At 51.1% G+C, this 139,192-nt stretch overlaps 4 protein-coding genes and 1 non-coding gene across 8 annotated transcripts; 3 read left to right on the top strand and 2 right to left on the bottom strand.

Moving 5' to 3' along the window:
* Positions 1–22,476: 22,476 nt before the first annotated feature.
* Positions 22,477–77,835, top strand: Raf1 (Raf-1 proto-oncogene, serine/threonine kinase). Of its 2 annotated transcripts, XM_042679632.1 has the most exons (17): positions 22,477–22,547; positions 53,285–53,515; positions 58,979–59,091; positions 61,066–61,168; positions 61,409–61,566; positions 63,609–63,707; positions 66,419–66,572; positions 69,901–69,928; positions 70,036–70,163; positions 70,465–70,582; positions 72,610–72,694; positions 73,167–73,343; positions 74,402–74,448; positions 75,496–75,614; positions 76,409–76,540; positions 76,612–76,746; positions 76,910–77,835. In XM_042679632.1, the coding sequence occupies exons 2-17, from the start codon at positions 53,309–53,311 to the stop codon at positions 77,051–77,053; spliced, it is 1,947 nt and encodes a 648-aa protein (XP_042535566.1). In that variant the 5' UTR covers positions 22,477–22,547; positions 53,285–53,308; the 3' UTR covers positions 77,054–77,835. The 2 variants fall into 2 exon arrangements, with proteins under 2 accessions (XP_042535566.1, XP_042535567.1); XM_042679633.1 differs by lacking the exons at positions 22,477–22,547; positions 58,979–59,091 and having other exon boundaries at positions 53,439–53,515.
* On the bottom strand, positions 70,339–92,001 carry Mkrn2 (makorin ring finger protein 2). 2 transcript variants are annotated; one of them, XR_006147429.1, is made up of 9 exons: positions 91,924–91,987; positions 87,058–87,186; positions 85,655–85,833; positions 84,142–84,443; positions 83,046–83,260; positions 82,006–82,116; positions 78,975–79,119; positions 78,002–78,889; positions 70,339–70,350 (listed from the first exon to the last, which is right to left on the bottom strand). XR_006147429.1 is itself a non-coding variant. In XM_042679634.1 (8 exons), the coding sequence occupies exons 1-8, from the start codon at positions 91,947–91,949 to the stop codon at positions 78,752–78,754; spliced, it is 1,245 nt and encodes a 414-aa protein (XP_042535568.1). In that variant the 5' UTR covers positions 91,950–92,001; the 3' UTR covers positions 77,937–78,751. The 2 variants fall into 2 exon arrangements, 1 of the variants encoding a protein (XP_042535568.1); XM_042679634.1 differs by lacking the exon at positions 70,339–70,350 and having other exon boundaries at positions 77,937–78,889; positions 91,924–92,001.
* Positions 92,002–94,077: 2,076 nt separating this feature from the next.
* Positions 94,078–101,490, top strand: Mkrn2os (MKRN2 opposite strand). The gene is made up of 4 exons (XM_042679972.1): positions 94,078–94,423; positions 98,661–98,710; positions 100,127–100,289; positions 101,033–101,490. The coding sequence occupies exons 1-4, from the start codon at positions 94,206–94,208 to the stop codon at positions 101,253–101,255; spliced, it is 654 nt and encodes a 217-aa protein (XP_042535906.1). The 5' UTR covers positions 94,078–94,205; the 3' UTR covers positions 101,256–101,490.
* LOC122108278 lies at positions 95,401–95,532 on the top strand. Its single transcript, XR_006147517.1, has one exon. It is a non-coding gene; the product is annotated as a small nucleolar RNA SNORA40 (small nucleolar RNA).
* A 2,339-nt stretch (positions 101,491–103,829) lies between the features above and the next one.
* Tsen2 (tRNA splicing endonuclease subunit 2) lies at positions 103,830–121,255 on the bottom strand. 2 transcript variants are annotated; one of them, XM_042680011.1, is made up of 12 exons: positions 121,178–121,255; positions 118,825–119,029; positions 118,258–118,339; positions 114,928–114,964; positions 113,845–114,301; positions 112,960–113,037; positions 109,339–109,389; positions 107,817–107,955; positions 106,450–106,486; positions 105,798–105,909; positions 105,109–105,198; positions 103,830–104,567 (listed from the first exon to the last, which is right to left on the bottom strand). In XM_042680011.1, exons 2-12 carry the CDS (start codon positions 119,011–119,013, stop codon positions 104,508–104,510), a joined length of 1,332 nt encoding a protein of 443 aa, XP_042535945.1. In that variant the 5' UTR covers positions 119,014–119,029; positions 121,178–121,255; the 3' UTR covers positions 103,830–104,507. The 2 variants fall into 2 exon arrangements, with proteins under 2 accessions (XP_042535945.1, XP_042535944.1); XM_042680010.1 differs by lacking the exon at positions 121,178–121,255 and having other exon boundaries at positions 118,825–119,038.
* Between the last annotated feature and the right edge of the window lie 17,937 nt (positions 121,256–139,192).

Genomic DNA, 139,192 nt, shown 5'->3' with positions numbered 1-139,192 from the left:
CCCAGGAAGGAAACTGACTGCAGGTTGGAAAGACAGAGGCAGAACAGAAAACCCCTCACGGCCCAGCTGCCTGGCTTCCAGTCCATCCACTGCTGACAACTGAGAGGGAGGGAGGCGTCACGGCTTCAAACAGCTTTATAACTACTTTTTTCATACTGGGCATATATCCTGTATACTTTTCTGTGAATTAATGATATTCCACAATAAAAATGATCTATGATCAGTAATAAGTTCCTGCCTAGCATGCAATGAAGTATTCGGTCAGATTCCTCCAACAACAAAATGAAGACAATTTAAATCATTCATGAAATAAAAGCAAAGTGTAACGCGTCAGTGTAGACACAAACGCACACACGCACACCTTTACGGTCTGCTCTGCTGTAGATGCTTTTACTCTTCATGGACACAAGAGGGGGCACTAACCAATGAGCAGCGGGGTACATGTGGGCTCCTAGCAACCAATAAAAACATTGAGGAGTTGGGTTCCTCAGAGTTTTCCCCTGATGAACTCAGGGCGGGTTCATCTGGGGACACCTGGGGTGTCCCTGACCTTTAGTGAAGTGGAACTCTTGTCCAAAGTGAGAGAGAGCTGCAGGTCTGCACACTGCAGACTGCGCCCCAGAGCTAGCTGCTTCCTTCCCTTGCCACTGTCTAATATGAATGGAGTTCTTCTCTGTAAGACTGCAAACACCTCTCAGAAGCAGAGTAAGTGAAAGAAGAGAGGGGAGAGACTGCCTCCAGCAGTCAGAGAGATCAGGTACAACCACCACCACCACAGATCCTGGAGGTTTAGGATGCAGTGGATGTTTTCAGGATTGTTGGCAAAACAGATGATAATAGGAGGTTAGTATTGGCTAAGTCTGAGCGGGAGTGGGCTAATAGTCGCTAATACATAAAGAATGCATGCGGCATTAAGAAGCTAGATCCAGCTCAGTGGTCCACGCCCGAGGCTTCCCATTCTCTGCCCCACAACTGATTTTTACACCCCTTCTATTGTCCCACTGTTTTGCGTATTTCTATAGTCTGGATTTCGAATGTTCCCTGGATGTCTCCATGGAGAAGACCTGGCCCTCAGTCTGGCAGTATTGAAAGGAGGTGGGGCCTTTAAGAGGTGGGGCTGAGTGGGAGAAGGTGACATCATTGGGTGCGTCTTTAAAGGGTCTGGAGACCTTGTCCCGTGCTTCCCTGCTCTGAGCTCTGCCCTGACCTGCTGCTCCCCACAGACCCCATTCAACGCCATCATGTGGCCATGAACTGACACCCAGGAAATAAACCTTTTCTCCTTTTGTTGTCTGAGGTATTCTGTCACAGGGTCAGAAAGCTGGCTCACACACGAGAAGAATCTGAGACTCAAAAAAAAAAAAAAAATTGGGGCTGGGAAGATGGCTCAGTGGTAGAGTGCTTGCCTAGCATGCATGAAGCCCTGGGTTCCATTCCTCAGTACCTAACATACACAGAAAAAGCCAGAAATGGCGCTGGGACTCAAGTGGTAGAGTGCTAGCCTTGAGCACAGAGAGCCTCAAGAACTGAGTTCAGGCCCTGAATTCAAGACCCAGGACCAGGAGAAATAAAAAAAAATCCTGCCTTCTTGTGGTTCAGCACCAGCCAGGGCAGGAAAATTCACGAGACTCTTATCTCTAATTAGCTACCCAAAGGCCACAAGCAGAGCTGTAGCTCAAGTGGTGGAATGCTAACCTTGATCTCCAGTTTGGCAGTCTTGGGGCAGGGCGCCTAATGGGAGGTAATCAGGAAACACAGGAATGGATGAATGCTGTCTGGGATGGTTCATTATCTCCGGAGCTGGCCTGCTCCTACCCCTCCCTGTCCTCCTGGTTTTCCTCCTTCCTCTGAGCTCCCGCCAGCTGCCAGCGCTACACACTTGGTCCTCTAGACCTGTGAGGCCAGTGAACTCCTTTCCTTTGTTAAGGAAAGAGTACTTTATAGCAGTAGAAATCAGACTCAAAGTGTGAGCATGTAGGCCTCACCCGTGGGTGTCCACCAGAGAGTGTCCAAGCTGGGAGAGGTACTGCACACCGGGCAGACGTAGTGACTCATGGCTCCACGATGCCACTGGCCGCAAGCTGCTTCCCACAGGCCTGCCTGGCCTGCTTTGAGGTTTTCTTGGTCAATGCCTGGCGGGGCTCCAGTCCCACTAAGCCAAAGGCTCTGTCCTTCCTTCCCCTCTCCTACATCTGAGAAGATCCACTTTCCAGGATCACAGGCAACATGCTGGGAAATTCTCTTCTGTAGCTACCGGGGCCACGTGACCAGCAGAACTGTGAAGAATGATCTGCCTGCGCTCAGTGCCAGTCTGGGTCCTGCTAGCTCCTCACCCGGTGGGGCTTTCCCTAGAGTTCGTGGTGGCCTCATGCTGAGGGAGGCCGGAGGCCCTGTGCCCCGATACCACCTCAGCCCTGAGCCTGACTACCCCTACTGGTGCTCTGGGAAGACCCTGTCCTGGGAAGAGCAGCCATCGGGAGCCTGGAGATGGGTCCACCCCAGCTGCACATGCTGTGGATGAGCTCTGTGTAGTAAAGAACGTTCAGATGAATTCTTTGGTGACCATGCAGGGATGGAGCACCATGCAGGGATGGAGCACTGGCCCCCAGGGTGAATCCATCCACGCGCACGTACGTCTGCCCACTCACAGAACTGGGTGTGCGTTTCCACAGCTCCTCCGTTCACCATCCTGTGAGCTGCTGGGGGAATCTCCACTTCGGTCAGGCCCCCTGCCCTGGTGTGTGAGCAGTGTGCCTTCCTTGCTTGGTCTCCCTCGCATTCTTCACTGTCTCTTCCCTGTGTCCTCTGCAAAGCCATTGCTCCAGGCAAGTACACACCACGCCGCGGCTGGAGCTACTGCGGTTACTGCTGATGGCGCCTCTGTGGACCCTCCTGGCCTTTGATACTTCCCAGTGAGCATCCAGACCATCTTGACCTGTGTACCCAAAATGGAAGTCAGCACCCCCACCCCCCAGGGCCGGGTTCCTTCCTCACATTTCCTGCTTCGATTAAGCGCTCTCTGGCCTCCTACTAGGGAACCACAAAAACTCAGGAATCCCTCTCTCACCCTCCACGGAAAGCCACCTCGATCAGCATTGTAAGCCTCAGTTTACCCCTGCAGATCCGCTCCACACCCTCCCCCCCTCCCCTCCATCTGGAAGCACCCCTCCGACAACAGACTTGTTCTTGATTCCCATCAGGTTTGGCCAGTGGTCTTTCGTTACTTATGCGCCACCTAACAACATACACCCCGCTACGGACTGGCTTCCCAAGAGCAGCCGTCTATCCCCTCTCGGGACTCTGGAGGTTGCTGTGACTTGGCTCTGCCCATGGTGGCAGAGGCTGGTGCAGGAACATCCAAGATGGCCCTGCCAGGACTGGCAGCCCGGGGAGGGCAGGGCCTCTAGGCTCCGTGACTCTGGGAAGGTGGAAACTCTGCTCTTTCAGGTAACTTCAGGCTTCCACCCCCTTCTCCAAAGCCTTCCTTTCTACCTGATTTTTTTTCCCCCAGCACGATGTGACCAGGCTCATTTTGGGGGTAACTTAGGGCTCCCCACATGGTAAAAGCTGATCCGGCCAGACCTCTACATTCTCAGTCCCAGAGCTGGCAGGACGCCACTCCGTGGCCTCCTGTTGGCTAAAGTAGGTCACAGGACCTGCCCAGATGCCACTGGGAAGCATGGTGCCCAGGGGCCATCTTCAGACACGATCGCCATCTTCACCCACCTGGCCTCCAAGGTCTCTGTCACACGCACCTTCCAGAGCCCCCAAAGCTTCTCCCAATGCAGCCTCGGCTTGAGATCTGAAGTCCAAGTTCTCATCGCTGGCCTCTCCCCCTGCTGTTGGTGGGGCTGTGGGATGGGGCTGCTCTGGACCTGATCTGTGAGCTAACTTGCTGACTGATCTGCTCCCGCAGACCCAACGTGCAACCACAAAGCTGCAGCCGGAGCCCACGGGATCTGTTCCCACTCAAAAGGAGAGGCCACGGGGTGGGAGGGGAGGTGGGGCTGAGCGGGTGGAGCCCTGATGCCATCACCAGCACCCTGAAAAATAATTTAAATGTAAATACAGGCCCATAGTCGCTCTGAAATTACAAACTTACATTGGCTCCAGGTGTAGAAAAATGTATGTTGGGTAAAGCCCAAGTCAAGCCCTAGATCAAGCCAGGTGCCCATGGTTCATGCCTGTAATCCTCGATACTCAGGAGGCTGAGATCTGAGGATCCTGGTTTGAAGCCAACCTGGGGAAAAAAATTTTTTTTTCATGATTTTTTTTTTTTTGGGTACGGTCGTGGGGCCTGAACTCTGGGCCTGGGCGCTGTCCCTCAGCTCTTCAGCTCAAGGCTAGCGCTCTACCACTTGAGCCACAGCACCATTTCCTGCTTTTTTCTTTTTGCTTATGTGGTGCTGGGGAATCGAACCCAGGGCCTCAGGCATGCAAGGCAAGCGCTCTACCACTGAGCCACCTTCCCAGCCCATTCATGATATTCTTATCTCCAATCAACCACCAAAAATCTGGAAGTGGAGGTGTGGTTCAAGTGGTAGATTCTAGCCTTGAGTAAAATAGCTCAGGGACAGTACCCAGGCCCTGAGTTCAAGTACTAGTACCAGAACTAACTAACTAGCCCAGATTGACTTCCTTTGAATCGCCTTTTTCTCCCTAAGGAGTACTCCCTGTATATACCTACTGGATTAGGACCACAAATGCTGCTTTTTGCTTAAAATGTCCTTTATCTTTGCTATCCAAGTTAGTACAAATAGGGGGGAAAACAAACCACTTGTTTGTTTTTTATATATCGATTCACGGGCTTTGCTGCCCAGGCTGCCTTGGAACTGTGATCTTCAGATCTTAACCTCCTGCGTAGCCAGGATTACAGGTGTGAGGCACAAGAACCACCACTTTTTTTTGTTTTTTTTGGTCATGGCTCCTAAACTCTGAACCTGGGTGCTGTCCTCATCTCTTCAGCTCAAGGCTAGTGCTCTACCACTTGAGCCACAGCACCACTTCCAGCTTTTTCTGCTTACGTGGTACTGAGGAATCAAACCCAGGTACTCATGCATGCAAGGCAAGCACGCTACCACTGAGCCACCTTCCCATCCCCACACAAAAGCCACTCTTAGGTTGCTTTCTGGTCAGGCTTTCTGCTGCTCCATCTGCTTTCCTTACCCCCCCCCCCCCCCATCTGCTTTCTTAAAGATTCTGGAAGCCTGGCCATCTGGCTATGAGGAGCAAGAGCTTCATAGCTGCACTTGGGGTCATGGAGACGCTGAAGCCATCTTGACACCAGGCCCAGGGAGGACCCTGGATTCCATCTCTGCACTCATTTCCTCCCTTCTTATTTTCTCTGAAGTATCGTTGGGAATTAGAAAGTCGCTTTCCAGGGGGCTGGGAAGTTGGCTCAGTGGTAGAGCGCTTGCCTTGCATGCCTGAGGCCCTGGGTTCGATTCCTCAGCACCACATAAGCAAAAAAAAAGAAAAGAAAAGCCGGAAGTGGCGCTGTGGCTCAAGTGGTAGAGCGCTAGCCTTGAGCTGAAGAGCTGAGGGACAGCGCCCAGGCCCAGAGTTCAGGCCCCATGACCGGACCAAAAAAAAAAAGTCGCTTTCCAGTCAAATTTAGGGTTAGTTGTTCTTTTGACTCAGCTTGAAGACCACATAGTTCCCTTTTTAGGTCATGTGACGGGGTCAGGCAAGGTGGCTGTCAGCTGACGCTCTTAGGGATTCTTAGGGACAGCGGCACAGGGCATGGTGAGTACAAGGTACTTGTGCAAAGGGTACCATGTGTAGTGCACTGATCTCAGCAGTCTTTATAGCATGCTACCTGTGCAAGACCTACCTAGGCTGTGATACAGAACACCTCCAGCCCCGAAACAACCTCGCGCAAGCCACTTCCCGAGATCCACCTCCCGAGGTGGCAGAGGAGATCTGTAATCTGTTTTATATACCCCGTCTTTGTGGCAGTGTGAAGAGGCAAACCTGAAACCACCACTTGTGCCTGTAACCTTGGCTAAGTTACTTAAGATCTCTGAGCCTCAGTATTTTTGTCTATGTCACGGACACAGACGACCCTGCATCATCCCAGGTAACAGAGCTTCTGGCCCTTGAATGCTGCTCATAGGACCCTCAGAGCCTCCCAAAGAAGCACGATTGTCAGGTGTCCTTAGGGAAGCTCAGCGGCAGCACAGGCAAGGTGACCGGAGGCTGTCCCCACGTCCAGACCCCCACACCCCAGCCTGACGCCGGCGCTCCTCAGCTCAGCTTCCCAGAGCTGGTCCGTTCTCCTCTGCGGGGGCTGGGTCTTCCACTTCTCCTAGGGAGAGGGTTTGGATGCTTCCAGCTCCTACTGGGTACTTAGGCCTTCCTGTGATGCCCCTTCCCCCACACCATTAATTACTTGTGTATACCGTTTCATCTGTTAATCTGCCCATCTCAGTTTTTTCATGGATTCAGTGATAAAACTCTCCGAGGGTCCAGAGACACTTTTCCCTCCTCGTAGAGGCGGGGCCACGGTGAAGATCTTTCCCTGCCCTTTTTTCTTCCTTTCTTTAGCTAATTCATCCTGTTGCTGGCAAATGTGCTACTCAATGCAAAAACAAAAAGTGACTCTGGGCAGATCAGGAGCAGTAAAATCACCTGGGGAATTTGTGTAACATCCTGACGTCAGCCCTATGTCCAGAGATCCAGGTTTAGTGCTTCTGGGGTAATGAGCCGGATCTTCCATCAAAGCTGCCCAGGTAATTCTAAGGGCAGAATTACTGGGTGAAGTATGACATTGGGTGGTAGAGAAAGAGGGCTTAGCCAACCATCCCAGTTTGCCCAAGTCAATGAACATCCGGCCTGCCAAGAAACCCTAAGGTCCCAAGCACCCTGAGAAGCTGGAGCTGGGGTGGCCCTGGTATGCAAAGTGTATGCAAATGTGAAGCCCATGTGCAAATACGTGAGTTTGCTTTCCATTCAAGTTTCAGGTTTGAAGTTGAAGTACTTTTGAAGTCAGAGAATAAAAAGCAGAAAGCTGATGCTAACACCAGAGCGCTCTGGGGCCCCAAAGCTAGGGGCAGGACGGCTGTGAGAGCTGTGAGCTCTGTTGCTCGGATTCAGGGAGAGGAGAGGGAAATGGGAGGTGGGCAGGGGAGAGGAAGGAGGGGAGGAGAGGTCATAGGGAAGTGTTTCTACCTGTAAAAGGCAGCTTCTGATCCACAAGTCCAGGCCATCTGATCTCTAAGTCTGGGCCTTTCTGACAAGTTCCTTTTGACTCTGAAGCTGCTGGTTCCTGTAGCATGTGCTTTGAGTAGACAGGTTTTGGGGAGATATTTTTGGAGTATCAGTTGTAACTTTCTTCTTCTCCTTCTCCTTCTCCTCCTCCCCCATCCCATCCCCCTTTCCCCTCCTCCTCCTCCACCTCCACTTCATTCTTCTGTAGCTAAGAGTTTGAACTCAAGGACTTGTGTTTGCTCAGCTGGTGCTAAACTACTTGAGACACACCTCCAACCCTGCTTTTGGCTGGTTATTCTTTGGAGATGGGATTCTTGCACACTCTTCTGTCTAGGCTGGCTGTGAATCATGATTCTCCAGATCTCAGCCTTTTGAGTAGTGTAGGATTGTATGAGCCAGGGGTATACAGCTTGCAACTTCCTTTTTTTGGTGTGTGTGTGAGGCCTGAACTCTGGACCTGGGCACTGTCCCTCAGCTCTTTAGCTCAAGGCTAGCACTCTACCACTTGAGCTACAGTGCCACTTCTGGCTTTTTTCTGCTTATGTGGTGCTGAGGAATCGAACCCAGGGCTTCATGCATGCAAGGCAAGCGCTCTACTACTGAGCCACCTTCCCAGCCCCCCAGCTTGCAACTTCTTCATGACCCACTTGGCCGGGGAACGTTTTTCCTTCCTTCCTTCCTTTCTTCCTTCCTTTCCCTTCCCCTTCCTTCCTTCTCAGGCCTGGGACTGAACCCAGGGTTTTGCGCATGGCGGGAAAAGGCTCTGCACTGATCTATTCCACAGGAGCCTCCTGTGGTGGCTTACAGGCATTCCTAGCTGATGTAGGGTCCTTATCAATGATCAGCCACCGTCAAGCTCAAGAAAGATCAGCTGCTGGTGGAAGAGGGAAGAAAAGGTTGAAGAAAGGGCCGGAGGAGGGGAGGCTTAACGGGGCACATGTGTGTAACCCTAGCTACTCAGGAGGCTGAGATCTGAGGATCACGGTTTAAAGCCAGCCTGGGCAGGAGAGGCCTTGAGACTCTTATCACCAGTTCACCACCACAAAAACCCTAAGTGGCGCTGTAGCTCAAGTGATAGAGGACTAACCTTGAGCAAAAAAGGCCTCATGGGCAGCAACCAGGCCCTGAGTTCAAGCCCCAGCCTGGCAGAAAATGAAAAAGAAATGTGGACAGACGGTTGGAGGGTGGAGCAGATCAGAAAATGAGGCAGGTGTCTGGGGGTGGGGTGGGGGCAGGAGGCAGGGCTGCGGCCTCTCTGCCCTGGGTCCTGGGTGAGGATCCAGAGTCATCAACCCAGAGTCTCCAGCCCTGGAACTGGTCCTCAGCCTCCACCCTCCGAGTAAATAGGTGTTGCTATTCTAAGCCAGGCCTGGGATAAAAATACTTGCTTTGCTTTGGAGCATTTTTTTTTTTCTCCAGCCATGAAAATAACAGGGTAGTATGCTATTTTAGGTTGGGGCTTTTGGAGCGTTTCCAGCGTGACTGCCCAGGGACATGCACTTAGAAGCAGGGCGGTGTGCAGAGCCAGCCCTCCTCCTCTCCCCGCCCTCCCCTGCCCCGCTCCCCACCTTAGGAATCCTGCCCGGGGTGGGACCGAGGTGCGGGAATGTTCCTGACTTCACTACAAATCAGCCCATCACGTGGCTGCACTGGGCCCTGGCACTGGAGCCGCAGCCTGGCCTGGCATTTTTTTTTTTTGGTCCTGGGTTGGATTTCCCGGGCACTCGTGGGGTGAAAGACGCGCGGGCCCGCCGGCCTGACCGAACCGAGGCTGCCGTGGCAAAGAACCTGCCCACCCTTACGCTTGAATCTTGGCCCCGGCCCCTCCCGGGCCTTGTGACTTTAGACAGGTAACTTGAACCCCTCTGATTCTAGGTTTTCTTCTTGGAAAAATGGAGGCAGACTTCCAGAACTGTTGGGAGGATTAAAGAAGAGAATGTGTTGGAAAGGGATCGCGTACCTGGAGGGTAGGAACGCAGGAAGTTTTAGAATAAACGAAGTTCTCTTGTATCTCCAGACTCGAGGTCACCCGTCGGTGACGGCCGGGGCCAGCCGGTACTTGCGTGGTGCCAACGACAGCCGCAGACACTTTCCACGCATTAACCCGCTGTTCTTCCTAACAATGGTATGAAGGCCCCACTGGACGGTCCCCACCTTGCACTCCAGAAGACTGACATTGAGAGGTTCACCACTTTACCAAAGGTCAGAATCAAGGAGCAATCCCAAGCGGGGCGCCAGCACCCCACAGGCAGCCAGAGCCAGCCACTGAGCAGCTCCTTTTTCTAACCTCAGGCAAGATGGTGACAGTCTGATAATGCTCCCAGGGCATGGCGTGGCAAAGAACCTTGGTCTGAGGTCCTAATCCTGGGTCTGGCTCAGTTACTAACACACAGGAAGGCTGGGTATGTCTGGCTCTGGGAGGACCTGAGTTTTGGTTTTCGACTTTGTCCAGTGTGGGAGGGCAGGGGTGAGGGTGGTTTCTCCATGTTGCTTCTCTTGTTAAGGTGGTAGCTGTTTTTTTGTCTAGTTGACATTGCCTGTTTCTGTGACTTGTAGCTAGGTGTGTGTGTAGGGGGGGGTGTTTCCTGGGGGCTAAGCCCAGGAGCTGGACATGGTCTACCACTGAACTTCACTCCTAACTCAGCTTTGATTATTTTTCTACTGGGTTCTGAGCTTCCTTTTTTTTTTTGGCCAGTCCTGGGGCTTGAACTCAGGGCCTGGGCACTGTCCCTGAGTTCTTCAGCTCAAGGCTAGCACTCTACCACTTGAGCCACAGAGACACTTCTGGTTTTTTCAGCCTATGTGGTCCTGAGGAATTGAACCCAGGGCCTCATGCGTGCAAGGCAAGCGCTCTACCACTAAGCTACCTTCCCAGCCTCTCTTTTTTCTACAAGAGAATCCAATCCTTTATCTGTAGGTAATTCCTTCCCTCCCTCCCCCATTACCATTTGACCTTAGACTTTGTTTAAAGTATTTATTACTATGCAGACAACCTTGTGAAGGGGGAATGTATCCACCTCTTCTCTTATGGCTCTGGCATTTGTTATTGCGCTTACAAGCGGGGTATTCTCATCAGTTCTGGAAAAAAAATTCTTTTGACTTTCCCGTGTTTTGTTCTATTTTCTTTTTTTTGCTGATGGTTATTCTGGTTCTGGAGATGGAATCCAGGGCTCCATTTTTTTGTATATGAGTGCCAATCCTCAAGTTTGACCTCACGGCCTGGGAGGCAAGTAGTGCTCTACTCTGTGACTTGGTTCATTGGAGATGAGAGTCTCATGGACGTTCCTGCTCGGGCTGGCTCTGAGCGGTGATCCTCGGATCTCAGCCTCCTGACTATCTAGGATGACAGGCGTGAGCCGCTGGTGTCTGGTTTAGGGCTCCATTTTTCACATTTTCATCTGCCAGTCCCTCGAGTGTGTCTTAATGTAGCTTGCAAAGCAGAGATTAAACTTGCTGCCATCTTCCTGGAGGCTAAGAAAGCCAAATGCTGACCCTGCCCAAAGCCTGGTACGTCCGCGTGCAACACAGCACCGTTCCCATCCAGTTCCTCCTTGCTTCTCGTGTTCGTAGGAGAATTTGACAGTCAGGTCATGTCCAGGCATATGACAAATTTGGTGGTTCAAGACAACTGACAGACATTCTCTCATAATTCCTGAGGCGAGAACTTGGCAAAGCGGTGACCGATGGGCCGCATTCCCTCTTCGCCTCTGTGCTGCTTCAAGCCGCGTGCTTTATAGACTGTCTTCTCTCATAAAGATAGTAGGTGAAGCTGCACATGGTGGCTCCTGCCTGAAATCCCAGCACTCTGGAGCTGAGACAAGAGGATCACAATTTTGAAGACTAGTCTAGGCTGTATCTAGACTGTCTCAAAACCAAACCAAACTAACCAATCCCAAAAGAGCTAACTAACCAACAGAAAACCGGCAGTTGTGTTGGGTTAGTGGCCCCTCTGCCTTCCTTCCTGTCATCTTAATCCTTACACACGCAAAAACTTTGTTTCTAAATAAAGTTATGCTCAAAGTTTCTGGAGGGCGGGATTTCAACCTCTCTTTTGGAGACACTCAATTCAACCCATTATATTTGGCTTAAGATAAAAGAGTTCTCCTCTGGAGGGGACAGCATAGAAACCATGGAATGGGGCTGCTAGAGTGTAGCTCTGTGCTTGCCCTGCATGAATGAGGCCCTGGTGCTACTGGAAAACAGAAAAGAAAGGGAAAGGGCTGGGAAGGTGGCTCAGTGGTAGAGCGCTTGCCTAGCATGCATGAAGCCCTGGGTTCCATTCCTCAGCACCATATACACAGAAAAAGCCGGAAGTGGTGCTGTGGCTCAAGTGGTAGAGTGCTAGCCTTGAGTAAAAAGAAGCTCAAGGATAGCGCCCAGGCCCTGAGTTCAAGCCCCAGGACTGGCAAAAAGAGAGAGAGAGAGAGAGAGAGAAAGAGAGAGAGAGAGGAGAGATAGGTAGATAGATAGATGAAGACCTCTAAGGCTCAAGATTCTCTAGGAGTGAGAATTTAGCTCAGGGGGCTGGGAAGGTGGCTCAGTGGTAGAGCGCTTGCCTTGCATGCTTGAGGCCCTGGGTTCGATTCCCCAGCACCACATAAGCAAAAAGAAAAAAGCCGGAAGTGGCGCTGTGGCTCAAGTGGTAGAGCGCTAGCCTTGAGCTGAAGAGCTGAGGGACAGCACCCAGGCCCAGAGTTCAGGCCCCACGACCGGACCTAAAAAAAAAAAAAGAAAGAAAGAAAATTCAGCTCAGTGCTAGAGTATATGCTTAGCATGTTTAAGTTTGTTTGAATCCCAACACCAACAAAATAAAACAAAAAAATTTAAAAACTCCCAAATCATAATCACAATGATAACCAACACAACAAAGACAGCAAAACTAAATCAGCTTCAACATGAAAAAGCAGCGAGGCACTGATGGCTCACGCCTGTAATCTTAGCTACTCAGGAGGCTGAGATCTGAGGATTGTGGCTAAAAGCCAGCTCAGGTGGGAAAGCCTAGGAGACTCTTATTTCCAATTAGCCAGCAAAACGCCAGAAGTGGAACTATGGCTCAAGTGGTAGAATGCCAACCTTGAGTGAAAAGGCTAAGGGACCGCGCCCAGTCTTTGAGTTTAAGCCCAGTACTGGCACACATTTTTTAAAATGGCAAACAAGGGATTGGGCATAAATATTTGCTGCCAGTATAGATCATAAGAACTTTGTTATCATAAAAAAAAATCACACATATTGAGAAGAGGATACTAACACCCCAGAAGTCAAAGGTCATGAACAGATGCATAAGACAACAGGAAATGTGGATGTGGGGGAATATTCACCCTCAGGATTCATCAAAGAAGTACAACTTAAAACAATGATAAAAGTTTTATTTTGCCCAGATAACCAGAGGAAAAACTAAATTCTGTGTCTGTGTCTGTGTTTGTGTGTGTGTGTGTGTGTGTGTGTGTGTGTGCACGTGCGCACACACACACACCTGTGTATGTATTGATACTGGGGCTTGAACTTGGGCCTGGGTGCTATCCCTGGGCTTCACCACTTGAGCTGTAGCTCCACTTCCAGCCTCATACATAAGAGTCTCATAGACTTTCCTGCCCAGATTGGCTTTGAACTGCAATCCTCAGACCTCAGCCTCTTGAGTAGCTAGGGTTTTAGGTATGTGCTACCCGTGCCTGGCCAAAACTGTATTTTTAAAAAATTTTTATTTTTTGTTGGTCATGGGACTTGAATTCTGGGCCTAGGCCCTGTCCCTGAGCTCTTCAGCTCAAGTTCTAGTGCTCTACCACTTGAGCCATAGCACCACTTCTGGTTTTCTGGTGGTTTTCTGGAGGCAAGAGTCTCAGGACTTTCCTGCTTGGGCTGGCTTTGAACTGCGATCCTCAGATCTCAGCCTCCTGAGTAGCTAGGATGACAGGTGTGAGCCACTGACTAACTGTAATATTTTATGCTGGCAAAGTAGAGTAAAACTGGCAATGCCAGATGTTGCTGTGGCCATTAAATGAGTATCCGTAAGAAACAAAGGGGCACTGAGCTCAAGGCCTGTGAAAATGCTTGTACTGGTTGGGCCAGTTATTCAACTTGTAGGGCTCTGTGGAACAGAAATAGTCAAAAGTGTAGAACAGGAACATTTATGGGGTCCCTAGTAGATGACAACCTCTCCTATCTTATTGCATTTAATTCCCTCTGTAGCTGAGGAGGTCTGGATTCTTTGCTTCTTTTGCAGGTAGGGAAAGCACAGCTCTGGGAGTTAGATGTCTGTCAGGGGCACACAGCTTATAAATGGCAGGACCGGGCTTTGATCCTGGATGACCCAGTTCTGCAGCTTTGGGTTCTCATAGCACAGTCGCATGCCAGGCAGAATACGGGACTCTTTCCCCCGGGCCTGCTCGCCCACCTGCCAAATGTTGGGGCTAGAGAGGTTGGTGTAGAGAATCCTTGAGATTTTCTAAGTTCTGAGCTTTTGTGGCTCTTTACTTCTATAAGTGAACCTCAGGAAGGGCAAATACAGAAAGGAGTCAGGATGAACCAGACACTGGGGGCTCACATCTGTCATCCTAGCTACACAGGAGGCTGAGATCTGAGGATCATGGTTCAAAGCCAGCCCTGGCAGGAAAGTCTGTGACTCTTATCTCCAGTGAACCATCAAAAAAGCCAGAAGCAGAGTTGTGGCTCAAGTGGTAGAGTGCTAGCCTAAAGAACAGTGCCCCGACCGTGAGTTCAAGCCCTAGGACTGGCACACACACATTTTTTTTTTAAAGTAAAAGCCAGAAACAAAATGTACAGAAAATATTAGACATGTCTAATTTCACGTTTCAGGTAAGATGAACCTTTGTTTGGGTTTTCATTTAGAGTATATTGGTGCTTCCTTTCCTTTTTTTTTTTGGCAGTGTTGGGCAGTCTAGGGTTTGAACTGATGGCCTTGCACTTGCCAAGTTGGCATTCTATTGTTGAGCCCTTTTTTGTGCTGGGTTTTTTTTTTGAGGTTACCTTCCTGCTTGGGCACATGTCTGAGCTCTGACTCACCTGGTTTAGGCTTCCCTGGGATGAGAAAACAGGTGCCGGGAGGACAGGCATGAGCCACCACACCCAGCTTCTTCTGTTGAGATGGAGGCTCTCTGACCTAACTAGGCCTGGTGTGGATACCAGGACTGGGGGTTGCTGGGAGTTCTGTTTCCGTGCACAAAAAGACATTTCCTGTTCCATGCTCGACTGGTCTTACTCGGAGCCTTTGTCTCTCATGCTCTCGTCCCAGAGAGCTCCACTCCCGCCTTCTTCTCTGCCTTTCCCCTCGTGCCCTCTTCATGTGACTCAGCATGGCACAGACTCCTGTGGTCCAGGGTCTTGCACGTGATTCATGGGCTCCTTCCGTACTTCCCAGCAAAACCCGTGAGGCCCAGGACCGTGGAAGCAGCATCTCTACCACCCCGGAGGTCAGCTCAGTGGCTGGCATCCAGCATGTCATGGCTACTCAACAAATGTTCACAAATGTAAACAAAAATGAACTGAGGTCATGGAGCGTGAACTAGGGAAGCGGGAGTCCATTGAGTTCAACAAGCCAAGCTCATCTTTGGCTCTTGTTATCCAGCTTTCATTCTCTCCACGGAATTACCTGACATGAACCAAGGATGGGAAATGGCCCGTGTTAGACTGTAGATAGCGGTGGCAATGACAGAACCAGAAATGAAAGTTTTAGTCATCCACTAAGCCTTGCTCTGTGAACGTTACTCCTCTGTCCTGGCTAGAAGTGTGTATTAACCATCTCCACGCTCTGGGAGCTCTGGGTGGCAGAGTATAACATCTCAGTAAGTCCTCCTCTCAGCGGCGGAGTGGGCGGTGCCACTCCCATGTTGTGAAATGCTTAGTGTCATATCTGTCTTATTTTATTTTAGTTCTTTATGGCTTAGTGTCATTTCTGTCTTATTTTAGTTCTTTATGGTGGTAGTGGGTCTGGACCTCTGGGTCTTATGCTCTTGCTTAGCTCTTTCTGCTCAAGGCTAGCCTCTGCCACACCTCCATTTCTGTTTTTTTACTGATCATTTGGAGATCAGGGTCTCATGGACTTTCCTTCCCCTGGCTCATCTTTAGGTCTCAGCGTCCTGAGTTGTTAGGATTATAGATGTAGCCACCAGCACCTGGCACTGGTATGATTTTTAAACTGTAAATATGCCATCATGAGGATGTATTTTATCATCTTTGTTTTAGTTTTTTTTTTTTTTTTTTTTTTTTGCTTTGTGGGGTTGAGGATCAAACTCAGGGCCTCCTGTAGGCCAAGCAGAGACCCTACCACTGAGCTAAACCCCAGGTCCGAAGATGATGTGCTTTAAATGCTTCTATTCAACAAGCGGATAGCTTTACGTTCATAATCCACCCTGAGAGCATAATGCAAATCTGGGATGTTCTTTACGAAGAGAATTAAAGGGTTTTAGGATGTAACTCCTGGGCGTACTGATGGTGTGTTTCAAAGATGGCGGCTGCAGTGGCCGAGGTCCCCTAGGATCTCAGGAGAGGCGCAGTCTCCTGGGCTAGGTGGAAGCTGTGTGTGTCCCTCTGACCAGGATGGCGGGCAGCCACTTCATCCAGTCCAGTCAGTGACCTGTGACTTGACCATGCTGCTTCTGCATCGTCTGCTGGAGCTCTGCGCCCTCATGGAAGAGGGTCTGTCCACCCAGAGACCACCATGCTACCATGTGCTTTCTGTCTTTATTCTGGTTGCTGTATCCACTGTGACCTTGTTTGGGGAGAATGACCCGTGTTGAGATCTTTCCAAAGCAGTGTAACACTCCTAGAATCCCTGCAGAGCCATCCACATGGCGGGGGGAAGAGCTACGCGGTGGACCAAAAGGTATAACCTGGCTGTCCCGCCCTCCTCCCTTCCTTCACTCTCTTCTTTCATTTGCTTGTTGGTTCTTCCCGAGGACTTCATGTATGCCAGGGTAAATGTCCACCACCGCTTGAGCCACCCGCCTCCAGCCTCTGTTTTCATCGGCTATTTTCAAGATCCGGTCTCACAGCTGTGAGGGCAGTCTGGCTGTGATATGTCCCTCTTGACCTCCAGGGTGGCTTCGGTTGATCTGGCTTCCTGGGCAGGTGTCCCTTCCTCCCTCGCCACTCCATGTGTGTCCCTCTGAAGCCACACCTCTGGTTGAAAAGGACGACCATCCTCCATAGAGAAGGACTGTTCTCTAATCAAAGCTACGCGGGGAGCTGAACTGCCCTGCTAAAACCTCCAAACACGCTCTCAAGATAGAGTTTCCCTGTCCCCGGGCCGCCCCGGACCGTTTGTGCTCCATTGTGCTGGGATTACAGGCATGCACTATCACACCTAGCTGCTGCTGGAGATGAAGTTTCCAGGTATTTTTTTTTGCTTGGCAACTATGATCCCTGAGTCTCTGCCTCCCAAGTCACTAGTGCTGCAGGACTGAGCCAACACTGCTCCTGGCTTCTCTTGGTGTTTTCTGTTTGTTGTTCATGGTGCACGCCCTCCCCCCCCTCCCCAGCCAGTTCAGGGATGTGTCCAGGGAAGGTGCTGACCCTGAGAAGGGCTTTCTAGATCTTCTTCCCCAGTGCCAGAAGCACCTGCTACACAGTAGACAGAAAAGTCACTCTGGACATCATGCCATGCTCCCAGTGGAGGGCTGCCACTGTATGATGGGGTGGGGGGGGTGGGGGGCAGAGACAGAGAGATGCTGGGGTGGGAAGGGTCTGGGATGAGAGTGGGGACCTGCTGAAGAGGAGGCGTGAGTAGCCAGAATTCCCAGGGAGGTGAGGAGGAACTGGTGGCTCCCGAAGCCCCAGCGACCTGCACTGTCCCCTGGCGCATCAGTCACAAAGCATGGATTCCAGGTAAGATGATGAATTTCAAGACCGAGACCACAAAGCCTTCAGTCCCAGGGTAGCCCTGAGGTTTCTAACCCCTGGCAGGCCCATCAGGAACAGAATGCCTGGTCTAGAGACACTCAGAGAATTGGTCGATGACTCCAAAGTCTGAGCCTTTTCTGAGAGTTGAGGTAACGAAGGGTTGGGAAAACGTACATAGGTACGTCACGGACTTGGGAGTGGAACTGGCAGCCGCTGCCTGGAAAGGTGGCTCCAGGGAAGATTGTGGACTGGGGGACACACAGCAGGGCAAACCTTCCCTGTAGTGGGAAAAATAGGAACTAAGTCATCAAATGGCTCTGGGTTGCACAGCCCAGACAGGGTGTGAAGAGAGAAGAGCTAGTTTGGGAACAAGAGGCCTCAGCTAGGGCTGGTGAGGAGAGACTGAGGCAGGATTTCAACAGCAGGGGCGTGTCTTTAAGCAAGTGGAAACCCCCCTGAGCATTGAGTGCTCTGAGAGAGAAGGAAAGGCATTCTGGGAATGACCGGGTGGAAGGCACACTGCGGGGCTTAGTGGAGGAGGGGAAGTGGAAATTAAGTTGGAGTGTACGCCGTTTTGGGATGAATTTGGACCCAAGAGGGAGAATTAGAGGCATTTAAAGGGCTACAGTTTGTCTTCTTTGTTTTTTTTTTTCCTGTTGGTTGTAGGGTCTGAAGTCCAGGCCTGAGCGCTGTCCCTCAGCTCTTCAGCTCAAGGCTAGCGCTCTACCACTTGAGCCACAGCGCCACTTCCTGCTTATGTGGTGCTGAGGAATCAAACCCAGGGCCTCATGCATGCAAGGCAAGCGCTCTACCACTGAGCCACCTTCCCAGCCAGAGTTTTTCTTCTTTTAGACCTGATATGTAGTCTGTTTTCAGAAGCTGTAACAGAATACCTGAGGCTGGATACTTGACAAAGAAAAGAGAGAAACTCACAGTTCTGGAGGTTCAAGAGTATGGCTAGCCTCTGCTCAGCTCTGGTGAGCACCTCCATCCATGGCATCCCAGCCTTTGACAGCAGCCTGTCCCAAGGCCGGACTGGAAGCCAGAAGGCAGTTTTGTTGGTGTTTATTGTTAGGTTTTTAAAAAGAGGTAGCCGAGTAAGAACTGCACCAGCACGCATGTGGTATTCAGGTAAGGGGTAGGTTTATTCAGTAGACCTGCTGGGACCAGGCAAGGTTGGCACTCCACGTAGCTGGGAAAGGCCTGGGAAAGAGAGAGAGCTGGGAAAGAGAGAGGAAAGAGAGAGAAAAGAGCTAGAAAAGAGCAGAGAGCAGGAGAACTAGAAAAGAGCAGCGAGAGAGAGCATCTGGGCCTGGGCTAGGCCTTAGCTAGGGTATGGGCGGGGAAAGGTGTGGCCACATCAAATTCAGATGTGACCTCTTCCAGGTGTCCCAGTTGCCTAGGTAACGCAGGTACTGGGTGGAGACTTTGCTGTGAGGAGGGTGGAGTCTGCTGGCCATCCAGGAGCAGACCTTACATTTATTTATTTATTGCTCATGGGGCTTGAACTCAGGGCTTGGGTCCTGTTCCTGAGCTTTTTTTTGCTCAAGGCTAGCACTCTACCACGTTGAGCCACAGTGCCACTTCTGGTTTTCTGGTGATTCATTGGAGATGAGGGTCTTGTGGACTTTCCTGCCTGGGTTGGCTTTGAACTGTGATCCTCATATCTCAGCCTCCTGAGTAGCGAGGATTACAGGCGTGAGCCACCAGTGCCTGGCTTTTTTAAAATAACCACCAGGGTCCTCTGAAAACTACATGATGGCTTCTAAGGGCAGGACCTCCAGTGGCCTGATTGCCTCTCACTTGTCCCCATCTTCTAAACCACCTGCAGAGTTGGCGGCATGGGGGGGGGGCATGTTTCCAGCACAAGAACCTCTGGGAGATGCACTTAGAGGGTCCTGGGCCGGTGGCACCTCGTGGCTTGTCCCTGCAGGGCATAGTGCGTGGGGGAGAGAGATGGGAGGCGTGTGGGGAGAGGTGCTAGGAGCAGACTGGGGCCTGGGGAGGTGCTTGCTACCCTGTTCATTTCCCCTCATCAAAGGCTGAAGAAAGGTGTTCTTCCCCCCCCCCCCCCCCCCCCCCCCCCCCCCCCCCCCCGCCCTTCCCATGATGGGAGCTGGGATTTGGCCTCCTGTTTCCAGAGCTTGTACTGGCTGTGCTGGGGTGGACAGGCGGGAGGAAGTGTGTTCTCTCCCACGGGCTGCTGAGGAACAGGGTGAAGGGTCATGAGCCCAGCCTTCCTGGGGTGAGGTGCTGCATGGCCTCCTCTGGCCTACTTGGGTGTCTGGAAGTGGGGCTGCCTAGTGGAGCCGGGTTCCTCCCAGGGCCTGGCAATTCAGGAGCAGGAGAGCAGCGGAGTTGGCCAGGCCCAGGCTCTAGCCTTTGAAGGCCTGGGTAGTGTGCCAGGCACACCACAGGGGTTGTGGGGGAGGAGGGCGGAGCATAGAGGAGGAACTGGAAAACAACTCTTTCCTCCTCTCCCAGTCTCCTCCTCTCCCAGTCTCCTCCTCTCCCAGTCTCCTCCTCTCCCAGTCTCCTCCTCTCCCTTTATGGTTTACATTTCCCTCTGGGCTAGTTTTTTGTTTTTTTTTTTTTTGTCGGCTGTGGGGCTTGAACTCTGGGCCTGGGCGCTGTCCCTCAGCTCTTCAGCTCAAGGCGAGCGCTCTACCACTTGAGCTACAGCGCCACTTCCGGTTTTCTGGTGGTTTATTGGAGATCGGAGTCTCACGGTCTCTCCTGCCCGGGCTGGTTTTGAACTGCGATCCTCAGATCTCAGCCTCCTGAGTAGCTAAGATTACAGGCGTGAGCCACCAGCGCCCGGCCCTCCGGGCTAGTTTTGCTTTAAAGCTTTGAGTGGGCAACTCCATGATTTAAAGACTAAAAATGATCAAGAAGTAGCCTGTGACTGTGTTTCGTGTCTTCCCAGATGTACTCAAAACTAGAGGTAAATGTTGTCCTTTTTTGCAGAAAGAAGCACACTATTCATACTGCTTATAGTTTTTCTTTTTGTGGTACTAGATTTGAACTCAGGGTCTGTTTCTTGCTAGGTAGGTGCTCTATCACTTAAGCCACACCCCCAGCCCAATTTTTGTGTCATTCCTGGACATCTTTCTGTATCAGTGCACAGTCTACTGCCATCTTTCTTTTTTTTTTTTTGGTCGGTCGTGGGGCTTGAACTCTGGGCCTGGGCGTTGTCCCTCAGCTCTTCAGCTCAAGGCGAGCGTTCTACCACTTGAGCTACAGCGCCACTTCCGGTTTTCTGGTGGTTTACTGGAGATAGGAGTCTCATGGTCTCTCCTGCCCGGGCTGGCTTTGAACCTCGAGCCTCAGATCTCAGCCTCCTGAGTAGCTAGGATTACAGGCGTGAGCCACCAGCGCCCGGCTTCTACTTCCATCTTTCTACCGCTGTGTGGTGTTTGGACCACAAGCAATGGTGTACAAGATTTTTTGGAGGGTGCAAGTGTACCTGCAGGATACATTCCAAGGGAGAATTCCTGGGACAAAAGACATGTGCCTTTATCATGTTAGTACTGTGAACTGACTTCCAGGGATTGTCCCAGTGTATAAGCCCCAAGCTTTTTATAAGAGCACTTGTATCTTTCTGTTTTGGTGCCAGGACTGGGGCTCGAACTCTGGGCCTCAAGCTCTCCCTTAGCTATTTTGCTCAAGGCTAATTCTCTACCACTTGATCCACACCTCCACTTCTGGCACTTGGCTGGTTAACTGGAGGAGTGAAGGGTCTCTTATGATTTCTCTGTCCAAGCTGGCTTCCAACCTTGATCCTCAGATCTCAGCCACTAGAGTAGCTAGGATGACAAGAGTAAGACGCCAGTGCTTGGCTACGTCTTAATATTTAACAGCGCTAGCTTTTCTGCATATGACACCATAGCAATGCCTGCCACTCCAGTGTCGGGTCCCTCACGCCCTGTGATGGCTAGAGCGGGACCGATGCCAGGCTGGACATCTTCAGATCTCTCCTTTTCTTCTCTGTCCAGGGAGGGTTCGATTAGCAATCTCAAGCCCAAGAACTGTTTTGCCAAACATACCATCCTAACCACACCTCTGTGCTTTGGCCCATACTGCTCCCACTCCAGAAAACTCCCACTCATTCTCTGGTGACCGTGGAGGCTTTCCTGACCCAATATGGTAGAGCAGGCCACTCCCTCCCTCCTCTGGTGGAGTCATTGTTTATTTACATGGCCGGCTCTCCCAGGCACCAGCCCAGGCCGGCCCAACTCATCTGTGACTAAAATTAAACTGGGAGAGGATGGCATGGAAAGGCCAAGGCGGGGGCGTCGCACCGTGCACGCCTGTCCGCTCTACCTGGCTGGCCTCACCGCGGTGCTGTCACACCAGCTTCTACCACCGGCCACCCCGCGGCCGGCTGTGCTGTCTCCTCTGCTCAGACAGAATGCTCTTCGCGGGCTCTCTGGCCTTCCTGCCCCTTGCACCTCAAGGTACTCCTTCTCCTCCTGGCCACCCCGGCTGTGCTCACGGATGGTTCCCACCCCAGGGGGCATGGCCATTTGGTGGGATGGCCTCCAGTCCTGGCGGCCGCACTTGGGATCCGTTCCCACCCTCTCCTTCCTAGCGTTGGGTGCTTGGCTTGGTGCTCTCGCTGTCCTCGGTGCTCGCCTGAGGCTGTGTGCTGGAGAACACACGGCACATGCGGAGGCCCGGTGCATGGGCTCGGTCACTGGGTGCGTGTGACACGCGGAGGCCCGCGCGGGGCCCGTCACTGGGTGCGTGTGACACGCGGAGGCCCGCGCGGGGCCCGTCACTGGGTGCGTGTGACACGCGAGCCCGGAGCCCGGGCCTGCGCCCCGTAGCGCGCGTCCGCACGCGCGCACCCCCGCGCTGACGGAGCTCAGCCGTCTCCGGGGAAGGTTTTCACCGAGGCAAAGCTCGGGCGGCACGCGCGCCGGCTCCCGCGCTCCCCGGGCCCCGCCCCCTCCCTCGGGACCCGACCTCGCGCCGAAATGGCGGCCGCAGGGTCCCGAGGCCACGCCCCCGAGGGCGGGGCCCGCGTCCGGGCAAGAGCAATCGATGCCCGAGCCGAGCGCGGCGCCGACCGCCGGCCCGGAGAGCTCGCGCGCCGCGGAGGGGGAGCCGGCGGCTCCGCAGGGCGGGAGGAAGAGCGCCGAGTGCAGGGCTCGCCAGCCGGGGCCGCCCGAGAGCGTCTTCATCGCGGGCGCCGAGGCCGCCATCTTAGATGGCGGGAGTCGGAGGGGAGCGAGCGTGAGGCGTGAAGACTCCTTCGCGCTGTCCCTGGGCGCCCCGCAAGGGCCAGCTGGCCGGGCTTTGGGGCGCGTGCCCTGAGGCGCGGGGCGCTAGTGCGGCGATGCGGGGCCTTCCCGGGGCCCCGTCCCCTGGGCTGGGGACGCGCTTCATGTGACCGCCCCCGGTTCCCTCGCCCGCCGCGGGGAGGAGCGGCCCGGACGCCGCCGGGGGACGACCGGACGCGGGGTGGCCGGCTCCCCCAGGTAGGCTGCGGGGCCGGGCGGCGGGGCCGGCGGTCGGCTTCCCCGGGGGCCGGGGCCCGGCCGCTGTCACCGCGGGCGGGCGGGGACCCGGGCCCGGTGTCATGGCCGGCGAGCCCGGCTCCCACGTCCCGGCTCGGGTTTCCTTGTGCGTCGCGGAAGCGGCCCGGCGCCACCCCGGTGCCCGGCGCGCGCGGGGCTCACCGGGCGGGTGGGCTCGGCCTCCCGTCGCCGGGCCCCGGGCCCGCGCCGCCGGGCCTCCCCGCTCCGGTGACAGCACGCCCGCCACCCAGGCGGAGGCCCCCGTGGGCTGCGGGCCGGCGCGCGGGGCAGCCCCGGCGCGCGCGGGCGGCGCCGGCCGGAGCCCGCCGAGGGGCGTCGGGGCGAGGGGAGAGGGCGAGGCCGCCGGCTCCATTCATTGTCTCCTCGCGGGGCCCCGGCCGCGCGGCGCTCCCCGCTCCCCGCTCCGCGGCTGGCCCGGGGAGAGCGAGCGTCCCCCGGGGGTGGCGCCGGCTCCCTCCTTGGCCGCCCGGGATGCGCGGGCGCGCGCGGCCCGCGGGAGAGGCCGAGGCCGGAGGGGCTTGGCGGGCAGCGGGGAGTCGGGGGGCGGGGAGCGAGGGGCTGCCGGCTGGAGGACCGCGGGAGCCGGCGGGCTCGCCCGGGTTCGTTCCGAGGAGGGCCGGCTCTCGCGGGCGCCCCCCGCCGCCCCCGTGCCGCGGGGCCCGGAGACGGGTGGCTGGGGCCGGGCGGGCGGGTCGGGGGCCGCTCGGGGCCCGGGGCCCGGGGGTGGCGGGCGAGGGTGAGCCCGCTAACGCTTCGGTTCGCGTCTCCTGGTCCCTTTGGGAAGCGCTTGGTCCATACTTCAGGCCCTCTGCTCACCAGAAACGTTTCCCACAAGCCTGGTACCCTCTCCCGGTTCTAACTTTCCGAGGACTCGACGAGATGGGGTGTGTTCCCCAGCACCGAGGAATGGACAGACGTGTCCGAGGTAGCCGAAAGGCGTGTGTCCGTGGGCGCGCACGGTGACCCGGGTCTCTGGAGGACTCCCCCAGCGCCCGATCTGTTAGAGGGCCCCAGCTCTGTGCGCACCGGGTTCGGGAATGGCCTTGGCGGTGAACCTGTGTGCCACGGCGACTACTCTGGTGCTGGAGGACTTCGACGCGAAGTTCCTCAGCCTTTTTGGGCTGCGAAGATTGCATGCCACTGAAGAACACTGAGGTTCTTTTGACTTGTTTTCATTCTTATCACTTCAAGGGCTAAGCTGTTTAAAATCCAACAGAAACATTTGACCCAGTGGAACACTGGATTCTTGGAAAAATAAACCTGTTACTGTTTCTGTTTTAAAAGCTTATCTTTTAGGCATGTGGTGTTTTGGATTATAAATTGTAGTGGGATTGTGAAGGTCTTGTCAGTAGTGGAAAAACTTAAATGTATTTGAAATAGGAAACCAACTGAAATAAATTTGAATATATTTTAAGGGATTAGCAGAAAAAAAAAAAACAACCAAAAACACCAAAACAAGCAGGAAGCAGTGCTTGTGGCTCACTGTGGTAGAGCACTAGCCTTGAGCTAAAAGCTCAGGGACAATACTTAGGCCCCAAGTTCAAAACCCATGACCGCCAAAAAACCAAAAAACCAGAAGCATTTTAAACTGGGTTGTTTAGGACAAAAAGTGTCTTAAAACTGAAGAATGCTATTGTATAAAGTGCTCTAAACCTATCTGCCTTTAGCTTAAAATACTCTACTTGTTTGCTCTGAAGATTCAGTAACCATTTGATACTTTTTAGAAGTTAAATTTGACTTTTGCAGAAGCACTAGGTTTATTTTTGAGTTAGAAAATATAATTAGTAACTTCAAATTACTATTTCAAGAAGTGTATTAGTAAATGTATGGTCCTACACTTACATTTCAGATAAAACAGTAGCTTATTATCTAAAAATAGAAACTAATGTTACAGAGGCACTACTTTTGTTTGTGTGTTAGGAACATACTAGATCATACATAATCCTGATCTTGGGTGGAGTTTGCTAGCCATACAGCGTGCTTGAAGGTTGACTTGCCTAAGACTATTTTAAATATTGTCTTTGAAAGGCAGTGAACTGATGTGACAGTGAGGAGGGAGCCTTATGAAACACAGAATCAAGCTTTGACTTTCAGTAGGGGAGGTTGTGGAAGTCATTTTTTTTTCAGAATAAGAATTAGCTGGAAACTTGCTCACCTTGACTGAATTAGTTGAAATTTGTTTCTTTTAAAAAAAAAATTGTATAGATCTTTGTTTTTGGCATGCATGTGTATTATAATTCCTCATTTAACTGTGTGTGATACTAGATACTAGTGTGATATTAGATAATTTGTTTCCATGGTCCAGTTGGTTCTTTTGGTATAGAGCTAAACTATCTTGTCTGTAATCTTCATAGTAGTAATGGCTGGTACTATTCTGACCCCAGGAGTTGATTACATGTTAAAGTTTTCACCTTTAATTTTTAGCATTTGAACCATTTTGTTATATTCTCTTTTCTCTAGAATTCCGTGTATAGCTTTCTGTGTATTTTTTTTTTTTTCCTGTCCTAGTCCTGGGGTTTGAGTTCAGGGCCTGGGTGCTGTCCCTGAGCCTTTGTGCCGAAGGCTAGTTTTCTATACTTGAGCCACAGCCTCATTTATAGTGGCTTTTTTAGTGTTTAATTGGAGATGAGAGTCTCAACAGACTTTCCTGCCTGGCCTGGCTTTGAACTATGATCCTCAGATCTCAGCTTCCTGAGTAGCTAGTATTGCAGACATGAACCCCTAGTGCCCAGCTAGCTTTCAGTAATTTCATTTTAAAAACAGATGTGAGACAGCAATGAGGGAGTCTGAACTCTGGGCCTCAAGCTTGGTTCTGTTACTTGAGCCACATGCCCAGCTCTTTCTCCTTTTAGCTTCAGGTAGAGCCTGGAGCTTTTACCTGGGCAGGCTTGGAACTATGATCCTCCTACATGTACTTCCTGAGTAGCTGGGATTATAGGCATGGGCTACTATAACCTAGCTTGGTTTTGTTTTGTTTTTTAATTTTAATTTTTTAGATTGGATCTTGATGACTTTTGCCCAGGCTGGCCTTGAACTGAGATCCTCCTATCTCTCCTAGGTAACTGGAATATGGGCAGGTGTTACCACAAGAAGCTACTCTTAATGAGTTCATGATTTTAGTTAACTTCAGATCTGTTTGCCTTCTAAAAATACTTGCAGAATTTCTCATTTAAGGAAAATGTTAAGAGGGTGTTGTTTTTTTGTTGTTGATTTTGGCTTGGGCTATCCGAAGTTTCATTGGCAAGTTACTTACAAAATGTGTTAATTGGCATCACATTCCAATCAGTATACATAGTATTTTTGAAGAACACTTGACACATAATTTTATTTTTAGATCAGATTCTGAAGGGTTTTACTGTGTGGGAACAAACAATCCTGAAGGTATTTTAGGATGTTTAAATCTTTAGGATTTAGAAATTGTTTACATTTTTATATACAGCAGCAGTGAAGCAGCAGGCAGTGGTAGTCAATGTTTTAATGGAACCTGACATGTCTAATTGCTTCTGAGGGTGTATGTATGCTGTGCAGGGGTCTTCTTTCTTTCTTTCTTTCTTTTTTTTTTTGGTCTGGTCGTGGGGCCTGAACTCTGGGCCTGGGCGCTGTCCCTCAGCTCAAGACTGGCGCTCTACCACTTGAGCCACAGCGCCACTTCCGGCTTTTTGCTTTTTGCTCATGTGGTACTGAGGAATCGAACCCAGGGCCTCTGGCATGCAAGGCAAGCGCTTTACCACTGAGCCACCTTCCCAGCCCCGAGGGTTCTTTCTACCTGTTATATTTAATTTTTGCTGGCTGTCTCTAGTCCCGGACAGACGCTGTACGCTCAAGTGGTAGATTATCAGCTAGGAGCAAAGAAGACAAGTGAAAGCTTGAGGCTCTGAATTCAAGCCCCAGTACTAGCCCCAAAAAACCTCAAAGTTTATAACTGGTGCGGTGGCCCATGCCTGAAATCCTAGCACTGAGAAAGCTGAGAAAGGAGATTTGTGAATTTGAGGCAAGCTTGGACACCTTAGCAAGTCTGTGTGCTGTGTGCTGGGGCTCATGCCTGTGATCCTAGCTACTCAGGAGGCTGAGAGCTGAGGAACCTGATTCAAAGCCAGCTTGGGCAGGAAGGTCCATAAAACGGTTACCTCCATCATTAATCATCAAAAAGCTGGAGGTGGCACTTAGGCTTAAAGGAGTGGAGCACTAGCCCTGAGAAGAAAAAATAAGGTACAGTGACTAGTCCTTGAATTCAGGCCCCCCCCTCAAAGGTTCATTTACAATTGAAAATAATTAAAATGTCAGACAATATTAAAGTGACTAAATCACAACGCAGCCATTTGATGTGAGATACTGTGCTTTATTTCATATGTCACAAAGCATTTATGACATGAAAAATGCTGATCATGAAATAATGTTTCTAGAATGGTTATAGTTATGTTTAAAAAATGCCCCAAACTTAGTATAGAGAAATATTATTCAGGATTAGTAGACAGTGCAGCCTGGATGGACCTTGAAACTGCTGTGATTAGTGAGAGAAACTAGGCACAGAAAGCAGTGTGTCCTATGGGTTCATTTATTAGAATGAGATCTCAAGAGATAAGCAGACCTGGAACTAGAGTAAGTGGGGAATAAGCAGTGATATGATAGGGATTTCTTTTTGGGGCGTTGAAATGTTCCAGAATAGATTGTGGAGGTGGATATATAACTGTGAATATAATAAAAGCCAGTAAATTACATATTGCCATTCATTCTTGGTACTAAGATTTTTATCTCGGCCTGTGCTTGCTAGGCTCTGTACTACTTGGTCCATGTCCTTAGCCCTTTTTAACTTCAGATATTTTCAGGTAGGGTCTTTTTTTTTTTTTTAATTTCTCCTCCTTCCTTTGGTCCTGGGACTTGAACTCAGGGCCTAGGCACTCTCCTTGAGCTTCTTTTTGCTCAAGGTAGCTAGCACTCTACCACTTGAGCCAGTGTTCTACTTCTGGCTTTTTTGGTAATTTATTGAAGATAAAAGTCCCACTGACTTTCTTACCTCCTGACTAGTAGGATTACAGGTGCTTAGCGTTTTTTTTTGTCGTTTGTTTTTTATTTTTGCCTAGGGTGTTCTCAGACCTACAGCCTCCCACAGAGCTAGGATCATAGGCATTTACCAGTGGTAGTTAAACTGTAGAAATAATTTCCTTTATATTCTATACTTTCTAACATATTCACTGAATACATTGTTTATAAGAAAATATGCTTTTAAGGAAAATGTTTATAATTCTGTTCATAGTATAGGCCCTTACCTCATCCCTTTTATTTAGTCATGTGTCAGATTGTTACATTTTTGAATGACTTCCTTGTTACTTCCTGTTGCCTCCAAATTTGTTCAGGCATTCATTACCAGTTGCCTGAATCTTAAGACCCTCTGATGTGAATTCTTTTTTATTTTTTCACATACCATTGTATTCTTTACTTCCAATTATTACAAAATGTAATAGTATTTTTTTTGTATAATACAGTCAACAGTGGTACAAAATTCAAAGGATTGAAGAAAATTATGTTGTACAGTCATTCTGTCTTTGTTCACCAGCTATCCAGAGAAATGTGGTTTATCCTCTCTCTCTCTCTCTCTCTCTCTCTCTCTCTCTCTCTCTTTCTCTCTTTCTCTCTCTTCCCCCCCCCCCCCCCCCCCCCCCCCCCCCCCCCCCCCCGTTTGGAATTTGAACTTGACCTCATGCTCTTTAGGCAGCTTGCTGTATCACTTGAGCTGAGCCTCCAGCTCTGGTCGCTTTTTGCTTTTTTGAGGCAGGGTGGCACTCTGTTCAAGCTGGCCCCTAGCTTTTTATGTAGCCTAGGCTGTCCTCCATCTCACTGTCCTCTGGCCCTGTCCCCCAAGTGGTGACAGTGTGCTCAAAGGTGTGTGCCAGCATGTCCCACTAAAAACGCTATTTATTTTTGGGCTGGGAAGGTGGCTTAGTGGTAGAGTGCTTGCCTAGCATGCATGCATGAAGCCCTGGCTTCGCTTCCTCAGCACCACATACACAGAAAAAGCCAGAGGTGGTGTGGTAGCTCAAGTAGTAGAGTGCTCGCCTTGAGCACAGAGACTTAGGCACAGTGCCCAGGCCCTAAGTTCAAGCCCCAGGACTGACCTTCCCCCCAAAGAAAACCCCACAATGTTTTAAAATAAAACTTATTGTTATTATTAAGGTGTTGTATAGAGGGGTTGCCATTTCATAAATCAGGCAGTGAATACAATGTTCTTTGGCTAGTGTCACCCTTTGCAAAGCTTTTTTTTTTTTTAAGTGCTAACTATGTTCAAGTTCCTACATTTGGCATTGGCAAGTGGTGCCTACAAGGCCCTTATCTAATGGAAAGAGATTTCTACATTTTCATCTGTTCCTCTTTAAAGAGCCATTTCAAAACCATCTTTTAAACATCATTTCCTGATCTTTTGCTCTCCACTCCCCTTATTACTTGTCTTTTCCATTGTCCTTAAGACCTTCTTGAACATTTTGCATTTCTTCTTTTATGGCCTTTATTGTAAAGTCATTTGTGATCCCCAGTTAGTGCCATCTACTTAATGTTTAAATGATACTTGAGATAAATTTCTGAGATGCTAAGTGACCTGGCTTGTATACTTCAGTGAAAGTGCTGAATCTAAATGCCAGCACTAACTACTAGGCTTTATTAGACCTTAAATGGTTTGTGCAAAACTGTTTTAGTAATTTGCATTGTAGACTTTGTAAGTAAAGGTTTATTAATCTCTTTGTTTACTGTTCTCCTCTTAGAGGACTGTTTCAAATACTTTTTAATGCTCAGGACAATGCAGAGACTGGCCTCTGATTACAGCTCAGTTTGTTGTATGTAAGGTGCTAAACAGTGTTTATTGTGTTGAATCTCTTCCCCCACCCCCATGTCTTTTGTCTCTGACTAGACTTAAGCTCCTTAAAGGTGGGGCCTATAGTACTCTGCTCTCTCCAGTTCTTAAAACCTTACACCACTGTTGCTTATACAACAGTTGAATGTATGAGTGGATTTTCCTTCACTTGGGGATTTTCTTTCTTTGTATGCTTTCACACTGTCTCTGTCTCTCTTGATCTCTTCATCTTGCTCCCCCCTCCCCACTTTCTCTCATACACATACATAGCATCTGTAGTAATGAGAAGATACATCCTGAGAACTCTGCCACTTAGCATTAGTGGTAGTAATTACCTCCCGTATATATACTTGGCTCTCTGTTGGGGGCACTATCTGTCCAGCTTCCTGAATTCTTATTGCCAGCTCTGAAGGCCTTCTTCACAACTCACTAATTGACTCAAGCAGCTCTTGCTGGGCTGATGATCTCCTGCAGCTGTAAGGATGGGAATCTGCACCTAGGGAACTTTTAACTGGAGAGAATGAGTACATAGTACTCTCCTGCCTTCTTTGACCTCAGTCAATTGTGAGAGCGGAGATAGTGACCGTTGTTGCCTAGAATTAACTTCCTAGTGGACAATGTAGAATTGGTCCTTAGGCTTTGTGTATGTGTGTGTGTTAAAATATATAAAACATGCCGGGCACTGGTGGCTCACACCTGTCATCCTAGCTACTCAGTAGGCTGAGATCTGAGGATCACTGTTCAAAGCCAGCCAGGGCAAGAAAGTCTGTGAGACTCTTATCTCCAATAAACCACCAGCAAACCAGAAATGGCGTTGTGGCTCAAGTGGTAGAGCCCTTCCCTTGAGTGGAAGGGCTGAGGGACAGTGCCCAGGCCCAGAGTTCAAGCCCCATGATGGAACAAAAACAAACATAAATTTTGCCATTTTAACCATTTTGGTTGTGCAATTCAGTGGTATTAGGTGTATTCACAGTGCTTTGTTATCATCATCATCACTGTTCTCCATTTCCACAGCTTTTTCATTATCCAAAACAGAACAATCTATTCAAAAAAGAACTCTCCTTGGTCATCACTGGTGGCTCTGACCTGTCATCCTAGCTACTCAGGAGACTGAGATCTGAGGATCGTGGTTCAAAGCCAGCCCAGGCAGGGAAGTCCATGATATTCTTTATCTCCAATTAACCATGAAAAACTTGGAAGTCATATGGCTCAAGTAGTAGAGCGCTAGCCTTGAGCACAAAAGTTCAGGGACAACACCCAGACTCTGAGTTCAAGCCCCAGGACAGACAGCAACAACAAAAAAACTAACTGGGGGTGGACATGTGATTTAGTGGTGGAGTGCTTGCGTAGCTCGCATGAAGCCCCAAGCTCAGTTCCTCAGCACCACGTAGAACAGGCTGGGGCGCTGTGGTTCAAGTATTAAGCGCTAGCCTTGAGCAAAAGAAGCTCAGGAACAGTGCCCGGGCCCTGAGTTCAAGCCCCAGGACTAGCAAAAAAGAAAGAAAGAAAGAAACCAAACCCCTCCCCCCACCCCCCCAAATCTCCCCATTTACTCCTAACCCTTGGTAATTCTGTTCTGGCTTTCTCTGACTTTTCCTGTTCCAGACACTTCAAAATAAAATGCTATAAAATTAGTGTGTCTGGCTGATTTTGTCCATTGGTAGTGTATATCAGTACTTCATTTCTTTTTATAGCTGAGTAATGTTTCATGGATACACCACATTTTGTTCATTTGTCAATGGGGTACTTGGTGTTTACATCTTCAGGCTGATTTGAACATTGCTGCTGTGAACATTGGTGTATAATAACATGGAACAGAAAGCAAGAACTCAGTCAAGTATTATATACCAGTGTCCCAGCTGGTTAACAAATTGAAAGACCAGGATGGGTTTGATTCTTTTCCTTCCTCATTCAGTATGTAGCCTTTTTTTTTTTTTTTAACCGATTGTTACCTGGCCATCAGAATAATCATCTCTAAACCATGTTTTATTTTCACATTGTATATTTTGGTACTTGTATTGATGTTGTACTTTGTAATGGTTTATTCCTTGTAAAATTAGTCATTGAGGCTGGGTGCCAGTGGCTCATGCCTGTAATCCTAGCTACTTACGTAGCTGAGATCTGAGGATCTCAGTCTGAAGGCAGCCTGTGCTTATCCAATTACCCAGCAAAAATGTATTACTGAAAGTTTGGCTCAAGTGAGAGCCCAAGGCCTCAAATTCAAGTTCCCCAGTATTGGCACTGAATAAATGAACGAATGGCATCAGTTGCTGCCTAGATGAAGAAACAGCCTGATTTGAAGGTGAGAAGAAAAGCTTGAGTTAAAAAGTTCTGGAGAAGGGTGCCAGTGGCTCACACCTGTGATCCTAGCTGCTCAGGAAGCTGAGATCTGACGATCACAATTCGAAGCCAGCCCAGGGAGGAAAATCCATGAGACACTTACCTACAATTCATCACAAAAAGCTGAAAGTAGAGCTGTGGCTCAAGTAGTAGAGTGCTAGCAGTAGAGCGCTAGCTTTGAGCAAAAAGAACTCAGGGACAGCGCCCAGGCCCAGCGTTCAAGCCCCAGGACTGGCAAAAACAAAAAAATCAGTAGGAGTAATGGCTCTAGTGGGCCTCCTGCCTAGGAAGTTTAGGGCCTAGGTGCAGTAACCAGGACTGCTACGTAAATAGCTCAGATACTGAAAATGAAAATAAGGAAAAACCCATTTTTGTGGTGAGAGTTAAAAATGAAATTTACTCAGTATCTTCTATGCAAGTGATTGTTTTAGTTTGGCTAGCTCACTTAAACTTGTATCTTAAGATCAGTTACACATTTAAATACTAGCCTATTTCTTAAGCCTAGGTGGCTCCTTCCCGCTGATGTTTGGAAGCATAGAATGTGGCACATTTCTTGTGGTGTGCTGGCCAGTCAGCTGATGAGGTTACCATTTTGTGGCCAGAAGTTGAGAAAAAGCAGTGAGGAAACTCAAGATGTTGACACACATACAGCACCTTGCAGTGAGTGAGACCGCCCCCCGTGGATTTGTTGGGAAACTAGTGTAAATATTTTGCAAGCTGCACACATTGTTGTGCCTGAACAAGGAGGAGGAAGTATTTGAGCAGTTCATGTTTGTTGAGCCCTCTAGCTCGTTTTGTTTTGTGAACAACTTAAGAAGGAAAAGATCTGGGCATGGTGGTAGGTACATTTTTATGATCCTAGCACTCAGGAGGCCAAGGCCTGGAGGATCAGTGTGGGATGTATAGATAGTTCAGGGTCAGCCTGGGGAGACCCTGTGTCCCTTCACCCTCCCTCCAAAAACAAACAAGCAAACCTTAAGTTTGCAGTCTTGAAAGTGATGACTCTGTCAGATGAACCAAGGCTAGACTAAGGAGGGGTAGATTCAAGGGAAATCACAATACAGTTTGTATCTAGCTCAGTTTTGTGTCGTGTGTGTGTGTGTGTGTGTGTGTGTGTGTGTGTGTGTGTGTGTGAGAGAGAGAGAGAGAGAGAGAGAGAGAGAGAGAGAGAGAGAGAGAGATCCTAGCTATGCTTTTAATCCATAGGGGGTATAGGTTCCAGTAGCTTGGGGCTCTTTCCCACTGTCCTCACATGCCTCTGGTAGAACAGGTTTGCATTTTAGTTAAATCCCAGGTACCTTTCTCTTCAACTCCCCTCCTTCCTGATTCAGTTGGGCATGCTAGGCAAGAGCTGTGCTATCCAGCCACCCCCCCCCCCATCTTTACCTAATCATTTTCCTTCATGGGAAAGGAAATTATCTTGGTTCTTATTAAATATGCTCAGTGCACGCATTAATTCTCTTGGCAAGAATCTTGCCTTTAGCTTGTTTCTGACAGTGCTGAGTACACTGTAGACTTCTGGTTTTACCTTGGTACTAGGTCATGCATTCATTCCTTTTGTACTCTTATCTGGACATTCCTTTGGAGGCTACAATATCACTTTTTTTGGGGGGTGCAGTCCTGGGGTTTGAGCTTGGCTTGGGCACTGTCCCTGAGCTTGTTTTTTCTCAAGGTTAGCACTCTACCACTTGAGCCACAGCACCACTTCTGGCTTTTTCTGTGTATGTGGTACTGAGGAATCAAAGCCAGGACTTCATGAATGCTAGGCAAGCACTCTACCACTAAGCCACATTGTCAGCTCAGTATCTTTTTGTTGGTAATGGGGCTTGAACTCTGGGCCTGGGCGCTGTCCCTCAGCTCTTCAACTCAAGGCAAGTGCTCTACCACTTGAGCCACAGCGCCACTTCCAGTTTTCTGGTGGTTTATTGGAGATTAGTCTCACAGACGTTCCTGCCCTGGCTTTGAAGGCGATCCTCAGATCTCAGCCTTCTGTGTAGCTGGGATTAGAGGTGTGAGCCATCAGCACCCAGCTAATATCACCTTTCTTATAGCTCTCTATATATGTGATCATATGTTTTCTAGAAGGCCTCTCTTCTTTTCCTCTGTTGATCAGTTTGGTAAGTTAGTGGAAGATGTTGAATCGCTGCAAAGAATTCATGATGCATATTTTTGTTTGTTTATTGGGGTCAGTCCTGGGGCTTGAACTAAGGGCTTAGGTGCTGTCTGAATTTTTTCACTCACTGCTAGCATTCTGCTAGCTCCACTTCTGGCTTTTTGGTGGCTAATTGGAGATAAGTCTCGTGGCCAGTTTGTCTTACAGCTGAGATCCTTTTGCCTCAGCCTCCTTGAGTAGCCAGGATTACAGGTATGAGCCATCAATGCCTTTAATTAAATGCTTTCAAATTTACTAACAACCTCAGCTCTCTCATTATTGATTTCAGTAATTGATTTCAAGCTGTGGTTATAGATGTGAGTCACTGCATTGGACCTCAATTTTATAATCTTACAATATCAGAAAGAGATATTTTCAGTGTTAGAATTTTTCCTTCCTTCCTCCCTCCCCCTGCCTTTTTCTCCCTCTCTTCAATTCTCTTCCTCCTTGTTTTCTCTTCTTTCTGCCTTTCTCTCCTCTAACTTCATAATGTGACCCTGTCTCTCTCTCTCTCTCTCCCTCCCTCCCTCTCCTCTCTTCTCTCCCTCTCCACCCCCCCCTTCTCTCTGTATATATATATATATATATGGTCTGGGAATGTGGCTCAGTGGTAGAGTGCTTGCCTAGCATGCATGAAGTCCTGGGTTCGATTCCTCAGCACCACATAAACAGAAAAAACCAGAAGTAGTGCTGTGGCTCAAGTGGTAGAGTGCTAGCCTTGAGTAAAAGAAGCTTAGGGACAGTGCCCAGGCCAGGCCCTGAGTTCAAGTCCCAGGACTGGCAAAAAAAAAAAAAAAAGTATATAATCTATATGGGGAAGTAATAGATTTCTGTAAGTAATATGAGAGTTAAATAAGGTCTTGTAGTTTGTATTTTGGAAACTGGCTCTTAATATTTGGAGTAGTGTTAACAGTGTTTAAGACCTTTACCAGCAGACTGGTAAAATCCCAGGCTGGAGGTTTAAGGGTGATCTAGAAGAGTTCCTAATTAGTATAATAAGCAAAGATTTGTAATTGCTAATCAGTAGAATCTCCATGGCTTGTATTAAGGAAAATGGTAATGACAGATGCTGCTTACTATTTCGCGCCCGCACTTTGTGCTCTGGTTTATTAAATTCTAACATGCCAGGTCCTTGCAGGCCTGGAATCCTAGGATTGGAAGATGGAGGAAGGAGGGTGAAGAGTTCAGGGGCAGCGTAAGTTATAAAGTGAGATGGACTGTATTGTGATACAGACTAAAAAAAACCAAGAGCTATGAGGCTTGGTGAGTTACTGGGAGAGTATTTGCCTAGCATGTGCACACAAGGGTTGGGGAACAGTACTGGGGTTTTAACTCAGGACCTCGTGCTTGCTAAGCAGGCGCATTGTCACATGAGCCATGCCTTCAGCCCTGTACATCTTTTTCTTACAACTGTGTGTGCTTGTACTTGGTTTGAACTTGGCCGTATGCTTTTTCATTCTGAGTTGGTTCTCTGCCACTTGAGCCATGGCTCCACTTCTGGCTTTCTGCAACTGACGATAAGTCTCATGGATTTGTCAGGCTTGACTTCAAACTGAAATTTTTATATCTGTCTCCTGAGTAACTAGGGTTACAGGTGTGGATGCCTGGCAAGTCCCATTAATGCTAAATTCAGACAAATCTTATTTAAAAATATACATCTTAGTGGACTTGATGTTGCTGCTTGTTTATTTTGAACAGGCTCTCCCTATATAGCCAAGCTGGCCTCAATCTCATAATCCTCTGACCTCAGCCTTCTTACTGCTGGTATTACAAGTGTGTGCCATCAGCTACTTACAGGATGTTTAGATTTTCACTTGATGACAGATGCAGACTTTAAGTTCTTGTTATCAGTTCTTCCTCTTTTTTTTCTTTCTTTCTAAACCAAAGAGATTCTCTGAGCAGCCAACAAGATTTTAACTCTAGGGCAGTTCCCAGGTGTTTCTGATGTATAAGAATTCTTTTGTATTGACTAACATTCAGAATGAATGAGTCATGGCTTGTGGTTAAGCAGTGTTCTAATTGCATGAGTATTTATTTTATCTCACATTTATTACTACCTCTAGGGAGAAAAGTTTGGAATAAAGATAAAGAATGACAATGTCTGGCTGAGAAGGTGGCTCAGTGGTAGAGTGCTTGCCTAGCATGCCTCAAGCCCTGGGTTCGGTTCCTCAGTACCACATACACAGAAAAGGCTGGAAATGGTGCTGTGTGTGGCTCAATTGGTAGAGTGCTAGATTTGAGCAAAGAGCCCTGAGTTCAAGCCCTACAACAAGCTAAAAAATAAGTCTGAGGTCTTGGGTTCAAGTCCCAGCATGTATGCACATGTGGCCTATGCATGTGCACGCATGCACACGCGTGTGCGCGCGCACACACACACACACACACACACACACCCCATGACTTAAGAATTTGTAGACTCTTCATATTTCTACTGAAGTCCTTACCCATTTCCTGTATGATATCTGTATCAATAAAAGGTTATATTTTTGGTATCCTCTTGTTTAATAGATAAGAAGTAAAGCCACATTAGAAAAAAAGATTAGAAATATGATTAAGATGATACATTTAAATTCTTTAGAATTTAGAAAGGAAGCAAAACTTTTAAATTTGAAGAAAAATTTAAATTGCTTATGATACATGAGACAGTGCATATTTTTCTTGTAGAAACAAGTTTTACTTATTTATAAACTATCTATTACAAAAGAATAGTAACATCATTAAGTAATAATTGTTTCAGGTCCAAATCTATATTATTTAAATCTAAGTCATATAATAGAATTTGGAATTCCAATTTAAATTTGAATCATTTATTTCTCTTCAGTTGTCATAGATCCTTTTTTTTTTTTTTTTTTTTTTTTTTTTGGGTCCAGTCGTGGGGCCTGAACTCTGGGCCTGGGCACTGTCCCTCAGCTCTTTAGCTCAAGGCTAGCGCTCTACCACTGAGCCACCTTCCCAGCCCCTAAAATGACAGTTGTTTTTTTTTTGTCGGTCATGGGGCCTGAACTCTGGGCCTGGGCACTGTCCCTCAGCTCTTTAGCTCAAGGCTAGCGCTCTACCACTTGAGCCACAGCGCCACTTCCAGCTTTTTTCTTTTTGCTTATGTGGTGCTGAGGAATCGAACCCTGAGCTTTATGCATGCAAGGCAAGCGTTCTACCACTGAGCCACCTTCCCAGCCCCCCCCCCCCTTTTTTTTTGACAGTCCTGGGGCTTGAACTCAAGGTCTGGGCACTGTCCCTGAGCTGCTTTTGCTCAAGGCTAGCATTCTGCCACTTGAGCCACAGTGCTACTTCTGGCATTTTCTATATATGTGATACTGAAGAATTGAACCCATGTATGCAAACACTCTACCACTAAGCCACCTTCCCAGCCTTCATAGAGCCTTTTGAACTTAACCTAAAAAAAGAGGCAAGGCTGCGGGCCAGTGCCTCATGCCTGTAATCTAGCTACTCAAGAGGCTGTGATCTGAGCATCAGAAGCCAGCAGGGCAGAAAAGTCCTGTGAGACTTATCTCCAGTTAACCACTTAAAAACCTGAAGTGGTAGTGGAGCTGTGGCTCAAAGTGGTAGAGTGCTAGCCTTGAGCAAAAGAGCCCAGAGACAGTGCCTAGGCCCCGAGTTCAAGCCTCAAGACTGACAATAACATACGAGAGAGACAGGAATACTTTCCTTAGCCTGTCTAATTTTCTTTTTTTGGTGGTATGAATTTAGACGTGCTTGCTAGGCGGGTGCTGTACAGCTTGAGCCACGCCTCTTTTTAAAAATAAGTTTTTAGGATGGTAGGGGGAAAACAATGGAGGGGGTAACAATGTTCAAGAGGAAGTGTACTCATTACCTCACTCATGTAACTGTAACCCTCTGTATAGTAGCTTTACAATAAAATAAAATTAAAAAAAAATAAGTTTTTATTGTGAAAACACTGTACAGAGGGGTTCCAGTTACATGAGCAAGGGACTGAGTACATTTCTTATCAAGCATTGTTGCCTCCTTTGTTTTCCCTATCATCCCATCCTTTCCCTCCCACCTCCTCAACTACACTTCCCCCACCCCTTTGTTACTTGTAGTTGCTTTTTTTTTTTTTTTTTGAGTAGGATCTCCTGTTTTTGCCTGGGGTTGGCTTCAGACTATAATATTCTTACCTAGGTCTGCCATGTAGCTGCAGTCACAGCTGTATACTATCTCTGTGGAGCTTGGTTGAGATGGAGTCTTGCTGACTTCGCCTGTGCTGGCCTTGAACCTCAAGCCTTCTATCTCTGCCTCCTGAGTGGCTGAGATTACCATGTTTCCAGCCCTCCAGTCACTTAAAATGATAAGATGATATCATAAATGTTGGTAGTTTTCTTTTTCTTGGCCTCATGCCTGTTCAGCAGGTACATGCTGAGCTATCTTGAGCTATATCACTGGCTTTTTTTTTTTTGGCCAGGGATGGCCTAGACCATCATCTTCCTACTTAGATCTTCAGAAGTGGGATCACAGTTTTGAGCTCCAAGCTCAGCCTATTTGTTGAGATCAGGTCTTGCTGACTTTTTGCCTGAGTTGTCCTTTTCTTTTCTTTTCTTTTCTTTTTTTTTTGGTCAGTTGTGGTGCTTGAACTCTGGGCCTGGCCTCTGTCCCTCAGCTCTTCAGCTCAAGGCGAGCACTCTGCCACTTGAGCCACAGCGCCACTTCCAGTTTACTAGTGGTTTATTGGAGATAAGAGGCTCACAGACTTCCCTTGCCCGGGCTGGCTTTGAACTGTGATCCTCAGATCTCAGCCTCCTGAGTAGCCAGGATGATAGGCGTGAGCCACCAGCACCCGGCTGCCTGAGTTGTCCTTGAACCTCAGTCTTCCCTACTTGGATTCCTAGTAGATGGAATTACAGTTGTGAGCCACCATACCCTGCTGTGGTTACATTTTAATTGATTGTTCTGAAGTTAATTTATCAGTACTTTGTGTAGTTGCTGTTCTTGGTTAGTCTAACACTGATAGTCTTGCTGTTTTTTTTCTTTTTTTCTTTTTTGCTTATGTGGTGCTGAGGACTCGAACCCAGGGCCTCATGCATGCAAGGCAAGCGCTCTACCACTGAGCCACCTTCCCAGCTCTAGTCTTGCTGTTTTATTTCTATATCATATGGTAAACTGAAAAAAGCAAAACCAGCTATCGGCTTTAGGCCATCCCAGAGTTTTAAAGGTTTACTTTGTTTTCTAATGTATAGATTCTGTTGATTTGATACTATATAATCTGTCTGTCATGTTTCTTTGATGATGAGACTTGAACCCAGTCTCACTTGAATGTTAAGTATATGTTTTACACTGAACCATACCCCCAGTCCTTATTTATTTTTAGACATGCTTATAAGTGCAGCAACTCATTGATGTTATTTTTAGAGCTAGGCTGGGGGGGGCAGAATGTGTTTCTGTATTAGTCACCGTCACTACTATAACCAAGTACCTGCCATAGACAGCTTAAGGGAGGAGTTGTGAATTTTGGATCATGATTTCAGAGGTTTCAGTCTGTCCTTTAGAGAGCGGTGGGAAGGAGAGAGGATAGACCTATACTCAGTGCACAGCGTCCTGTCCAGGTCCAGCTCCTAGCCTCCAGGTGCCCCCCCCCCCCCCTTAGTTAATCCTCCAGGAGCTCTGTTTCCTGATATTCTAGTGCTGTGCTTTGTTAATCCAGCCTTCTCAGCCCAAGCAAGTTATCACAGCCAGTGTCCTTTGTAGACAGATTCCTTCTCATCAGTTTATTAGGAATTGTGCTAAGCAATAAATGTGTTGCCTTTTATTTTTATTTTTTTTGCCAGTCCTGGGCTTGAACTCTAGGTCTGGGCGCTGTCCCTCAGCTCTTCAGCTCAAGGCTAGCGCTCTACCACTTGAGCCACAGCGCCACTTCTGGCTTTTTCTGCTTATGTGGTGCTGAGGAATCGAACCCAGGGCCTCATGCATGCAAGGCAAGCGCTCTACCACTGAGCCACCGTCCCAGCCCCATGTGTTGCCTTTTACATTCTGATGTTAGTTTTTCACAAATGTAGTTTGTGTTTATGTTTCTGACCCTTCACCTGTTAGCGTATCTACCAGTGTTCTACCTGCTGGAACCCATTCTGCCAGGCGTGTGTGCTTTGTGTAGATGAAGGCAAGAAGGTTTCAGGGACCTTGCTCAGAGCCTCTCAGACTCTTGAAAAATAGAGTGCAACTGTTTGCCTAAGCTGCCGATACCTAAGGGTTGAGCGGTAGCTCCTGTGCTGACCAGCTATCTGAGGCCAGAGGACAGATGCGTAGGACTTATGCCTTCGCTTTCCAATGGATTTGTATTTTAAAAGTGTAATTCCCCTCCCCCCCATTTTTTGCTGGTTCTGGGGCTTGAACCCAGGGCCTGGGCACAATCTCTTAGCTTCTTTTGCTCTACCATTTGAGCCGCAGAACCATTCCCAGCTCTTTCTGAATAGTTTATTAGAGATAAGAGTTTCCTACCTGGGCTGACTTTGAACTTTAATCCTCAGATCTCCGCCTCCTGAGTTACAAGTGTGAGCCACCAGTGTCTAGCTGGTAATCTTATTCTTGAAAGAGGTGAAAATCAATGGCCTGCTTTTCCCTCTCTTTTTTTCATAGTCTTTATTTTCTTTTTTCTCATAGCTTTTTCTAGTATACACTAAGTAATCTTTTTTTTTTTTTTTTGGTCATGGGGGCTTGAACCATGGGCCTTGGACACTGTCTGTCCCTCAGCTCTTCAGCTCAAGATTAGCTCTTCAGCTCAAGATTAGCACTCTACTATTTGAACCACAGTGCCACTTCCGGTTTTCTGATGGTTTATTGGAGATAAGAGTCTCACGGACTTTCCTGCCTGGGCTGGCTTTGAGCCAGGATCCTCAGATCTCAGCCTCCTGAGTAGCTAGAATTTTTTTTTTTTTTTCAGTTGTGGAGCTTGAACTCTGGGCCTGGGCACTGTCCCTCAGCTCTTCAGCTCAAGGTGAGCACTCTACCACTTGAGCCACAGCTCCACTTCCAGCTTTCTAGTGGTTTATTGGAGATCAGAGTCTCACGGACTTTCCTGCCTGGGCTGGCTTTGAACTGTGATCCTCAGATCTTAGCCTCTGAGTAGCTAGGATTACAGTCGAGAGCCACTGGTGCCCGGCCCTGAGTAGCTAGAATTATAGGCATGAGCCAGTGGCAACCCAGCTACACAAAGTATTCTTAACATTCAAATGCATTCCTGATTTTCAAAAATATGAATTTAACAGTTTTTTTTCCTTAATTTCCTATAGTTTCAAGTTATTTAAGAAATTGAGAAATGTATTGTAAACCATAGAAGTTAACTGATTAGGTGTGGCCTATGAGATTTGTTAACAGCTGGAGGCTGGAGGTTCATGCCTGTCATCTACTCAGGAAACTGAGATCTGAGGACCACAGTTTGAAGCAAACCCAGACAGAGAGACTCTTAGATCTACTTAACCAAACAAAAGCTAGAAGTGAATGTATGGCTCAGGTGGCAGAGTACTATCCTAAGCCAAAGTTGGAGGCCCTGAATTCATCCCCAGTACTATGACTCAGCAGATAAGAATTTATGCTAAGGTGGCTCACGCCTGTCATCCTAGCTACTCAGGAGACTGAGATCTGAGGATCACAGTTCAAAGCCAGCCTGAGCAGTAAAGTCCATGAGACTCAGCCCCTGTTACCCACCAGAAAACTGGAAGTAGCACTGTGGCTCAAGTGGTAGAGTGCTCGCCTTGAGCTGAAGAGCTGAGGGACAGAGCCCAGACTCAGTTCAAGCCCCATGATTGACCAAAAAAAAAGAATTTTTTTTTTTTTGTGCTAGTATGCACAAGACCCTTAAAAAATCTAGCACCATCCAAAATAACTTGTTGGTGTTCAACAGTATCTAGTTTTTATGTATTGAGAAATTGCTTCATATTTTAGGGCTACAACAGTATGACCTAAGGTGTTTGCCCATGGTAAATCTAAAGTAGTGTCTACTGTATTGTTACAGAATCCTTTGTAAACATAATGTGAATGTAGCAGTTTCCCCACACTTTAGCATTTGTGTGTTATTTCAAGAAACAAATGGCAGACAGACTTTAAGTTCTGTTGTTTTCTCCTTAATTCTACTGAGTGGTTGGTTTAGTGGCTGACAACCTGTGTGTCCCCACTGTCCCCACTTGCTCTGTTGATAACACATGTCTGAAGTCCTAGCACCCACGTTGTATAGACAGAAGGGTTGTGAGTTCAAGGCCAGCATGTGCTACCAAGTGAGACCCTGTCCCCCCCCCAAAAAAAAAAACAAGTCAGAAAAAGAAGCCTCCTCCTTCTTCCAGGACCCTGTTATTGTATGGGTATCAGAGAGCTTTTTGGGAATTGGACTATGCGACTTTCCCCCCTAAGGAAACTTTAAACACAAAGTATTCTCACTCAGCAGCCACCTGCTGATGGAAAGCTGACCTGCTGAGATGACTTCAAAAGATAATAGGATGGGGATATGGTTCAGTGGCAGAGCATTTGCCTAGCCCAGGAAGCCCTAGGTTCCATCCTGAACCCACAGTGTTGTTTGTTGTTGGTTACCGTTATCAACTACCTCTACACTCTCTAAACTTTTAAAAAGCCTTTGTCACTTCTAAGAAAGATGAAGTAATAGCACAACCCTCCCTTTCCGGTTTCATTGGGGTTTGTCCCTGAAAAAAAAAAGTTGACCAAAAATAGATATCTACAACCAGCTCCTTCAGAAACTAAACTTTTAAAAGTAAGTCCAGAGTGAAGATACAAAAAATGTGACAGTAGCAGTCTTCACACATAAATCTTACCTGTTGACCCAGTAATCACAGGTCTAAAGTGTCAAGCAAAATACTCACATACTTGAAGGGATTTATTTTAGATTCTGTTAGGACAAATGGGCATACTGTTGTTTGTCAGATGCAACTTGGTCTGAAGCCTTTCAATGGCTTCTCATTTCACTCAGTATAGGACCAAGTCCTTACCGTGAACTGCAGGGTTTTGTGTGGTCTGCATCGTGTGATACGACTGCTACCCAGCTGTATTCATACTTCACTGAGCTCTGCCATCTTTTTTTGTTTTGTTTTGTTTTGTTTTTGGGTCCGGTCGTCGGGCCTGAACTCTGGGCCTGGGCGCTGTCCCTCAGCTCTTCAGCTCAAGGCTAGCGCTCTACCACTTGAGCCACAGTGCCACTTCCGGCTTTTTTCTTTTTGCTTATGTGGTGCTGAGGAATCGAACCCAGGGCTTCATGCATGCAAGGCAAGCTCTACCACTGAGCCACCTTCCCAGCCCCAGCTCTGCCATCTTGTTAGTCGTGTATATAGCGTTTTCCCATATTCTGAACTCTGCCATCTCTTGTTGTGGACATAGTTTTCTTTATACTGGCTCCTCTGCCAGGAACGGGCCCCCTTCCAAATCGTGGCTCGGCTTAACCTCCCATGAAGGCTGCTCCGCCCTCACTATACAGATTATAATCTTTCTCCCTCTCTGGTACTTAGCACCCTCTATCATGTTGTGAAACTTACTTACTTTATGTTGTGCTTCTTGATCTGTTTATTTTTTACTCATTTATTTTTTGGCCAGTCCTGGGGCTTGAACTCAGGGACTGGAAATTATCCCTGAGTTTCTTTGGCTCAAGGCTAGCACTCTACCACTTGAACCACAGTGCCACTCTGGCCTTTTCTGTGTATGTGGTATTGAGGAATGGATCCCAGGGCTTCATGCATACTAGGCAACCACTCTGCCACTAGCCACATTCCTAGCCCCTCTATCTAGTTTTAAGGTCAGACTCTTTTTCTTTTGAATACTAAAGGAACCTAAACATCTAACGATGCCTGATACGCAGAAGACATTCAATCATTAGTTTATGACATACGTGAGTAAGAAAATTGGCATATAGGGAAGTTAAGAATTATGGTAAGGGCTGGGAAGTTGGCTCAATGGTAGAGCGCTTGCCTTGCATGCATGAGGCCCTGGGTTTGATTCCTCAGCACCACGTAAGCAAAAAAGAAAAAAACCCGGAAGTGGTGCTGTGACTCAAGTAGTAGAACGCTAGCCTTGAGCTAAAGAGCTGAGGGACAGCGCCCAGGCCCAGAGTTCAGGCCCCACGACCGGACCCAAAAAAAAAAAAGAATTATGGTAAGCTGGGTGTTGGTGGCTCGCTCCTGTAATCCTAGCTACTTGAGGCTGAGATCTGAGGATCATGGTTTAAAGCCAGCCCAGGCAGAAAAGCCCTTGAGACTTTTTTTTTTTTTTTGTAGACCATGGGGCTTGAACTCTGGGCCTGGGTGCTGTTCCTCAGCTCTTCAGCTCAAGGCTAGTGTTCTACCACTTGAACCACAGTGACACTGCCAGCCTTTTCTGTTTATGTGGTGCTGAGGAATCAAACCCAGGGCCTCACACATGAGAAGCAGGCACTCTACCACTGAGCCACCTTCCCAGACTCCCTTGAGACTTGCTTTTTTAAAATACTGTACAGAGGAGTTACAATTACACGGGCAAGATAATGAGTACATTTCTTACCAAGCGTTGTTGCTTCCTCCTTTGTTTCCCCTTCCTAACTCCCTTGAGACTCTTATCTTCAATAAACCACTCAGAAAACTGGAAGTGGCTCTGTGGCTCTGGTGGTAGAGCCCTTGTCTTGAGCTAAAGAGCTAAGGGACAGTGCCCAGGCCCACAGTTCAAGCCCCAAAACCAACAAACAAACCAAAACAAGAATTTTGGTGAAAGGCCATACAGTTAGTTAAAAGGTGGAGATAGATTTTGAACTACTTTTCATGTATTACATTTCAAATATTAGGTGATACACAAAAATATAATGAGGATGAGGAACTTTATGGGTAACTATTTTCTTTATTCTTCCTCTAATTTAACTTTTGTTATAAATAAGTTTAATTAGAAACAGGCTTAGAGATAGCAGGAAGCCACAAGGCTGAAATCTAACCTGTCATATGTGGGGCAGTCTTTTTTTTTTGCTCATCATGGGCTTGAACTCAGAGCTTAGGCGCTGTCTCTGAGCTTTGGTGCCTCAAAGCTGGCGCTCTACCAATTTAAGCCACAGGTCTGCTTCCTGCTGAGCAGTCTTAAGAATAAGGAAAGCCTGGTAGAGCTGTGACTGCAGCTTGCCTCACAGCCACCCGTCACCTTGGCTGAGTATCTCACTGTGTAATCTCAGTCTTGTTTCAGCTGGATGGCCACCCACCACTTCTCTCAAAAGTTGAGATGAGGGCTGGGAAGGTGACTCAGTGGTAGAGCCCTTGCCTTGCATGCCTGAGGCCCTGGGTTTGATTCCTCAGCACCACATAAGCAAAAAGGAAAAAGCCGGAAGTGGCGCTGTGGCTCAAGTGGTAGAGCGCTAGCCTTGAGTTGAAGAGCTGAGGGACAGCGCCCAGGCCCAGGGTTCAGGTCCCACGACTGGACCCCCCCCCCCAAAAAAAAAAAAAGTTGAGATGATAGTTTATCTCATAAGGAGTTACGGGAGAGTCGCATGAGGTATTGAATGTAAAAGACTTAGATAATAGGCAGTTAATGGCTATTCAGTGATATTACTGTCCTGAAATTTAGTTGGTACAGAATTATAAGAATATTTTTTTCTTGCTAGTCCTGGTGCTTGAACTCAGGGCCTGGGCACTGTTCCTGAGCTCCTTTTGCTCAAGGTTAGCACTCTACCACTTGAGCCACAGCTCCACTTCTGGCTTTTTCTGTGTATGTAGTACTGAGGAATTGAACCCAGGGTTTCATGCATACTAGGCAAGCACTCCACTACTAAGCCACATTCCCAGCCCAAGAAAGGTATTTTTTTGGAAGATACAGCTTACTGTCTCATTAGTTTTAGCAAGTATCAACAGAAAGTAAACACTGGCTGGCCTAACAGGTTTCCTTCCTTCCTTGCGTCCTTCCTTCCTTGCGTCTGTCCGTCCTTCCTTCCTTGCTTCCTTCCTTCCTTTCATCAGTCGTGGGGCTTGAACTCTGGGCTTGGGCACTTGTCTGTCAGTTCTTCAGCTCAAGGCTAGCATTCCTACCACTTGAGCTACAGTGCCATTTCTAGTTTTCTGGTGGTTTATTGGAGATTAAGAGTCTCATGAACTTTCCTGCCTGGGCTGGCTTTGAACCAGGATCCTCAGATCTCAGTAGCTAGGATCTGAGTAGCTAGAATTACAGGCGTGAGCCACCAGCACATGGCTACAGGTTTTCTTAAATGGTAATGTTTCTCATGGAGTTTTCTATGGTTATAATTTTATATTATGTCATATAAAATAGCCATCTTCTACCTGACATAGAATAGTAATAACCCTTGCATACAACATCTTAATGACAATAAAATTCCTTAAAATGTAGCCAGCATCTTTAATTTACATAACTTTATATTTAATGTTGTGGCTCTACAACCATTGTTTCATTGGTTTTGGAATTTTGGTTGGAAGTCTATTGGTTAAAAATGATCAATAGGGGGTCTGGGAAGGTGGCTCATTGGTAGAGCGCTTGCCTTGCATGCATGAGGCCCTGGGTTCGATTCCTCAGCACCACATAAGCAAAGAAAAAAAAAAGCCGGAAGTGGTGCTGTGGCTCAAGTGGTAGAGCACTAGCCTTGAGCTGAAGAGCTGAGGGACAGTGCCCAGGCCCAGAGTTCAGGCCCCACAACTGGACCCAAAAAAAAATAAAATGATCAATAGGAATTAGAATTACTGTAACTGTAAATATTTTCTACCTTAAAGTAGAAATTAAAATAAGATCACGTAATAACAAAAAATAACGAAAATTTGGTATCTGAGTTTTTTAGTCAAAATAGCAATAGATTAAATGAAGACTGGTAAAATTACATGAAGTATCACATGCCACAAATGGCTATAACATTTACATATGTCAGGATTAGCACATACATGGAAAGAGCTCATTGGTAGGGTGTAGGAAGATACTTTAAGACTACACAAATCCTTTTCAGAAGTTGTCTGTTTAAGTGCCAGAACATGTATCTGTGTGGATACATGTATTTGGAGAAATTGCAAGCATTCCTAGGAATTTGGACTTCAGAGTTAGACTAGTAGCATTCAGATACAGTATTGGTCCATTATTTTTGTGTTCATGAGTCTCAATTGAAGATTTTTCAAAGATTTTTTTTGTGTGACACATCTCTTCTGCTTTTTTTTGTTTGTTTGTTTTGACCCCACATAGTATATCCATGTGCTCATCTGAGGGAAGCTAGGAGGAGGGCACAGAATCAGAGGGAAACGGAAACAATACAGTGGAGGGGCCATCAGCTGCACTGGACATTGATGACAGTGAACTAAGCAGCTCAGGGCAGCGATGGGAGGGAGGGAATGAGAGGGAACGGGGAACAGCTCACACTAAGTAAAAGAAATGTACATATCACTGAAATCGGAAGAACTAGTTGTAATGTCAGAGTTCATAGAGTTCATAAGCTTTATAGACCATGATAATGAAAATTCACCTTGTGAAAGTTAAAATGTGTTTGTGATTTTAGCTAAGTATCAGTATCCCACAATACTTTGAAATTTATGTAATCATGTAATACCAATAAAGAAATAAAAATTTTAAAAAGTTGTACATACTGTACACAATTCCAGTTGGGAAGTTGACGCAGAAATATTTTGAGATCAAGACTAGCCTGGAGCATAATGAAATCTTTTCTCAAAAACAAAAACAACAAAAAACAACAAACCAAAAACCCAAAAACTTAAAAAACAGAATAAAGCTGGGTGTCAGTGGCTCACACCTGTAATACTAGCTACTCATGAGGCTGAGATCTGAGGATTGTGGTTCAAAGCCATCCTGGGCAGGAAAGTTCATGAGACTCTTATCTCCAATAAGCCACTCAGAAAACCAGAAGTGCTGCTGTGGCTCAAGTGGCAGAGCTGAGGGACAACATTCAGGCCCAGAGTTCAAGCCCCATGATGGGGGGAGGGGAGGGGAATTTCCTATGTGTTAATGAGTCATGTTTTACAGCTTGAAAAAAATGCTGTATTTTTTGGAAAGGAGAGTCTTTTGAGTTTTTTGGTTTGTTTTGTTTTTTGGTCGGTTGTGGGGCTTGAACTCTGGGCTTGGGCGCTGTCCCTGCGCTCTTCAGCTCAAGGCAAGCACTCTACCGCTTGAGCCACAGCGCCACTATTGGTTTTCTAGTGGTTTTTATTGGCGATAATCTCACAGAATTTCCTGCCCCTGCTGGCTTTGAACTGTGATCCTTAGCCTCCTGAGTAGCTAGGATTATAGGCGTGAGCCACTGGCGCCCAGCTGTCTTGAGTTTTTTATATCTTTTCCCTGGTATTACAAAGAAGATACCTTTTTTTTTTTGGAGAATGTCTTGGTCTTTTATTGTTATTATAGAGGTGATGTACGGAGTTGTTACACTTTTAGAAGTCAGATAATTACCACATTTTGGGACTATGTTATCCCTTCCTTCACACTCTGTTTTGTTTTGTTTTCAAATTTTTTATTGTGATTAAGTGGTTACATAATTTACCAAATTTCACAGTATTGGGGGATAGTGATGCTCAGTTAAAGTCATAAACACATTCTAACTTTCCTGGAGCAAATTGTCTATCGTCTATAACATTTATGAGTTCTATGAGCTTTGACAATGCAGTTATTTCTTCCACATTGGGTGATATGTACATTTCTTTTGTTTTGCATAGCATCAGCTGTTCCCTCTTTCCCACTTGTTCCCTCCCTCCCATCGCTGCCATTGAGTTGCTTAGTTCATTTTGATCATGTCCAGTGCAGCTGATGGGTCCCGCTGTTGTATGTTTTTCCCTGATTCCCTCTAGTTCTGTGTCCTCTTCCTGGTTCCCCTCCGGTGTGCACATATACACCATACATGTGATCAGCAGCATGGGGTTATTTAGTAGTGATTTGACCAGATGAGTGGAAGTCTTTTGTTTCTTTTTTTTTTTTTTTTTGGGTCCAGTTGTGGGGCCTGAACTCTGGGCCTGGGCGCTGTCCCTCAGCTCTTCAGCTCAAGGCTAGCGCTCTACCACTTGAGCCACAGAGCTACTTCCGGCTTTTTTCTTTTTGCTTATGTGGTGCTGAGGAATCAAACCCAGGGCCTCATGCATGCAAGACAAATAAATGCTCTACCACTGAGCCACCTTCCTAGCCCAGTCTTTTGTTTCTTAAGTCCTGTTAACTTTGTCGTATCACCTAACATTTTGGATTTAACATCCACTTATCAGGGAGACCATGTACCGTTTGTCTCCTTGCTCTTGGCTTACCTTGCTCAACATGATTCCTTCTAGCTCCATCCATTTCCCTGCAAATGCCATTATTTTGTCCTTTCATTGGCTGCATAATATTCCATTGTGTATAGATACCACAATTTTTGGACCCATTCATGTGTGGTGGGACATCTGGGTTGTTTCCATATCCTGGCTATTGTGAACAGTGCTGCAATAAACGAGGTGCATGTGTCCTTGTATACTGGTTCCTGTTGTTCAGGATAGATGCCTAGAAGTGGTATGACTGGGTCATAAGGGAGGTCAATATTTAGCTTTCTGAGGACCCTCCAGACTGCTTTTCAAAGTGGTTGTGTAAGTGTACATTCCCACCAGCAGTGTAATAGGGTTCCTCTTTCTCTGCATCCCCTCCAGCATTTGTTGTTGGCTGACTTGAGGATGTGGGACATTCTGACTGGGGTAAGGTGGTATCTCAGGGTTGTCTTTATTTGCATTTCCTTTACAACCAGGGATGGTGATCATTTCCTCATGTGTTTCTTTGCCATTTTTATGTTTTCATCTGAGAAGTCTCTCTTTAGTTCCCTTGCCCATTTGGTAATTGGTTTGTTAGGTTTGGGAGGGATTAGTTTCTTGAGTTCCCTATATATACTGAATATTAACTCCTTGTCTGATATATTGCTGGTAAATATTTTTTCCCAATTAGTTGGTTGTCTTTCTAGCTTGGTTGCAATAGCTTTAGCTGTGCAGAAGCTTTTTATTTTAAGGTAGTCTCATTTGTCGAGTCTCTCTCCAATTTGTTGTGACCCTGGGACTCTGTTCAGGAAGTTTCTTCCTGTGCCTATAAGTTCAAGTGTCTCTCCTACTCTGTCCTGCAGTAGTTTCAGAGATTCAGGTTTAATGTTAAGGTCTTTAATCCATTTTGAGTTGATGTTGGTGCATGGTAATAGACTGGGGTCCACTTTTAGTTTTCTGCATGTGGCCGCCCAGTTTTCCCAGCACCAGTGGTTGAAGAGGCTGTGTTTCTTCCATTGTATGTCTTTGGCTCCTTTGTCAAATATCAGCTGACTGTAGGCATGTGGACTTATTTCTGGATCTTCTATTCTATTCCATTGGCGAAGAAGATACCTTTCCTGGCTGTTGAACCCATATACTAGCATGGTTATATTGCAAAGAGGTGGAAAGAGTGTAGTTGATATAAATTAGGGGCTGGGAATGTGGCTTATTAGTAGAGTGCTTGCCTAGCATGCATGAAGCCCTGGGTTCCATTCCTCAGAACCACATATACAGCAAAAGCCAGAAGTGGAGCTGTGGCTCAAGTGGTAGAGTGCTAGCCTTAAGCAAAAAGAGCTCAGAGACAGTGCCCAGGCCCTGAGTTCAAGCCCCAGGACTGGCCAAAAAAAACCCCAAAAAACAAGATAAGACAACAGCAGGTTAGGTGTTTAGGGATTTGGCATTTAGTTCGTATGTGTGTCCCCTGATTACAGAATTCAGGTCTGTGTGTATTTTTACTCTGGCAGTTTGGTGTTTGTAAACTCACTAGTATTTGGCATTTTTATAACTTCATCTTTTAACTTAATAAGGGAATAGTTATTCCCTCTTTTTTTTTTTTTTTTTCCAATTATGTGTGTGTGTGTGTGTGTGTGTGTGTGTGTGTGTGTGTGTGTGTGTGTGTGTGTGTGTGTGTGTGTGTGTGCCAGTCCTGGGGCTTGAACTGTGTGTGTGTGTATGTGTGTGTATGTGCCAGTCCTGGGGCTTGAACTGTGTGTGTGTGTGTATGTGCCAGTCCTGGGGCTTGAACTCTGGGCTGGGCACTGTCCCTCAGCTCTTTAGCTCAAGGTTAGCACTCTATGACTTGAGCCACAGCGCCACTTCCGGCTTTTTCTGTTTATGTGGTACTGAGGAATTGAACCCAGGGCCTCATGCATGGGAGGCAAGTACTCTACCACTGAGCCACCTTCCCAGCCCCCACCCTCTAACTTTCTAAAAAAGGAATACTCACATAGAAAACAAATGAGGTTGAGAGATCAAGACAAAAGTTAGCTGTATTAATAAAAATGGATTTTAAAGTTTTGTTTCTCTACTGGGTATTGAACTAAGTATTTCAGAAGCCTACAAAGACCTTCTGGTTTCCAGACAAGCATTCTACCTCAGCCCCCTCCCCTTCTTTGAGGTAATAGTCTCAACTTTGCATGGACTGGCTTCTGCTTTGCCTCCTGAATAAAGAAGATGTAGTTTTTTCTTTTAAGTGAATACAGTGCATCTTGATCAGCATTCCTCCTTCCATCATTGTCCCAAAGATGCAGTTTTAAGAAGAGTTTATACTATAAAATTGAGAATTAAATGATTAAAAGCAAGTATATCCTCAAATTTGAGATGAGAATGAACAGTGAAGCCAATAAAAGGCAAACTTTTTGGTGGATTTGTAGAATGTGCTATCCTCAAGTATTGGGGATGAGAAAGTAGACTCAGAGAAGTTCATGTAGACTCCGAGTTGATGATGTGGATGGGGTGTCTACAAAGCTTTGACGCCTGCAGGAGCCACTCTTTCTGTCACCAAGCAGCTCATAAAGCATGTTTTTCAGAGCCTGCCTTCAGTAGTGTTAGTTCTCTTGTGGCACTTGTCTAATAGACTAGAGATCAGCATGGAGAGGAGTAGAGTGGGTCTAGGCTTGCTGTTTCTCTTGAGTAGGGGTGTTGGTGTATTGTCAAGGTTGGTCTTGTGAGCTCATGTGGTTCTATTACTTTAGCCTTCCTACACTGTACTTGTAGTTCTAGTTATTTTATATATAGCCTGTTTATGGATGTTCTTTTCTGTGATTTTAATTTGTTTTTTTCCCTGTACCATTGTTTACCTTTTTTCTTTTTGTTTACCTTTTTAAAACAATTTTTAGAAGTTCTTTGTATATAGGGGCTGGGAAGGTGGCTCAGTGGTAGAGCACTTGCCTTGCATGCCAGAGGCCCTGGGTTCGATTCCTCAGCACCACATAAGCAAAAAGAAAAAAGCTGGAAGTGGCGCTGTGGCTCAAGTGGTAGAGTGCTAGCCTTGAGCTAAAGAGCTGATGGACAGCGCCCATGCCCAGAGTTCAGGCCCCATGACCAGACCCCCCCCCCCAAAAAAAAAAAGAAGTTCTTTGTATATAAGGAATAGTTATCCTTTATAGCAAGATATATGTATTACTTTAAATAATTGAACACAATTAGCCTTCACATTACTAGGAGAATGCATTTGGCCTATCTTGTTTTAGCATTTTTTTAACTATGTTTATCTGCATTTGTGGGTGTATATTTTAACAAGGCCAGAGATAATAGTGTTAGAAGCTAGGCTTGCCTTAGCATTTGAGGGTAGTGTCTGCATGGAACCCAGGGCCATGTCTCTGCCACACTGAGCCAGCCTTTTAGGAAGATGATTCTTTCTTGTTTTCAGATGTCTACCCTTCAGTACATGATGAAGACATACTGTGTTGTTTTGATGAGGAAGTTAGAAGTATCCTATTTGTCCTGAGCTTGCAGGTTCCTGGCCAGCGTGGCCTAGCACTTCTGTTGGAGCAGCTGGTCGTGGGCTTGAACTTGGGGCTTAGCTACTGTCTCTGATCTCTTTTGCTAATGCTCTGTCCCTTTTGAGCAACAGCACCACTTCTGGTTTTCTGGTAGTTAACTGGAGATAAGAGTTGGATGGACTTTCCTGTCTGGGCTAGCTTTTAACCACAATCCTCACATCTACTCCTGAGTAGCTAGGATTACAGGCATGAACCACCAGTGCCTGGCCAGCTTGGCTTATTTTAACTACCCATGTATGTAACCCTTGATAAACTCTTGACTTCCTTAACCCATTTCCCTTAGTTTTAACTTTTCTTATAAAATACTTTATGGAAATATACTGTTATAGGTTTTTTTCCCTCTTTTCTGGTTAGTTCATGACTTTTTTAAAAATCCAGGGCTGGGAATGTTGTAGTGGTAGAGTGCTTGCCTAGCAGGCATGAAGCCCTGGGTTTGATTCCTCAGTACCACATACACAGAAAAAGCCAGAAGTGGCACTGTGGCTTAAGTGGTAGAGTGCTGGCCTTGAGCAAAAGAAGCCCAGGACTGGCCAAAAAAAAAAAAAAAAATCCAGAAAGTAGTATTTTCCCAACTAGTCTTCATATTGTGGTCCTACATTAAGTGCTTTTGTTCTAGAATTGCGAGTTACTTCTTTTCTTCCCAGGTTAGGACTGTCTGCGCTGCATCAATGGAGCACGTACAGGGAGCCTGGAAGGCGATCAGCAATGGTTTTGGACTGAAAGACGCAGTGCTCGATGGTTCCAGCTGCATCTCTCCAACAATAGTCCAGCAGTTTGGCTATCAGCGCCGGGCGTCAGATGATGGCAAACTCACAGATTCTTCTAAGACAAGCAACACTATCCGTGTTTTCTTGCCAAATAAGCAAAGAACAGTGGTATGTGACTCTTTCTGTTAGAAAATGTAGCTCTTTATTGTGTAGGCCTATAGAAAATATTGTCAATTCAGCGGCCCAGCTTACAGACTGATAAAATCCCATTGTTACTGAAAGTCAGTATTAGTTAAGATTTCCAGGTGCAGTTTTCTGTTCACTAAATTGTCCCTTCCATATCCCCTACTTTGTCCCAACTTTTGGCCTTGTTACTACTTTTGACCCAAATGCATCCTTCCTGCCTCTTCATCCAAATAGTACATGCTTATAAAGATTTTTGCTTTTTAAGAGGTTTTATTACCATCGATGAATTTTACAAGGAAAGGGGTGTTGTGACTTTTCCATGCATGAATATGATGTACCTCCACATCAACCTCACCTTCTTTACCAGCCTTCTTACCCTTTCATACACACTCCCCCCTCCCCCTTATCTTAAAACAATGTCAGCTGGTTTCATTGCTCCGCTTTTACAAATGCTAGAAATACTTTGACCATATTCACTTATGGGGGATATTTCTAAGGCTTTGAATAGTTTCTTTAGATTTTTCTAGCTCATTAAAACTAACTTGATGCTAGGCCTCAGAGGCTAATGCTTATAATCCAAGTACTTAAGAGGCTGAGATCTGAGGATTATGGTTTGAAGCCAGCCTGTGCAGGAACATCCATGAATCTCCAGTTAACCATCAGAAGACAGAAATGGAGCGGTGGCTCAAGTGGTAGAGTGCCAAACTTGAGCTAAAAAAGCTAAGAGATAGCACACAGGCCCTGAGTTCAAGCCTCAGTACCCCCACCAAAACCAAAAACATGTAACTCGAATAAAGGGCAGTTTAATAGACAAAAAATATGTACCCAACAGTTTTGGATACTATAGTTAATTAAGTATGAAGAAAATAAAAACCTTAGAAAAAATAATTTTAATTTATTTTCTAGGATAGTATAGCTAGCTTAAGAAATTAGTGGCTATCTCTTCTCCAGGGCATCATTCCTTGTGCTGCACAGTTTATTTTTCAAGTGCCAGTGACAGGCTCATGATTGCATCATGGTATAGAATATGGTCACTGGGCTTTCTAACACAAAATCTCTGTTTTTCTTTTTGAAGTGCTGGATTTGAATTCAGGGCCTCACAATTGTTGGACAGGTGCTTTACCATTTTGAGCCATGCCCTTTTTTTGCTTTAGTTGTGTTTCAAGTAGGGTCTTTTTGAACAGGCCAGCTAGAACTACAAACCTCCTACTTAGGGCCTCCTGGGTAGCTGAGATCACAAGCCTTTACCACCATGCCCAGCTTTTTTGTTGAGATGTATGTGGTCCTACTAACCTTTTGCCCAGACTGGCCTTATACCATGAATCTTGTGAAAGTAGGTAGGATTATGTACACGAGCCACTGTGCCTAACCAGAATCTCAAATTTTTCTAAGAATTTACTGTTCAAAAAGCCTTCTGTTGGGCTGGGAAGGTGGCTCAGTGGTAGAGCACTTGCCTTGCATGCCTGAGGCCCTGGGTTTGATTTCTCAGCACCATATAAGCAAAAAGAAAAAAGCTGGAAGTGCTGCTGTGGCTCAATTGGTAGAGCACTAGCCTTGAGCTGAAGAGCTGAGGGACAGCGCTCAGGCCCAGAGTTCAGGCCCCATGACTGGACCCCCCCCCCCAAAAAAAAAGCCTTCTGTTCTTCTGAATTATAAACAAACAAACAACTACTTGGCTGAAACAGGTAAGTGGAATTGGGTTGATTTAGTTTGGTGGGAAATTTGAGAAAACTTCGGTTTTAAATGTCAACACTTCTTTTTTTTTTTTTTTTTTTCCAGTTTTTGCATTCTTTGTGTAAGCTCCATGCATTGTTTTTATTCTGCATACACAGGCGCTCACATTGGGAAATTGAATGCAGAGAAGTTTAATACTATAGGCTTTCTTCTCCCTGCTTTGCTAATAAATTTCTTTATACTTTTTTCCTTTTGAGGGTGGGGAGTTTACTGGAGATGGAACGCTAGGCCTTGCGCTTGCTAGGCCAACAGTCTACAACCTTTTTTTTGGTTGGTTATTTTAGAGGTAAGGTCTTGCTTTATCTTGGGGCCATCCTGGGCTGTGATCCTTTTACTCTGTTCATCCTGTTTTTTGGGGGTGACAGACACACATCTCTGTACCGACTCAGTGAGCTGGACTAATGGGTGCCTTACTGTGTCACACATCATTTGATGGAATCTCAAGAAGCTTTTATGCTGGGTTGGCCTCAAACTGCAATCCCCTAATCTCCTTCCATGTAGCTAGGATTACTGGCTTGGTCCACTGCACCCAGCTTCTTTATATTCCTTTTGTGGATCTACAGAGCTTCTGAATTGTATTATGTATATACTTAGGTGCCTTTTGAACTAAAGGCGAAACAAAAGGCCAGCTGATGTATAGAGTATATCTTATTTTTGTTTTCCTTGCTAAAAATAGAAGTATTTGCATAGCGGTCTTTTGGTTGTAAGGTGATTTTATTTTTTTGTGGCAGTACTGGGATGTGAACTCAGAAACCTTGTTTGCTAAATAGGCACTCTACTGCTGAGCCATGCCTCCAGTTTCATCCACTGTTGCTCATTATTTTTCTTTCCGACCTTAAAGTGAGCCGTCAAGTGGGAGTTGTGAGTGTTATGGGAATCTGGGTGTTTGAATACTGACTTCTCCTTTCTTCACTACCTATTTGCCTAGAGGCCCAGACAGTTCATGTGGCACACTGGTCAGGAACATGGATCTATGACAACCAGACCTAAATTTAATCTCCTGCATTGCCTTTTATTAGCAGCGGCAGCTAGACAAGCTATGTGTTATTTTGCACTTCTGATTCCTGGCCTTTATGAAGTGAGGCTTATGCTATAGCACAATGGCTGATTGGCTGGTGCAGGGAGTTGCCACTGTTTCTGAATGCCTTATCCATGTGTGGAGTCCTTACTGGCTTTGTCTGACCATAGCATGTGATTAGGACTTAGTAAGTTAGAAGCTTGACATCTGCTACTTTTATCAGGAAAAAAAAAGTCAGTTTCTTTTTTGGCCAAAAGATGGGCCCTGAATATATGCCAGGAAAACCATCTTTCCCCAGGTGCCTAGCTCTGAGGAGCCATGGTAGAGTAGAGGACAGGTTGCTGCCTTCTAGCTAGCACTTTCCGAGAACTCCGGGTATCTTCATTGAGGGAACCTGATACATCTGTTCTAACACACACTGGGCTCCAGTGTAGATCCAGGGGACAACTGCCTGTCCGGTATATCCACAGGGGCACTGGCCTGCCCAGCATGTATCCACAGGGGCACTGGCCTGTCCAGTGTATCCATAGGGGCACTGGCCTGTCCAGCATGTATCCACAGGGGCACTGGCCTGTCCAGTGTATCCATAGGGGCACTGGCCTGTCCAGCATGTATCCACAGGGCACTGGCCTGTCCAGTATGTATCCACGGGGACACTGGCCTGTCCAGCATGTATCCATGGGGGCACTGGCCTGTCCAGCATGTATCCACGGGGGCACTGGCCTGTCTAGTATGTATCCACAGGGGCACTGGCCTGTCCAGTATGTATCCACAGGGCACTGGCCTGTCCAGCATGTATCCACAGGGCACTGGCCTGTCCAGTGTATCCACAGGGGCACTGGCCTGTCCAGCATGTATCCACGGGGACACTGGCCTGTCCAGCATGTATCCATGGGGACACTGGCCTGTCCAGCATGTATCCACAGGGGCACTGGCCTGTCCAGCATGTATCCACAGGGGCACTGGCTTGTCCAGTATGTTTCCATGGGAGCAGTAGTACAGAGATACACTATGTGTGTCCAATTTAAATGATTTTTGAAGTAATAATTAGTAAGCTTTTTGTGCCTGGTGGGGGCATCGGGCATTGAGCTCAGGGCTTTGCAAGTGCTCTACCACTTAAGCCATGCTTTTGGCCACTTTATTTTTTATTTTTGAGGTAGGATCTCATTAACTCTGCCACGAGCTAGTCCTGGACTTGTAATACCCTCTTAATTAGCTGAGATTACAGGTGTGTGGCACTATCCCAGCCTTGTCATTTTGTTTTTAAGTATACATGCCTGTTTGACTTGCTGAATGAGTTCAGTGTGTGATCAGAGCTGAGAGCCACTGCCTTTAGGACCACCTCATAATATGAGCAGGTGGTTTATTCCAAAATAACTAAGTCAGGTACACTAAAAGAGAGGCTGGAAATCAGTATTTTTCACAAGCTGATCTTTTTTTAAAACTCAGGGTTAGCACTCTACCACTTAAGCTATAGTACCTCTTAATTGGAGATAAGAGTCTCACTGACTTTCCTGCCTGGGCTGGCTTCAAACCTGGATCCTCAGATCTCAGCCTCCTGAGTAGCTAGGATTATGGGTGTGAATCACCATCACTGGACTTTTACCAGTTGCTTTCGACATAAATCCAAGATAACATTTGTTTGAACTAGTTTGGTACATACAAGAAAATTTTAAAGAATATTAACTTTATTATTTTTATTTATTTATTTATTTATTGGTCTGTCATGGGGCTTGAACTCTGGGCCTGGGTGCTGTCCCTGTGCTCTTCAGTTCAAGGCGAGCACTCTGTCGCTTGAGCCACAGCGCCACTTCTGGTTTTCAAGTGGTTTATTGGAGATAAGAGTCTCACAGACATACCTGCCTGGGCTGGCTTTGAATTGTGATCCTCAGAGCTTGGCCTCCTGAGTAGCTAGGATTACAGGTGTGAGCCACTGGCACCCAGCTTAACTTTATTTTTAAATAGATAATTCGTATGGGTGAAAAAAAATCAATTGACCTTTGACCCTATGTAGTGTACTTTCCCAGTTCTTTTTTTTCAGGTTCTTGTGATAAACTCCAAATGAGCTCCTGTAGTTTGGAAAATCTTACTTCTTTACTCCCTTGGTAATTGGTCCCTCAGGAGAATCTCTTCTTCCGTCCTGTCACCTCCTGAGTTGACTTGTTCCCTAGGCTGTGCTAGTTCTGTGGGGAGCCAGCCCCTCTTACACTTCAGAGCAGACCAGTGATAGAGCAAGATGAAGCTTTGTGAACAACTCTTACTTTGCATCTGAACACTGTGTCTTGTTTTGAGACTAGTAATGGGGCATGCCCAGATGTTTCCATCCTGCTCCTTGGGGAGGGGAAGGGGAGGCCTGGGGTTTGAACTCAAGCCTTCTACCCTTAAGCCACACTTCCAGCCCACTTCGTTCTTGAGGGCTTTTTTCTGTCTTAAGTCATCCAGAAAAAGGCTGCCTAAGAAGGGTTAGGACGGCCCCAGCAGGGTTGTACTTCAGCCGGGATGTACACACGAGGTTTCACAAGCACTGCAGATCTGCATTTCAGTTTAATTTGAGATAAGAGGCTTGTGGACTGGACTTTCCTGCCTGATGCTCAGATCTCAGTCTCCTGAATAGCTAGGATTACAGGCGTGAGCCACCAGCGCCCAGCTTGTACTTGCCTTTGTTGGTTCTAAAGATGGTCTTTTGTCTGTAGGTCAATGTGCGAAATGGAATGAGCCTGCATGATTGCCTTAGGAAAGCTCTCAAGGTGCGGGGCCTCCAGCCAGAGTGCTGTGCTGTGTTCAGACTTCTCCACGGACACAAAGGGTAAGGAACCAGTCTGACAGCTCCTTCTTCAGAATACAAGCATCGCCTAGCTTTGTGCCACTAAAAACAGTTACCCTAGGTTTCTTTAGAGTTCTGTGCATCTTTAGATCTTTGTTTATCAGGAGACAATTCAGGAAAGTCCGCCACCAAGAACTTGAACTTACCGCCTGTCTATTGTCCTCCTTTGGGAAAGAAGCACGTCCTGTTACTGATCTTCAGCATTTATCTCTGATGAGTCCAGTAGCTCTCAACTTTATGAGGATGGGGAAGAGGGAGCAGGTCAGCCTTCAGTGTGTTTATTTCTCTAGGTTGAGGAGGTAGCTTGGTGACATGCAAATTTTGGAAGCAGGTGTCGACTTTAACCCAATGTAGCCGCAGGGTGGTTCCCAAGCCAATCCATGGTACTCCTGAAGGACTAGAGAGATTCTGAGACAGGGAATATTTGGAGTGGGCCTGGCTCTCTTAGCAGTAGATAACTCCTGCAGGGGGCTGGGAAGGTGGCTCAGTGGTAGAGCACTTGCCTTGCATGCTCAAGGCCCTGGGTTCGATTCCTCAGCACCACATAAGCAAAAAGAAAAAAGCCGGAAGTGGCGCTGTGGCTCAAGTGGTAGAGCACTAGTCTTGAGCTGAAGAGATGAGGGACAGTGCCCAGGCCCAGAGATCAGGCCCCATGACCGGACCCAAAAAAAAAAAAAAAAAAATAACTCCTGCAGGTCCATCAGAAAGTGTGCTCTGTTCTCTTCTAGGATAAAATGGGGTTTGAGATGATAAGGACTTGCTGTGACCTCGTATTGGGAATGAGTTCTATTAGGGGATGGATTATTTACTGGTGGGGTAGGTTTGGGTGCTATGGATGTAGACTGGGCTTAATTTTTTACTTTTAAAGGATCACAGTTTTCTGTTTTTTTATCCTATGCATAGAAACAGTGGTCTCGAGTAAAATTTAAAGACAGTTACGTTTTTCAGAGGGTCATGTTTATTTTTATAGATGCTGCAAACAGCCCTGTAGATTTAAGCCTGTTATTTATTAATGGAAAAGTGCATTTGTGGTTCCTTTCCATTTATGTATCTTCTAGATTGAAAAAAGGCTATTAAAAATACATTTTTAGCACTGTAGTAATATTTCTGACCCACTTTACAGAAATTATTATTATTATTATTTTGCCAATCCTGGGGCTTGACCTCAGGCCTGGCTGCTGTTCCTGAGCCTCTTTGTGTTCAAGGCCAGTGCTCTACCACTTGAGCCACAGAGTCACTTCTGGCTTTTTCTGAGTAGTTTATTGGAATTTCACAGATTTTCTTGCCTGGGCTGGCTTCCAATTAAGATCCTAGGATTCGAGGCATGAGCCACTGGCACCTGGCTAAGAAAACTTTATTCTAAGTATTAAGCTTTGGAGTCCAGTAAGCCTGGGTTCTGTTTTGTGTTTGAGATAGGGTCTCTCCGTGATTACTCACTTGGGCTTCAAATTTGCCAGCCTCTTCTTTAGCTACCTAGTTGTAGACTCTGGATTCAATCCTAGGTCCTTGCACTCTGAGGATTACCCTGATAGAGCTCCAGTTTTCTCATTTTTAGCTTGAGAATAACAACACCTAGGGATTGGGAAGGTAGCTCAGTGGTAGAGCGCTTGCCTTGCATGCCTGAGGCTCTGGGTTCGATTCTTCAGCACCACATAACCAGAAAAAAAAAAGCCGGAAGTGGCGCTATGGCTCAAGTGGTAGAGTGCTAGCCTTCAGCTGAAGAGCTGAGGGACAGCGCCCAGGCCCTGAGTTCAGACCCCACGACCAGACCAAAAAACAAAACAAAACAGAAAAGCAGAAAAAATCAACACCTACTTTATGGGTTTGTCGTGTGGATTATGTAAGTCATATAAGTCATATTTAGATAAGCATGCAATTAATGGCAGCTACTGTTAGGTTCCCATATTGAACCTTATTCCAACATTGCCCTTTCATGTTCCGAAAAATCTTTTTCAGTAAAAAAGCACGTTTAGATTGGAATACTGATGCTGCCTCTTTGATTGGAGAAGAACTTCAAGTAGATTTTCTGGATCATGTTCCCCTCACAACACACAACTTTGTAAGTTGCATCTCTCTCTCTCTCTCTCTCTCTCTGGCATGTTACATCCTTGCCTCACACAATAGCGGTAATAAGCATGTATATTATTGATGTTTATCAGGTTCTAATTAAGCATGCCGTTGTTTACATAGGCAGTTTGGAGTTCATTAGCCCTAAAGTACACTTAATTTTAAGAAATTGCTTTGTCTTTGGCAATTTTTCATTCAACCTAATTTTGCCCCTGTATTTTTGCTGTTACAGGCTCGGAAGACGTTTCTGAAGCTTGCATTCTGTGACATTTGTCAGAAGTTCTTGCTAAATGGGTTTCGATGTCAGACTTGTGGCTACAAATTTCACGAGCACTGTAGCACCAAAGTACCTACGATGTGTGTGGACTGGAGTAACATCAGACAGCTCTTGTGAGGAACTCATTCATTCATATCCACTCCCTCAGCTCTCCCAAAGAATACAGGGGTGCTTGTGCCAACATTTTTGAGGTGCTTTTTGTACATTTTGACCAGGAAGTCTGGGTTTTAGACTTATTAAATGATTTGCTCCAGAAACCATCCGCCTCACCAGCATGACACTGTATGAAAGAGCTGGTTTCCGTGCACTGTTAGGACTCTGAAGTGTGCAGGTAGGACCTGCGTCTGTTAGGAAAGAGCTGACCTGGTTCAATGAGGTAAATGGTGTTGGGGACAGAGAAGACGCTGGCTTTTTCCTCTGGACAGTAGCATTAGTGGGTGGCTAGGATTTTGATTCTAGGAAAGAAGTACACTTGTTATTTTCTCTTTCTTTTTTTTTTTTTTTGGGGGGGTGGGGGTCCAGTTGTAGGGCCTGAACTCTGAGCCTGGGCGCTGTCCCTCAGCTCTTCACTCAAGGCTAGCGCTCTACCACTTGAGCCACAGCACCACTTCTGGCTTTTTTCTTTTTGCTTATGTGGTGCTGAAGAATCAAATCCAGGGCCTCAGGCATGCAAGGCAAGCGCTCTACCACTGAGCCACCTTCCCAGCCCATTTTCTCTTTCTTTTTCTTTTTTCTTTTTTGTGCTGGTCCTGGGACTTGAATTGAAGGCCTGGATACTGTCTCTGAGCTTTGATACTCAAGGCTAGTGCTGTACACTTGAGCCACAGCTCCATTTCAGCTTTTGTGTGTGTGTGAGAGAGAGAGAGAGAGAGAGAGAGAGAGAGAGAGAGAGAGAGAGTGTGTGTGTGTGTGTGTGTGTGTGTGTGTGTGTGTGTGTGTGTGTGTGTGTGTGTGTGTGTGTGTGGTTAATTGGAGATAAGAGATTTTTGGGCTTTCCCTGTCTGAGCTGGCTTCAAACCACGATCCTCAGATCTCAGTTTCCGGGGTAGCCAGAATTATAGGTGTGAACCACCAGCGCCTTGCTGGGTGGTTCACCTCACTCTGGAGAAAACTGTGTTTGGGTTTAAAATGGCTAGAGTTAGCTGGGAAGGTGGCTCAGTGGTAGAGCACTTGCCTTGCAAGCCAGAGGCCCTGGGTTCGATTCCTCAGCACCACATAAGCAAAAAGAAAAAAGCCAGAAGTGGCGCTGTGGCTCAAGTGGTAGAGTGCTAGCCTTGAGCTGAAGAGCTGAGGGACAGCGCCCAGGCCCAGAGTTCAGGCCCCACGACTGGACCCAAAAAAAAAAAAAGTAATGGGCTGAGAAGGTGGCTCAGTGGTAGAGTGCTTGCCTTGCATGCATGAGGCCCTGGGTTCGATTCCTCAGCACCACATAAGCAGAGGGGGGAAAAAAGCCGGAAGTGGTGCTATGGCTCAAGTGGTAGAGCGCTAGCCTTGAGCTAAAGAGCTGAGGGACAGCGCCCAGGCCCAGAGTTCAGGCCCCATGACCAACCCCTTCCCCCCCCCCAAAAAAAATTAAAATGGCTAGAGTGTGAAGGGTTTTGTAAAATAACATACTATAGTTTTTTAAAAAATTCCTTTAGCCTGGTGCTGGTTGCTAATGCCTTTAATCCCAGCTATTCGGGATATTGAGATCTGAGGATCACCATTTGAAGTCAGCCCAGACAGAAAAATCCTCACATTCTTATCTCCAGCTGGCAAGCTTAAAGCCAGAACTTGAGGTGAGGCTCAAGTGGTAGAATGCCAGCCTTGAGTGAAAAAGCAGAGCTAGACCATGAGTCCTCAGTTCAAGCCCCAGTGCCAGGCAAGCATGGGCATACACATGCACCAGAATCAAACCATGTTACTTTGGTATACCAAGACACTGGCAGGTATTTCCTAGCAGTGCTGGCTGGAGCCTGTGTGCTGTATTGGCGGGCCATCATCACCCAGTGTGCCATCGGTCACAATAGTCTTTTTACATCAGGTGCTTACAGTATTTGAGGAAAATGGGAGACTGGGCAAAGTTGGGTTGGATAGATAGTTGTGGGACAAGGCACGGCAGCCTGTGGTCTCCGTAGAATGTCTTAAACCTGTCAACCCCCTTCATTTCACTTAGGCTGTTTCCCAATTCCACTATTGGTGATAGTGGGGTTCCAGCACTACCTTCTTTGACAATGCGGCGGATGCGAGAGTCTGTCTCCCGAGCGCCTCCCAGGTAATTTTGTACCCATAGCTTTTCTTTTTTAAAAGTTAGATGGGATGAGTGGAGTTGGAAGCTCAAATTCAAAAGACAGAGACTGCTTTCACTCTGCTCCAGTGTGTGCACATTCCTTAGTCTCTGCGTTTCTGGTAGCGCTGTCAAAGTTTGGCCCCGGGATTCTGGGTTTGTATAGTCCACAGACACCTTGACTAGACTGTTGTTCTTCTGTTTTCACAACACCTCTTGATGTCTTAGTGAGGTTTCAAAACCCTGAGGTTCTGTCTTCCTCAAATAGTACTGAGGTAAGCCTCAATGAAAAGGGCCCCAAACAGCTGGGAAGGTGGCTCAGTGGCAGAGTGCTTGTCTGGCATGCATGAGGCCCTGGGTTCCATTCCTCAGCACCACATAAGCAGAAAAAAGCCTGAATTGGCGCTGTGGCTCAGGTGGTAGAGCGCTAGCCTCGAGCTGAAGACTTCAGCCCCCACGACCAACCAAAAAAAGAAAAAGAAAAGGGCCCCAAACAGAATACATTAATTTCATAAGACGAAAACCCTTAACTTGAAGACACTTATTATACTTCAATTGCTAAAGCTATGTGTTATATATAGACTACTATCTTTCAAAATGATCTAATGAGGGGCTGGGAAGGTGGCACAGTGGTAGAGCGCTTGCCTTGCATGCCTGAGGCCCTGGGTTCGATTCCTCAGCACCACATAAGCAAAAAGAAAAAAGCCGGAAGTGACGCTGTGGCTCAAGTGGTAGAGCGTTAACCTTGAGCTGAAGAGCTGAGGGACAGCGCCCAGGCCCAGAGTTCAGGCCCCACTACCGGACCCCCCCCTCCCCTCCAAAAAAAAAAAAAAAGATCTAATGTGAGGGGCTGGGAAGGTAGCTCAGTGGTAAAGTGCTTGCCTCGCATGCATGAGGCCCTGGGTTTGATTCCTCAGCACCACATAAGCAGAAAAAGCTGGAAGTGCTCTGTGGCTCAAGTGGTGAGGAGCTGGCCTTGAGCTGAAGAGCTGAGGGACAGCGCCCAGGCCCAGAGCTTACGCCCCACAACCAACCCCCCCTCCAAAGAACAAATGATATAATGATATTTTCAATATAAATATCCTCTTAAATTATTTATTTATTTTTGCAACTTTTTTTGTTGTTGTTGTTGGTTGAGGGTCCTGAACTCTAGGCCTGGGCGCTGTCCCTCAGCTCTTCAGCTCAAGGCGAGCACTCTACCAATTGAGCCACAGCACCACTTCCAAATTTTTTATTCTTATTAGCATGCATTAATTGTACAAAACTGGGTTTCATTATAACATTATAAATGTCCTTTCTACAGGCTGGGAAGGTGGCTCAGTGGTAGAGCGTTTGCCTTGCATGCCTGAGGCCCTGGGTTCGATTCCCCAGCACCACATAAGCAAAAAGAAAAAAGCCGGAAGTGGTGCTGTGGCTCAAGTGGTAGAGCGCTAGCTTTGAGCTGAAGAGCTGAGGGACAGAGTTCAGGCCTCACGACCGGACCCCCCAAAAAATAAAAAATAAAAATAAATAAATATCCTTTCTAATAGGCCTTTGAATTAAGCATGTAATTTGTCTTTACTGGCTTTCAGAATTTAGTTACCATTTCTCAGTGTTACATAAGAATTTAGAGTCTAAAATAAAATGTCTTTGTTCAGAATATCTGGCTTTAATCTATATGTAATGAGGTAATGTTTAGTGGCCTTTTGAAATCAGCCTGGAATAAAGGCAGCCTCTTCAAAAAGGGGTTGTATCATCATGATACGTGTTCATGTTTGATTGCCTCCAACAATGAGGAGGAGCTCGGCTTCCAGAAGCACAGAGAATGGCCGGAGAAGGTGGTTTTTCAAGATCAGAGAACAATTTCCCTTAGAAAATCCAGACTTTCATCCCTTGAGTTCACAATGCGTTCATACCTCAGCTGAACAAAGCCTAAGCTAATCTGTATAGCAGATAGTGAAACATTACACGTTACAGTATGGAGGGGATGGAACAATATGGGGCTGGAACCTCTGGCCTCACCTAGGCCCATGAGAACTGGGCTCCTGAGCCACATGCCCAGACATAACTGGTGTGTTTTGTTCTGTTGTTGTGCTGTGCTGGGATGGGCCCAGGACCTCACACATATGAGGTCAGTGCTGTAACCCTGAGCTATATCTCCATCCTACAATATCATGTTAATGCTCTGGTTTGTCTGGTGAGAGAGCTGTGCGGCTGAACAAAAGCCAGCGATTAACTTCAGTTGCTGCCAATCTGGAGCCCCAAGTGGGAATAAGGTGCCCAGTGGACTGTGTGGGGAGGGCGCAGTGGGCCGTACCTTGTGTCCACTTCGCAGATGTGCTCTACAGCTCTAACTACACTTGTTCAAAGATCTCTCACATCCTCGAATTTAGTCTTTAAGTGAAGGTAGGCAGTTCCCGCCAGCCTAGGAGACGATAGTGCTCCAAAAAAGTCAGTCTGTTGTTTCTCTAGAGATGCTATAAACACTTGGTCTTCTGCATAGCTGATTTATTAAAAAGGGGAGAACATACAGGGTATTTTTCCCCTTTTTTGTGTGTGTGAAATACCAAGTGCATATGTTATTTTTCTTTTCAAAAATTGGCACGCTGAAGTGCCTGAATTTGCTCTTGAAATACCTTACTGCGGAAGATAGTTGCATGATTGGACCAGCATGGCAGCCTAAGTGCCAACATGGGGTTTCCTTTCTCCTCTCTGCCCAGCACCTACCACAGGCATTCCACGCCCCACGCCTTCACTTTCAATGCCTCCAGCCCCTCCTCCGAAGGCTCCCTGTCCCAGAGGCAGCGGTCCACCTCTACACCCAATGTCCACATGGTCAGCACCGCCCTGCCTGTGGACAGCAGGATGATCGAGGTAACGGGGTATCCTGGGGCTGGTGAGGAGTTTCGCTGGTGGGTTTGGGTAGAAAGTTTCAGGTTTCAAACCTAATGAGGAGTGGTGCAGTGTTTTTCTTTGTTCATGACATTTGTAGCCTGGCCGTATCCTTAGGTTGGTAGATCAGGTAGAGAAGCAGAGCCTCCTGCAGAGAGGCTGTCCTTTCCGCGCATCAGATTTGGATAGTGTTTCCAGTTAGCTAGCTTGAAAGCTGTGTGGAGTACTTCCATAGTTCCATGTTTGTGTGTGAGAGAAAGTAACAGTGAGGTGCAGTTAGTACCTCCTACAAGTTTGTTGATTGTATTTAGAAGTAGATGGCTGCAGTCCTAGAGTTTAATTAGCAGGTGTTTAGGCAGTTTTGAAAGTGCTCCTAGCTAGAGTTTCCAAACTGCTCTTTCTTCTCTTGGCTTTGTGGTATGTTCTTGTTTAGTTTACTTTCGAGTTCATCGTTATTAACAACTGCATACACTCAAAATACTTGCTTTGTTCTTTATTCTTCTTTATTTCTCATTGCTTTGGACTAGAATAACAGCCTGAATGCTTCTCCCAGGGCGTGGTCCAGACGATTTTGTTTGAGGGGAAGAGTAGGTATTTTTCTTCATGCCTTTGCTCTCTTATGATTAAGGGCTAAGACTGTTGGGCAGTGAAGCAATTGCTGGGTTAAAGTTTATATTTCTATTTACACTGCTTTCTATGTTTTCATTTTGTTGTCAAGAGTATGTGTGAATAAAAATGTACTGTATATGATTTTACTGAAAAATGTGTTTTTCAAGTTAAATATTTTAAGCCAATGGCATTGAAGATTATTTTTTGAAAAATTAGTTCTAGGGCTGGGAAGGTGGCTCAGTGGTAGAGCGCTTGCCTAGCATGCATGAGGCCCTGGGTTCCATTCCTCAGCACCACATAAGCAGAAAAAACTGGAAGTGGCGCTGTGGATCAAGTGGTAGAGAGCTAGCCTTGAGCTGAAGAGCTGAGGGACAGCGTCCAGGCCGAGTTAAGCCCCAGGATTGGCAAGAAAAAGAAAAAGAAAATACAGATAGATTGATATGCCCTGGAACCCTGTACCAAGAATTAATCTTTGAGAGAACTCAGAGGTACCTCCATGTTAGTCACAGCTGTCCCAAACCACAGGCAACTCTGGCATGCTTCTTCCCTCGTTGCTGTGGTGGCTGTGTGCATTCTGAAGTTTATTTGTTACGTCATTACACTTAGTCCTCATAATAACGCCATATAGAGCAGCTGTTTTTTCTTCTATTAGATGATTCGTTTTCTCTTACACATGCTAATTCCAAGAAGGAATTTTAAAAGTGAAAAACTGCAGTTTTTATTATGAAATACCTGGGCTTGACTGCTGTGTTTTTGCCTTCCTATACTTTGGAAGTCAATTTTGATTCCCCCCCCCCCCCCCCCCCAAAATCCTTTTGATCAGCATTTTAAGCTGGATGTTGTTGTTTTATTTTAAAGGGTTATAATTCTTCTTTTTTTTTTTTTTGGCAGTCGTGGGGCTTGAACTCTAGGCTTGGGCGCTGTCCCTGTGCTCTTCAGCTCAAGGCGATTGCTCTACCACTTGAGCCACAGCTCTACTTCTGGTTTTCGAGTGGTTTATTGGAGATAAGAGTCTCACGGACTTTCCTGCCCGGGCTGGCTTTGAACTGTGATCCTCAGATCTCAGCCTCCTGAGTAGCTAGGATTACAGGCATGAGCCACCGGTGCCCTGCAGGTTATAATTCTTCTAAACTAATATTTAGATTCTAGTTTTATATAAAAAAAACTCTCTCCTAGAATAAATTGATAAAATTGTAAAAATTGCCATCAAATAAAATACAAGGTATAGGAAAATAACGATAATGGCTAATAAAAATGCATTGTACTTTGCTCGACAGCAAGCATAGACCAGGTTGGGTGGATGATGCAGCCCCAGCTCCTGGTAGTTCTGTTGATGTCCAGGTCATTTCTGCCAGCATCCTGCCCCTCGGCACTCACTCGACTGCACTTAGCATAGACCCTGGCTTCCATCTTCCCTCACATATTCACAATCAGCCTTCGCAGGCGGGCGGGGCTTATGTTGCAGGCCCCTTTCCAGGTGATTTGTGAAGACTGGCCAGATTGGGGAACCAGAACCAGGCCTTACTAAGAACTCTGAAGATGCTTTGGCAACACCGCTAAAATGGGAGGGAGGGAGGGAGGGAGGGAGAGAGGGAGGGGAGCAGTGGAGAAACATCTACGATTGTTTTCTCTCCTGACAAGATGTCCTTGAGAGCCAAATGTGTGGCCACATCTGCAAGCCCAGCACTGAGGGGATGGAGTTGGCCTGGGCCTCATAGTGTGACCCTGAGCTTCGCTGAGTGGGCGTGTCCTGTCACAGTCGGACAGCGCCAGAGCACTGGTGTCTTGTCCCACCCTGGTTCTCAAAGAACCTCCCAGAAACACACGTTTAAACACAGTGGCCTCTTGTGATTGAAACAGTTCTCCAAACAGTTTCCAAGACATTCCAGAAGTAACCTTTGACCTGTCACTGAGGAGTATGTCAGTGTAGGCGGAGACAGTGCTCTGTGCTGGCCTTGCCTGCAGCCACACACGGTGACCACGCTTCCTTTCTACCTCCTGCTGCGGGGCTGCATCACAGGTGCTTTTCGCACGTGTAGTTGAGGGGTAGGCTTGTGTTGTATCTCTTTCTGTGACTAGGCTCAGATAGAGTAACAGCCACTACTAGTGTGGGAGAGGAGGCGCACCGCTGCGAGCTTTCCCTTCTCATTTTCTCTCTTCCTGCTTTTTTTTTTTTTTAAGCTTTCTCAGAGCAAAATGTCTTTGGAAATATCCCAGCTGATAGTCACTTTTTTAGTCTTTCTTGACAAGAGTATATAGTTTATTTACATTGTTTTTCTCTGGAAAAAAAATGTTTTCCATATGAAAAATTGTTTCATTCAAGACTAGTCTTGAAGAAACTAGCCCCAGGGGCTGGGAAGGTGGCTCAGTGGTGGAGCCTTGCCTCACATGCACGAGGCCCTGGTTCCATTCCCCAGCACCACATCCACAGAAAAAGCCGCAAGTGTGCTGTGGCTCAAGTGGTAGAGCGCTAGCCTTGAGCTGAAGAGCTCAGGGAGAGCACGCAGGCCCTGAGTTCAAGCCCACGACCAACTGAAAAAAGAAAAAAAAAGAAACTGGCCCCAGACATTTGGTAAATGTGAAATTTGACTTTGTGTTTCAGAAGTTTTATACTCCATTTTGTTCCTGTAAACTCTTTTCTTTTCCCTCTTCCAGAGAGCTCTTGCAGTATCTGATTTGACTCATTTTCCTTTTCTTTCAGGATGCAATTCGAAGTCACAGTGAATCAGGTACTTTTCCCTCATTTAGCAAACAGTAATGGTCCTTTTTTCTCTTCGTGCCAGTTTGTCTTCTGTTGGCTTATTCACGTGTGGTTGTGTTTGTCTTATCTGCTAAGCCTCTCCTTCAGCCCTATCCAGCAGCCCTAACAACCTGAGCCCCACAGGCTGGTCCCAGCCCAAACCCCCCGTGCCGGTACAAAGGGAGCGGGCACCAGGATCCGGAATGCAGGAGAAAAACAAAATTGTGAGTATGGCCAGCAGCAGGTTCTGCCACTGAAGGTGCACTGAGAATGGACTGGCTGGGAATTAGAACGCAGTTAACTTCATTGGGAATGGGGCTGGTAAAATTTACCAAGTGAAAGAGATGATACGTGTTAGTACCGTTGTTGGCATCTTTGTGTCAGATGCCTTGGCAGTTTGCCATAGGCAAGCTATAGCATTTCCCAAAGACAGATTTCACAAGGTAAGGGAACAGGCTGGGTCGGATTGCCCCTCTCTTTGACGTGTTATTCCTAGGAGTTTGTGAATGCTCCTGCTTGTTTCAGAGGCCTCGTGGACAGAGAGATTCAAGCTATTACTGGGAGATTGAAGCCAGTGAAGTGATGCTGTCCACTCGGATTGGGTCTGGCTCCTTTGGCACCGTGTATAAGGGCAAGTGGCATGGTGAGTTTGGGGCGCCCTGCACAGCAGGCGTGGAGGCCCCACTCCTCGGCTCTTGGTGGCACTCCTCTGCACCCCAAGGTCCTGTGGTCAGTGCACAGTGCTCTGTGGACCACTGTGCTTTGCATGGTGTGCCGTCCTCAGGATGAGCAGATGAACAAGGTGTGAGCTCTGCAGGTATGTCAGGGACGCTTTTCTGCAACTAAGCAGCTTGCCCATGGGACGTGCTGTGAAGCCATTAAATGAGTGGAGTCTGCAGCTGTTGGGCGTGGTCTATGGACTTAAAGCTGGAGCCGACATCAGAAAAACTGCAGTCCAGAGAGCGGCTGATGTGTCCTTTGCTGAGACTAGGGAAGCCAGGAAAGCCCGTGGCCCTGAGCTCGCTTCTGCGCGCCCTCGAGTGCGCGCATTGAGAGTTCTTATTGATATGGAGACACTTCTCACTCAGAAGCAAGGCACGATTGTAACTTCTAGCTATGCAGTGTGTTTTTGGCAATGTACTTAACATTCTGTGTCAGGTGTTTAGGGCCTCAGGCTCAAGGTGTTAGCACATACAGGCAGCATTTTCTTGAAAATGCTATATTCCCCCCTCCCTCCCCCCACAAAACAAACAAACATCTCTTCTTAACTCAGGTTATAATACAGCAAAGCTGTGAAGCACCTAGGTGCTTGAATTTCTGTTCTGGTGCCAAGGTACGGGTTGAAAGGATCCCCTGAACGAAAGGATCCCCTGAACGGTGCAGTGCCTCCACTTCTCAGTGCGCCTGGGGCTCATTGCCACTGATGATCTGAGTTCAAGCCCAGTGCTGGCACACACGCAGACAAGGTCTGTGCACCAGCAGTGCTCCAGAGAGAGGCCCTACCCCGACACTGCACTCCTCATGCCGGGGGTGGCGCCAGGCACCCTCCACCGACCCCTACTTCTATCATTTGAAAGCCTAGGGTTCTGGTGTTTCTGTTGTGATTGAACTCCTTGCCCTTGCTAGGTCGGTGCTCTACCAGTTGAGCCGTGTTCTTCTACGCTTTTTACATTGGTTAATTTCAAGATGGGATCTTACTGTAGTCCTAGATCAACCAGAACCATGATTCTCCTATTCAGACTTCCCCACACAGAAATGATAGGCACTTGCCACCATGCCTGGCCATTGGTTGAGAGTCTTCTGAACTTCTTGCCTGGGCTGATCTAGAACTGAGATCCTCCAAATTTCTCCCTCCCAAGTAACTAGAATCATAGGCTTGAGCTACCATGCTTGGCCTTCTTGTATTTGAGATGGTAGCTTGTTGTGTAGCCCAGGTTGACCTCAACCGCCTGAGTGGAAGGCCTTGTTTTAGCAAACTCATTCATGAAAATTTGAGGTCATTAAAGGGTATTAAGTAACAGATTGTAATAACTATAAACGCAACTGTATAAAGACACTTTGAAAATGACTTGTAACTCTAGCCTGTATGGAGTAGAGTTGCTCCCGAGCGTTTCTGAAGCAGCATGAAGAGGCGGGTCCCAGTTCCATCCTGCAGGGGCGGGGGTGGGGGGGGCTGAGCGCGCCCCCTGCCTGGGGCTGGGTCTCCAGCGCCTTCTGTTTCCGGCTAGGTGCCCTCAGGAGGGGACTCCCCTCTGCTGGTGACCGCAGAGTGAGGGGGACTGCTGACGTCACAGCACAGGGCGCTGTTAAAGGCGATCAGGGTGCAGTGAGCATTTGGTACAGGATTACTTTTTAATGGTCCAGAAGGCAAAGAAGCCTCATGATGGTGTCCATCGTATGTAGAGGGCTATCTTGGGTCCAGTCCGTCCACACCCTGGCATCCATCAGCCAGGTTGCTGGTGCGTCCCGCATGACCTGGCTCCTGGGCCCCCAGGACTGGTGGGCCGCTTTGCACCAGGCCTGCTAAGTGAAGCCACTTACTGATGCTTCTGCCCTCCATTCCAAAGTTGGCCTCATGGTTCCGTATGAGCGGATGCACGGTTTGAAAAGTAACTCACTGTTTCTCCCTCAAAAAAAAACAGTCTACACTGACTACAAACTCATTTTCAGGCGATGTTGCAGTGAAGATCCTGAAGGTTGTCGACCCAACCCCAGAACAGTTCCAGGCGTTCAGGAACGAGGTTGCTGTGCTGCGGTGAGTGGCTGCTAGAGCAGCAGGCCGGGCCTGGGGTGGACAGTGCCACCTGCTCAGCATTGCGGTGCAGATCAGGCACGAGTCTTTCTATGCTCAGCTCTCGGGGCCCACGGCACTCAGCAGCCCAGCTTTTGGCTGGTGGTGACATGCAGTAGGGAAATGGCTCTCTTGTTACCGTTGTTTTCCTCTATGTGCTGGTCTGCTTTCCTCTGGGTCTAGCACCTCCCGCTTTCCAGTCTTTGCTCACCATTCAGACTTGTGGGAGAGCAACGGATAGTGTGGACTCCACAGAGGAGGGTCCTTGCTGCCCCAGTGGAGGGCACTGGCATGGCCAGCACAGAGGGGCTCCAAGAGCAGCTCCTCGTTTTGCTAGAACCCCGGCTGGCAGTCCCATAGCTTCTCTCCACCAGTCCTCTCGAGTTGGGGTGCCTGTGGGAAATAGACGGTCTTGAGCACCCTCTTCTCCCCGCAGCAAAACCCGGCATGTGAACATACTGCTCTTCATGGGGTACATGACGAAGGACAACCTGGCCATCGTGACGCAGTGGTGCGAGGGCAGCAGCCTCTACAAACACCTGCACGTCCAGGAGACCAAGTTCCAGATGTTCCAGCTCATTGACATCGCGCGGCAGACGGCCCAGGGGATGGAGTGAGTAGATGGCCGGGCGGCCCTTGTCTCGCTTTGCGGTGCGTGGTCTGATCAGGTGGGGTCTTTGCTGTGTGGCCCAATGGAGGCTTGGTAAGAATGAGAAGTGCACATTCCGCACTGGGCCCAGGTCCCAGCTCCAGCTGCTACTCAGCTTTTGGGGAGGCGTGACCACAGAGCGTGACCGGCGCCATCTTCTTGAGCTCTGCGGCTGGACCTGCGCTGCTGTGTCAGGCGGACACAGTACCGAGGCCCGGTGGGATGTCACCTGGAGATGATTTGTTTTCCTTTTATGACTCATCCCAGCTCTCGGTTATGTTCTGCCCTCTGGCCACAGTTCTGTGCTGGCTACAGTCCTCAGAGCTAGAGACGGTGCCTTGCAAGTGTTGCATCAGAAGCACCACGGGATAAACACGCCCTTAGGGTAAAGGCACAGGGAGCCTCAGACCCCTCTGGCTGTGGTCCGCATGCAAATGCTGCAGTCTGCATTTCTGTCCTAAAATTCATGTGGAATTCAGAATCTTAAGAAATTTGTCAGAATTACGTGAAAAAAAACGGAAGTCTAATTGAAACACTGAAATTCATCCTTCTATCAGTTTATCCTAGTATGTTTGTAGTAATACGACCATCACAGTCTAATTTTAAAAGGGCATTTTCAATCGCTCCAGAAAGAACCCACGCTCATTAACAGTCACCTCCACACAGGCCCTGGCACACACATCCTGTCTCTAGATCTCGTGTTTCATATAAGCAGAGTCAGGCCGTATGAAGTTTAAGATACGGTCTTCTATGCTTAGTTTCTTTTACTTGGCTTAATTGTTTGAAGGTAAATCCAAGTTGGAACCTGCACGAGACTTAATTTTGGGGATGTCACATTACTTGTCCATTAGGTGATGGGCACTGGTGTCAGAAGGACTTGGAAGGACAGTTGGTGCTTAAAGTGTTAGCATGGTTGTGCTGATCCCCATGGGTGGGGTCAGACGGCTGCACAGCCTCCCTGGAGGCAGGCTTTATTTCCCAGCTACTTGAAATTGTCTGACTCACTCATTTTCCCTTCGCAGCTATCTCCATGCAAAGAACATCATCCACAGAGACATGAAATCCAACAGTATCCTTTGGTGATTTGAGTCCAACAAACCGCTTGCTTCTGGGCTCCAGGAGTCACAGGGGAGCCTCCGTGCTGAGGGACAACTTTTTAGGAAAGGGCAAAAGTCAGGAAGTTGGTGGAGAAGCAAAATCTGTAGGCACCAGAAGAGTGGCTGCCTTCCACAAACTCATCTGTGCTGTGCTGTGTTTTCTGGGGAAAGTTCCTTTCTTTTTAAAACGTGATTTGAAAACATTCCCACAAGAGTTGCGATACACATTTTGGTTAAACTTAAAATAGACCTACTTATTTTTTCTACTTTGTGGAGGAGGTGTATATATATAAAGGTGATAACTTGTCTACAAGCCAAATGCTAGAAGATTCCCAAAAGTGCAGCAGGTGTGGTGCCAAGCGCCTGTGATGGACAGCTGTGAAAGCTGGGGTTGGAGGACGGTGAGTTTGAGGCCAGCTAGCTACGGAGGGAGACCCCGTCTCAAGACAAAGACCTTGATCTGCAGCGGGTTCCTGCCTCTTCCTGAGGCTCAGTGTGTTTCAGAAGTGTGAGTGGAGGCAAGTCTTCAGGGTGTGTGGAAAACTATGTGTTTCAGATTTCAACTTTCTGCTCTTGCCACACTCCTCACCTCTGTGAGGAGCATGGAGGTATTAGAACCCAGTTCTGCTTCTTAGCTGGGGAGAGGAGCTGGATCAGGACATGGCCTGTGTTGGGTACTTACTCATCCGAGGCTGGAGATGGTCACAGCTGGGTGGGTTTCTAGCATCCAGCCACGCTATGCCAGCAGGCGGCGCAGACTGGAGGAGGAGGTCTGACTTCCCGGGCTACCCGTTGGTAATCTAGTGAGATTTCCTCCCGACTCAGCACTCCATCCGTGGGCTGTGTGAATGCAGAAAGCAGGCAGAGGTGTGGCTGAGCCTGGAAGAACTCTGTAACAGTCCCAGGAAGATTATAAGGCCATGGCCTTGTGGGGATAGAGGCAATTTCAAAAGCACTTTCAAACTCCAGAAATGTAAACTTCAGTTCTGAGAATGCCAGAGTCCTTAACAGGCATTGAGATATATTTCTCCACGAAGGCCTCACGGTGAAAATTGGAGACTTTGGTTTGGCAACGGTGAAGTCGCGCTGGAGTGGTTCTCAGCAGGTTGAGCAGCCCACTGGCTCTGTGCTATGGATGGTGAGGACCTAGATGCCCACTGCTGTCCTCTGCGCACCGCTGGGGCCGCACCGCAGAGCCCTGTGCATTTCCCCGCACCTCAGTAAATTCCTCTAGTGTCAGACTGTATGGAGCGAAAGCGGAAGGAAGCTCAGCATGGGTGAGGCAGCAGAGAGCAGGACCCGAGTTAGAGTGAGCCCGAGAGTCAAGTCCTTCAGGGAACAGCTGGCGTGGTGGCTGTAGCTACGGTCGCAGCCACATGGAAGGCAGCGGCCAGGAGGGTCACAGCTTGAAGCCAGCCTGGGCAAGATCCCAGCGTGGTGGTATGTGCTGTCTCCCAGCCACATGGGAGGTATGAACAGGAGGGTCACCATCTGGGTAGGCTTGAGAATGAACAGGAAATGCCATTCGAGGGGCCAGTGGCTCATACTTCTAATCCTAGCTACTCAGGAGGCTGAGATCTGAGGATGGCAGTTTGAAGCCAGCCCAGGCCTATGAGACTCTCATCTCCCAAATATCTTCTAAAAAAGCCAAAAGTGGAACTGTGGCTTAAGTGGTAGAGCATTAGCCTTGAGCCTCAAAGCCTAGGGACAGCTGAGTTCAAGCCCCAGGAATGGTGCGCGCACACACGCACACACCACCCCCGCCCCCGCCCTCACCCTCTTATTCAAAAAGTGTCTGGTGAGTGCAGTGCCCTAAGTTCAAACTTCAGTAACCACAAAGAAGTGTGTCATGTCCCAGGACAGGATTTCCCTACTGAGTGGAAGGGGCTGCTGTGGGTCACCCTGCAGGACAGATGTGTCTGCTTTCCACAGGCCCCTGAAGTGATCCGAATGCAGGATAACAACCCGTTCAGCTTCCAGTCGGATGTCTACTCCTACGGCATCGTGCTGTACGAGCTGATGACCGGGGAGCTGCCCTACTCCCACATCAGCGACCGAGACCAGGTGACGAGTGGGACACGCTGTGCAGTGGAGGCTGGGCTCTGTTCCCTTTCTCAATGCCTTTCTTTCCCTAGATCATCTTCATGGTGGGCCGAGGGTACGCCTCACCAGATCTCAGCAGGCTGTACAAGAACTGCCCCAAAGCAATGAAACGGCTGGTGGCTGACTGTGTGAAGAAGGTGAAGGAGGAGAGGCCCCTCTTCCCCCAGGTGAGGTGCTCCTGGGGTGCATGCAGCACTTGGAGCAGCAGGGTTGCCACTGAGGGGAGGATGGCCGCCTCGTCCCGTCCCGTCCCGGGTAGGGGGTGGCCTGTCTTTGGACCCAACAGGAAGCGTGGCCCCAACCAAGAGACCACGGTGTGGCCTGTTTCAGATCCTGTCTTCCATTGAGCTGCTCCAACACTCTCTGCCGAAAATCAACCGGAGTGCGTCTGAGCCTTCCCTGCACCGCGCAGCCCACACCGAGGACATCAACTCTTGCACGCTGACCACGTCCCCGCGGCTGCCGGTCTTCTAGCTGACTTTGCACCTGTGCTCTGGCCACCCAGGGAGGAAGGAGGGAGCGGGCACTTTTCTGTCCCCTTTCTTTGGGAGCACAGTGCATGCTTTCAGAGGAGCTGCTGCTGCTGCTGCTAAGGACCATCTAGACAACTCACGGGGCCTTACCATCACGGATGTTGCCTTCTTTTCTACCTGATCCTGGAGAAGGAAGCCACTCCCAGGCTGGCCAATCCTGCTCCTGCTCCTGGCCCTGCCCAGAGCCTCCCTTGGTTCAGTGGCATGGAAGCTGGGCTCTGGCTGTCAGATGAACGTCCAGGGCACAAAGCTGTCCAGCCCACTGCGGGGACACGGGGCTGTGGATGTGGGCTTTTCACAGTGGTGCGTGGCCAAACAGTTTTGCACGTAATGCACCAAACAGCCCCGGACTGCTGCGCCAGCCGCCCGGAGGAGCCTGCTTTGGTACTAAGGAGTGTGACTGGGGGACACAGCCTCCTTCCCGGCGCCCACAGCTGACCTTGTGGGGAGGCAAGGTGCTCCACCAGCCCCCCTGGGAGCAGCCTCCCCTCCCCAGCCGTTCCCCCCCCCCCCCATGCTCGGTTTGTCTTCCAGGAGTTGCCCCTGTGGGGCGGGCCACGGGCCAGCCCTGCCTATAGTCACATCACATCTGCAAGAAAGCCAGGAAATACAGGTTTTCTTAATGATTTGGGTTTTAATTAATTTTGTTTATTGCGTCTGACAAGATACAAGTTATCTGATGACTCCTCAATGATGTTATTTTAATAAAATAAATTAAGTTTAGGTGTAATGGCTACGAGCTCCTTCAAAAGGAACACCTCCCCCACCCCCTTCCCAGCAGAAATGCAGGCGCAGGCAGGTGCAGAGCTCGGCTGGAGATGGGCTCAGCCGGGCCCACGTCCGTGCCAGCTCCTTCTGAAACCTTTGCTGCAGTTAGCTGGCAAGGAACGCACTCCACACTCACTCAGGTAAGACATCCGCAGCCCATACCTTTATAAAATATTCGGCTTTTTACAAAAATAGATAAAACTAAGGTTTGGAATAAATGTTCTGCCTTGCAAGTCTGTTTGCACTCCAGTTCAAATCAAGTCACGGTCAGAAACTGTCTTGGGTGCTGTGAAGTTTTCACACATTGGAGTGAAGCCAGGGTCACACAAAAGGGCTGAAGGATGGATGGAGCGGGCAGGGCGGGCCTCAGCCCACAGGCGGTGCTGGCCACCCCCCGCCAGACAGCACGCCTGCCCTGGACCATGCCATGCACCGGAGGGTGGACGGTGGCTGAGTTGGGACATGAGAGAGACGTCCTCACTCCACAGGCTCAGAGCCACGGGCCAGCGTGTGCAGCGTTCATGGAGCTCAAGGCCTTCTCACGGCAGGACGTTACCATGGCGGGCCTCCCGCGTGGCTGCAGGCGGCTGCTTCTGAGAAAAACTCACAAAGGACAGGAGCCAGGTTTCTTTTCAAAGCAATCAGAGTAGTTGGAAGGGCGAGCTGGTCCCCGGGGGCCGGAGGGACAACTAAAATCAGCTATAAAAATAGTGATCGTGGGGGCGAGGCACACGCCCTTTTATCCCTTCGCTCTTCCCAGCTGCCCCGCGGTGAGATGAGGCCAGGGGAGGCGCTCTCCGCTTGGGCCCAGCCCCACGCCACTGCGGGCTGCACGGGGCACCTGGCACAGCCAAGTCGGGAGCACCCCTGACTAGGTTTCTGGCGACTCCACTCCGGAAAGGTGCATGAAGAGATCCCCGAGCTCGGCCACGTCGTCGTCGTCCGTGGCGGGCGCCTGCCGCGTCTCCCGGTTCTCGATGAAATCCCACAGCCGCACAGAGTTGAAGAACTGCACAGGGGCCGCAGCGTAGCAGGTCAGGAGGGCTGTCCCCCGCACCCCCGCCGCCCAGCCCCAGCTCGGACGCCCTTCTCACCCGCACGGTGCCCTCAGAGCTGAGCTGCTTCCGGGGCTTCTCGGGCTCTGCCAGGCGCCCATCAGGGTAGGCGTGGCGGTACAGGCACTTGCTTCCGAAGGGGCAGCTCCCCTTCCCTTGCTCGAAGTACTTGCAAGCCTTCCTCCTGCAGGGAAGGGGGAGGGAGGCGGGAGGAAGAGGAGGCAGGGGGATCCAGAGGCTGCAAGGAGCAAGGCCTCCCATCCTACTGGAGGCTGCTGTGAGCCCTCAGCCTCTGGTGCCCTAGATGCCAAGGTCTGAAGCTCGGCCACCTGCTCTGCCCAAGTCCCAAGAATGCCCTGCACGTTCCCCGTCCCTGCAGCGGCCCTAGACGGCTGCTAGGAAAGCTCATTTCCCTCGGTCCCCACCCCAGGCAGGACTCCGGAGCTGTGCTTGAGTTTCTGGTGCAAGGCAAGTTCTCTGCACTGAGCCTCAGCGCCAATCAGGTTGCTCTGGTTTTGTTCTCTGGGTGACCCCTGCTGACTCCCGGTTCTGAGGCCCCTCAGGCAGGCATTCTTGCATGGAGAGGCGCAGCCTGGTCACAAGCAAGGTCCTGAGCCCCGCCTCACACTTTGTGCTCTTAAAACCAGCATCAAGCTGGGGCTCACCCCGTCTGTATCGTGCGCGCGCATGCATGCGTGAGTGAGTGCATCTCTGAGCCCCGCTGCCTCCCGCACTTGGCTTCAAGCCCAGGGCCTGTGCAGCTGCTCAGACTGCATCGGCCTGCCCGCAAGCATGCAGGGGATCGCCAACCTGTCACCACGGCCCCGTGAGCCGTCCCACGGCCCTGCCGCACCCAGCTGCCCGCAGCACCCCGCCACTGACTGGGGAATGTTCAAGACCATGCCATCAGGAAGAGTCCCTAGGGTCCCCACCACAGTACTGGAACATTCCTACTCAGAACCTGTGCGGAGCCCGATGCACCCAGCTGCGCCTGCCTTCCCCTGTACAGGTGGCACGAGGGGCTTCCTGAGCAGTGAGGAACCTTTGTTCGTCGTTGGACAGAGCCTCACCATGTAGGCCACACTGGCCTTGAACTTATGCCTCTCCTGCTTCAGCTTGAGTGCGGGGATTAGGATTTGAGGGAGCCACTAACATGTCACAGTTCCACAAACCTCCCACCGGTGACGATAATACACTGTAGAAGGAACACAAGTAGGCGGCTTCCTAGGGGCATAAGCGCCGAGAGCGGCGAGGTGGCTGAAGTCGGCCCAGGTCAAGGTCTGTGGAAAGGCAGATGCCTGAAACCCCCAGGAAAAATGTTTTCATAGTTTTCTGGCTCAGGAATCAAAACAAGGGGCTGGGGATGTGGCCTAGTGGTAGAGTGTTCTTCGCCTAGCACGCATGAAGCCCTGGGTTCAATTCCTCAGTGCCACATGGACGGGAAAATCTGGAAGTGGCCCCTTAGATCAAGTGGTAGAGTGCTGGCTTGCCTTGAGCAAAAGCAGCTCGGGGACAGTGCCCAGGCCGAGTTCAAACGCCAGGACTGGCAAAAAAAATCGCAACAAGAGCAGGCACTAGCACTGGCAGTGAGGAGGTGGCGGGGGGGGGGGGGGAGGGCACGTGAGTCTCCATGGCACCTGAAGCAACAGGACACCAGCAGGTCCCCAGCAGCCTGTGTCCCGAGCAGCCTGTGCGATGCAAACCACAGCAAATAACGGGCGCTGCCAAGCCCGAGCTGGGTCATCTACCCACCGTCAAAATCCAACAGATTTTACAGTGGAGCCAAACAATGGAGCCGCTTGTAACAGCATTTATAATGCTGAGTGAGGGTAAGATCTTAAAGCCAGGCAGGACACAGCTGACTGGGTCAGGAAGTGAGCAAACAGTAAAGACTGACAAAACCGGAAGGGCTCCCAGCAGCCCGCTGGACGGCGTCACAGGGAAGGAAAAACTAGGGCAGGGAACACTGGCTGAAATGACGGCCGGAGGCCAGTGAAGGACTCAGGCGGGGACGGAGACTCGCCTGGCGGTCCCAGATGTTGAAAACCCCCGCCTCCCCAGCAATTGGTGGCTAAGGATGCTGGGGAGGGAGGGCAGCTCTGTGCTGCCAGAGTCGCTTTCCCAGCGACCCAGAAGGGGTGGGAGCCAGCTTGCCTTAGAGAAGGGCGTCTGTAAAGGGCCAAAGGAAGCGGGTGCAGAGGGTGTGAGGGTGTGGGCGGGAGCAGGGGCGGCACAGCAGGAGGAGCGCGCACGCGCGGCCTGTGAGACGGCAGCGTCCAGCGTCCAGCGGGGTGGCAAGCGCGCCGGCTCAAGGGAGAGTCCCGGCCGAGGCAGGGAGCGGGAGGCCCGGATTCAAATGTGGAGGGAGAAGTACCGGACCCAACAAGTTCAACAGCAAACCCCTTGCACACCACGTAATAAATGTTAAAAAGTCATAAAACATTAAATTGGCCAAGATCAAAGGTTGGTTAAGAAAAGAAAAAAAATCCCTGCACACGGCTATGCTCCATGGCCATGCTCCATCGCCCAGCAATGCTGCTTCACGCAGACCCAGCCCTGGCCACGTCGGTCCCGCTCACCTGCCGCCGTCCAAGGCGCAGGACAAGCCCCTGGCCCACACAGCCCACCCCACACCCTCCAGGGCGGCGCCCAGCACAGCTGCGCTCCCTACACCACACACAGAGCCCCTCAAGACTCAGCTCCCCTCCATCCGGAATGTTCTGGAATATCCCTCATCTCAACAAGGCTCAAGTCCCACACCGAGGCACAGAAACCCAGAGCATGCTCCTCCTCCCTCGGCCTGGGCTTTGTGTGTCTGCCTTCTAGCTGCCTGTTTGTGCCACTTCACCTCAGCTGTGGGAGGGGCTTCCATCAGCCTTCCTGGTGCTGCAGCTCCGGCAGGAGACCAGGCTGTGACGTGGAAGATCCTCAATAGGTACTGCCAAAGACCCACACGTCCAGGGTCCCTAGGGGATGCCACCGCTCCCTCCGCCAGGACGCCCCTCACCTCACCATCCTGGAGCACAGCCTGAGGGGAGGAGAGGCTGAACCCCAGCCAGCAGACACTTACCCCATTCCCTGCTTGAAAGCCTCGATCAGCTCGTTCTTTTTATTCTGATCTTCTACCCAATACACACTTGGAATTACGAACTCTGATATAACACGGCACTCGGGACACGACCTGCAGCGAGAACGAGGTGTGTAAGAGGAGGTCGTCCTGGACCCCGCGCGCCTCCGTGGAGCCTGGCTCCCGCGTCTACCCGCGGCAGGCGTCCTGCACCTGCAAGCAGGGAGACGCCGCACGGCGCGGAGCGCGTCCCAGAGCAGGAAGGACGCGCGTGTGGTCAGGAGGGCGCCACGGCTTCCCTCCTCTAGGGCGTCTCAGGGTGGGCGAGGGGCAAGGAGTGCCAGGGGTGTCCGGCCCTTCAGTGAAATGCAGTTAGCCCAGGGCCTGCACCCCACTCCTGGAATACACTTCAGGAAGAAAAACATCACAGACGTGCTCACAAGCATGGAGGTGTCACAGATGGACACCTCCATCTGTTCACCGGGTGAACAGATGGACAGAGGCGCGCTGCCCAGGCAACAGACTTATTTACAAAGAAGTGGAAAGCGGTGCTGATCTGCGCGTCCACAGGGCAGGGTCTTGCAGTGCCACACTACAGAAATGTGACGAGAGGCCGCACTGCACACGTGTCTTTCCACGCCGTGCCCAGAGAAGGCACAGAGAGCCAGAGCCTCCCTCGGCTGCCCGGCAGGGCCCGGCAGTGTCTGCACCAGTGTCCGGTGGATGATGCACTCTGCCCAGGGCGGAGCCAGTGCAGAGCCTGTGCCCCTCCAGGACACACCCGCAGGGAGCACAGGGGGCAGCTGCCGGGGCGCCTCCGAGGCCAGGCTGTGTAGCACGCACTCGTGACCACAGACCAGTCCAGGGAGTCCCAAACAACGATGAAAAAGGGAACCGGCTGCTGGAGCACCATGCACGCAACGCCGTGGCTTCTGTGAGCACAGGCTGCGGCCCGGGGCTCCACAGGCCAGGGCTTGGGCAGGGTGCTGAGGCCAGGAGGCGGCGCAGACCCCTGGCCCAGCGGCTGAAGCCTTGGCACTCACTTGATGATGGGGTTTTCGAACTGCTTGGCACACCGCCACTGGCGGATGCAGGACAAGCAGTAGGTGTGGTTGCAGTTGGACAGAATCCCGAACCTCCGCTCTGAGGCCGACGCCTTCTCCAGGATCACCTCCATGCAGATGCTGCACACTTTGTCCTGACTCGCCTGGAAGGCGAAGGCCTTCTCCATCTCGTGCTCAAACGTCAGCATGCACATCTGCAGGAGACAAGGAGCGGCGGCATAGACTCAGGGCTGGCAGGGAGCTCGGGCAGGATACACGCAGCACACACCTGCGTGGCCAGTCCCCAGATTCAGATGCCTGGCAGGAGTCACCGGGCCGCAGACACATGCCCTGCAGGACAGGGCTGCCCCCAGCGCAGAGCCAAGCCGCCGAGGACGGGGGTGAGCGCCCACCGTCGCTGGCACCCCGGCCTCCTGGCTCCCGAGTTCCACCCCACTCGGCCACAGTAGAATCAGAAGTGCTGGAGCTGCGCACCTGCGCGGCGAGCTTGGCGTCACAGCGGAAGGTTTGCAGCGGCAGCTCCTTTGCCACATTTGCTCACACGTGGGCACCTGGGTGCCACCTCGGCTGGGCCCTGCCTGGGCCAGCTCGCTGCAGCACCGCGGCTCCCTGCATGTCACACCCCTGCCCCGCCCCGCGCGCAGTGCGGCGGCACTGGCCCCTCCACGGGCCTCCCGTGTCCTGTGCAAGAAACAGCCCCGTGCGAGGGAAGCTGCGGGCCGGAGACGCTCGGACCTGAAAGGCCCCAGAGTGCAGGCCGCCCGCCCGCAACCAGCCACACAAGCAGAGCCTTGGGGAGGAAGGAGGCCGGGTGTGTGAGCACACGCGTGCGTGACGGCAAGCACACGAACGTGCTTACACGCGTGCGCACGCACACACACACCCTGCTCTTGTTGTATCTATTCTCGGAACTGTACACTTCTAAGGCCTCTTCTTTTTCTCCTTATTCCAAATTGCTTTTTAAAATGCTAGGATGGCAATGCGAGAACGAGACCGTGAGACGCGCGTCCCGGTGCCACGTGTGCGGCCCGGACGACAGCAGCGCGTGGGCTACACCACGCAGGCCCTGCACTACCTTCTCGTGCGCCTTCCTCTGCTCGGGGTCGAAGGGGTGAAGCACGCGCAGCCTGCAGATCTCGCACACGTCCCCGTGCAGGTAGACGCAGGTGTCCCCGAAGCGGCACTCGCCAGCGGCGGCGTAGGGGCAGAGCTGCTCCCCGCCGCAGGAGCCGCCGGCCTCCGCAGCGTCCAGCCCGCTCCTGATGGCGTCCAGGTAGGAGTGCGGCTTGGTCTCCAGGCCCATCTGGGCGTCGCTGCAGCCGCCCGGGTGACTCGCCACGCCCACGGACGTCTTCTCCTCAGCCACGCCACACAGATCTGAGCACAAACACAACCAATGAGAATGGGGCAGCCCAGAGCCGAAGCCCAGAGGATTCACCCACTGCCTGTGACCTACGAGCAGCATGCCTGGAACAGCGAGCGAAAAGAGGCCAAGAGGGGAAAGTGAGAGGAACTACAGACTCACAACATACCAAACGCAAGCCCCACAGTACGGGAGAGAAGGAAAGAGCAGAGCATGGCAGTATTAAAAAAAAGAACACTAGCTAGGAGCTGGTGGCTCACGCCTGTCATCCTAGCTACTCAGGAGGCTGACAGCTGAGGATCGCGGTTCAAAGCCAGCCCAGGCAGGAAAGTCCGTGAGACTCTTATTTCCAAAGAACCACCAGGAAACCAGAAGTGGTGCTGTGGCTCAAGTGGTAGAGCACTGGGCTTGAGCTGAAGAGCACAAGGACAATGCCCAGGCCCAGAGTTCAAGCCCAACATCAGGGCCCGAACACTACAAGCTGGGTGCAGGGGACTCGTGCTTATAACCCTAGCTACTTAGAAGGCTGAGATCTGAGGATCAAGGTTTGAAGCCAGCTGGGCAGGAAAGTCCATGAGACTCCACTAAAACTACCAAAAAACTACCAAAAAGCCAGTTGAGCTGTAGCTCAACTGGTAGTGTGCTAGCGTTGAACACAAAAGCTCAGGGACAATGTCCAGGCCCAGAGTTCAAGCCCCAGGACAGACAAAAAAAAACCCAAAACAACAAAACCCTCAGCACTATAGGTGCGGCCTCCGGGGCCCGCCTCGCAAGCACAGGAAGGTGAGCCCAGACCCGCTTAGCCACGCCGCCCACATGCGAGCTGCCCAGGAGCCTCTCTGGCCGGCAGCCGTGGCCCCACAGGCTGGCCAGGAGAACATGCCTGGCTCCAGGCTCACCACTGACAGCCAGACAGCCTTCACGGTGAGGAGAGGCCAACGAACACAGCTCTTGCCATCTGCTAAGAGGTCAGAGCAGCCGGCACCTGCCCTACCTGCAACGCCAGACCTGACACCAGCAGACGCCGCGCCGACCCGTGCATTGGTGGCACACGCTCCCCGCCAAGCTGACACCCCCTAAAGATTGTTTTTATGCTCCACGGGGACAAACGAGGGGCTCACTCGCCCATCTGGGGTGCATGCAGCCCCCGGGAACCCTGGGTGAGGACCCTGGGGGAGAGGCGGCCATGGAGGAGCCCGGGCTGGGTGGGCTGCTGCTCACGCACTGCGGTCTCTGAGAACCAGCGTCCTCTTCTCCCGCTTCCCCGGCTCGTGCGCGTGCATTCTCACGGTGGATGTGGCGAGGTCAGGAGGGTGCGGGCTGTGCGTGCCTGGGGAAGGCCCGGCGTGGGGAACAGGCCCCATGGCGCCGCCTGCTGCCGCTGAGGGCCTGGTGTGATCGTATCTGAACAAAACACACACACACACACACACACGTCATAGCCATGCTGGCCACGCGTGTTGCCTGTGCCCCAGCCACCTGCCGCTGCCACGTGGCTGAGGTGGCCGCTGGGAGCGTCCGTGAGGACTGCCCGCTAGGGGGAGCGCTGCGCGTGGCCTGCGCGTGGAAGGGCGCATCGCTCAGCATCCGGCAAGAGCAGAAGGCTCGCACAGCGCTGTAGCCCTGGCCAGCCCGGGCAGAGAAGTCCTTTGGTAGAAGAAGCTGCGCACGGTGCCCCATACTTTTATCCTACCTATGACGGGAAGCATAAAACAGGCAGCAGTGCAGACGTGTGCTCAGTGCTGGGGAGGTAGGGGTGGGGTTGGAAACATGGCTCGGCGTGGCTGGAGCACCCACCCAGCATGCGTAGACTTTTGTTCAAGCCTTGCTATCACCCACACCCAAAAAAAGCTTTTACAATGCATTCCACTCTGCAGACAGGTTTTTGCTGTGCTTTATTTCCCGGGTGCTATGGGTGCTATGGTTTGAAGTTGGGCTTAACGCCTGCAGGCCAGCCATCCGTTACCTGAACCACACCCAGCCCACATTCCAGTTTATTAGTTACAAGATTTTTTTCTTTTTTTCTTTTGTCTGTCGTAGGGCTTGAACTCTAGGCCCGGGCACTGTCCCTGAGCAACTCAGCTCAAGGCTAGTGCTCTACCACTTGAGCCACAGCACGCCTTTCCTATTTATGTGGTACTAAGAAATCGAACCTAGAGCCTCACGCATGTGAGGCAAGCAATCTACCGCTGAGCCACCTTTCAAACAAAGGCTTTGTGTATATAAATGCTCACTGAACGAGTACTTGTACCAAAAAACCAAAAGGCACATAAATATGTACGGAAGATTAGTTTCAAAAATGATGGTTGCCAGGCACTGGTGGCTCACGCCTGTAATTCTAGGGACCCAGGAGGCTGAGATCTGAGGATCATGGTTAGGAGGCAGCCTGGGCAGGCAAGTCTCTGATCTCCAATGAACCACCACAAAACCGGAAGTGGTGCTGTAGCTCAAGTGGTAGAGCGCTCGCCTTGAGCTGAAGAGCTGAGGGACAGTGCCCAGGCCCAGAGTTCAAGCCCCACGACTGACCAAAAAAAAAAAAAAAACATTATGCTTTACACTTCTCATGGTTTGAGATGACTTTCCATTCCTGTTAAACTGGACACCGGCCGCCTCCCCACCCCGCCTTACCTGCACCTGGTTCCGTAGGCGCAGAAGCCCTTCTGGTAGTACTTGCAGATGGTGGACGGCTTGCTGTTCGCCAGGTCATGCGAGAACAGGCACTGGCTGCCCTCCCGACACACGCCGTGCATGAAGTACCTGAGAGCGAGACAGGGCACACAGCTGCCTCTCACGTGCGTATGAACTCAGCACGTTCAACCTCACAGACTCGGACTAAGCAAATGCTATGTACGCTGATCTGCACAAGACACGTATTATCTTCAATTCGAAAAACGAGTATAAAGCCGGGCGCCGGTGGCTCACGCTTGTAATCCTAGCTAATCAGGAGGCTGAGATCTGAGGATCACGGTTCAAAGCCAACCTGGGCAGGAAAGTCCGTGAGACTCTTATCTCCAACAAACCACTAGAAAACCGGAAGTGGTGCTGTGGCTCAAGCAGCAGATCACTCACCTTGAGGGACAGTGCCCAAGCCCAGAGATCAAGCCCCATGACCAACCCCCCAAAAAATTAGTATAGATGTCTACTACAAGGACTGCTTTTCTGGAAGAAAAATTAATGCTCCCAGAAGTTTCTATCTGAAGATACATCCTTCTGAAGTAAGATGTGTTAAATATAAAAAATGTGAGCCTCCTCATGTAGAAAATACTTCTTGCTGTGCTATCACCACTGAGTTTTTAAAGGGTATGACCATTCTGGGCAGGCAAGGTTGTAGACTCTGTATGTTCAATAAACCCCCCAAAATCCAAAAGTGGAGCTGTGGCTCAAGAAGTGGAGCATTAGCTTTAAGCAAAAAGCTCAGGGACAACACTCACGCCCTGAGTTCAAGCCCTGGACCAGTGTGCATGTGCACACGCACACACGCATATACACACACACAGGAAGCAAGATCCCCTATCCTAAAAAAGAACCAGAGAAAAACAGTAGAGTAGCTCAGCTGTAGAGCACCTGCCTGACCGTGAGTCCCAAGACTGCTAACAAATTGTATATAATGTATATGATGTGTATATACAACATACATGCATGTAATTATGGTTATTAAAATTGTCGTGCTGGTATTACAGCTTGAAGTCAAGGCTCCATGCTCTCATTTGTTTTTGCTGCTCAAGGCTGGTGCTTTACTTGAGCCACACTCTCACTTCCCGATCTTTGCTGGTTAGCTGGAGATAAGTCTCATGGACTTTCATGTCTTGGTTGACTTCAAACTGTAATCTAAGCCACCAGAGTAGCTAGGATGACAGATGTGTACCATGAACACCCCGTCAATTATAATACACACACATACACATGTGCACACACACACACCTACCCCCCCCCCAAAAAAGGCAAGGAAATAGAGGAGACCCTAGATCTAGACCCGGTCTATAAATGGGGGAAAGGGGCTGATGTGGAAAAGATTTGGACAGTTTCTTGAAAACACATTTGCCATAATGGTGTTTACCAAAAAAACAATACACATTCACATGAATACTTGTATCTGATGGTCCAAGACAGGGAGCCCAAATATCCATCAACTCACCAACTGACAAAATTTCACACCTGGTGCTTGTCAAGATGGCGGCCAAGCAGGAGGGCACGACCTTGCTCTCTCCAGTCAGACAGTAGGATCCTAACATACACTTCACCCCAAGAGATCGACAACAAGAAGAACATAAACAGAGACTCACAGGAATGAAGAACTTACACCTAACACACTCAAAGATGGAAAACTGTGAAGTGTCACCCCCGCCTCCCCAGCCTGGCTCCATAGCACAGCTAAGCAGCCGGAGCTGCTCCTCAGCTGCCCAGGGCCGGACCAGCACAGACAGCGACAAAGATCAGCAACGTGAGACCCAGCACCCAGAGACAGAAAATGTCCTCAACACCGCTGGTCAGCCCAGAAGCAACGCCAGCAGCTGTGAGTGTCCTGCTGGGGACGGGAGACCAGGACTGGTGGGGACCCAGAGTGCTGGCCCAGACCCCTCCCCCCCGCCTGAAGGCAGACTCCTTCCTCACCTCCCTGCCCCCCTCCCCGCCCCATCTGCTTCCAGCAGAGGACCACCAGGACCACCAGGGCCAATACCGGGTGGGCACGAGGACCTTGTGTCCTCCACAACCCTGGCTGAAGCAGAAAAACCTGATCTGCCAAAAGAAGGGGAGATAATCTCCCCCACCTACAGGGAGAGCCAGCTCTTCTAAAGGTCACTCCCACCCCAGAGGCCTGAATCTAGGCCCCCCCAGCCTCCATCCCAGGCCTGACCGAGCACACCAGCCCAAGGAGAGCTGGCCAGCCCGGGGCACCCACGCAGAGCCAGTCCACCTAGTGCAAGTTAGCCCTGGGGCAAATGCACGCCAGCCATCAGCCATGCAAGCGGCCAGGACCACGAACCCACCGACCCAGAACACGAGTGGAGACGATCTCCCGCACTGCCCAGTGGGAGCCCACCCAGGGGCCCACTCCTGTCCCAATCCAGGACTGGGGGGGGGGGACAGTGGGAACCTGCGCCCTCCCCCTCTACCCCTGAGGGGGTCCAGGTACTGAACGCTGTCCTGTCCTGTCCGCCTCCACCCAGACCCTCTGCAAATAGATGGCAGTTCAGGGCTGGCCAGGGGTCAGTCCCCACTGAGCTAGTGGGGATCCACCCACCCCGGATACAGAACCAGATCAAGATACCAGATTGCTGTGCACTACATACCAGGAACACGTCACTGGGCCCAAACCTAGGCCTGAACACCAGACTGACCCCACACCACACAGCCCAACCACTGAGCAGGACACATTACGCTATCCGCACCTCCACAGCCCCTGCACCCAAATGCATACATCACAAGAGAAGATTACAAAACTCATCAACAACCAAGACAACAACAAACCAAATCCAAAAGCCAACAATCCAAGGAAGAAACGGGGTGAGAGTGAAGAAGAGATGGAGGACAAAAGAACCATCAAAGAAATAAGGAGAGAATTGGTTGAAGAAATAAAAGGGATATACAAAAGCAAATAGAACAATGCAAGGAGAAAATGACAAAGAACATACAAATCACACAAAAAGACAGAGAAAAATGGAACACTACACACTCATTAAGAGATGATATGAACACCATGAGAACTGACCTTAACAAAGAACTTGGAAGTATAAAAGTTTTGATTTCCCAAGTGCAAACCACAGTTGAATGGCACAGCAACAGAACATGTGAAATGGAAAACAGAATCAGGAGCTGGGCATAAAATAGAAGAATTAGAACAACAACAACAAATCAAAGGCATGGAAAAATACTCAGCACATGCCAAAAGAAAATCCAAGAATTGACAGACGCAGCCAAAAGATCCAATGAACGCAGTCAGAACTGATGAGCAGAGGAATTCAAAACTAAAAGCACTAAAACTTATTCAATAAAGTAACAGAAAACTTCCCCAACACTGAGAGAAAATCTCATACACTTGGCAGAGGCATACAGAACTCCCACTAAACAGGATCCAAAAAATACTTCTAGACAGTGAAAGTAAAAACACTGGACTTAAAAAGCAAGGAATTCATTTTATTTATTTATCTTTGCCGGACTTGGGGCTTGAACTCTGGGCCTGGGTGCGGTTCCTGATCTCATTTTTGCTCAAGGCCAGTGCTCTACGACTAGAGCCACAGTGCCTCTTCTAGCTTTTTCTGTGATAAATTGGAGATAAGAGTCTCATGGGCTTTCCTGCCTGGGCTGTCTTTGAACCATAATCCTCAGATCTCAGCCCCCAGAGGATGACAGGCGTGAGTCACGGGCACCCTGTGGGCCTGTCTCTTTAATGCTAACAGACTCATGCCACCTCGCCCAGCTCCTGAAAGTAACTTCATACAATATTTTCTAATACTTTCTTGCACTGGAGACAGCATTTCACAGTCTGAACTTTCCACTTAGGGCCTGGCTTGTCTAGCATGCCTGAGGCCCTGGGTTCGATTCCTCAGCACCACATACACAGAGAAGGCCGGAAGTGGTGCTCAAGAGGCAGGGCGCTGGCCTGGAGCACAGAGAGGCTCCGGGGCAGCGCCCACCCCGAGTTCAAAATGAAAACACCACTTCCCACGCGGATGGTTCTACCGGGGCCAAGCTGCGGCCCGTGGAGCGGCGGGGCGCGGGGTCTGCAGCTGCGTGAGGGGTGCTCGGCCCATGCGCAGGCGCCCAGCTCCGCGAGACGCGATCCCCGAGCCCGCCGGCGCGCGCCCGAGGACGGGGAGGGGGCGCGCGCTGGGGGCGGGGGCGCGCGCGCAGGGGGCGGGTGGGGGCGCCGCTGAGGGTGGGGGCGGCACTGAGGGCGGGAGCGCGCGCGCTGAGGACGGGGAGGGGGCGCCGCTGAGGGCGGGGGCGCGCGCGCTGAGGACGGGGAGGGGGCGCCGCTGAGGGCGGGGCGCGCGCGCTGGGGGCGGGGAGGGGGCGCCGCTGAGGGCGGGGGCGCGCGCGCTGAGGACGGGGAGGGGGCGCCGCTGAGGGCGGGGCGCGCGCGCTGGGGGCGGGGAGGGGGCGCCGCTGAGGGCGGGGGCGCGCGCGCTGAGGACGGGGAGGGGGCGCCGCTGAGGGTGGGGGCGGCACTGAGGGCGGGGGCGCGCGCTGAGGGGGGAGGAAGAGGACGCGCGCGCGCTGGGGGGGAGGAAGAGGACGCGCGCGCTGAGGCGCTGCCCGCCGACTCTCGCTAACTCGCCACCGGCTCAGGTGCAGCCGCAGGCCGCGGGGCCCGGGCGCGCGCCTGCGCGAGGCCGCGCCCCTCCCTCCCTCCGCGGCCTCGCCTCCCCCGCCCGCCCGCCCCAGGGCCCGCGCCGCCGCCCCGGGCCTCGACCCCGCCACCGCGAGCCGCGGGGCGGCTTTCTGCGAGTCCCGCGGCAGCCTCAGCTTGGGCCCGCGGCGCCGCGCGCTGACCTGCACGTAACCTGCTTGGTGCTCATGGCGGCCGGCTGCGGGGCCGTCGTCGCGCCTCCGCCGCCGCCTCGCCGCCGCCGCCCGACCCGCGCAGCCGCGTCACGGCGCCCCACGTGCAGCACCTTTGTAGCGCCGGCCGGAAACCGCGCCCTCGTCACAATTGGTTCCGCCCCGCGGGCGGGGGCGGGCCTTCCGGGAGCCTCGGGGCGGAGCCAGCCTGGCTGCGGGGACCGCGGGCCGCAGGCCTCCCTTCCCCGGCCCGGCCCGGCCCGGCCGAGCGCCTGGGCGTCCGCGCCCCGCAGCGCCGCGCCCCTGCGCGGGACCACCCCCGCCCCGCGGCGCCGCGCCCGCCCGCCGGGTCCCCGCGGCGCCCCGCCCGGCTCGCGCCGGCTTCCGCTGCCCCCCCCCTCGCTCGCCGCGCGGCCGCCCGCGGCCGGGCCGCTCCGAACTCGTCTCATTCCTTCTCCTGCTGTTCTCGTGGAACTCGGGCCTCGCGCGGCCCGAGCCGCCGGCCCGGGGCCTCAGACAGCTTGAGGTCGGCTCCGGCCCAGCCACAGCACGTCCAAAGCGAGCGAACCGAGGTGGAGGAAGGAACCGGAGAAGCTGGGGAAGCGCAGACTGCGGACCCGCGGGGGCCCTGCGGAGCAGCCTCGGGACACACACACACCCTCTATGAATTGTGCATTTTGGTTTTATCCGTAATATAAATAGGATTGAAGATGCTGTGATGCGTCAAATAATGCACCTCCTTCTCTGTCCATGATGTGTGCACACACCTGTATAGATGTCTGCACATTTGCTAGGCAGGCACTCTGCCACGCAGCGACGCCCGGCCTCAGGACTAACGATCTGACGGTGTTTCTGGAAGCCGGTGATTGCCAGGTCCTTGAGTGGCAGCTAGAGCCTGTCTGCCTGGCTGTCGGGAGAAAACGGGCACCTGTGTAGCTCTGCGAGTGGCCGGAGGCTGGTGGGCATTTCCTGGCCGAGCACGTTTAACTCAGGAAGTGCACGGGAGGAAACACCCCAGGCCTCTGTTGTGGTGGGGAGCCCTCGTCAGAAGCTCTCACCTTAAGGCTGCTTCTGCCTGAGCAGGGACACAGTCGGGGTGCAGAGCGCAGGGTTATGACACAGTCATCCGAAGCCTGGATCACCAAGGCTGGGGAAAGGTTCCAGAATGAGAGAAACCCCAGACCTCAAACCATAATGGGGTTAACTTAATAATAGTAAATGCCCAGTAACCTACTATTAGTTACTATTCTTGGGAAAATGGAGGAGAAATGAGAAGCCTTGCGTTTTTTCCCCTTGTATTTGTATGCAGTTGCTTAAAGTTATTTTAAATTGGAAAATAATGATGGGTGATGGATTTTCACACAGGAAATAGTGCAGTAACCCTGAAGACCCAGTGTAGCCCCAGACCCCAGAAATTACCTCTGCCCCTCCCTGGCAATCTCTCCACCTGGAACAATCACACTCTGGATTTCTCACTTTACAGAATGACTCAATGGCTAAGCAGCCGAGAAAGATTACAGGTATTTACGCAACACAAAAGTGAATGCCAGGCTGGGAAGGTGGCTCCGTGGTAGAGTGCTTGCCTTGCAGGCATGAAGCCCTGGGTTCCGTTCCTCAGGACCATATACACAGAAAAAGCCAGAAGTGGTACTGTAGCTCAAGTGGTAGAGTGCTAGCCTTAAGCAAAAAGCTCAGGGACAGTGCCCAAGCCCTGAGTTCAAGCCCCAGCACCAGCAAAAAAACAACAAAAATGAACGCCAGTAATGCTATATATTCTCCTTGGAGCCAGGTACAGAGCCCAGTGTCTATGAACACAGGCAAGCACACTTTTCCACAAAACTGCCCAAGGCTGAATGCCTGAGTTTATTTTTCTTGGACAAAGAAAGAAAGAAAAAAGAAAAGAAAAAAATCATTCCCACAACCCAAGAAGCCCCCAGACTTGTGGGAGAAACAAAATGAATTAAACAATAGTTCTGGTAGAACTGTAAGTTTAATGCTAGAAGCACACACACACACACACACACACACACACACACACAGAAGCTAAGACAGGAGGCATAGAAAGTAGAGCTGTAATGGATGAGTAGGAGCTGGATACTATCCACTACGAAATGAAAGCAACACATCAGACTTGCTCTTTAAGAACGCAGCCTGTGTGCTGGCTGGTTACTGGTTAACCACACCTGGTTTGGGTTTGCCTTCCTCAGGTTACTCTCTGCGGGCTCATTTGCTGGCTGTGCGAGCAGGAAAGGGAAGTCTCCAGAGCCCCGGAGATGCACTGTGCTGAGGCCGGGAGGCCTTTAATTAAATTCGACCACTGCAAGATGTCCATCTACAGCTTCAGGGTGCCACAGCGCTGCCCCCTCTGCCAGCAGGACGTGGGCTCGGCCAGGCTGGAGGAAGCCCCGATCAGCATCTCCAGCCCACTTACCAACGGGCATCGGGAAACATGTTCCTTCCTCCTCAGACCAACCCAGGGCACGTTTCTTAGGTACCGAGTCTCTTGTGTTGTGCTGACTTTGCAAGCTTGGCCTTATGGCACACAGTCACTTTCTAATCTGTGCTGTGCGGTGTGAGGGTTGGTGGGCAGTCCTTCTGGTGTGGGGGCCTGACGTCCTGATTGATACCTATGGGCTTCTGTTTCATCAACATGAATGGTGTGCTGGGTGCTGGTGGCTCACGCCTGTAATCCTAGCTACTCAGGAGGCTGAGATCTGAGGATCCTGGTTCAAAGCCAGCCCGGGCAGGAAAATCTGAGAGACTCTTATCTCTAATAAACCACAGAAAACCGGAAGTGACGCTGTGGCTCAAGTGGTAGAGCGCTCACCTTGAGCCAAAGAGCTCAGTGACAGCACCCAGGCCCCGAGTTCAAAGCCCCATGACTGACAAAAACAAAACAAAACAAAAAAATGGTCTGGGAACTCATACCTACTATCTCAGCTATTCAGGGGGCAGAGGTCTGGGCAAAAGTTATCAAGACTCCATCTCAACCAACAAGCTGAGCCCAGTGGTGTTCACTTATCATCCCCATTATGCAAGGCGCATACATGGGAGGGTCACAGTTTGGGCTGGTTTGGGCCCAAAGAGCCAATTCAAAAAATAGAGCAAAAAGGGCTGACAGTGTGGCTCAAGTGGTAGAGCACTGGTCTAGCTAGTGTAAGCCCTGAGTTCAAACCTCAGGAATGGAAAACAAAACAATAGCAAAAAGCCCAAGCAGGCAACAGTGTGTGGCCAGAGGCACATCGTAGTGGCAGAGCACTAGTGTCACATGCAGCGAGCCTCAGGTTTCATTCCCAGCTTGTCCGAGAGGAAACAGACAAAAGGAGAGAGAAGGGGGGAAGGCGGGGGAAGGGGCGTGTACACCTCCCTGCAATGACACGGGCAGTCATACGCCACAATCCACGAACAACCCCAACCCCGCCGAAGGGATTTCAGGAGGGGAAAATATGTGTGAAGAGCCCAACTTGGAGCACTTGCCTGTTTGTGTCTTGTTTAATTTGTGACACAGCCTTACAGACAGGTGTAAACAGCCAATGCTGTTTTGCAACTCAGAACTTTCATTGCTGAATATGAGATTCTGGTAGGTTAAGAAGGAATATGATTCCTCCAGCAGTTGGCAATGAGAATAGAGTTGATGTAACAGAAAGAAAGAGAGAAAAAAGTCTAACTTGTAAATGCGCCAGCAGGTAATTCAGAAACAACAACAAAAAATGATTTGGGATAGTTCATCACTTGTGTGGCAAGCAGCTACTATGTGCAGAGCGTGAAGGGCTAGTACTTAGACTGTTTTTTGTTTTCCCTTGTTCAGTCATGGGGCTTGAATTTTGGGTCTGGGCCCTGTCCCTCAGCGCTTCAGCTCAAGATGAGCGCTTTACCACTTCAGCCACAGTGCCACTTTTGGTTTTCTGATGGTTAATTGGAGATAAGAGTCTCACTGACTCCTTCCGGGGCTGGCTTTGACTGGTGATCCTCAGATCTCAGCCTCCTGAGTAGCTAGGATGACAGGTATGAGCCAGTGGCGCCCGGCTTTTAGACTGTTTTGTATGGAAGGGAACTCACTCAACAGGAAGGACGTGTGTGTGTGTGTGTGTGTGTGTGTGTGTGTGTGTGTGTGTGTGTGTGTGTAATCCTCCAGGGATGGCACCTAGCTCTTCCACTGAGCCGCACCCCACCTTATGTCCAGGGCTAGCGCTGGTCTCTTCCTGCTGCAGAGGTCATCTGGCTTTGCATCCAGCTGGAGGTGCAGGCAAGAAGATCTGGAGTTTGAGGCCACCTAGGGCTGTATAGTGACACTCACTAAAATAATAATAATAATTATTATTATTATAATAAAGGATGAATTCCGAAATCAGGGGAAGGGGCTGTGCCCCATGGTCTGTGGAGCTGCTGGTGGTGACTAAATCGATGGCCCTGCCTGGAGCTACCAGCCCCGCTCGGGGCTCCGCCCTGGTCGCCTCCCCCCGCCCCCAGCTGCTGTACGCAGCAGGCACTGGTCAGCCTGCAGGTTCCCATCTTGATTCTTCCACGAAGAAGCCAGGCTCCTCCCCGACTGGCTGGCTCCAAGCTGGCCAGCGGCGGAGGCACAAGCAGCCCCAGCCTCTCCCCTGTGCTTCCACCCACCAGCCGCACCCCCCCCCCCCCCCCCAGCCTAGAACAGGCCTGCCTGGCCTCCACTCATAACAGTCCAGGACCCTGGGACTCCCACTGTTGGTTAAGAGGCTCGTGCTAACTGAGTCATTAACTGGTTGGATTCCAAAAGCTTCTGAACAGACAAGATTCAGAGCTGATTTCCCCTAACTTTGGTTCATTTGATAAACCCTTACTGAGCAGCTGTGTGCTGTCACACTGAACAAGCCTCGGGACAACGTGACATTGTTCACGATAGGCTTTTGGATTGGTCCTTAAAAAAAGTGCCGGTGGCTCACTCCTGTCAACCTAGCTACTCAGGAGGCTGAGCTCTGAGGTCACGGTTCATAGCCAGCCGGGACAGGAAAGTCCTTGAGACTCTTATCTCCAATGAGCCACCAGAAAACTAGAAGTGGCGCTGTGGTTCAGTGGTAGAGTGCTAACCTTGAGTTCAGGGGCAGCGTCCAGGCCCAGAGTTCAAGCCCCATGACCGACAAAAGGAAAAAAATTAGTTTTTTTCCCCCTGGGGCTAGGGATGGAAGTTGGGCTCTGCACATGCTCAGAGGAGCACTGCCTGTAAGTTCCACCTTTGCCCCTCCCCCCCTTAATGTACAGATATAATACAATTCCAATCAAAATCTCAACACATTCTCTTCTGGACTTGCAAAAGTAAAACTTCAAATGGAAAAGCCGAGGATAATCAGGAGAACCCACACAGAAACAGCAAATTATTATTTCAGCTTTATATCACTGTTTTTGAAAGGAACCAAAAAGCAAAAGAATGTGTTTTCTTTCCTATAATGCCCTGCTGGTCTGACTGGTGGTCCTTCCTCCTTTGTGCAGGTTAACGTTTCCACCAGGCGGGGTTCCCCTTTGCCTGTTTTTGTGGTGCTGGGACTGAGCTGGGGTCTGGGCTTGGTGTCTGGGTCAGGGCGGCTTGGAAGGAGAAGGGCCTCTGATACCTCTGGATTCAGCTGTAGTAGCCTGAAAGTGGGTGCCCTCCCACAGAAGGGAGTGAGGAGCCCCACCAGCAAATGACTTCCATGCGGAACCCCAGGAGGATGCGAAGTTCCACTTCGGAAGGAATGGCCTCTGCGTTCCAAGCAAACACAGCAGCAGGGAGTATTTCTGACCTCAAGTGCACCCTCAACCAGTGACCCAAAGCTGCCACCACCGGGGGCGCCACAGCACTCCGATAGCTGACTCTAGCTTTGTTATTTTCAAGACAAATGAGAAAGCCGGGCGCTGGCGGCTCACGCCTGTCATCCTAGCCACTCAGGAGGCTGAGATCTGAGGATGGAGGTTCAAAGCCAGCCTGGGCAGGAAAGTCTGTGAGACTCTTATCTCCAATTAACCACCAGGAAACCAGAAGTGGAGCTGTGGCTCAAAGTGGTAGAGCGCTAACCTTGAGTGGAAAAGCTCAGGGACAGGCCCAGGCCCTAAGTTTAAGCCCTACGACTGATAAAAACAAAAACAAAACAACAAATGAATGAGAAGACTATTATCCTAAATGATCTTCTTGCTCCCTTCCCCCATCCTCAAGGAAGGAAGGCAGGTTTTTTTTTTTTTTTTTTTGGTTGATTGTGGGGCTTGAACTCTAGGCCTGGGCACTATTCCTCAGCTCTTCAGCTCAAGGCTAGTGCTCACCACTTGAGCCACAGTGCCACTTCTGGCTTTTTCTGCTTATATGGTGCTGAGGAATCGAACCCAGGGCCTTATGTATACAAGGCAAGCACGCTACCACTGAGCTGCCTTCCTAGCTCCAGGAAGGCAGTTCTGCATGCCTTTTGGTCCTGATGGACCAGGGAACTGTCTGTCATGTGTCACTGGACACCCCAGAACTCTGGCCAACCACCTCTCAGAATCCCAGTTCTGATATCCACAATACCAACATTTCTTCCTTCTTTTTTTGGGAGGATGCAGTAGGCCAAACACACAGAAACAAGAAAAATAACCCTCGATCGCTGGTGCAGTGGTACACACCTGCAGTTCCAGCTGCTCCGGAGGGTGAGGTGGGAGGGGTGTGTGAGCCCAGGAGTTCAAGACCAGCTCAGGCAGACTGTCAATGCACACAGACGATGACGCGATGCCCTTTCTTTCAGGGAGTACGATGGGCAGTCTGATCTTCATGTTGGAATAACCAATACCACAGGTGAGTACGTTCTCACACCTCTTGTAGCTCATCAGCCCCACAGTCAGGATGGGCCTTACCTACGTAGGCAAGAGCCATACCCTGGCTCTACTGGTCTTGGGTTTTGAACTTGAGGCCTGGGCGCTGTCCCTGAGTTCTGCTCAAGGCTAGAGCTCTATCACTTTCAGCCACAGCTCCACTTCTGTTTTCTGGTGGTTCATTGGAGCTTAAGAGTCTCAGGGACTTTTCTGTCTGGGCTGGTTTTGAGCTATGATCCTCAGATCTCAGCCTCTTGAGTTGCTAGGATGACAGGCGTGAGCCACCGGCATCTGGTGCGACTGGATGTAAAAGAGAGGAAGAAACAGGTGTCCAGAGAGGCTGAGTTGCCCAAAGATGTCAGCTTCTGTGTTGGATCCAGAACTGGGATCTGATCTCGAGTCCCCAAATGCCCAACTCACACCTACTGCCAATGGGGTCCTGCGCTTGAGAAGCTGCAGGGATAAAATAGGGGCAGGGGAGCGGGGTGCTGGTGGCTTACTACTATAACCCTAGCTACTCAGGGGGCTGAGGTCGAAGGATCATGGTTTGAAGTTAGCTTGGGTAGTGAAGTCTGTGACTCTTATCTGCTTCACTACCAAAAAGCTGGAAGCTTTTATTAAGCTTTTAAGCTGGGGCTTAAAGGATACAGCACCAGCCGGACGCTGGTGGCTCACGCTTGTAATCCTAGCTACTCAGGAGGCTGAGATCTGAGGATCACGGTTCAAAGCCAGCCCGGGCAGGAGAGACTGTGAGACTCCTATCTCCAATAAACCACCACAAAACCGGAAGTGGCGCTGTAGCTCAAGTGGTAGAGCGCTCGCCTTGAGCTGAAGAGCTGAGGGACAGCGCCCAGGCCGAGTTCAAGCCCCACGACCGACCAAAAAAAAAAAGGATACAGCACCAGTTTTGCCTGGAAAGGTGAAGGGAGAGTTCTCAGGCCCTGAGTTCAAGCCCCAGTACTGGTGCACCTCCCCCCCCCCAAAAAAAAAAAAAATCCCACAGAAGTTAAACAGAAACCCCACCAGCACAGGCTGGAGTGTGGCTTTGTGGTAGAGTGCTTTTGCAGCACGCCCATGGGTGTGCACGCACACACACACCGCATAGGAAGATGACACAAAATGTTTCTTTGGCAGCAGATTTCGCCCTGAGTTTTTTCTTCCCTGTGGAAGGCCCAGAGGGCGCCCCCTGCAGGCCGCCGTAGCCAGCGCTGCCAGCAGCCTCATTCCTGGCTCAGTTCATCAGCTGTAAGCGACCAGAAACTTCAGCGGGGCTTTTTAAACTGTCAGATGCACACGACCTTTTCTGAGATGAGCTGGATGTGCCCAGGCTCGTCCTGAACGCCTGGGCTCAAGTGATTCTCTCCGGAGTCGGCCTCTGAACGGCCCTTTGCGTTTGCAGGGGTCGTGTACCATTATACGGCGCTGGGCGTCCAGCGGGACCGGGCGGGGTGGGAGCAGAGCCTGAGCGTCCCCCTGGTGCAGCCCGGCCTGTTCGCACTGATGGACCAGTGGGACAAGTACCTGGAGGACTTCTCTGCCGCAGGGGCCTGGCTGCCCCACAGGTAGGCGGCCGCAGGCCACCCCTTCCGGGCTCTCACCTGTCACGAGTAGGCCCCTGTGTGGTCCGGGGGCGCCTGCCCCAGAGGGCGCTGCACTGATGCAGCCATGGCCGGTGGGTCTCTGGGTGGCTTCGGCCCTCAGGGCCCCGGGATGCTCTGGAAGTGCTTCCCAGCTGCTCCTGAGACTTCTCTCCCGTCCCTTTTTTCTTCTCTCCTTTCCTTTCTCCCTCCATCCTGATTTAATTGAAATACAGTCTCCCTATGAGGCCCACCTAGCCTCAGTTAAACTCCTCCTGACCTGGCCTGGCGAATCCAAGCGTCTTTAAAGCTCAGACAGCCAGGTACCCGTGGCTCATGCCTGTAATCCTAGCTACTCAGGAGGCTGAGATCTGAGGATTACAATTTGAAGTCAAGCTGGGCAGGAACTAATCGGCAAGACTCTCATCTCCAACTAACCACCAGACAGCCAAAAGTGGCGCTGTGGCTCCAAGTTTTAGAATACTAACCTGGAGCAAAAAAGCGTAGGGACAGCACCTGGGCCCCAAGTTCAAGCTCCATTAGGGAAACCAAAGCAAACCATAAAGCTCAGCCTTCTGAGGGTCCAGGCTCGGCGGTGAACCCGCTCATCCGGGCACTCAGGAGGCCGAGGCAGGAGGATCACTCAGCCTGGGCAACACGGCAAGACCCTGTCTCTTCCAAAAACAAGAAAGAGCTGGGTTCTCTCTTGCCTGTGGCCTCTCCCGAAGGTACGAAGAAGATCACCACAACTGCTACAGCTATGCCCTCACCTTTGTCAACTGCGTTCTGAGCATCGAAGGCAAAGCACAGCTGGACAAGAGCGAGTTCACGGAGAAGTATGTGGTCCCTAGGACGAGGCTGGCCTCCAAGTACATCACACTCTACCGGGCCGTGGAGGAGCATGGCTTCTACGCCATCGACTGGCCCCACCCTGAGACAAGCCGTCCCTGAGGAAGCCCGTGTGTGTGTGTGTGTGCGCGCACACGCGCGGGCGAGGGGATGGCTGCTGTGGGTCACCTAAGGGCATTTCACCATGGCTGAGCACACGTATGGCTTTTCAAGGTGAGGAGTCACCGAGCTAGTAGACATTTCAGGCCGGGGTTGTGGCCTGGTGTGTGCCAGGTCCTGCATCTTACCCCCAGCACTGCAATGAAAAAACACTAACGAATAAAACTGTAAAAAATGACACGCATTACAACTGCTGTAGAGCCACTGGGGCTCTTGCGATGGAGGTCTGTTAGGGTATGAAGTGGCAGTGCTGTTTAGTCGAGCCCTATCACTTGCCGGAGCTCAGCAGATCACAGCTGGTGGAGTCTGAGGTGGGGGTGGGGAGAGATGCAGGCTGGGAATGCAGAATACTTCACGGTTCTCATTGCCAACTTCTTTTTGGTGGTGGTGCTGATTTTGAACTCATGGCTTTCCTGTGCCAGGCAGATGCACTGCCGCTTGAGGCACCTCTCCAGTCCGTTCTGCTCGGATTATTTTTGAGATAGGATTCATGTATACCTAGGCTGGCTGGATTTCCATCCCCGTTTACATTTCCTGCTATAGCTGGGACAACAGGCCCTCCGCCCTGCCTTTTTTTTGTAGAGATGGGGTCTTGTGAACTTTTTGCCCAGGCTGGCCTGAAGCCATGATCTTCCTGATCTCTACTTCCCAAGTAGCTTGGATTACAGGCCTGAGCCACTATACCCAGCTGAAGGACAACCTTTTCATTTATTTTTGTTGGTCGTGGGGCTTGAACTCTGGGCTTGGGTGCTGTCCCTGCACTTTTCAGCTCAAGGTGCATGCTCTACTGCTTGAGCCACAGTGCCACTTACTTTTTTTTTTTGTCAGTCATTGGGGCCTGAACTTGGCCTGGGTGCTGTCCCTCAGCTCTTCAGCTCAAGGCTAGTGCTGTACCACTTGAGCCACAGCACCACTTCCAGCTTTTTTCTTTTTGCTTATGTGGTGCTGAGGAATCGAACCCAGGGCCTCAGGCATGCAAGGCAAGCGCTCTACCACTGAGCCACCTTCCCAGCCCAAGAAACCAGCTTTTTGCTGGTTAATTGGAGATAAGTCTCTCCAACTTCTTTGCCTGGGCTGGCTTTGAACTGCAATCTTCAGATCTCAGCCTCCTGAGTAGCTGGGGTTGTAGGCGTGAGCCACGGTGCCCTTCACGCCGTTAGGAGCGGGTCTGTGCTCATGGAGTGACCAGCGGGCCCTCACAACCCAGCCTCGGGGGTCACTGAACTGAAAGACACAACAACCCACACAGGGGTGTTCTTCCCAAACTCCTACACCATGCGTGGCACGGACCACCCCCCTTAATCTAAGAAACGTTAAGAAATGTTAAGGAAAAACAAGAAGGAAAAGCCCGTCTTGTTGGCCGGCTCAGCACTGAGTCCCAACCACACAGCTTTAACCACTGCCCAGTGCCCGCTACACTCCAGGAGGCGACACTGGACAGTGCGCCTGCAGACCAGGGCCGCGGGGCCGCGCGGGCCCGGCCACACCGCGGCCTCCCGCGGGGACGCACGGCGCATAAAACCAACCATTGTAAAGCAAACAGCGGTGTCAGCTTGCGCATTCGGTGTCGGGTGACCCTCACGCTGGTTACTCTCATCACCCCAGAAAGAGCCTCCACCTCCACGGGGCCAGCGCCCCAGCCCTCCTCGTCCACACCGCCCGGGGCCCAGGCGCAGCCTCCCGGGAAGCGTGCGGTGCGGATGGCGGCCTTCGGAGCGGGGGCTCAGCCACACGCTGTGAATGCTTCCTGTGCTCAGCTTGAAGACTGGGGGTGATGCTCAACACACCCTGCGCCTCGACGCCCCTTGGGGGGACCCCTGGCACCCAGCTGCCGCCCCCCGGCTCCGCCTGGGGCCGCGGCCCTCCATGAGGGCGGGTGCCGCCCCCTGGTCCGCTCTCTGGGGGTTGGCGTGTTGCCGCACTGGGGTTTGAACCCAGGGCTCGGATGGCCGGGCGGGTGCGGGACCCTGGGCCACGCTTCCGTGGGCTTTGCTCCGGCTGCCTTCTGCCGCGGCACGGCAGCGGGCAGTGGCAGTGGCAGCGCGGAGGGGCCGGGGCTGCTAAGGGAAAGCCCCGCGCGGGCGGGCGGGCGCAGGCCTCTGCGGCCCGGGCGGGGCGGGCGGCCGCCGTGCCCGCTTTGCTTTCTGCTTGCCAAGAGGCCCAGGGTTGTGGGCCTCGAGGAGCCCCAGGCTTCCTCCATCCAAGCCCTTCCTTGTTAGCGCGTGGATGTGGGGTCCTCGCCCAAACTCACGCAGACGCCTCACTGTCGGTGCAGTGGGGGGTGCCGGGTGGGCTCTTTAAGGGAGTCAGGTCCCTTGGAAGGACTGACGGGGTCCAGCGGAGCGGAGGCTGGAGGCAGGCCCCACCCAGTCCAGCGCAGCCCCGCCCCCCGCGCCCCGCCCAGCCGCGGCCCCGCCCCCCGCCCCCGCCCAGCCGCGGCCCCGCCCCCCGCCCAGCCGCGGCCCCGCCCCCCGCCAGGCCCCGCCCCCAGCGCCCCGCCCAGCCGCGGCCCCGCCCCGCGGGGCTGTGACAGCTCCGGCTCGCAGCCAGCAGAAGCCGAGCCCGGCGAGCCCTGCTCCTCACGCGGACACCCCGTCTTTGACTCTTTCACTAAAGGGGACGCCCGCTCACCCTCCTCCCGGAACGTTCCCCGCGCGCTGGCTTGGTCCGGGTCTCTGAACACGCAGGCCTGGCTGCGCTGGGCAGACGACGGGGCACCGTGGAGAGCCAGCGCTGCAGTAGCTGACAGACGGCAGGCGGACTCGGAAAGCGGCTCTCCAGTGCTCGGGTTAGCGCCAAGCCCACAGGTACAGGAGACACACATCCTGCCTTTCCATTTACAGCGGTGGGACGTGGGGCCCTGAGTCCGCATCTGCTCCCGTGCTCCGTGTGTGACCGCGCTCAGGTCCCCAGAGAAGAGCTTTCCCAGGGGACTGCCGGTGCCACCTCCCAGGACAGGGTGACAGGAACTCCGCTTGTGCCCAGATCACGGAGCTGGGTGGGGCTGGACTCGCCAACTCCGACTTCCACAGCGCAGGAGGAGGGACGGCGGGCGCTCGGGTGGAGTCTGCAGTCCTTTCCAAAACCAAGGCTTCTGTGGTGTGCATGCCGCCCTTTAAAGCTTCAGCTCCAGGACAGGACATTCTACCCACCCGCCCGGGCCCTGGCAGGAGACGGGGAGGCTGCACTGGGTCACTAAAGTTCATCCGGGTCACTTCTCTCTCGTGAAGAAACCCAGCGACTGAGGATCACCTCCTGCAGGCAGGAAAAATGAGAAGCGCTGAGTCTCTAAGGTTCCAAGCACATGCCATCAGGCCAGGCTCCAGGCAGCGGTGGAGAGTGAGCCGCCCCTGCTCCGGCTGGCAGAAGATGTGAAAACACGTGGCCGGACGCCACAGCCCCAGCCGCCAGCGCCATGACAGCCTCGGGGAGGAGGGCCCCGATGCCCTGGGGATGACAGCAGGGTGGGAGGCAGGGCAGCGTGAGAGGTGGGGGCTACGCGTGAGAGAAGGCAGGGGCAGGCTGGGTATGTGCGTGTGTGTAAGTGTGCATGCAGGGCTACCCAGGGCCAACACAAACATGGATGATTCCACAATGGACCGGGCAGCCCTGGCGGGGAGTCGGCCAGGAGGACAGGAAGCAGCTCAGCCATCATTTGAGACATTCAGGAGGTGAGATGTGTGAGAGGCCACTGTGGGGGAGGGAGGGGAGGGCAGAGGGAGAGGTTCCGGGGCCTGGAAGGTCACACAATAGTGCCCAGGACTCAGGGATAGTGCATGTCTATCTGTGGACCCACCTGAACTTTAATTCTCTTCATGCACTCCGGGGACCCCATTTCCTCCTCAGTCATGGTGGAGGGCTTCACCAAATAACACAGCAGAAGCTCCTGTGAGAAACAGCGGCGAGAGAGAGTGGGCAGGCATGCGTGCATGGCACACGGACACAAAGCATTCCCCCGGCACCCGCCGAGGAGCAAGAGAACGCAGGTGCAGCACACTGCGCTTGTGAACATGGAGGTAGAAGACTAAACTCAGGCTGGGCGCCAGGGGCTCACGCCTGTAATCTTAGCAACTCAGTAGGCTGAGATCCAAGGATTATAGTTTGAAGGCAGCTTGGGCAGAAAAATCTGTAGGACTCATCTCCAATTAGCCAACAAAAAGCTAGAAGTAGAGCTGTGGCTCAAGTGGTAGAGCATCAGCTTAGAGCAAAAATAAGGGATGTCAGGAAGTTCTACAAATGACTTTTTTTAGTCAGTTGTGGGGCTTGAACTCTGGGCCTGGGCGCTGTCCCTCAGCTCTTTAGCTCAAGGGTAGCACTCTACCACTTAAGCTACAGTGCTGCTTCTGGTTTTCTGGTGGTTCATTGGAGATAAGAGTCTCTCGGACTTTCCTGCCTGGGCTGGCTTTGAACCATGATTCTCAGATCTCAGCCTCCTGAGTGGCTAGGATTACAGGCGTGAGCCTGTAATGACTTTTTTGCAGTTACCTTGGAGACACTGGCTGACACTCTGCTCAGCGCAGCCAAGGACTTCCAGCTGAATGGCCTGCGGGGGGCGCCCTCAAAGCAGTCATCAACCAGCTCCACGATCACCGAGTAGCTGCAAAACACGGGTGGGTTAGGAGATCAAAACCATGCAAACAACCTGCTCACAAACAACACTGCCTGTCTTCCCAAGAATGAAGCTACAGGAAAAGCACACGTGTCCTGACCCTAGACACCCTGACGGCTACCAGAGCCCTCTCTCTCCTGTAACCTCAAACTTGCAGCTGGCTCCAACACAGAACTGTAGACAAGGAACAGAATTTCCCAGCACAATTGCAGACAGGTACCCGGGGTGCCTGGGGCGACCATTATGTACCTACACCGACTTCAACACAGACCCAACACAGTCTTCCACCCAACAGGGGAACGCTGGGGGTGAGGGCAGAAGCCGGGGCCTGTTTCTGAGGCGCTGGGGATGGAAGGGGGGCCTCCCACATGCTGCACAGCCTCTCGCCACCAAGCTACACCCCCAGTCCCACGTGGACATTTGCAGGGGTCCTGGTCAGGCCAGGAGGGACCTGGTTTTTAATCATCACTATGGCGACAATATTGGAAGCCCTGTGTTGCCTTCAATCAATTAAAGAGTGCTCCAAACCTTGCATGGTAAAACGGAGGGCCTTTCCGGTACAGCACTGCAAAGAAGAAAAAGACAGCCTATCACTGCGCCATCGACAGCATCCTCTACTGCTAAGTTGTTTTTCTCTGCATGTGCGCTCTGCCCTGCGCCCCGCCGGCACGCCTTCCTCCCAGAAACCGAGTGCCTTTGCTGACGCAAGGGAGTTCCTGAGGCCCTGGCCCCCCAGGTTTCCCTCCTCGCCACGCACTTCCGACCAGTTGAGCACATGTGGCTCTTTCTTGCTCTCTCTTTTCTCCCTGACACTGGGGACTAAACACAAGGCCTACCTGTGATCCTTATCTTGCCTCTTCCCTTACACTCTCCACGGTAGAGTGTGAAACTACCATGGCTGTGAAGTTCTGCCAGGCACCTGGCCTGCAATGCTAGCAATTCAGAGACACATCAGAAGTCCAGTTCCCAGACAGCAAGGGCAAAAACACTTCCAAGACCCCATCTCAACAGAGAGAGCCGGGCATGGCGGAATGTGCCTGTCACCCCAGACACAGCAAGCGAAAAGGGAAACCCTCCGATACTCTACCTCAAAATAAAGTAAAAAGGGCAGGAGCAGCAGTAGAGCGTTGCCTGGCAAGCGCACAGCCCTGAGTTCAAACTCCAATACCACCACTCCACGCAACCCCCCCCCCCCCGCCCACCAAAAAAAAAGCAGGAAGTTCAAATGATGCGGAGCAATCCTGTATTACTCCAAATGTGCTGAGCAGCCACTCTGGCTGGTTCAGCTCTGGGGCTGGAGATGAGTGAGACTCAAGCCCATCTGAACAAACAGCCTATGCCTACTTCTGGAAATTCAGAGCAGCACATTTGCTGCTGCGACCTGCTGAGCATGTTCCTGCCTCAGGGCCTTTGCACTTGCCATTTGCCTAGTATGTTCTTTCCATTTTCACCTGCCAACTGCTCCCCACCTGTGCTCGCAGCTTCCAGAGCTGTTTCCTGACCTAAGTAGCAGCCTTTGCTCCGGCCTCTGCTCATGACATTCCTCCACGGGGCGCCGGCCGCCCTCAAGATGACTCTGCCTCTGCTTTTTGTGTCTGTGGTGCTCACAACTGTGTTCTCTGTCTCTAAGCACCGGTGCCTGGGCTGGAAACCCCGGTGCCTGGGCTGGAAACCCCGGCCCCTGGGGCCCAGGCAAACCATGCCATGCCTGACCTAAAGGAAGTCTCCAGCAATCCACCGCGGGGAGTCCTGAAGGGCAAGGATGGCGTGAGGCAAGCGGGGGTCGTGGAAGACAACTGAGGGCGGGCGCCAGGTGGGTTGCGCGTGCGCTCCGCGGCCTCCCGTGAGCCAGAGGCCGCACACACCCGCGCCACCCCTCCCCGGAAGCTACTCACGCAGGTCCGTCCCGTACTTGAGCCCCACCTTGGGCACCCAGCCCTTGCTTCGGAAGTGGTGGTAAGCCATGTACGTGGTCCTGAAGGTGGGCTGCACGGCGGTGAACGCGCGCCAGAGCTTCACAAGTGTTAAAGGTTCCTGCGAGGGAGGAAGGTAAGAAAAAAAGGAAGAGGGGAAGGCACAATGAAGCGTGTGTCCCTGCCCTGGGCCAGGGCCGGCGGAGCCCTGGGGCTGCCCCTGCCCGGGGGCCCAGCTGGAAGACTGAGCAGCGCCATCCACCGGCTCAGCCAGCTCAGCCCCACAGAGGTGCTGGAAGTGTGAAACACACCGAGATCCAACTCACTACGAGAAAGAAGACAAGAACGCATCGTTTTTTGATCTATGAACGATGTGATGTGATTCAAATTAACATCACCTGTTTTTAATTTAATGTGGCTACTAGAAGAAATCTGCACGGCTCCCAAGGCTTCCGCCCCCCCCCCCACCCCCTGCAGCTCCTGCTTGGGCTCCCCGTGATTCCCACCGGCTGGCCGGCAGAAGCAGGAAAGTGGCAACTGAGGCCAGAGGTACAGTGCAGCCGCAGAGCCCATCTCCGCGTGGAGGGGGGGCAGGGGAGGGGACTGGCGTGGAGGAGGGGGCAGGGGAGGGGACCGGCGTGGAGGAGGGGGCAGGGGAGGGGACTGGTGTGGAGGAGGGGGCAGGGGAGGGGGACCGGCGTGGAGGAGGGGGCAGGGGAGGGGGACCGGCGTGGAGGAGGGGGCAGGGGAGGGGACCGGCGTGGAGGAGGGGGCAGGGGAGAGGGACCAGCGTGGAGGAGGGGGCAGGGGAGGGAGACCGGTGAGGCTTTTGGAGGATCACATAATCTGCATATGGGGATAAGCAGTCTTCCTCTTTCCCTGCTTGAATCCCTTTTTCTTTCTTTCTCCTACCTTCTTGCTAGGGATTCGGGGAAGAGTGAGGAGGGTGGACACCCTTGCTGAGTTCCCGACTTCAGGAGTTTGCCGTTCTCCATGTTATATGATACTGGGTGTAGGTGTGTCATCTGCAGCCTTCATTAAGCTCAGTGACGTGCCTGCCACTCCTAGCTTCTTCCGAGCTTTTATTGTAAAAGGGTGAATTCTGTCCAAGGTTTTTTTCTGTGTCAACTGAGATGATCATGTGCTTTCTTACTCTTGGTCCTGTTTCTGTATAGCTGCATTACAATGACTGAATCACGCATGCCAGCCCTTAGATTCTACTGTTGCATATTTTTAGTACTACTTTGATGCTGAGTTCCTGAACAGTATATACAAAAAACCCTCCTCCTGAGAGTAAAATTCAATTTAAAAGGGTCAAATCAAAGCTGGCTTTTACTTGAACAGTCTTCATTCAGAACCCAAAGCCAAAACTCAGGAAAAGACACCTCAATTCCTACTTTAATCAGTAGGGGTTGGGGTATGGCAGCAGGGACAGCATTTGGCTTGAAATAAGAGAATTAGTATGGCCTGCTGTGGGTGGAGGACTGTCTAACAAACACCTTACCTCCTCATAGTGAACACTCAGGCATCCCAGGGCATACGCAAGGAAGAAGGCCTGCAGACAGCAAGGGGAAAGCGCGTTAGAAACGCTGCCGTGTCGCTAAATGCATGAAGAAGTGCTCGGCATCCCTGGCTGCAAAGCACATGCAGATCAAAGCAACTACGAAATTCAATCTCATCCCAATAGAACTGGCCAGCAACAAGAATATGAACAATGAAGGTGGCCACTGGTGGCTCACGCCTGGAATCCTAGCTACTCAGGAGGCTGAGATCTGAGGGTCACAGTTCAAAGCCAGCCGGGGCAGGAAAATCTGTAAGTCTCTTATCTCCAATGAACCATCAGAAAACCAGAAGTGGTGCTGTGGCTCAAGTGGTAGAACAGTTGCCTTGGGCTGAAGAGCTGAGGGACAGTGCCCAGGCCCAGAGATCAACCCCTCCACTGACTAAAAAAAAACAAAAAACAAAGCCAAAATGGACCGCTGCCATGTGGCGGGGCTAGGGCTGCTGTGGCTCAGGGGTGGAGCACCGCCCTTGCCTAGCATGCTCAAGGCCTTGGGCTCCACCCCCAGCACTGCCTTAAAAATTAGTTTATGTTCCTGGAAGAGTCATACATAGATTGAATTGTTGCCACCTCAAAAGTAAACTGATGTTCTGGGCTGGGCATAACATGCCCATCTGTAGGCGGATTGTGAGTTTGAGTCCTAATTAGAAGTCCACAGCAAACCAACCAAAGCAAACTAAACTGTTCTTGGTTTCTGGGCCATACAGGGAATGGAACTCAAGACCCTGTGCATGCTGGGCAAGCTTGCTGCTCATCCTCATCTATCATTACAAACCACAGCTCATCCTTTACCGTGAGGGGGACGGGGGGCATCTGGCCCACAGGCCATACAGAGGCCCAAGAAAGCGCTGATGCTTCCGTACAGTTGGAGAGTGACATTATAAATACTCGGACAGCAGAGGAGGGGCGCCCCGCCTTCCAGTACAGGGTCAGCTTCTCCCCCATCAAAGCCAGGTAACAGGACCTGGGGTTCCTCATGGGCTGGGGTGAGGACTCAGTAAGGTAAGGCGTCTATCTGCCACCAGCACAGGGCCATGCGCACAGCTCTTCCATTGTTCCCACTCCCCGTCAGCTCCTCTCCACCCTGGAGTGGGGCCTGAGGTGAAAGCTACTTCCCCATGGACTGCCCCAACCCACAAGATGGAAACAGGTACAGAACCCGGACCCTGTGAGCCGAAGCTCGGTGGAGCCGGCTCGGCTGCCGACCACATCCACAGCAGGTCTTATCAGAGGTGCACAACTGCTCACGCCCCTTCCTGTCCCACCCGACCTCTCCCTCAGCTACAGGGACTGCCCATTTCCTATTCTCATCTCCAGCACCTAACCTAACACGTGGGTGGCACCAGGAAACGGGGCAGACAGCGTCCTCCGTGAGCAGGGCACACCCCTGCTTTGTCATCCCCACAAAGGGGCTTCCTGAGGTTCTCATCCCAAGGATGGAAAGAGGCCAAGGAGAGCAAGGGTGCTCTAGATAGGATGAGGATTTCAGTGAGGCAGCGCAGGAGCTGAAGTTGGAAACCAATCTAATTGGGAAGATGAGTTCAGGATGGGCAGTGCCCTGGTTAGGCTTGAACCCTTTTTTCTGCAGTGATGGATGGTCTGGGGACCAAATCCATGTCACAGGAATGCTATACAAGCTTTACAACTTACCTATACACCCATCACGGAGTTTTAAATAGTGGAATCTATATGCTATGTTTCTTAGAAGACAGCTCATACCTCTTAACTTTTTTTCTTTTGTGCCAATGCTAGGGCTTGAACTCTTGCTTAGTTTTTTCACTCAAGGCTGGTGCTCTACCACTTGAGCCATACCTCCACTTTGAGCTTTTTGCTGGATGAGAGGTTTGTCTGCCTGCGTTGGCTTCGAACCTCATTCCTCAGATCTCAGCCTCCTGAGTAGCTAGGATTATAAGGCATGAGCTACCAGTATCTGTTTACCATTGTTGCTTTTTTCCTTAAAAATTCTTCCTTTATGTCTCTGTGCCAGTCAGACTTTGCACTAATGTGACAGCAGGCCTGACGTAGCATGAACGGAGGGAAGATTTACTTTGGTTCAGAGGATCTCGGGTTTCAATCAGTGGCTGGGCTCACAGCAACAGCCCACTGCATGAGGACAGGAACAGAGAAGAATACAGGAAGGGGTGGGGCAGATGCAGTCCCCAAAGGACGAAGCCAGAAACTCCCTTCCTCCACCGGGTCCTGCCTCCGCTCCTATTATGAAGCCTTGAGGGGTGAGTCCACTGAGTGGGCGGAGCCCTCTGGGATCCAGTCACTTCCCCCAAATCCATCCACCAGCTGGCAAGCGGGCCTAGCACACAGGACCACGGGGATACTTCACCTGTTCTGACATAGGATAGGAGGGAGGATTATGACTTATTTCCCACATGGCCAATCAGCCCAATACCTCAGATCCACTGTCTTTTCCTTACGGATAAGAAACACTATTTTTACCATACTCGGAATTCTCATCTATCTGTGGGTATGGTTGTAGACTCTTCTGGTTGATCTTTCCACTCCTACACCAGTACTACATTGTTTTAATGATTTTATAGTATCTTTTACTACCACCACCAACAATATGATCTCTTTTTTTCTTTTCAGTAACATCCCTAGCCCCAAGGTTGTATACTTTAGATGGTGAATTATGTGGTATGTTAATTATATTTCAACAAAGCCATATTAAAAAAAAAGCTGGTGAAAATTAGTGCTGAAACATTCAATCTGAAGTCCTAAACAGAAAACAAGTACTCAGCTGGGAGTGGCAGTGTACGCCCGTAGTCCTAAGGATTGGTTCCTAGTTCTAAACGTAGTGAGAAACTATCTCAACCTCCCCACTCCCCACCACCACAAGACAAATGCCAGAGGAGCCCTCTTTAATCCTTCATGAAACAATAGGAGAATTGTCCTCAAATACACATTTTCTTTCTTTCTTTCTTTTTTTTTTTGGGGTCCGGTCGTGGGGCCTGAACTCTGGGCCTGGGCGCTGTCCCTCAGCTCTTCAGCTCAAGGCTAGCGCTCTACCACTTGAGCCACAGTGCCACTTCCGGCTTTTTTCTTTTTGCTTATGTAGTGCTGAGGAATCGAACCCAGGGCCTCAGGCATGCAAGGCAAGCGCTTTAACCACTGAGCCACCTTCTCAGCCCCACATTTTCTTTCTTTAGCAGTGCCAAGGTTTGTTTTTGTTTTTATGGGTTGTGGGGCTTGAACTCTGGGCCTGGGCACTGTCCCTCAGCTCTTCAGTGTAAGGCTACTGCTCTACCACTGGAGCCACAGTCCCACTTCCCAGTGCCAAGGTTTTAATGTAGTACTTGTCACCACAGGTAAGCACTCTACCATTGGCCTACAGACATTATCTCCTCAGCCCCAACACACAACTTAGAGCAAATGAAAAAGGCTGAGATGGGAAATGTAGGCAGGCCTGTTTCTGAGAAGGCTGCTCATGGCGACCCCAAACCCACGACTGTGTTCTGTTCAGAACCGTGCCGTGAGGCCACTGCGAAGGCCAGCTCACGGGAAGCATCCCGCAGGGCCTGCTGGGAGCTGACAGGCTTGGTGGACACGTACCTCCTCCAGGCTGAGCTGCAAATACTCAAAGATCCTATATGGATTCCTCCGGCATGTTAATCTCCGCCTGTGCACCCACTGAGGAGAAGGAAAGAAATCAAGCACAGAGCAGGGACGAGTGCAAGCCCTAATAGAGACACTGTGCTCTAAAATGATAAACTCTCCCGAACGAAAAAGCTGCTGCGGAAATACTGTGAACAAACAATCCTCGCTTATAAAAATAACCTATTTGATCTCCCTTTGTCTATGAGTCTTGTTGCAGCTTGAAGCATTTTGCTGGATTCTGCGATCAACGTATGTTCTTGACTTCATAAACCCGTTCTCTCTCATGCGAGCTGTATTGCAGATCATATCTAAAGGATCACTGCATTTCTTTTTCTCCCCATCAAAGGAGAGGAATTATTGGTCTTGCTTTATATTACTAGCATGTTAGTTAAACAAGTTACTATTGTCCCAAGAAATGGCCCTGACAGCCCGAAGGTTCCCTCCAACTTCATCCCACATGCTTGGGGCTGACAGGCCTGCGTACAGAGCTGCTCCAGTGACCAGAACAGATGGCTGTGGAGGGAGTGACTTCCAGGAGGCTCCCTACCTCAATACGTACTATTGCATCTGCAGGGGGCGCCCAAGGGTCCCAGTGAGGCTCCACACAAAGCCCGCTTCTCCCCATCCAGACACGCTCAAGACAGTTTAACTAACTTACGGATCGGGTGTAGTAGGAGTTAACAACAATCACTAACAGAATAACTGTAACAACGTACTATGGTAAGTGTTGTCAGTGTGGTTTCTCTCTCCCCAGATCAAGACAAATCCAGGTATTTTCGGTCTGTGGATAATGGGGGCTGCCCACACCTAAGGAGAATTGGGGTGCTTTCTTTTACTTACTTCCTCTGCTGGGGTGCCTGCCTCCTGCTGCTCATCACACACGCCTTCTTCCACGAGCACGTATTCAGGCTCGGACCCCCTCTGTCCTGCTGACTGGTGTCCGCTCTGGGCGCTGAGGGGCTCTCGGGGCAGAGCTGCCGTGTCCTCTACCATGGGTCCCTCGAGGTGGTGTGCAGGAAGCAGGTCGTGGCCAGAGCTCTCCTGCAGGCCATCAGGGTGCCCACCCCGCTGTCCAGAGTCTCCATTCATCACAGAGGGGCCCTGGGTCTCTGCTGTGTGGCACAGGGTGGAGGCAACCTGGGAGCCGCGGGCATCGCACTGTTCACACTTTTCGCTCCTCCCTGTGCAAGGATGTCCAAGAGGTTTTGTGAACTCCTTGAGGATCTCGCACACTGTGCTCTCATCCTGGCCTTGTCTCCGCATGACCGCCGTGGCCCATTCCACACGACGCTCATACCTGCAAGCAGAAATGCATCAGTGCCAGCATGTCTGTACCAGGCTGGAAGACTGCACAGTGAACAACCGGAGTGTTCCTCAACAGCGGATCCTGGGTAAAGGTTGTCTTCATATACTTCTGCATATTCTAAGTGTCATGAAAAAAGCATTTATTGTTTGGTTTTTGTTTTCAGTGCTGTTCCTGGGGCTTGAACTCAGGGTCTGAGTGCTGTTTCTGAGCTTTGTCTTGCCCAAGGCTACTATTTGTTCTAATACTGGAGCCATAGCTCCATTTCTTGCTTTTTATGGCTAACTGGAGATAAGAGTCTCACAGACCTTCCTGCCTAGGTTGGCTTCGAATCTCCTAACCTAGCATTACAGGTGTGAGCCACTGGTGCCCGGCTTTTTTTAAGAGCTTCATTTGATAAAACTTAAGTCACCATTTAACAAAGTATTAAATGTAAGTAAATTAAAGCAGAGAGTTCACTTAATGTATTTCAAATATGATTTGAGCCACATAAAACTCAGATTCTCTAAAACCTGTCTATGCAAAAACAAAACAAGAAAAAACCTTGCATGTGAAAAAGGCTACCTAAGAGTCTTATTTGAGCTATAACTATAAGGAAAGCCAAGCTTCAGGTCACTTACTTCTTTGACGTGATTATAGGCATGCGTGTCTTCATGTCTGCAACAACAAACACGGTCTATTAGTGTCCGAGATGACGTCAGGTTTACAAAGGCACACAGCTGGAAGGTGAGTGTGCGTACTTGTTTTGCTGGCCATGCCTCCCTGCACTCAGCCTGGCAAGCGCTTCAATCAACCTGGCCCCTGCCGCTGGGCTCCCCAGACCCTCAACTCTGCACCCCAGCTCAGCAGTGGCAGCGGGAGAAGGGCACCTCTCCATCACATCCAACCACTTGGGCGAATGCCAGGTGGAGAGCAGAGCACAGGCCCCTGTCCCGGGGAAGGGTGGGGACGTGGGCACAGACCTGGGAAGCATAGGCTCGAGCTCCAGCTCGAGAAATCTCGATGGGTCTCATTTTCTAAAGTGCTCATCGGGTTGCTGAGTGATCTGGGTTTCAGTTCTGGTCCTCTCTCTCTGTCTTGAGGCTGGTCAATTCTCCACCACCCACTACCCTCGGGTCAGAGACCTCCAGGCAAACCTGCGGTCTAGAGAGCAAAAGGCTGCTGTGCACAGCCATCAACGTGGCTGCTTTACAAATGGCATCAGCATCATTGCGGCAAGAGAAATGGACGCAAAGTTTATCCCAGGACTAAAGAGCTAAAGTTCTATGTTTTCAAGTTATGTAACAGCCAGGCATGGTGGTGCATGCTTGGGATTCCAGCACTTGGGAGGCTGTGTTAAGAGGAGGATTGGGAGTTGGAGGCTAGCCCTTGTTACACAGCAAAACTGTTATCTCTACATCCATCCATCCGTCCATCCATCTATCCATCCATGAAGGTATTTACTTCAAATAATTCGCTAGGGGTTACCCAACTACCCACATGCTTGTCATTTATTTCACAAATTCCCTAGAAAGGTGAGTTTCTGGAAAAAAGCTTCGTTTTATAATTATATATCTGTAAGACTTCCAAGTCCCATCTCTTTCCCACCTGTTTCATTCCTTCTCCTAGGCATAGTTAAAACAATGGTTTATCCTTGTTTTTTATGAGACAGGCTCTCACTACGAACCCAGGCTGCCTCGCACTTGCACTCCTTCTCTACAGTGATGGCATTATAAGCACACACCACCACATCAACTTATCCTTTTGCTTTTATTTGTCAGTCGTGGGTCTTGAGCTCTGGGCCTAGGCGCTGTCCACTCAGCTCTTCAGCTCAAGGCTAGCACTCTACTGCTTGAGCCACAGTGCCACTTCCGGTTTTCTGGTGGCTTACTGGAGATAAGAGTCTCACAGATTTTCCTGCCCAGGCTGGCTTTGAACTGAGATCCTCAGATCTCAGCCTCCTGAGTAACTAGGATGACAGGCGTGAGCCGCTGGCGCCTGGCTCTTGTTTTTATTTTTAAAGTTAATTTTCTTTGTGGTGATATTGGGGTTTGAACTTAGGGCCTAATACTTGCTAGGCAGGCAATCTACCACTAGGCCATGCATCTAATCCAAATTAATATTCAACTGGGGCATGAAAACATAACACCTGGGTGGTTTACACTTGTAATCCTAGCTACTTGGGAGGCTGAGAGCTGAGGAGTGCTGAAGCCAGCCTGGGAAGAGAAATCTGAGAGACTCTTATATCCAGTTAACCAGCAAAAAGCCAGAGGTGGAGCTATGGCTCAAGTTGTAGAGTATCAGCCTTGAGCTGAGGTGAGGAAGGAATGCTAAGCAAGAGCACATGGCCCTGAGTTCAAGTCCCAGTATTGGCACAAAATCAAAACCCATAAAAACGTAACAATTGTAACCCATAAAAACGTAACAATTGTAACTACTAATGGGGTAACATGATGTTTCAATATGTGTCTACATGTCTGATGTTTAAATAAAGTTAGACAAACCTCTCAAGTGCTTTCATCTTCAACATACATTACTATTCCCTTTTTAGATAAACCATCGCTCAGCGAGGACTTTACTCTGTTAAGCAGTATTTCTTGTGGCTCCGATCTAGGCTTTGTATTATGCCAATACACTAGTTTTTGTTACTGGTCCCTTTAAAGGGTGTCTAGATTTTTCTTATTCTTTGAATATTAAAAACAGTGTTACAATAAACACTTTCCCCATTTTTTCTAGTTTATCTTTAAGATAAATTCCTAGAAGTGGGTTGTGTCCGGGCTGAGGTCAAGCCCTAGGGCTATCAAAAACAAAACCAAACCAACCAACCAACTAAACCACACCAAAAGCCCACTCTTCCCCTAAAAAAGTAAGTTCATATACTGAAATAATGAGAGATTCCCAGGCAGAGCTGAAGCCGAACCTTCATCTTATGCCACATGAAAAAATTAACTCAAAATGGACCTAAAATCTAAACAGAGGAGCTAAAATGATTAAACTCTTAGAAGAAAATTAGCAAATCTGCATGATTTAGATTTGGCAATTTTTAAAAATATGATACCAAAAGTACAAGCGATGAAAGAATAAACTAGATAAAAATAGATAAAATTAAAAAGTTTGCATCTATTAGGATTATTTTTTATTAAAAAAAAAGGGGGGGGCTGGGAAGGTGGCTCAGTGGTAGAGTGCTTGCCTTGCATGCCTGAGGCCCTGGATTCGATTCCTCAGCACCACATAAGCAAAAAAGAAAAAAGCCAGAAGTGGCACTGTGGCTCAAGTGGTAGAGCGATAGCCTTGAGCTGAAGAGCTGAGGGACAGCACCCAAGCCCAGAGTTCAGGCCCCACGACCAGACCCCCCCCCAAAAAAAAAAAAAAAAAGTCAAACCTGGTGAGGCTGAGGAAAGAGTCTGTGAACAGCTTGGACACAAGCCACAAAGTCCAGGGGCTCAAGGCTAGTATTTTACCACTTTAATAACAGCACTACTTCCAGTTTTCTAGTGGTTAACTAGAGATAATAGTCTCACACCTTTCCTGCCTGGGCTGGCTCTGAACCTCGATTCTCAGATCTCAGCCTTCTGAGTACCTAGGATTACATGGAAAATGTGAGCCACCAGCACCCAGATGAGACTTCCTAGTTGCTCTTCTGGGGCAGTGGTAAGCTGTCAGTGTGCTTCTTTTTTTTTTTTGGGTCCGGTTGTGGGGCCTGAACTCTGGGCCTGGGCGCTGTCCCTCAGCTCTTCAGTTCAAGGCTAGCGCTCTACCACTTGAGCCACAGCACCACTTCCGGCTTTTTTTCTTTTTGCTTATGTGGTGCTGAGGAATTGAACCCAGGGCCTCAGGCATGCAAGGCAAGCACTCTACCACTGAGCCAACTTCCCAGCCCCAGCTTCTTACTTCTCCTTTAGAACTCATCATCCAATTTTAGGTGCAAGGTCACAGATGAAAGGAAATGAAGATTTGCTGTTCAACTTTACCTTTCCATGTGGCAACCAGCTTAGGATCTGAACCCGTGAAGCATGGCCGGCTTCTGGAAAGAACGCCTTTTCCAAAGTAGCCCTTTGGGGAAAAGGGCACATGGTTAGTCAGCCGTGCTTGTAAATCCCACCAAAATGCTACCAGTGCCCCGCCAAAACCACCTCTGCTGGAGAACAGCCAACACCAAACCTGGCCTCCTTCGAGCACACAGAGAGAAAGAGGACTGAGAACATTCGAAGGCCCCTCCCACCGTTCCATCGCCCCAGCTGGGCTCCTGGAACCCACTCCTCTGGGGACAGAAGGCAGGTGAGTGAGGGTCATTTCCACACCTCCACAAACTACTTGGCCTTGTTTTCATAACTGAACCACGAAGGTCAAGCCATTGACCCCATTTCAGTGAGTGGGCTGTGAGTGGCTAATCTGACAAAGGTGACCCCACCCTGCTTGGCTCCCGGCAGGATTCGGGTGAGTGGTATGACTTCTGGAGCTTCTGGGGGTGGGTGGCACCGCTTGGGAGCTGGCGAAGGGCAGCGGGCTCAGGGCGGGCAGGAGGCAGCCGCACTTACTTTCCCGTACAGCTGCTTCATGTCCTCCGAGCGCCTCACGATCACCCTGCTGTTGATGAGCTCGGCGTGGAGCTGTGGGCATCCCTGCCTGGGACCGGGGTCCTGCCAGAACGGGATGGGCAACGGAGACTCGTAGCTCTCATTCACCCTTCTTTTCCTCTTTGGGGCATGGAAGACTGCTTCTGCCATTCTTCAGGGCTGTGTTCTTTAGAGAGCAGACAAGGAAAAAGAAAAGCAAACAATAATGACATGGAAAACCTGAGCTAAGATTGCCAGGCTCCAGCACCTTCTGTCTGTGAATTACATATGTATCCAATAATTAGCTGGAAGACAGAACTGGCCGGTACACGTGAGACACCAGGGACATTGCTCTCCAGCTCAGGACCCCAAGAAGTCACTGGTGGCGTTTCCAAGGGAAAGTGACAACATGGAGGCCTGGCTGTGAAATCACAGTGCTGGGTCTCCTGGGACAAAGGCCCCACGACAAACGCCCACCAGGATGGCGCCTTCACGGGGCCTCCCGCGCCTCCTCAGCCAGGCACCCACCGAGGGGCTTTCGGAGCAACTGGGCTTTTCTCAGTGCCACCTTCACAGCTTAGCCTAAGTCCTCCTTGACCTGGATACAGCATTCAGAATTAAAAAAAAACAAATTGACAGCTCACTTCAAGACATTCCAAGAAATCCAACAATTGAACTGTGCCCCTAGATTCGGATCCAAGAGAAGTGAACTCCCGTGTCTATGGAAACATTTGTACATGAATGCTCACAGCTGTGTTGGTCATAACAGCCAAAAAAGGAGAAAACGTCCAAATGTCCATCAAGAGATGACTGACGAACAATAGATGGTCTATCCTCGCAATGGCATATTATTTGGCCACAAAAAGGAATGCGTTCAAATACATTCAACGTGGATGAGCCTTGAAACCATTAGACTAAGTCAAAGACACAGATGGAAAGGACCAAATGTGAGGCCTTAATATAGAGCATCCAGAATAAGCAGACTGTGACAGCAGGTGAGTGGCTGCCTGGCTGAACAGACAGAGAAGTGGCAGCGACTGAGACAGATGAGGTTTATTTTGGGGTGATGAAGTGTTCTAAAATTTGCTCATAGGGCTGCTGCCCATCTTTAAACCCTAAGGCCGCTGAACTGTACATTTTAAAAGGTAAGTCAGAAAGTATTTTTTGTGTGTGTCTGTGTGTATATATATGTGTGTGTGTGTGTGTGTATAAAGAGAGTGGAGCATGCACATTGCATGCTCACACTATTTGGGGTTGATGGCATGGCTCTGGTCATAAAGTGCCAGCCAACAAATGAAAGCAACCATCAGGTACTGAGTTTGAGTGCTGGACTTAGGACAAAAAAAAAATCCCCCCAAACCCAATCCCCCCCCCCCCAAATAAACCTTCTGAGTGCTGGTGACTCACACCTGTAATCTTAGCAATTTAGGAAGCTGAAATCTGAGGATTGCAGTTGGAAGGCAGACGGGGCAGGAAAGTTCATGAGACTCTTCTCTCCAATGAACTATCAAAAAGCCAGAAGTGGAGTTGTAACTCAAGTGTAGAGCGCCAGGCTTGAGCACAAAAGTTCAGGAACAGCACCTGGGTTCTGAGTTCAAGCTCCAGGACTAGCATAAAATAAATCTATCACTTAGAAAAACGGAGCTGGGCGCCGGCGGCTCACACCCGTCATTCCAGCTACTCAGGAGGCTGAGATCTGAGGATGGTGGTTCAAAGCCAGCCCAGGCAGGAAAGTCCATGAGACTCTGACCTCCAAAGAACCACCAGAAAACCGAAGTGTGTAGAGCGCTCGCCTTGAGCTGAAGAGCGCAGGGACGGCGCCCAGGCCCAGAGTTCAAGCCCCAGGACCGACCAAAAAAAAAGAAAAAGAAAAACTGACCGCTGCAAGGGTCGGTCCTGCCTGGGGGGGGGGGGGGGCTCCTGAGACGGAAGGACCCTCCCTCACAGGCAGAGTTCCTGCTCACCGAGGGCGGCTGAGCCGACACCCCACAAGAGGCTGTCCCGGGCCGAGGTGGGAGGCGGAGGGCGGAGGGCTGTGTCTCCGCAGCCACGGGCCGTGGGGGGGGGCTGCCATGGGTGCGGGGAGCATCCGTCCACCACCCCGGGTCGGGAGAGGCTCCAGGCGGGGTGCACGCACAGGCACAGGGACAGCGAGGCCCGGAGAGCCCGAGCCGCGGGCCGGGGCCCGGCGCGTCCGGAGCGGCCCGGCTGCGGCCCAGCCCGCGCCTCGCGGGCCCCGAGGCGAGGGCCGCGGGGCGCAGGGGGCCCGGCGCTCCCGCCGTGCGGCCCGGCCGCGGGACCCCTTCCCGCTCCCCACGCCGCCCGCGAGCCTCACCTGCTTCTTCCCCGCGCGCCGGCCGTTACCTGGTAACGCCGGTGCCCGGGGGGCCGACGCCGCTGCCGTCAAGCAGAGCGGTCGCAAAAGCAGCCCAGCGCGCAGCCGCGGAGCGCCCGCCCGGCCGAGCGCAGTGCGCCTGCGCGCGGCGGGTCCCCGAGCCCCCGCGGTTCCCGCGGACAACCTCGGGCCCCAGCTGCCGGGTCAGCGGGTGCGCGCGCGCGTGCGCGAGGGCGTCGCGGGGCAGCGCGGCCGTCTGCTGCTCGATGCGGCGGCCCGGGCGGGCGGCGGGAGCCCGGTCCGGGTCGGGCCCTGCGCCCCACTGCCCGGAGCGGCCCCCGCCACGGCCGCTGGGCACCTGCGCTCGGCATGGACGGTCCTGGGGCCCCCGTACCCCGGCCTGGGACCCCTCACCCCGGGTCGGCGCCCTGGAAAGTCGGGGACGCCCAGGCGTGCGGATCCCGGACGTTGGATCACCTGCACGGGGGTGGGGGTGGTTCTGCCGGTCGTGGGGCTCGAACTCGGGCCCTGGGCGCTGCCCCTCCGCGCTGCAGCGCCAGGGAGCGCTCCACCGCGCGAGCCACAGCGCCGCTTCCGGTTTCCGGGTGGTTCATTGGCGATCAGGGCCTCACGGACTTTCCTCCCGGGCTGGCTTTAAACCGCGATCCTCAGAACGTTTCCCTGTGCGCCCGGCCTGGCCCGGAGCTCGGCCCATCCCGCCTCAGCCTCCGGGATGTGTGGGGATCACAGCGTGAGCCACGGCCCCTGGCCTGCATTAGAGTTCCTAAAAATCAAAGGTAGCCAATGGGAAGGTTAAAAGGTGTTTGTGCCTTAAGAATCACTACACTGTGAAGCAGTGAAATGTATGCAATCACCTGACCTCAATCAAAAAGAAAGTGGGGCTGGGAAGGTGGTCAGTGGTAGAGCACTTGCCTTGCATGCATGAGGCCCTGGGTTCGATTCCTCAGCACCCCAGAAACAGAAAAAGCCAGAAGTGGCGCCGTGGCTCAAGTGGTAAAGTGCTCGCCTTGAGCTGAAGAGCTGAGGGACAGACTGACCAAAATAAATAAATAGAACGAGCAAAGGGGTGGGTTAGGAGCGGTGGCTGACAGTGCCAGACGCCCGGTGCTCACACATGGTTTTGTAGAAAGGAACTTATTGTGCAACCACTGAAAGGTAATAAAAAAATACATGCATGCATCTTTACAATAAAAAATAATGAAAGAGTAAAAAAAATCAAAGCCCGTTGTCCATGGCTCACGCCTGTAATCCCACCTACTGCTCCAGGCTGAGATCCAAAGATCATAGATCAAAGCTAGCCTGGGAAGAAAAGTCTATGAAACTTATCTCTAATTAACTCCTGCAAAGCCAGGAGTGGAGGTACGGTTCTGGTGGTAGAACACCAGCCCTGAGCTGAAAAAGTCAGGCAGAAGTGCAAGTCCCTGAGTTTAGGCCCCAGTCCCGGCACAGAAAGTCTCACATATATAAAATCGGATGCGTGGCATTTCCATATATATCTCTCCTAGGCCAGGGCTTAATTTCTGAATTGTACTTAATATCTGCATGCATGGCAGCATGCGTGTGGTCTCTGCTCTCGTTGCCAGCCCTGAATCTGCGTGTCCTGTGACCAGGCCCTGACCTTGTTGTATGTACGTTTCTATTTAAAGACACCTGATAGACTATCAGCTGTTGATTCATTAAGACAACGCTTGGCACTGGAGCCACCGCCTGCCCAGAGCCGTATCAGGCACACATTCCCTCCATCCGGAGTCACCGCTGTGACTGCACCGTTCACAACAGTTAAGTCACAAATCAACCCCCCCCCCCCAGGCAAAAAACCAGGCACTAAGCGGAGCCCAGAAAGCACCTTTCTTGGTGGGGCTGTGTGCAAGTTGAGAGGGCAGGGGGCTGAGGCGGAGCAGCTGGGAGGGGCGCCGGGCACCCAGGGGTGGCAGAGGCCATGGGTGTCAGCTGTAGGTGACTAGGCCCATGAGTACTGACCCGGAACGCTGCATCTGCCCCTGCAGCAGTGCACAGGACCACCTTGCAACGTCCAGGAAGAAAGCTTTACACCGGATTTCCAGTCCCCTGTGCGCACTGCCCTTGGGTATCTGGTTCCCATGACAGGCTGGAGGCTGGGTGTAGGGCTGGGTGTAGGGGTGGGGGCTGGGTGTAGGGCTGGGTGTAGGGCTGGGGGCTGGGTGTAGGGCTGGGGGCTGGGTGTAGGGCTGGGTGTAGGGCTGGAGGCTGGGTGTAGGGGTGGGGGCTGGGTGTAGGGCTGGGTATAGGGCTGGAGGCTGGGTGTAGGGCTGGAGGCTGGATGTAGGGCTGGGTGTAGAGGTGGGGGCCAGGTGTAGGGCTGGGTGTAGGGCTGGAGGCTGGGTGTAGGGCTGGGTGTAGGGCTGGGGGCTGGGTGTAGGGCTGGGGGCTGGGTGTAGGGCTGGGGGCTGGGTGTAGGGCTGAGGCTGGGTGTAGGGCTGGGCATAGGGCTGGGGGCCAAGTGTAGGGCTGGATGTAGGGCTGGAAGCTGGGTGTAGGGGTGGGGCTGGGTGTAGGGCTGGGTGTAGGGCTGGGTGTAGGGCTGGGGGCTAGGTGTGGGGCTGGGCATAGGGCTGGAGACTGGGTGTAGGGCTGGGTGTAGGGCTGGGTATAGGGCTGGAGGCTGGGTATAAGGTTAGGTGTAGGGGTGGGGGCTGGGTGTAGGGCTGGGCATAGGGCTGGAGGCTGGGTGTAGGGGGGAGGCTGGGTGTAGGGAGGGTATAGGGCTGGGTGTAGGGCTGGGCGTAGGGCTGGAGGCTGGGTGTAGGGCTTGTTGCACACCTGATCTCCTGGTAGGAAACAATGCAGCCTGACCAGGGAGCTCAGCCTTGAGGGGCTTGGAGGCGCCTGGGGGCCTTTCTGGGAGAGGTGGCACAGGAGCGGAGCCTGCAGGGGCTGCAGGGGTGAGGGTCGGGACGAGGGCAGGGGGAGGGCCCAGGGGCCCAGGCCCAGGCAGGCCAGGCGGGCGGCAGTGGGCTCTGAGGTTCGGGGAGGAGCCGCGCCTGGCGGGGCCGGAGGTCGGCGCGGGTGAGGTCGGCCGGGCCGGGCCGGGCGGGGCGGCGGCGGAGGCCCGGACCTCGCAGGCTGGGCCCTCGGACTTTACCCCGTAGACAGCGGGGAGCCGCGGCCCGGCCCTGCAGTGCCCCGGAGCGGCCACCAGATGGCGGTGTCCCTGCAGGTTTCGCCCCGGGTCCGGCGGCCTGGGCGCCTCCACCGCAGGGCAGGCCCAGCTCGCCCCAGGAACCAGGGGGGTCGGGCGTGCACACGTTTTACAGGTGCGAAAATAGAGAGGTGAGCGGGCGCGGGGCCCCGGAATGGCACCTCCGGCTGTGCCTTCCCACCAGCAATCACGCATACCCAGCGTGTGTGTGTGTGTGTGTGTGTGTGTGTGTGTGTGTGATCACAGATGATTTCAAAAGACAAGTTGGAGAACAATATGAATCATGAGATATACCATGCTGGAAAATCAAACCTACACTGGATGCCCTCATACAGGGACTGTCCCAACAGGTAGGTTACATGGTTTAAAACTGCCAGGAGCCAGGCATCGGTGGCTCACACCTGTCATCTGAGCTACTCAGGGGGCTAAATTCTGAGGATCATGTGTCAAAGCCAGCCCAGGCAGAAAAATCCCTGAGACTCTTATCTCCAATCAACAGCCAAAAAAGCTGGACGCAACGCTGTGGTTTAAGCTGCAGAGCATTAGCCTTGAATAAAAATAAAATAAAATAAATCTCAGAGACAGTGCCCAGGCCCTATGTTCAAGCCTTGGGAATGTCTCTCTCTCTCTCCCTCTCTCTCTCCCTCTCTCTCTCTCTCTCTCTCTCACACACACACACACACACACACACAAAGACAGGATGTGTATGCACCTAGTCATTAGTCATCTGTAGGAGCTGGGAGGTGGGACTTCAGCCTTATCTCTAATGTTTTATTCCTTCACAAAAGTAAATATGGGTGTTGAAAATATGAGCAATCATTACATTTTTTTCTTTTTCTTTGTGCCAGTCCCTGGGGTTTGAACTCAGGGCCTGGGCACTGTCCCTGAGCTTTTTTTTTTTTTTTTACTGTACCACTTGAGCCACAATCTACTTCTGGCTTCTTGGTGGTTTACTGGAGATAAGTGTCTCACAGACTTTTCCTGCCCGGGCTGGCTGTGAGCCGTGATCCTCAGATCTCAGCCTCCTGAGTAGCTAGGATGACAGGTGTGAGCCACCAGTGTACCTCTATTTCTTATATTTAAGTATTTTCCCCCCAAATGATGTTTCAGGAGAGCAAATAAATACAAGACTAGAAAACAGCAAGGTCAGACTTTCCTGTTTGGGATTTGAGGGTGGTGGCTGGTGCTCAGCTCTGGGGGAAGCAGGCTGGGGGCGGGGTGGGGGGTGGGGGGAGGGCAGAGTGGGCATGGCCCCTTCCCCTCCCCACACCTCCTCCCCTGGCCCACCCGCTGGCTGGTAGTGCTTGTGCTCTGCGCCTCTTTCTTTTTTCTCAGGTCATGAGCTCTGCCCTTAGCTTCTTCACTCAAGCTGGCATTCCATCACTCGAGCCACAGCTCCACTTCTGGCTTCTTGGTAGTTCACTGGAGATGGGAATCTGACAGGTTTTCCTGCCCAGGCTGGCTTCGAACCAGGATCCTCAGACCTCAGCCTCCCCTCTATCTGGGATGACAGGTGTGAAGGCGCTGGCTGTTCTCTTAGTAAACGCTTCCTGTCATTCCCAACATGACCCAGCAAGGAAGGCGGAGGGGGATTCAAACCCGCGTCCTCCACCTGCAGGCCTCCTTCCCCGCTGCTGCTGCGGCCATAGCCAGGTGGTGTCACCCATCTTCCGCCTCCTCTCCTCCTCCTCTTCCTCCTTCTGCTCTTCCTCATTCTCTTCCTCCTCCTGCTCTTCCTCATTCTCTTTCTCCTCCTGCTCTTCCTCATTCTCCTCCTCCTCCTCATGCTCTTCCTCCTCCTGCTCTTCCTCATTCTCCTCCTCATGCTCTTCTTCCTCCTCCTCCTCCTCCTCATGCTCTTCCTCCTCCTCCTCCTCCTCTCCCCTTCTTTCTTCTTCCCTCTCTGGGCAGCCCCGTGCCCTGCGCTGAGGGTGGACCCCCACAGGCCAAACGTGGCCTTCGCCCTGGGGCGGCCGCATCCTCCTCAGGACGTCCCGGGGCCCGAATTCCAGCAAACCAGGAATAATGTCGCAGTCATCAAACCCGAAACCAGACTGCAGCGAAGGCAGGGATCTGCTGCCAGAAAGCAAATCGCTTTTTCTTTTCTTTCTCATATTTTTTCACCCAAACCAAACATCCTCTTATGAAATATGTGCAATCTGCGATATTTGCTTTCCCCTTCTTTAATCGCAGGAAAGGGCCGGCAGCACTGTTGTTGATTTTTGCATTTCTTATTAAAATTCTTCAGGGGGTTTTGGGGGAACTTAATCAGCAGAAAGCAGGAGGAAGAGTCCGCGCATTCCACACGAGGGTTCGTGGAGGAAGCACACTGTTTGTTTAAGAGCTGTCTCTGATGGGAGAAGCAAACGGTCACGTGTTCCAGAACCTTCTTCCAACTCTTCCTTCTGGGCTTGCTCCTCTCTCCTCCTCCAGTCCAAGCTTTCTGCCCTGGCAGATGGTGGTGGTGCGATGCCCCCGGAAGCCCCCGGAAGCCCTGAGTCACGGCCCTGACTCCAGGATGCTGGAGGAGCATGTCCTCAGGGCCTCCGGTCAGCTCTGGGGCCGGGCACTGTAGCTCATGCCTGTAATCCTGACTACTGAGGAAGCTGAGTTCAAACTCCAGTGCTGAGAAAGAGGAGAGAGAGACAGAGTGCGAGAGAGCGTGTGTGTGTGTGATTAGAACCACCAAGTAGGCAGCTAGAAAGACAAGCCAGCCTGAGAAGTTGGGGTGCTGTGAATGCTGTCTTGGGGAAACGGGTGGTGGAGACTCAGGAAAGGCTGCGGGAGGGCATGCGCGACTCACACTTGCTTGGGTGCCCACGTGTGCAGCCACTGAAGCTGCTTCAGCTGCAGAGGGGCGACGATCCCAGACACCAGGAAGACGCCGCCTTGGCCCCGCACAAGGCCCCCACGGCCCTCGGTGAACCCCGGAGGAATGGGGTTCAGCCCAAGGAGACCAGGGAGGGAGGAGCTCATAAGGACCTAGAGCCCTAGGGATGGCAGTGTTGTTGTAGTTTGTGTGTCGTGGGTGCTGTCCTTGCGCTCTTCAGCTCAAGGTGAGCGCTCTACCACATGAGCCACAGCGCCACTCCTGGTTTTCTGGTGGTTCACAGGAGATCAGAGTCTCACAGACTTTCCTGCCCGGGCTGGCTTTGAACCGTGATCCTCAGATCTCAGCCTCCTGAGTAGCTAGGATTTCAGGCGTGAGCCACCGGCGCCCTGCTCTTTTTGTTTGTTTGTTTTAGTAAAGAGCTGGGCTCTGGCTGTGCTGCCCAGCGGGGTCTGGAGCTCTTACGATCCAGCCATCTTCCTGTTTCTTCCTGAGCACCGGGACCACAGACGAGCCTCCGCTGCGCAGCTCTGAGTGTAGCCACGCAGCTCTGAATGTAGCCACGCAGCTCAACAAAGAACCTCTCCATCTAAAGAAAGCTTGGGTGGGTGGGAAGGCAGAGGGAGGAAGAATGGGTGGAGGCCGGAGTGGACCCCAGAGGCAGGACTCTGCTCCAAAGCCTCTGGACGGGAGAACCCCACAGCCAGCCCCACTGGGGTCTGGGTTTGGCTTCGTGCGGAGCGGGTCTTCAGAGAGCCGAGGCCCTGGCGGGAAGACACGTGTATCCGGTCCTTTCTGGCAGTTACATTTCTTGCTGTAAATTAGTAAATTGGGAACAGATAATTCAGCGAAAGAAGCAATACCAATGACTAATGAGCGCAGGGGAACAAAAATAACCCCACCCTCACCAGCTACACAGAGAGGAGCAAAGTCAAACCAAAACTGAGATGGCTTCCCTCCTGCTCACCAGACAGGACCTGCTCTCAGCTGTGATGCACGGGCGCCTCCTGCAGGGGGCGTCTCGACTTTCTTACTTGTGTGGTGCCGTGTGCATGCTGGGCAAGTGTTCTTACAGGTCCCTGCAGGTCCTGAAAGCTTCACCCATCAGTGCGGAGACTTTACTGAGCACCGATGAGGGTCCAGGCTGACAAGATCTTCTCTGGGGCAGAGGCCACAGAAGAATGGATCCCGAATGCCATGTCTCGGACCACAAGGAGGGCAGAGGATGCTTCCCAGGTGAGTCTTTTTTTTTTTTTGGCTCAAGGTTAGTGTTCTACCACGTGAGCCATAGCTCCACTTCTGGGATTTTGATGGCTCTTTGGAGAGAAGAGTCTTACAGACTTTCCTGCCTGGGCTGGCTTTGAACCGTGATCCTCAGATCTCAGCCTCCTGAGTAGCTGGGATTACCGGCGTGAGCTGCCAGCACCTGGCTTCAGAGTAGTTTTGAAAAGCATTCCAGGCATGTCACCTGGGCCGTGTGCGCTTGGGACGTGGTGGTAAGAAAGGACACGGTGATAAGAAGACTTGGGGCCAGAGACAAAGCCGAGTGGCCGCTTACTCCCTAGCCTTTCTCCTAGATGCGTCTCCCCCTCCCCCATTATTTTACTTTATGTCCATTTTTGGCCGCACTGGGGTTTGAACTCAGGTCAGGCAGGCTGTCTACCACCCGAGCCCTTTTTTCCCTGGTGATCTTGGCGGTAGGGTCTTGCTCTGTGCCTAGGCTGTGCCTAGGCTACTTGTACTTCCTTGTATTGCTGGGGATGGTGCATGTGTGCCTGGCAGTCATGAGTTAAGATAGGGCGTCTCTCCAGGCGCCGGTGGCTCACGCCTGTCATCCTAGCTACTCAGGAGGCTGAGATCAGAGGATCACGGTTCAAAGCCAGCTTGGGCAAGAACAGCTGTGAGACTCTTACCTCCAATAAATCACCCAGAAAACCGGAAGTGGCGCTGTGGCTCAAGTGGTAGAGCGCTCGCCTTGAGCTGAGGAGCACAGGGACAGCGCCCAGGCCCAGAGTTCAAGCCCCAGACCGACAGAAATAAATTAAATAATAAATACATAGATGGGGGAGACTCCTCACAAACTTTAAGGTCTTGGCTGGCCTTGAACTCTGGTCCCACACATCTCTACCTCCCAAGTAGCGCTGAGATTAGAGGTTTGAGCTGAAGTGCAGGCTTGCAGTCTATTTATTGCTAACCATAGCACACCTTGACTCTTTTCTCTGTACAGCAAAGGCCGACTGTATTCCGCAAGTGGCTCCTGGCAGCCGGAAGCCGCCACTGGAGCCAGCGGCCAGGCCTCAAAGCTTCTGCAGGCTACAAAGGAGGAAACATGGGCAGGGGCAGGACCACCAACCCTGCATTTTTTTTCCTGTGGCTTAAGAGCTCACCCCAGCCAGGCCCAGGGCTCACGCCTGACATCCTGGCTACTCAGGAGGCTGAGATCTGAGGATCGCAGTTCAAAGCCAGCCTGGGCAGGAAAGCCTGTGTGACTCTAATCTCTAATTAACCATCAAAATCCGGATATGGAGCTATGGCTCCTGTGGTAGAGCACTAGCCTTGAGCAAAAGAGCTCAGGGACAGCACCCAGGCCCTGAGTTCAAGTCTCAAGAACAACACACACACACACACACACACACACACACACACCCGCTCATCTACCCCACGGGGGAGGGGGGAGTGGGGGAGGAGTAAATGAGTCTTTCCCAGGGCCAGGGGGCAGATCAGCGATAGAAGTGAACTCTGAGCTAGTTTTATTTTCCATTCCTAGTTTATTAATTTTATTTTTGGCAGTACTCTTTTTTGCTTCTGCTCCTCTGGAACTGCACTCCTCTTGATCTCAGTTCCCCAAGTATCTGTCAGGACAGGCCGGGACCACCGACAGGAGGTTAAGAGGAGGATCCCCATGGTCCCCAGCCCGCCCGGCTTGGGGGGCGGCCGGGTGGGATAAGGCTGGTGAAGCCCTTGGCACGGAATCTGCGCTCGCTAGGGCCGCAGTGACGCCGCCCCATGGCCGCTCCCGAGCCAGGGCCAGCGATCCCGCCCCACCCTCCCCCAGCCCTGGGGGTGTAATTGCTGTGCATGTCATCCATGGACGAGGCCAATGCCCTGTGTCCTTGGGGCCTTGGGCCCCTGCGTGGGGGACATGCGCAGAGCAGACCTGACCCATCTTCCCATTCAAAGGGAGGACCAGCACCCAGAGGCCGCGGTGGAGGGTGCTGGCGCCCTGTGCCCTGCTGTAGCCAGGGGCGGGGTGCGGGGGGGAGCCTCAGGGGCTGCACCTGGGCTGGGGCGAGGGGGAGAGGGCATGGGGACACCCCGGGGTCCAGCCAGAGGTGGGAGGCTTTGCAGGCACGCGTGGGCCCAGGCGGCGGGCGGCGGGGTTCCGGGCAGGGTGATTCATCTGTGCCAACAGGCTGGTGGGGCGGTGAAGCAGGCACAGGAAGGCAAGATGGGGTCAGGGCTGCAAGTTCTTCAGAAACAGCAGCGGCCTCCGAGGGGGCCTCTGGAGATGGCGTGCCAGGGCACCACTGGCCGGGAAGACAGTGACCACGATGCATCCACGCGTGGCCCTTCTCCCCCTACATGGTCTCAGCTCACTGTGAGCCGAATCTAGGGACGTGGACGCTGGAGCTCAGCAGGCAACCGAGGCTGGGGGGGGGGGGGGGGAAATGCCACGCAGGAGTGCGGTGGCTGCCGGGGCACAGTGACTGGGGAAGGAGTAGGGCCTGGGCTGGCTTTGAACTGGGATCCTCAGATCTCAGCCTCCTGAGTAGCTAGAATGACAGGCGGTGCCCAGCGGCTCTGGCTCTTGATTAGCATTTTCTTTCTTTCTTTTTTTTTTTTTTTGCTGAAGACTGCTGCTTTGCCATTTGAGCCACACCTCTACTTTCTGCTTCCTGCTGGTTAATTGGAGAGAAGAGCCTCTCAGGTTTGTCTGCCCAGGCTCTGAAATCTGATCCTCTGACTTCAGCCTCCTGAGCAGCTAGGATTAAAGCTGTGAAGCCACTGAGCATGCATTCTTTAAAGACTGTTCTGCTTTTTTGTTTGTTGTTTGTTTACCGTGCACAGAGTTTCATCTGTAGGATGCACGTAGCAATGCTTCATTCCTTTTGGCAGCTGAGTAATATTCCATGGTATGGAATTCACCAGTGGGCAGACAGTTGGGTCATTTCTACTCCTGAGCAATGCTGCTATGCACTTTTATGTGCATGTCTCTGTGTGGAGGTGCACGCTGGCATCCACTAAAGTGAACGGGCGCGTGCTGCCGGGCGTGCGTGGTAACGTGTGTCTTTAGCCTGTAACCATCCTGCCTCAGGGCTTCCGGTGGCTGTCCATCTGCCTGTGCGCGGGGCGGCCTGCTGGTCCCGGTTCGTGTCAATGCTTGTGATGCTGTCTGCATTTTTGTCTTTGTTGGAGGCGTGGAGGGGTCGGCGGCGTGCACCGGTGCGTCCTTGCTGTGTTTGCTTGTCCTTCCTCTGAGCCATCGCCCCGAGTCCTACCTGGGGACTCTAGCTGGGGGTGTCTGGGGCCTGACTCCACATTCATTGCTAAGGCTGGCTCTTGGCGTCTGAGGCAGGCCGGGCGCTTACTTAGCACTTCGCAGGGTGGCTGCCTTATTTTCTCAGAACACCGGAATTGCTTGGCTACAGTCCTCCGCTTCCCTTAATTAGCCTTCCTCGCTCACGATGGCCGACCTGGGGTTGAGAGCTCTAGGAAATGTCCCAGACACTCGGCCTGACAACGCACATCCCCACCAGATCATTCCTCATCCGACTTCCCATCCCTGGGCCTGACCGGGGGTGGGTGGGGGGTGAGGGGGGGGGGGGTGGAAGGCCTCAGGGCCTGGTGGCTTCTGTGCTTTGACTTTTCATTCCCTGTTTCCCTCCCGACAGCAAAGAAAGATATTATTAACAAAATCTTTCTATCACCTAGAAAGTATCTCCCCGGAAAGCAACAGTGACACATGGAAACTGTCTGGAACGCGGTCATGCACGGGCTAGCCATGTTCAGTCTAGGTGCAGGTGGTTCACATCCCAGCTTCTCAGGAGGCTGAGGTCTGAGGATCCTGGTTTAAAGCCAGCCTAGGCAAGAAAAGCTGTGAGACTCTTATCTCCAACGAACCACCAATAACCTGGAAGTGCAGCTGTGGCTCAAGGGGTAGAGTGCTAGCCTTGAGTGACAAAACTAAGAGACAGTGCGCAGGCCCTGGGTTCAAGCCTCAGGCTAGGCATACACACACACAGACACACACAGACACACAGACACACACAGACACACAGACACACAGACACACACACACACAGAAAAGCAAAGTGGTTGGAAGGTGAACACCAGACATTGTCCCTGGCCTTTATGGTGTCTGCAGGCTCATGGAACCCAAGGCTGGCAACTCTTCGCTGTCCAGACCCGCGGAGAGCTGCCTGGTGCTGGCACATGAGCCCGTATTGACCTCCTGACCTACCTTCCAGGCCTCTCTCCACCGCCCCAAGCCTGGCCTAGGCCACAAAGGAAAATCTGACCACAGAATTTGGTGGGGGACTAAAAAAGAATATGAAGAAGAAGCTGGAGAGACTCAGTCATCACCACATCCTGTAGGTGAGGCTGGTTCAGAAGGAGGTCAGCATGGAGCCTGTGGATCCCCCTTCCCCCTGCCCAGCACGGGGCCTGCGGGTCTCCCCCACATCCCTCCCCCTTGACAGACTTGGCTCACACAGCTCAGCACCAGGGACCAAACACAGTTTCCAGCTGATCAAGCTCTTGCTCCGTCCGAGGCAGGACATGGCACTTCAGAAGATGTCTGTGTGCTCGCTGTGTGACAAAGAGATGGACAGGGAAAGATGGAAACGCAGAGGAGAAAGCAGCTTTGATGTAGGCTGCCTTTCTCGGCAAGGGGACATTTGAGTTGGGTTTTGAGGAATGAATAGAAGTTGGAGAAGAAGGTCCTAGAAGAAGCAATCTGCCAGTAAGACAAGCATGTATGAGGTATCGAGCTTGAGACCTGGGCAGGTTCAGGAAGCTGTGGGTCCTGAGTGGGTGTGGGGTGAGGATGTGGTGGGCAGAAGGCTGGTGAGTTTGGTAGAGGCCTGGACCCCAAGGGACCTGGAGGACTGAGCTAAGAAGCGTGGGTTGCGTCAGGAGCAGGAGGGTGGGCGACACAGTGCTCTTCCAAGAGTCCCTGGCCTGGACCGCGGGAATGGATGGCGTGGCCGAGGACTGTGCCAGGCACCTAGGAACGCAAGCTGGCTGGTGGTGTTTGGGGGACATTAGCGTCCCGTCCCTGATGCCACCCAGCTTGGTCCCCGCAATCAGAAGGGAATGGTGACCCTCCTTCCTTTGGGATGGGTCTGGGCCGCAGTACAGGGCTCTGGTTCCAGGCTGCAGCGGCCCAGCAACCGAGGCCCATCCCTCATCGTCCACCCACACCGGGTACCCTTGCCCGACTACAGTCCTGCTCCCCGTCCGTCCGCCGTGTGACGCCCAGGAGGAGGCCGCTCAGGGCTGCCTGGACCTCTGGCTTTTCAGAGGAAAAATGGAGGTGGAGGGAAGGCCTCCGCTTGCCTGGCTCCGGGGCTTTCAGAAGAGGCAGGGGAGGGCTGGGAAGGGGGCTCAGTGGCAGAGTGCTCGCCCAGCACGCACGAAGCCCTGGGCTCCATTCCTCAGCACCACATACACAGAAAAAGCTGGAAGTGGCCCTGGGGCTCAAGTGGTAGCGCGCCAGCCTTGAGCACAGAGAGGCTCAGAGACAGAGCCCAGGCCCTGAGTTCAAGCCCCAGGACTGGCAACGAAAGGAAAGAAAAGAAAAGGCAGGGAGGGGCAGGCTCCTGCTTCTGGGTGCGCGACTGCTCCCATTTTATAGATGCGAGACGGAGGCCTCGGGTAAGTGAATCTCCTCCTGTGCCTGCCCGTCCCCGCGGTCTCCCCGCACCGGCGGCCTCCGCCGTCAGAACGGGCTCAGACAACACCTGCGCGGCAAGCGGCGAGCCTGCTTCGGCCAGAGACAAGGGAGGAGGACGCAGGTCCCGAGCACGAGCACCGCGGAGGCCAGGAGAGCCAGGTGAGGGCGCCACCGCGAGAACCAAGCGAAACACCCCAAGACTCTAGTTTTTAGAGTTCGTTTCTTTTGAAATTGTGTTATTGTTATTATAAAGGCGATATGCAGGGAGACTTCGTTATATGTCAGGTAAAGAGTACATTTGCGGTTTTTGTTTTTGCCAGTCTTGGAGCTTGAACTCAGGGCCTGGGCGCTGTCCCTGAGCCTCTCTGTGCTCAAGGCCAGCGCTCTACCACTTGAGCCACACCGCTACATCTGGCTTTTCCCGTGTATGTAGTACTGGGGAATGGAACCCAGGGCTTCATGCATGCTAGGCAAGCACTCTGCCACTAAGCCACCTTCCCAGCCCGTAAAATCCTTTCCCCCCCGCTTTTTGACAACTAATGCAGATGCTGGGTGCCCTCCCCCCTCCCCCTCCCCGTCCCCCCTCCCCGGCAGCACCATTTCCTCCTGGCTCAGGAGTGGGGACCTGGCCGTCGATGGCCGGGCGGGCACTGGGCTGCAGGCCAGCCCCAGGTAGCCTGGCTTCTTGTACGGATGGGGCTGTGTGAGTCAGTGCGCGACGCTTCCTGTGAGGGCCGACTTCCTGTGCGCGTGGACAGGCTGTGTGCGTGTGAGCACGTATTCTCCAGCTGTCACCGCCGCCCGGCGCCCCGGCCACCCCTGGCGGGGTGAGGGGCGCACAAACAGACAAGGGATTGTCCCTGTCCCCTCCTGTGACAGAGAAAGGATGGGTGACTCACATGCTCAGCCAGGCCTCAGCCTTTGGTGGGGCTGTGTGTGTGTGTGCCAGTCCTGGGCTTGAACTCAGGGCCTGGGCTTTTGTTCCTGCAGCTTTTGTGCTCGAGGCTAGTACTCTACCCCTTGAACCACAGTGCCACTTCTGTTTTTTGGGTGGTTAATTGGAGATAAGAGTCTCATGGGGACTATGTTGCCTGGGCTGGCTTTGAACCATGATCTCAGCCCCCTGAGTAGCTCGCTGATCGGCGTGAGCCACCGATGCCACTGGCTGTGTTTGGAAGCCACTCCTATCAGAGGTCTCCGGGAAGGTCAGTTCTGCTGCTCCTTGGAGCTCACAGCTGGGGACAGCGGAGGGGAGGCGGGCACAGCGGGGAGGCGGGGTCTTGGGTTCAATCCTGCCTCTGCCACCTGCCTCTGGGCAAGTCACTTCACTCTTGGGGCCCCCTGGGAGCCAGCAGGGGAGTGTGTGTGGGAGCAGACACAGAACACAGCGCCCATGCTCTGAGGACGTGTTGGAGCTGGACTCATGGGCCATGGCCTTTGTCCCCACGCAGCTGGTTTAGCCCGTGTTCTGGGGACACACCAACCAAATCCACGGGGTGCCCCAGGCCCCAGAAGGCAGAGGAGATCAGAGAAGACTGCCAGAATGGGGCAGTAGCTTAGCCAATGGTTTAATTTTATTTTTTGTAGGTCATGGGGCTTGAACTCTGGGCCTGGGCGCTGTCCCTCAGTTCTTCAGTTCAAGGCGAGCGCTCTACCACTTGAGCCACAGCGCCACTTCTGGTTTCTGGAGATCAGAGTCTCACGGTCTTTCCTACCCAGGCTAGCTTTGAACGGTGATCCTCAGATCTCAGCCTCCTGAGTAGCTAGGATGACAGGCGTGAGCCACGGGAACCTGGCTTAGTCAAAGGTTTTAAATGAAGAGAGGAAGGGAGGGAAGGAAGGAAGGAGGGAGGGAGGGAGGGAGGGAAGGAAGGAAGGAGGGAGGGAGGGAGGGAGGAAGGCCCTTGCTCTAGTTTTCCTGTCTTCCCCGGCCACTCCTCACTTCCCCGCGCTGCCCCGCTCCCCCCCCCCCCCTGTCCCCGGGGCACCCCAGGGGACCCCTGCCCCTGAGTCTGAATGCACCAGGCCTGAACCACCCGCTATTTCCTAAGCTTCCTCCACATTTCTTTGTTGCTGTGGAACTTTCCAGTGTGAAGAAGACATGGGTTATTTTGATCCGCCCAATATTTCCCTCCTCACCGGCAAAAATCAGAAGCCAGGTTTGGGTTTGAGGGCCGCGCCCCACCCTTGGGTGTGCTCCTGGCACCATTTTTGGTCAAGGAAGGGCACCCTGTGCCTGGATGCTGGCGGAGGGAAAATGCGAGCGCAGGAGGCAGAGCCCGGAGCGCGGGGGAGGCTCGGCGGAGGAGCGGAGAAGCCACCTCCGTCTCCACGTGGGAACAGGAGACCGCTCTGCTTCCTGACCTTTTGATGGCTCTGTCTTCTTTGCTTGATGCACGGTGAATTTGCGTGTATATCTTCAGGAGGGTCGGGGGAGGGAACAGAGCTCGAGGGAAAAGGGGTGGAAAAGCGCAGCAGTGGAGCTCACTGGACACGGATGGACGTGAGCTGTGCAACTCGCAGGTGGAGACGGGAGGGAGTGAGGGACGGAGACATTGTGTGGCAGGAGATGTACTCATGCCCTGGCTCGTGTCATTGTGATCCCTCTGTACACCACCTCTATAATAACAATAAATGAATTTTATAAAATGAGAGGAGCCAGGCCCTGCTTGAGGCTGATGATCTTTCCCAGGGCACAATGGGGTCCCCAGCTTCCGCTACAAACTACCATGCTTGCCTTACACTCACATCGTGTTCTGCTGGCTAAGTCCACATAGTCTAAGCAGCACACACTGCACACACATATGCACCGTACTCACACTGCACACACATATGCACCGTACTCACACTGCACACACATATGCACCGTACTCACACTGCACACACATATGCACCGTACTCACACTGCACACACATGTACACCGTACTCACACTGCACATACATATGCACCATACTCACACTGCGCACACATATGCACTGTACTCACACTGCGCACACACATGCATTGTATTCACACCGCACACACATGTACACTGTACTCACACTGCACACACATATGCACTGTACTCACGCTGCACACACATATGCACTGTACTCGTGCTGCACACACATATGCACTGTACTCATGCTGCACACACATATGCACTGTACTTGTGCTGCACACACATACACTGTATTCACACTGCACACACATGTACACTGTACTCACACTGCACACACATATGCACCGTACTCACACTGCACACACATATGCACTGTACTCACATTGCACACACATATGCACTGTACTCACACTGCACACACATATATACCATACTCACACTGCACACACATGTACATTGTACTCACACTGCACACACATATGCACCGCACTCACACTGCACACACATATGCACCATACTCACACTGCACACACATATGCACCATACTCACACTGCACACACATGTACACTGTACTCACACTGCACACACATACGCACCATATTCACACTGCACACACATATGTACCGTATTCACACTGCACACACATGTACACTGTACTACACTGCACACACATATACACTGTACTCACACTGCACACACATACGCACCATATTCACACTGCACACACATATGTACCGTATTCACACTGCACACATATATGCACGTACTCACACTGTACACACATGTACACTGTACTCATACTGCACATACATATACACCTTACTCACACTGCACACACATATGCACCGTACTCACACTGCACACACATATGCACCATACTCACACTGTACACACATATACTCACACTGCACACATATATACACCGTACTCACACTGCACACACATGTATGAACTGCACTCACTGCACACACATATATACTACACTGTACTCACACTGCACACATACTCACACTGCACACACATATACACCGTACTCACACTGCACACATATATGCACCATACTCACACTGCACACACATATGCACTGTACTCACACTGCACACACATATACTCACACTGCACACATATATACACCATACTTACACTGCACACACATATGTACCGCACTCACACTGCACACACATATGTACCGCACTCATACTGCACACACATGTACACTGTACTTACACAGCACACACATATGCACTGTACTCGTGCTGCACACACATGTACACTGTACTCATACTGCATACACATATGCACCATACTCACACTGCACACACATACGCACTGTACTCACACTGTACACACATGTATGAACTGCACTTACTGCACACACATATATACTACACTGTACTCACACTGCACACATACGCACTGTACTCACACTGCACACACATGTATGAACTGCACACACATATATACTACACTGTACTCACACTGCACACATGTATATGCTGTACTCACACTGCACACACATGTATGAACTGCACTTACTGCACACACATATGCACTACACTGTACTCACACTGCACACATGTATATGCTGTACTCACACTGCACACACATGTATGAACTGCACTTACTGCACACACATATGCACTACACTGTACTCACACTGCACACATGTATATGCTGTACTCACACTGCACACACATGTATGAACTGCACTTACTGCACACACATATGCACTACACTGTACTCACACTGCACACATGTATATGCTGTACTCACACTGCACACACATACCCACTGTACTCATACTGCACACATGTATACACTGTGCTCACACTGCACACACATATGCACTACTCACACTGCACATGCATACATACGCACTGTACATATATATGCACTGTACTCACACTGCACACACAAACACTGTATTCACACTGAACACACGTATACACTGCAATACACTGTACACATATATACACTGTACACACATATACACTGCATACACATTGTACACACTGTACACACGTATACGCTGTACACACACTGCACACTTACTCCCCTTGCCTTCTCCACTCATCTCGAGGGACTGAGCTGTGCTTCCACCCCATCATGCCTGTGATCAACAAACTGTTCCCGGGAACCAGGCCTGTTCAGCTCTGTGCTGGCGGCTGGCGGCTGGCGGCTGGCAGGGGGTTAGCTGTGAACACACA

This window comes from Dipodomys spectabilis, unplaced genomic scaffold, assembly GCF_019054845.1.
Source record: "Dipodomys spectabilis isolate Male_0828 unplaced genomic scaffold, ASM1905484v1 ptg000054l, whole genome shotgun sequence".
NCBI lineage: Eukaryota > Metazoa > Chordata > Mammalia > Rodentia > Heteromyidae > Dipodomys > Dipodomys spectabilis.
Note: the sequence above shows the minus strand (reverse complement) of the source record. Positions and strands in the feature narration are given on the sequence as shown.

Excerpts from the sequence above, each read along its gene's own strand:
- Raf1 (XM_042679632.1), top strand. The coding sequence starts at position 53,309 with ATGGAGCACGTACAGGGAGCCTGGAAGGCGATCAGCAATGGTTTTGGA. Across the intron at positions 69,929-70,035 it reads TCGAAGTCACAGTGAATCAG|CCTCTCCTTCAGCCCTATCC; the intron begins GTACTTTTCCCT and ends TTATCTGCTAAG. Across the intron at positions 72,695-73,166 it reads AACGAGGTTGCTGTGCTGCG|CAAAACCCGGCATGTGAACA; the intron begins GTGAGTGGCTGC and ends TTCTCCCCGCAG.
- Mkrn2 (XM_042679634.1), bottom strand. The coding sequence starts at position 91,949 with ATGAGCACCAAGCAGGTTACGTGCAG. Across the intron at positions 83,261-84,141 it reads AGAGGAAGGCGCACGAGAAG|ATGTGCATGCTGACGTTTGA; the intron begins GTAGTGCAGGGC and ends TGTCTCCTGCAG. Across the intron at positions 79,120-82,005 it reads GCTTTCAAGCAGGGAATGGG|GAGGAAGGCTTGCAAGTACT; the intron begins GTAAGTGTCTGC and ends CCTTCCCTGCAG.
- Mkrn2os (XM_042679972.1), top strand. The coding sequence starts at position 94,206 with ATGCACTGTGCTGAGGCCGGGAGGCCTTTAATTAAATTCGACCACTGC. Across the intron at positions 94,424-98,660 it reads ACCCAGGGCACGTTTCTTAG|GGAGTACGATGGGCAGTCTG; the intron begins GTACCGAGTCTC and ends CCTTTCTTTCAG. Across the intron at positions 100,290-101,032 it reads GGGGCCTGGCTGCCCCACAG|GTACGAAGAAGATCACCACA; the intron begins GTAGGCGGCCGC and ends CCTCTCCCGAAG.
- Tsen2 (XM_042680011.1), bottom strand. The coding sequence starts at position 119,013 with ATGGCAGAAGCAGTCTTCCATGCCCCAAAGAGGAAAAGAAGGGTGAAT. Across the intron at positions 114,965-118,257 it reads GCTGGTTGCCACATGGAAAG|ACATGAAGACACGCATGCCT; the intron begins GTAAAGTTGAAC and ends TTGTTGTTGCAG. Across the intron at positions 104,568-105,108 it reads TGAAGAGAATTAAAGTTCAG|GAGGTGATCCTCAGTCGCTG; the intron begins GTGGGTCCACAG and ends TCCTGCCTGCAG.